General features: G+C 66.2%; 1 protein-coding gene, 1 long non-coding RNA gene and 1 pseudogene across 5 annotated transcripts; all 3 read left to right on the forward strand.

The window, feature by feature from the left end:
- The first annotated feature begins 4,134 nt into the window (after nucleotides 1-4,134).
- RXRA (retinoid X receptor alpha) lies at nucleotides 4,135-97,308 on the forward strand. 4 transcript variants are annotated; one of them, XM_070455974.1, is made up of 10 exons: nucleotides 4,135-4,239; nucleotides 69,865-70,130; nucleotides 75,333-75,483; nucleotides 75,956-76,135; nucleotides 83,147-83,316; nucleotides 87,129-87,258; nucleotides 88,533-88,665; nucleotides 90,582-90,673; nucleotides 92,109-92,214; nucleotides 93,873-97,308. In XM_070455974.1, the coding sequence occupies exons 1-10, from the start codon at nucleotides 4,212-4,214 to the stop codon at nucleotides 94,018-94,020; spliced, it is 1,404 nt and encodes a 467-aa protein (XP_070312075.1). In that variant the 5' UTR covers nucleotides 4,135-4,211; the 3' UTR covers nucleotides 94,021-97,308. The 4 variants fall into 4 exon arrangements, with proteins under 4 accessions (XP_070312075.1, XP_070312078.1, XP_070312088.1 ...); XM_070455977.1 differs by lacking the exon at nucleotides 4,135-4,239 and adding an exon at nucleotides 6,398-6,461; XM_070455987.1 differs by lacking the exons at nucleotides 4,135-4,239; nucleotides 69,865-70,130 and adding an exon at nucleotides 74,450-74,555.
- A 6,958-nt stretch (nucleotides 97,309-104,266) lies between these two features.
- LOC139037019 (tigger transposable element-derived protein 1-like) lies at nucleotides 104,267-105,934 on the forward strand (annotated as a pseudogene).
- Nucleotides 105,935-108,724: 2,790 nt separating this feature from the next.
- LOC110128601 (uncharacterized) lies at nucleotides 108,725-109,933 on the forward strand. Its single transcript, XR_002311232.2, has 2 exons — nucleotides 108,725-109,194; nucleotides 109,711-109,933. It is a non-coding gene; the product is annotated as an uncharacterized lncRNA (long non-coding RNA).
- The last annotated feature ends 25,977 nt before the right edge of the window (nucleotides 109,934-135,910 follow it).

Here is a 135,910-nt window from a genome sequence, read left to right on the forward strand (position 1 = left end):
GGTGAGCCCCGGTGCCCCAGGAGCTGTCAGGAGCCATCCACCCAGACGCCAGTCTCCGGGGCACCGCCTGGCAGACAGCGGCCTTTAAAAATATTATTCACCAAGCGATTCCGGAGACTGTTTACAAGCCTGAGCTGAGACAGGCGCAGGGGATAGGCCAAAGCACCTTAAAAAGCATCCTTCGGGGGAAAAAAAAAAAGAAAAAAAACCCCAAACAAAAAACAAAACCCTCTCAGATCCCCGGTTGTAAATAGATGGATATTACTATAAAAATATTTTTGGCAGCAGAAGTACAAGGCGGGAAGGCTGGGGGCGGTTTTTTCCATGGTTAGCTGGGACCTGGAGACTCCAAACGGGGCAGCCACCCGGGAGGGGCCCTGTGGGATCGTTCGCACCAAAGAGCCGCGCTCGAGGGGGGAGTGAGAAACAGAAATAACAAGGGCAAGCACATTTTCCACCAAGGAGGCTGGATGTCTGCCTGCCTCCGCAGCCCGCTCGCCTCCCCTTCCGAGCCAGCCAGCTCCTGCAGCAGCCCTGCACCCCACCACCCCCGGCCCCCTGCCAAGGGCAAGGTGAGGCTGAGAGCAGCGTGGCACCTGTCAGCACCAGAGCCAGGCCCGCAGGGCTCCGGACACACGCGCCACTGCCCCCGCGGCCTCCCGGGGTCCTGCCTGAGGCTGGGGCTTGGTGACACCATCGGAGGTCCCTCCTGGGAACAGAGGCCCTGAGGAAGCCACGTGGAAGTCCGCCTGTGCCCATCTCCCTGGCTCCAGGCACCAACAGTTCCAAACGGAGTCTCTGAGTTTTCTGGGGCAAGGGGCTGGGGGAGGACTGGGAAGCCCAGGGTGTCCACTGTCACAGGCAGGCGACTTCAGACGCTCCAACTCAGGCTTCGAGGCCTCTAGGACCAGCTTGCCTGTGAGCGCCCGGCGTGTTCCGACCTGCCTGCCAAGGCTGTTGCAGGCTGTTCCTTCAACAGGCTGGCTACCTCCCCGCCCCGGACGAGAGCTTGTGCTGGTTCTTCTGCCTGGAGTGCCCTTAGCCCTGTCTCGATCCGATGAAAGCCTCCCTCCTTCAAACCCAGCCCGAGAAACAGCTGTGTCCAGAAGCTGCCGGCCCCTGGCCTGACACGTTCTGGCCCCTCGGTCACTGTCCTAACACTTCCGGCCTGTCCACCACTTCCCACCCCCTTGTGGGTGTCTCTTAGGTCCCCGCTGGGGCTCCCAGAGTGCCCACTTCAGCTCATGGTAATATCTATAACTGCAGTGGCAGGAACTCTCAGGACTGAGCTCCTCCTCCTGGGGCCAGGCTCTCTCTCAGTTCAGTTCAGTCGCTCAGTCGTGTCCGGCTTTTTGGGACCACAGCACGCCAGGCTTCCCTGTCCATCACCAACTCCCGGAGCTTGCTCAAACTCGTGTCCATCGAGTCGGTGATGCCATCCAACCATCTCATCCTCTGTTCACGGGGCTCTTGAGGCAAGAATACTGAAGCGGTTTGCCATTCCCTTCTCCAGTGAACCACATTTTGTCAGAATTCTCCACCACGACCCGTCCATCTTGGATGGCCCTACACGGCACGGCTCAGAGTTTCGAGTTGGACAAGCTGTGGTCCGTGTGATCACATGGCTCTCCTGCCTCACCTCATTCGGTCTTCTCTGTGACTCAGAGGCACAGGGTGGCCGTGCCCACTCTACAGACGAGGGCACTGAGGCCCAGGGAAGGAGGGACCTGGCCTGGCCACGTGGCTGGTAAGAGGAAGAGCTGGGAGCCAGCCTGTGCCTGTTCACCAGGGACCACACCTCTGCCTAAGCACACGGTCTGGCGCCTTGGCAAGGGCTCGAGAGATGTTTGTTGAATGAATGACCAACCCACGGAATGGACTCGGGGAGAGTTCACGTTTCTCTGGCACCCCACCCCCGCTCAGCAGAGCACGGCTGGCTGTCCACACAGGATGTGGCCCGCAGGTCACTGGGGTCCCCCGCAGGTCACTGGGGGCCAGGGCCTGTGCACGTTCACCCTCGCTGGCCCAGAGGTTCCCAGGACAGGGCTTGGCTTCACCCTCGCCGCAGAGTGATGGTGCTCCACGGTGTCATCTCTCCCAGCCTTGGCCGTCCTCCTCAGTCAGGTGGGCTAGCAGTGCCCACTGCCCAGGAGTTGTTGGGGGTGACCAGCCAAGAAGTGGGTGCATGGTACTGGGTGGTCTCCTCTCCTGAGCGGCAAGGGCCTCTTCGTCTCCGGCGGCAGTGGCGAGGTCTGACGTAGGTCAGGAGGACAGGCTGGGAGGACGGAGTTCAGACGGGCCACTGATGGTGCACACAGGGAAGGCTGTGCCAGGGGCAACGGAGATAGGCCCGAGGACGGGGGCTGGCACGCGGCACTCACCCCAGACGTGTCAGCACCCGTGTTCGCTCCTGCTCATCCTGCATGCTTGCCCGCCCCCAGCCCAGGCAGGAGGAAATGAGCTTTAGAAGTGGGTGGCTGGTGGGGCGAAGCGGGGAGTGGGTTTGCTGGGATGACAGTGATGAGGACCAGTGTTACACCGACCACGGCTGAAGTCAAGGGCAGATGGGCAGAGGGCTCAGGAGCCAGCAAAGACCAGACTTTCTTGAGTAAGAGAGGAGGGCAGACACGAGAAAGGGGGACAGGGCAAGCCTGGGCCATGGCCTGTGGTTGTGCCAGAGGAGGGAGCACTCCCCAACCAGCACTCACCCGCTCCCCGCCCCCCGCCCCCCAGCCCAGGATGCTCCCAGGGGCCTGAGGGCCTCTTTCTGCAGCCGGACAGGTCTCAGCAGCCTTGTGGGATCGAGCCCCTGGTTGTCCAGGGGGAGGCGGTCGTGTTGGGAGCCCATTGCAGAGAGGAAAGTGAAGCCCAGAAGGGGGCTGGGAAGGCAGGCTGGAGGCCACGCAGGTGGCAGTGATGCCCGAGGCAGGAGGGCCCCCCTCTCATCCAGGATTGTGTCTGTCGCTGAGCTGCTGGCTGAGCCCTCCCGTCAGCGCCCCTGGCCCAGGGGCCACATGTGCGGCCTGGGGAAGCGCCTCCGGGGGCGGGGTCAGGAGGCCCAGGTCCGCGCAGGTAACTCACTCAGGAGCCCCAACTCCAGCTGCCCTGAGCTGTCAGGACAGGAGTCCGTCCTTTCGCTTTTAAACACGTCATGAATTTAAAAGTCAGGGCAGAGAGCTGTCCAAGGCGTAAAAATAGCCACCTGGCCACAGAGTCAGCACCCAGCACCCGCGCCTGGTCCCCAGATTGGTGCTCCCAGAAGCCGGGGCGCCGCCCCCCAGCCCCCCTTCCGGGAGTCCCCCCGCTGGCCGTCCGTGGGGGCGGGGCTGGGGGCGCCCGGAGTGTGGGAGTGGGGGCTGGATGGGGGTCCAGAAAATGAAACCCCCCACTAGACGCCGGAGCCGAGCCTGTGCCGCCCAGGGCCTCAGTTTCCCCAGGCGCCCGGCAGGCTCTGCGCGCCGCGCGGCCGGCCGCTTTGTGTGGCCGCCCAGACAATGGCCCGGCCGATGTCCGCCTGCTCCGCCCGGTGATTTTTTTTTTTTTGGGGGGGGGCAGGCTGGGGAGGGAATTCTGCTCCCGCCCCGCCCGCGCCCCCCGCCCCCGCGCCGCCGCCCCCGAGCGACTCCCGGGAACCCCTGGCGGAGGAAAACTTGCAAGTTTGCACCGCGCTCGCTCGCCTGCAACTCGGCGGCGGGGCTGGCGGCGCGGGGGAGGGGGGCGCGCTCCGGACGGCGGAGGGGGGCGCGCAGGGGGCGGGGGGAGGCGGAGGGGGGTGCGTTCCGGGCGGGCGGGGCGCGCGCTCCGGACGGCGGGGAGGGGGGCGCCGGGGGGCTGCGCTCAGGGCGGGCGGGGGGGGGGGCGGGGGGCCGGCGAGGGGAGCGCTCCGGGCGGGCGGGGCTGGGCGCGCGCGCAGGCCGGGCGGGCGGGCGGCGGCGCTGCGCCGAGTCCGCGCCCGTCGCGGGCCCCCCGCCGCCCCCCCGCAGGCGCCGCCGCGGTCGGAGCGGGGCGCGGGCGCGCGCGGCGGGGGCGCGGGCGGGCGGGCGCGCGCGCAGCGGGGGCGCGCGGCACAAGTAGTTTACATTGTTGGGCGACTTTTGCAACAACTCGCCGCGCCGCGGCCTCCGCGCGCCGCCGCCGCCGCCGCCGCCGCCGGCTCCCGCCGCCCGGGCCCGGCCGGCTGCGCCGGGGGCCGCCGCGAGGTCGCCGCAGACATGGACACCAAACATTTCCTGCCGCTCGGTGAGTGATCGCAGGCGGCGGCGGGGCGCGTCCCCGGCGCGCGCGGGGGCCCCCGGCCCGCCCCGCCCGGCCCCGCGCCCCCCGGCCGGCCCGCGCGGAGTTGGGGCGCGGGGCCGGGAGCGGGTGGGCCGGGCAACTTTTCCCCGGGCCGGCCGGGCGCGGAGCGGGCGAGGGCGGCGGGCAGCTCCCGGGCCGCGGCGGGCCGCCGACTTGGAGCGGGCAGCGGGCGGGCAGCGGGGCCGGAGGGGCGGCCGGTCGGCTGGACCGGGGTGAGGGGGGCTACTCCTGGCCCCGCCCGGCGGCAGCTGGCGTCCCCCGCCCGGGCGCCCAGCTCCAGCGGGGCGGCGCAACTTGTGCGCTCCCAGCCTCCGGCCGCCCTGGCATCGGGACGGCCTCTGCGCCGCCGCCCGGGCTGCGGACTCCAGCAGGCCGCCGGCCCTGGAACGCTTGGGACCCCTCCTCCCCCAGAGCCGCCCGGGCGCCAGTGGGCAGGGTCGCCGAAGGGCCTTAAGACCGGGACCATCAAACCCGGGGAGGCTCCCTTCCAGAAGCGGGGACCCTCACTCCGGCGCACGCGAGTGTTCCCCTGGCGTTCTCTGGAGCTGGCCCTGCACTTGGGGTGGACAGCCTGGAGGCACGGAGGGCCGGCTCTCCCGTCCTCCCGCTGCCATCGCGCCCAGAGGCTCCCTTGCCCTGGACCGCTCTCCAGCTCCAGGTCTGGCCCCACAAAGGAGGAGGGGGCATGGCCAGGTGCCCCCAGCCCGCTGTCCTCCCGCGGGTTTGGGAACCAGTGAGAGGCAGGGGAGGGGGAGGGGGTGGGGAGACTTTATAAATGAGCCCGGGAAGGATATTAATTTGGCGGTGGGGCCGGCAGCCGGGCTGTCAGGCTGGGTGAAGGATTTGTGCTGAATGGAAATTAAAACAGCTGATTATGAATGAAACCCGCGGTCTGTTGCCGCTCCTGCCTGCCCACCCCCTAGCAGCCTGGGGTGCAGTTTGGCCACCCGGTTGGCGGCCAGAACGCGGCGCAGCTGCGGGGACGTTTGTTGAGATGGGGAGGTGGGGGGGAACCGCGTGGATCTGGCCCCGCTTCCCGGGGTGGCTGGGTGAGGGTCTGAGCACTCCTGGCCGGCGCGCAGAGGTGCTGTGACACAGTGACCGGGGTGGGCTTCCAAGTTCGCCAGGTCTAAGAAGACTCCTTCCGTGACCCTGCATGGTCCAGACCTCCACAGGCGCCAGGCTGGGCGCTCTCCTTCCTCCTCAGAGCCTCCAGGGCGGGCACGCATGTCCATTTTGCAGATGAGAAATCTGGTTGAGACCACCGGCTACAAAGTGATGGTTTGGGGTTTGAAGCCCCAGCCCGTGGTGGTACCCTTGTGTATGGATTGAAAGCTGAGTTGATTGTAACTCGCTGCTACTGGGCCTGGCTGGGGTGGGGGGGGGGGGGCCCTGTGTTGGCCAGCAACCTCTCCTGTCGCCTATTAAAGTCTTACGCACACGTGTACACACACATACACACACACAGAGGCGCCCCCTGGAATAAGAACGTTCAACTCTGTCTTTGCCCTTCTCCCGGCCCCCACCCCCCCGATGAGGCAGGGCCCTGCCTGGGTACTTGGAGCCGGACAGGTCCCCGTCGCTGACATGCTGGTGGGGTCCTAGAAGTGGGCCCGTGGAGGGCCCCGGCTGCAGGCTGGCTGTGCTGGGGTCCCCACAGGGAGGAAAAGTGGTGTCCCAGGAACCTGGATGGGTGTCATGTTCCCCCCAGTCCTCCCGCCGTGGCAAGGAGGCTGTGGGGGTGCTTCTCTCTGACCCGGCCTGCCGCCTCCCAGGCAGCCCATGCCCCAGGCCTGAGCAGACAGCCCTGGACTCTGATTACACTTTATTTTTTTTCTAAGCTTGTGACTAGCTCTGAAGTCCAGTGGAGTTGAAGGTCCATTTAAGCGGCTACTTGCCTAAGCCCTTTTGTCAACACGGCCTAATCCCTGGTGGGGGTGCGTGTCAGAAGGCCCGCCTGGCCAGGCGTGGCTGGCTGCCCAGCGCAGACCTGGAGCAGTTGGGCAGGCGGCACTGCCTCTTAACGGTTGTCTGTCCACAGAGGGCCTGGTCCTTCCAGCACCCGCTGCCTGGGGTGTGGCGGGCCTGGGTCCTTGCTATTACCTGCCTGGGAGTCTCCCAGCTGCCGGGCCTCCCCGTGAGGGGAGGGCAGGGACGAGCCCAAGGTACGGATCTGGGGCCAAGAACTTGTCCATGGCCGCCCCTGCTGCCCACGGCTGACCAGCGCCTGTGCCTGTTGAGAGAAGGCCTGCGCTGGCACCAGGCTGGCCGATGGGGCTGGAAGGCTGAGTCTGCGGTCTCGAGGTCTCAGACCCCATACCCCTGGCTGCTTGTGGCCCATTTGCCTGGGGACGGGTGTAGGGGGCAGTAACAGGATGGTAGGTCCACTGGTCGCCCTCCGGGCAGCTCTTGGGGACCTGGGAGAGCTTGGAGCCCGGGTGAGGGGCATCTGGTAACATCAGAGCCCTCGGGACCCAAAATAGAGCACATTCTCGGGCCTCCCGAAATAACAGGGTCATGTGACTCTGCGGAGGCCGGGCTTGGAGGCCGGCCTGCCGAGGCAGCCCCGTCTGGGCCTGGGCCCTGGGACTGTTGGGGCGTTTGTTTTGGTAAACTCTGGAGGGGGCTCTGTTTGTTGACGGGGGAAGTGTCAGGGTGAGAAAAACAGCTCTCGGATGGGCTTGGCCGTGGCCGTGGCCGTTGCCTGGCTGGCCTGGACTTGGATGCCTGTCCACTGTGCCTGGGCCCTGTGCGTAGCCCTGACCCACTCTGCGTGGATGCGGTGGGACGCGCTGGGGACCCTCGGGAAGGGCCCTGGGGGGCGGGCCAGGCGGCTCTGAGCTGGGGCTTGGCAGAGCTGAACGGGCAGCCGTGCGCGCACCGGGGCGGCCGCTGGGGCCTGGCTCCAGCTCTACCAGCTTGTCCAGCTGTGCCTGTCCTTCAGGGCCTGCGGGGAGCTGCGCCTCCTCCAGGAGGCCCTCCTCCCGCCCTCCCTGGCCTCCCCCCTCACCCCCGCCCCGGCCCCTGCCCCAGTGTGGCTCTCGGGGCTGGTTTCCGGTGGTGGTCCTTGTCTGTCGTCCTGGGAGAGGAGGCCCTGGGGGCTTGTTGTGGAATTACTGTGCGTGCAGAATGGGGCGGGTGTGCGTGGCATCCGGCATCAGGACAGGGCCCTCCGTGAGTCGGGGTGGGGCAGACTTAGGGGGTAGCGTGTGTGGGGGGTGAAGACTCTAAAGGCCTGCCCAGAGCCTGCGGAAGCCGCCTGCAGAGCTTTCCTTCTCGGCTCACCTGGGCTCTTTCCACAGTTGGCCTGGTTTTGCAGCGGGTGGTGGTTTCGAGCTCGGCGCGTCCGTAGGAGCAGAGGGCTCCTGGGCTTGACTCAGCCGCCGTCCACAGGATGGGGCAGAGGCCCCTGAGCTGGCCCAGGACAAGACCTGACCCTCCTTCCCTCTTCCACCTGCTGCTGGTTTTGTCAGACTTCACGGTAGGTGGCCATGGTGGCCAGGTCTTGAGGTGTCGGGTCTACCGGTCTGTTCCCGTGGCAGCTGGCCACCGGCAGGGTTAGGTATGGGCAGGGGTCTGGACCCTCGAGGGCCCCGGTGGCTGGTGGGGCTGTTGCCCGTCGGTGGGTGCCCTTCGAGCCCTTTGCCCGGGTGTGTGCTGGGCAGGCCTGTGTCCTGCACGCTGTGGAAGGCTGGAGGACAGGGCCGGTCTCCTCCCCTCTCCCCGCCGCCCCTGCTCGCGCTGCGACGGCTCTGTCTTCACTCTCCCGTCCTCTTCTCCTTCTCCGCAGGCCCCCACCTGCACCCTCTCGAGTGACCTGGTGTGCCCTGGGGACCCTGGAGCTGCTGCTTCCTGGGGGGCTGTGTCTTCTTGTGGGCTGGTGGTCAGGCTCCTGGCGATCGGGTCCTCCGTCCTTGCAGCCTGTGTGTGTGCCCTGCCTGCCGGCCTATCGGAGCCTCAATTGTCCATCTGTAAAGAGGACGCGTGCCCCGGCCCTCGCTGGCTGCAGGGGAAGGCAGTCCATTGTGTCTCCCTGATGGCCTCCTTCAGAGGCGCGGCCTGTGGTCAGAGCCTCCCCGTGTCCCCTGTCTGGGTTGGCAGCGGGCAGCGGACGGCGGGGACCGGGTGTCCAGTGATAGAGCAAAACAGGACCATGAAGCAGAGGCGTAGCTGCTGCTGTCACGGCCGTGGGGCAGATGCAGGAAAGAGGGCGGCCTCCGCCCTGTCTTCCACGCGTGGAGCGCCGCCGCGGCCACTGGCTTGGGCTCCCGCAGCCCGGCTGGGCCCTGCTTCCTGGCCCCTGGGAGGTGGCGCACGAGGGCCTGGCTTGCACGCCCGCCGAGAGCCTGGTGCGGGATGTTCAAGCAGTCGTGCCCCAGCGCCTCACAGACGGGGAAATTGCACCCTAGAGTTACAGAGCAATTGTCTACCTCAGCAGCGGAATGAGCGTGAAATGGAGCAGAAAGCAGCTAAATAAAATTGGCCCGGGCCGTCACAGGGGAGAGTGGGGACGCACGCGCGCCCCAGCCCGCCCACCGCCGGCTGTCCCGCGTCCCTCCGTCTGTGTGTCCGTCCCAGAGAACTGCGTCCCTGGGTGAGCACGGCAGGTGAGCCTGGCGCCCGCCCAGGGCCGCCCTTCCGTGGCCCCCGTCTGTCTTGTCTCTGAGTCTCTCCTATGACACGTCCCGGGCCTGGTGCTGCCTGTCCGAGGACACGGTGGCGCCATTCCCGGGGTGCCCACTGTGCCCCGGGTCTGCATTTCTAGCCCCGTGACATCCTCGCAGGGACAGGCCCATGGAGCCGTGGGAGCCGTCGGGCTGGGCTCGCCTCTGCGCGGTTCTGCCTGCCTTTTCTCTGCTCCGGTCGGGCCCTGGGCCCTGGGTCCTGGGACGGGCCCCGACCGCCTGATGCACAGGTGGCGTCTTCAGAAACCACTTGCCCGGCAGGCCCTGCGTCTGTGCCCCGTCCCGCCTCCCCGGGGGCCCTCATAGGTGACCTGGGCCCTCGGGTGAGCCTTCTGTTCTGGGAGACCTGATGGGGCTTGAAGCTTCACTGTCCTCGTTCTCTCCCATTTGCCCTGGAAAGTCCGCCCGGGTTGTCTGTGGCTGGGGGTAGGGCAGGGCCGAGGGTGGAGAACCACCGGCTGGGTCACAGCTTGAGGTGCAGCCTCAGGACCCCTGTGGCCTGGGGTCTCCGACCTCACCCTCACCCCCCTAGGGCGGAGCTGTCCACAGCAAACTCCTCAGGGCCCCAGGTGGGTGCTGGGGGCGACAGCCACACCTGGTCCCCAGGGCAGGGCGGGGCCTCGCTTATCTCCGTGTTCCCCACCCCCAACACACACACACACATGCTCGTGACTGCACACCCCACGCGTCCGTGCACACAGGTGCACACACGGGCACACATCCATGTATACGAACAGGTGCACGCACGTGCGCACACACGCACGCCGCCACGAGGGCGTGCATGCACACACAGCCCAGTCCCCACGAGGTCTTTCTTAGAAGGACTCGGGCCTGCTGGCTGGCTCCGGTCCACTCAGCGCCCGGGGAGCACCTGCTTGGTGCCGGCCGGGCCCTGCCGCCCCGCAGAGCTGGGCGTGAGCGGTGGGGGCGGCCAGGCTTCCTGCTGGAGCCGGTTCTGGCGCGGACTCTGGCGGAGAGGCGGACTTGCAACAGGTGTGGGGGAGGGCCCTCCGGATCAGGGTCAGCTGAGACCAGCGCCCAGAGGCTTGGCCCCTGGGCCTGCATGGCCTGTGCTGGGCGGGCGCTACTGTGTGAGAGGCGGCTGGTTGACCCCGGGACAGGGAGGGGCCCCAGGGCCGTGGGGGTCGGAGTTAGGCCGCCAGCTCTGTGCAGAGGGTGAGCCGAAGGCAGGCGGGGGCTGGAGTGGGGAGGGTCCTGGGTGGGCTTGGAGCCTGGCGTGGCTAGTGCCCCGGTGAGTGGGCCTGGGCTGGGGGTGGGGACCCCAAGTGGCTTCCTGGGCGCTCAGGCTGGGCCCCTGGGCTGGAGTTAGCTGTGCCTTCCTTTGAGCACGGGGCCAAGAGAGGACCCAGCCCCCTCATGTGGGCTCATCCGACCTGCACGGTCTCTGGCTGGGCCTTAGTTTCCCTAGCCGGGTGTGGGGCATGGGGCTGCTGTGACGGGCACTCGCCGAGGCTGTGGCTGTCCTGAGTCTGGAGCCTCCAGTGCAGAGGGGAGGAGACGGAGGGGGGAGCGAGCTGGGCCTGGGCCAGCCGCGTGTAAATCCTGCAGTGGCCACGGATCCGCCCCGCGGAGTTCAAAGCTGGCCCCGGGTGTGGCTGCTGGGCTGTAATGAGGTTACTGATTGAACCGGCTTCCTGGTGCTGCTGCGCAGAGCCGAGGGAGGCCTGGAGCCCCGGGACGGATCTAAGTAGCCCGTAATTGACCAATTTAGCTTAAGTGTCCGTGCTGGCCCCGGGCGGAGGTCAGGTGGTGACAGCCCAGGTGGCCGGAGTCGCTGCGCTCACGGCCCGATGGACAGCTGCCTTCTTCCCCTCCCTCGGGAGCGGGTACCAGTTGGGCAGCTGGCCCCGAGCCCCCACCCGGGGGTCCCCGTCACAGTTCCCTCCTTGTCCATCTGTGGGCCTGTGTCCTCCAGAAGCTGCATGCTGTCCCCGGTCAGCTTCAGCTAGGCCGTCCCCAGTCGCTCCCTCGTGTGCATGTGCAGGACGCGGGGCGGCGGGCACTCTGGAGGGGTGCTGGGCTTGGACGTGGGGTGACAGCATGGCTTTGGAGAAACAGTGGAGGGCCAGCCGGGGAGCGCGCACGGCCCCGCGCCGCCCAGGAACGCGCCGGGGGTTGAGTGGGGGGGAAGTCCTCCGCAGCCGCTGTTGGTAGCAGCTCACCCCGCACCATGGAGGGCACGCCCAGAGCTGTGTCCAGGGGCTGGCGGGCCAGCCTGGGCGCCCCCTCTCTGGAGAATCCCGGCCGTGTGTCCAGAGCCACCCACCTTGCTGGCTGTTTAGCCCTGAGAGGCCAGGCCGGGTATTGGGGGTGCTGGGTGGCGGTGGCACGGTGGTGACCTTGCTGAACCATCCCCCTCAAGCACACAGGCCCTGCGGTCCATGTTTTGGGGGGGTTTCAGTCTTGGGGAGCTTGGGAGACGTGCGTAAAGTGCCCTGGCTGATGAGGGCCCAGAAGCAGGTCAGCGCTGGGGCCCGAGAGGTGGTGGGCATCCCTCTTGGAGACAGTGCCCGCTCTGCACCCCATGGCCCAGCTTCGTCTGGAGCAGCTTTGGGGTGCCCTCAGCAGAGGCTGCCGCCTCCTGGAGACACTGAGCTCTTGGGGCACCGCCTGAGCCCGCTTGTGGTTGCCCACCCTGGGCGGGCGGGTGGTCGCACCCACCTCACCTCCATGGGTCAGGAGCGCCCGCGCCCTGCAGGGCTGCAGCCCAGGCTGGGTGGACAGTCCGGTTTGCTCTCTGGCCAGCTGGCTGCGTGTCTGGGCAGATCCCATCTCCCCTGCCGCGGTTTCCCTGGGGCCCTCTGGCTGATGGAGTGTCAGCCTCTCGCCCTTGGCCTCCTTCCCTCGAGCTGGGGACTGCTCCTCAGGAAATGGCCCCGGGTCCTCTTCCCGCTGAGGGGGCAGGCCTGGGGCTGTGGGAGCTGGGAAGTCGGCTGGGATGGGCTGGATGGTCGGTCCTGGTGGGCCCAGCTGCCCAGCTGTGGTTCTCACCTGGGGTGTTCTGGTGAGGCGGTTTGGGGGTGAGCAGCGTGAGGGGGAGTTGTGAGCGTTGCAGATGGAGGTTGGGCGGGGCCCGCGGGTACTGTCGTGCCGGTTTGTGCCCTGTCCCCTGGCATTCTCCTTGGGCCCCCATCGCCCTGGCGTGGCACTCGGGCCTCTGCTCAGTACCGCGTGACCCTCACGCCCCTTCCCCCACACTCAGCGCCGCTCACTCTGCTTTCTGGCTTTCTGGTGTTGGGAGCTGGTCGGTGAGAAGCAGTGTCAGCTCTGAGCGGGGAGGCTGTGTGTCCCTGACCTGGCTGGGAGCCTTTCCGGGTCTCAGTTGCCTCACCTGTCACTGCCTGGGGAAGTCAGGGAGGCTGCGAAGAGGAGGTGATGTTGTTGGGCTCTAAGGGACAAACTAGACTTTGCTGGGTGGGCGGTGGGTCGGGACCCACCCTGGGAGGTTTCAGAAGGGCCCGACAGCACAGCCAGGCTCCTCCGCCGGCCTCTGGCTGGGAGGCCCGTCTGTGCTGGCGAGGCTCCAAGTGAGCGTGGGGGGTGTGTGGTCATCTGCTCTAGGAATAATTAACCTTGGGAGGAGGGAAGCCCGGGAGTGGGCCTGGCCATCACCTGGCGGAGCCCAGCCCGGCAGCAGGCAGCCCCTCTGGGCCCTTTCCTGCTGACCTGACGTCCCCTTTGCTGCCTGGGCCTGGGACGTGCTGGTCTGGAACATGACCACGCTGGCCCTGCTTGTGAGCGTCCATCAGCTCCGGCTCCCGGGGAAGGGGGTGGCTGGAGCTGGGCCCCTCTCCACGTGGAGCAGCTGGAGATCCTTTCCTCCGTCACCTGTCTGTCCCTCCATCCCTGGTCCATCGCCGAGGTGCCCCGCCCCCGCCATGGAGCCTCCTGCAAGAGCGCTGGGCTGCCTGACGGCTCCTCACTCACCCCCTCCTCGCCTGGATTGAGGAAAAAGAGCTCTGATTGGGGCCAGAGTCCACGGGAGGTGGCAGAGCCGCCCTTGCCCCACCCCTGCTCCCGGACTTTCTGCCCAGGATCAAGGTCGGGGGGTGGGGGGGTAGGGCAGGAGGTGGGGGCCTTGGGCGCCGAGTGCCCGGCCGCTCTGGGCTCAGACGGAGGTGAGGTGGGTCACGACCTTCCTGGGTCTCAGACGTGGGGAGGGGAGCCAGGGCCTCCCCGCTTCCCTTGTCTGTGTCCCTGGACACAAGGTGGGTGCCAGCGACGGCCGGGGTGCGCTCAGAGCCCCGGCCCTGCCGCGTGGACTCTGTGACTTGGCGCGCGCTACTTCCTCCCGGTTTATCTCGGTTTCCTCACTCGTGAAATGGAAGGAAGGATGTTGGGCCGCGTCGGAGGTGGAAGTGCTGCTCCCGGCCGGGACCCTTGGCCGACACCGCTGGTCAGGCGGGCTCTTGCTTCTGGGGTGGGGGCCCCCGAGGCCTTGGTGGGCTTGGCCAGAAGGCTCGTTTGCTGCTGAACGCACAGCGGCAGGCGCCACTGCGGCCTCGGAAAGCGTGGGCTGAGTTAGTGTTTTCCGAAAACACATCACCCTGCTCCCTCCACTTGAGACTCAGAGTCCTCGTCAGTGAATGCCCCCTCTGGGGGTCCGTCCCGACTCCCGGGGAGGGGAGTCCTGCTGTGTGCCCGTCTACCCCGGGGCCGATTCCTGGGCGTGGGGCAGCCCTCGAGGGAGCCTGAGGCCAGGGCCGGGCGGTGTGTGTTCTGTCCCCCCACGGCCGCCCGCTGCTGGACAGAACCCGGGTTTCCCTTGGACCCAGTGCCCGGGTGCAGCGTGGAGGGCCCTCAGCCCCAGGGCATGCCCTGTGTTGAGACCTGGTTCCCTCCTCTGCGGCTGAGGCCCGTCTTGTGGAAACCTGGCCGGTGGGGCGAGAGGTTCAAAGCTAACCTCCCGCCTGCCTGCCGCTGTCTGTCCGTCCCTCCGTCCGTCTGACTGCAGACGCTTGGCTCCTGCTGGTCGCTGGCGTGGCAGGGTTGTGTGAGGCCCAGCCCCCAGGATGGTGAGCGGTGCTCGGGGTCCGAGGGACGGGGGTGGACCCCAGCACCATCATTTGTCTCACTTCAGACCAGAGTCTTAAAGCCCCTCTGGGCCTTCTCTGTAGAGTGGGGCTGATAAAGCGTGGCAGGGTAGGTCACTCATGGTTGACGAGCGTGGTCATGCCCGCCTTTGCTGTCGGGGAGGATGGTGTGAGTGTAGTGACGGGAGGACTGCAGGAGGCGGAGGGGGCGCAGGAGAAGCGTTGCTGGGTTGCCCTGGAGTCACTGGGTTGGGATCTCTAGATTGGGTCTAGAGGGATGTGTAGGAGTTTGCCTGGGAGAAATCAGCTTCAGATTTGCACGTTAGCTCTATCTAACTAACATGTCTGAGGCCTCCCACCCAGAGCTTTGCGCGTCTCCTATGTGGCTGGTGCTGAACCAGTGAGGGGGAAGGGTAGAGATGCAATCAGAGAGCACAGAGAAGCCTCTGGAACTTTTGTCTCAGGGAGGTGGAGCCGTTGGAGGGTCCTGGGCCAGGGAGGGTGGCATCTGGCTTGTGTGTGAGGAAAAGGGGCCGGCGGGCAGGGCAGGGGCCTGGTGAACTAGGCAGAAGCGGTCTGGGGCTTTGGCCCTGAGTGTAAGAGGGCCTGGGGTTGTGCCTTTTACCCAGAGAGGAGATCACAGTGGGGGCGGGTTTGGGGGCATCAGGACTTCGGTGTGGGTGCAGCCTGGTGCCTGGCCACTGCCGCCTGGACGCAGGCAGCTGGGCGGGCTGGAGCTCGCGCCGTGGGCTCCCACGTGCCGTGGGCCCAGTGCAGTTCCACTGGTGCGGATGGGCGTCTGAGGGGACGGGCGATGCCGCAGGCCAAGGGCACCGCAGAGCCCGGGGTGTCCGAGAGCCTCCGAGGCCTCGCTGGGCCTCCCTCGCAGGCTGGAAGGGTGGGCAAGTGTGCGGGGTCCCACGGTGCCTGCCGACTTCTTCCCGGCTCCGTGGTGAGCATGGGGCACGGGCCTCCTCTGACCAGGCGCAGTCTGGGTGCAGGACCGCAGGCAGTTCTGGTTCCTGCTCGGCCGGCCCCCAGTCCAGGTGCCGCCCCTCCGCCCTGGCTGGCACCCTTCCCGCCCGCAGTCCCGGGGTCACGGGGCAAGGTCACACCTCCCAGGCCTTCGCTGACTGCGGTCTCTGGGGACAGGCCGGCTCCCATGTGTGTCTCCCTGTCGCCCTGCCCGCGGCTCATTGCTGAGACCCACCTGCTTGTAGACAGTCCCCGTGTCCCCCAACGGGCAGCGGGGCACTCTTGCAGCGGCTGACGGAGAGGGCCAAAATGGCTCTCACGCCCGCGCTGGTCCTGTAAGGGCTGGTAAGCTAGAGTCATCATCACAGGGGCAGCCAGGGATGCCCAGGCTCCTGGGCCCGGACGGGGGCAGGCTGAGCGTGGCCTTGGGGGAGTGAGTGGGCCTCGCTGGGAGACCCTCCAGGGCTCTGGAGGTGGCCTGCCCTGCGCCTCCCTCCCCTGCTAACCCTAGGCCCCTCCTGGTGGCAGGCCCCGCACACACACATACGTGCACCCACATGCATCCCTCCCTGGTTCCCGAGATGACTGCTGTCAGCCGTCGGGACGCCCTGCTTGGAGCTTGGTGGTCCTTGGCTCAGGTGCCCATGTTGGGTAGTTCCTGCTGGCTGTGGGTCCCTTGGACTTGGCCCTCAGGACCTAGAGGCCAGGGGACCCCAGGGTCTGCCCCGTCATCCCCTGTTCTCACGGGACCCCGCCTCGCGTGCTCCGGCCAGCTCAGAGGGTCTGTGAGCCAGAGGCCGCTGGACAGAGAGGCCAGGACTGTGAGTGTCCCTGTCCTCAGGGACCCCCATCCTGCCCAGGCTCTCTGTGGAGACTTGGAGCCAGGACCCCGTGGGGGCACAGAGACGGGGTCAGGTCACCCCTGTGGCCGAGTTCCGGGGCCGGAGCGCACTAGTGAGTCTCTGTGTGCCTGAGCAGGTCGTGTGTGCCCACACGGGCAGGTCCGGCCTGGAGATGGACCCACAGTCCTTGCGGGCCCTGAGGGCCCGGAACCCAGCTGAGTGGCAGGCATGGGCAGTGCCCGGGGTGTGCGCCAGAGACCTGGCAGGGGGCCCGAGGGACTAACGTACCGTGTAGGATACTGGGGTCTCTTCCGAGGACTGGGGGGCGGGGGCCCGCGGGCAGATGTACGCTGGAGGAAGACCGCGGGCCGCTGTGCGGAAGGGGGTCTGGGGCCAGCGGGTCCTGGGTCAGACCGCTGATGTCACCCCCTAGTCTCCCTGGCCAGTCCCCTGGAGCTCCTGCTGGTTCCAGGCCTGGGGGAGGGGTCAGATGAACGTTAGACCCAGGGGTGGGGGCGGAAGGGGCCCCAGGAGGGACAAGGATGCTCTGAAAAGGCCCCCATCCCGCTGCCCCGGGCCCGTGCTGTGGCGACCACACTCACAGTCAGCAGCGCTCACCCGCCTTTTCAGCGGGCGCCCCGGGCAGGCTCAGACGGTCGATGAGCATTGACCCAGCAAGGGAGGGCCTCCCTGGACGAGGTGGGTGGTGGAGGGTCCCCGCCCTGCCAGAGTTGGGGGGCGGTGAGATGAGGGAGCCCCAGCCCCCCCATGCTCCCTGGCTGGGCTGTCTTCCCTTCCAAGGGATCCTGCAGCCTGGGAGAACGGCCGGCCTTGAAGCCGGGGTCAGTCACGCACACTTTAGTGCGAATGAGCCTGACGCTAGCCCTGCAAGTGCCCGCAGGGAAGGAGGGCATGGAAGGCTTCCTGGCAGAGAGCCAGGCCGGCTCCCTCACGGCGCTCTGGTGCCCTCACGTCCTGACCGCCCGCCGCGGACAGAGCGTTCTGCTGATGGTGAGGGTCCCAGGCGGGGGAAACCGGGCAGAGGGAGGCAGTAGGCTGGAACCGTGGGCAGGGCAGGGGTCCGTGTCCGAGGCCCACAGGACCTCAGCCCCTCGCCCAGGGTCACTCGGCCGGTCAGCGGCAGAGCTGAGACCCGAACCTGGCTCTCGAGACCCCTCTCGGGCCTTTCCTGCACAGGGCGCACAGCTGGCCTCCTGGGGTGGCTGAGGCTGGGTGGGGGGAGACATTCCTTGTCCGGGAGGGGCCCAGCGTGGAGCCCGCCCTGCTGGGCCGGGAGCTGCCTTGTTTCCTACACAAACAACCAGGGCCGGCTGGAGCAATTTTATTTTTATTTCCTATTTTTACTTCCCCGTTGGCTCTTTTTAGCAACTCTGGGTTAGATAGGCCCCCGCCCTCCAGTCTCCACCCGGCTTCCTGGCGCAGTCCTGGGGCCGTGGGGAAGCCAAGTGTGTGTGCGCGAGACCCTGGTTCAGCTGCGAGGCTTGCACAGGCCTGCTGGCGGGGAGCGCGTTTCTCCGCAGGGAGTCCTGCGAGGTGGCCTCTTCCCCTCCCCGGAGGCCCGTAGTGGGGAGTGGGCGGTGGCCATGGGTGTGCCCCCCTCCGGCTCACGGGCCCGTGCCTTGATGCCCTGCCCTGGTTCTCTGCTGGAAGTTGAGGTTGGGGGTGGCCGTGATGGAGGAGGAAGGGTGATCAGTGTGGGTGTGCCTGCTGGGCGGAATGGGCTGGGGACACGCAGGTGAGCAGTGTGTCTGCCTTGGACCTGGCCGGGCAGAGTGCGCCGAGGGCAGGCCTGGGCTTGGCCTCCTGCAGACCGCATCTGCTGGACCCAGGCCCGACCCACTGAGGGAGCAGCCTGCTGCAGGGTGGCGGGGGAGGCGTTGGAGTGTCTGGCCAGCCGAGGTCTTTCTGTGACGGGAGTGGGGGACGTGGGAGCCCTGGGTTGGGAGTTTACTGCCCAGCCTGGGGCGAGGGGGCCATCACTTGCCTGCGTGGGTGCAGCTGGGCCTTGTGCTGGCACCTGGCATTCGGTAGTGGGTCCTGGGCTCCCGGGTCAGGCCTGGGTAGGCCTGGGGCTCAGGTGGAGAGCCGGTGGGCTGCAGTCCAGCTGCTGGCCTGGTGCCAGCCTCTGCCCAGCGTGCTGTACCCCCCCATCTGCTGGTTCAGGCAGGCTTGGAGGCCCAGCGGACCCTTGAGGCCTCTTGGGTTGCGGCTGTGGGGCCGCCAATCCCGAGTGTTCTGCAGACCAGGAGACTGAGGTGCCCGGGCTGGGCACACCGCATTGTGCTGTCTGCCCCACCCAGGCCTTCCGTGTGGAGGGGCTGGGCGGGACAGGCCAGGGTGGCAGGGTTTATCCAGGGCCCGATGTGGGACTAGCAGGGGGCCGTGGGGTCAGAACGGAAGACCTGTGTGGTTCTGCCATTGGGGAGTTGCTGGCCTGGACATGGACACAGAGGCACGTCCTCTCACCAGCCCTCCAGTGTCCACGTCAGAGATGGACCAGCAAGTGTGGGCGAGACCCCAGTGTGCTGCGGGCGCCTGAGGACGCAGGGCAGTGTGGTCAGGAAGGGCCGTGAGCGGGGATGGACGGAGGACACATGGGCCCAGCACCGTCCCGTTCTGTGCCCGGGGGGCCCCCGCTCCATGCCCGCCCCTCCATCCGTTGGCAGTAACGCAGGTGCCAAGCAGCTGGTTGAGCCCGGGTTCGCTCCTGCTGAGCCCACTCGTGCCCGGGACCCTCTGCCACTCCAGAGGTGCTGGGTGGGCTTCATGGGTGGGCTTGGGCAGCAGTGCCCAGGCCCAGCTGGTGGGTCTGGGATTCTGACCCGAGGGGCCAGTGGCGGGTCCCCAGGGAGGAACTGGCTTGGCCTTGTTCCTGGCCCGCTGTGCGCTGGCTGGCTCAGCTGGCCTCCGTGGTGACTGTCGTCCTGCACGAGGTGGCCTTCCCTCCGGGCTGAGGGATGTGGCCTCAGCTGAGGGTGGCCTTCCCTCCTGGCCCCGCCCAGGAGGTGCCCGCTGCTGCTGGCCCGTGGGTGCCGAGACCACGGGGAGTACCATGATCAGAGGCCAGAAAACAGAATCCCGTGGCCGAGACGGGTGGGGGACACCTCCTCCTTGGAGACGATGGGATTTCTACGCCTTGCAGAGGCGGCGTGGGCAGAGGGCATCTGCCTGGTGGGGCTCCTCCCGGGAGCCTGGGGAAGCCACGTGCGGGCCGCGTGGCCCTGTGGGGGCAGCCCTCCTGAGCATGGTCTGGGAGCCCACTCAGCCCTTTGCAGCCGAGTGACCCGGGGCAGCGTGTCCCTCTGAGCCTGGGCCTTGTCCTCTGCGGAGGGGGGTGGTGACACTTCCGGGGTGCTCGTGGGGGTGAACCCTCAGTTCTGGGGGCTGCTCTGACCCTCGGAGTCCTCGTCTGCAGGTTGGGGAGCGGAGTCCTCACTGTGGTGCTGAGGGCCTGTGGAGGCCTGCCCCGCGGCACCTAGCGGCGGGACGGGCTGTAGGGGGGAGATGTGGGAATTTGCCCCCCCAGGAGGGAAGGGTCTCCCTGGAAGGGGTGGCTCCAGACTCTTCTGGGGCCCAGGAACCCCCCAGGACCAGGAAGGGAGCCCACTTGCAGGTGCTGCCCTGATGCGGACTCGGTGTGGCGGGGGGGGCGCTCAGTGCCTTGTCCGCGCCGGCCTCTCCCCTTGCGGCGTGGGCGGGAGCGCGTGTTCACGTGGGTGGCTCCCTGGTGGGCGGGCTCGGGGGAGCAGTGCCCCGCACCCCCCACCCCCAGCGAGCACGGCCCCAGGCCGTGGAATGGTGTGATTCTGGGTGCCTCTCTTCCTTCAAGCAAAGAGGATCTTTCGAAACTGTGGGAAAGAGCATTTCCTCCCCAAACGCGGGTGGGGGGCGGGGGCTCCGTCAGCAGACGTGACGTCCCTGGCGCCCTCTCACCCTCTCGTACTCCTGCCCGCGACACTCACGGGCCCTCGCTGGAGCGGTGGGTGGGTGGTCAGGCCTGATCAGCTCCCCCCTCTCCCCCAGATCAGGCAGACACCCCCTGCAGGGCAGAGCCCCGAGGGGTCCCTGCTGGTCCATGTGCGCTGTGAGTCTCCAACTCTGCCTTCGCTCTTGCTGTTCCCGCTGCCGGGTGGGCCTGCCCTGCCCTCCCCCGGTTCTTCGCCCCTGCAGCCTGATTCCAGCACCTCTCCACCTCGAAACCGTCCCCAGGCCCCAGCCTGCTCCGTGCCCCAGGAGGGGGTCTGGCCAACCATGCATCACCCGTCCTGTCCTGCCCCAGGCCTCGGTGTCCACAGCCCCAGGCGGGTCCCTTCCTGGGTGGAGAGCAGAGAGGATGCTTGGTCCCGTGGCGGGGGTGCTGGTCCTGTGGGCCGGGCCAGGACAGGCCCCGGGGCGGGAGCTGGGCTTCAGCAAGCTCACTTCCTGCCCATGCTGCTGGAAGGGGCTGTGATTTGGCCCCCCTTCCCCCACCCCGGGCTCCTGACTCAGCAGCCGCAGGGCGGAGGGGAGACCGGATTTCTCGACAAAAAAAAAAACCCCAGCCCGGGGCACCCATGGCCCAGATTTCTTTTGCGAAGGTGGGAAGTCGAGCCTCGGGTTCTGTCTGGGTTCCCAGCAGGGGGATGGGGGGGCGGGTGGGGCTGGAGCCGGCTCTGGGCCTTGGGGCCACGCGCCGTCCCCCTCCCCGCCCAGCCGGACTGCCCTTCCCTGGGCACCACCCTCTGTGGGTCCCCAGTGCCCGCAGGATGTGGTTCTCTCTGCCGCCTGGCCCTGCTCTCCTGTGACCCCTGCCCTGGGTCCCTTGGTCCTCAGGAGCCACGCCTGCCCCGTCCTCTGGGTCCTGCACACCTTCCCGCTCTGTCAGGTGTCTGCATGTGTGCGTCCTCCTCCAGGAAGCCCCCTTGGGTTAGGTCCCCTCCCTTCACGGCCGTGGTGCCAGCGTCCCACCCCCTGGAAGGAGAGACGGGCAAGGCCTCTGAGCCCCCTCAGCATCAGTGCTGGCCGGGCGGTCAGACGGTGACCTCCAGGGGCCCTGGGCCAAGCAGAGGGCCAGGGTCTAGTGTTCAGAGCCTGTTGCTTCCGCTGCTTGAACGGGAGGGCCCTTTGCCTGGTGGATTGTTCAGGGGCCCCTCTGCCTGGAAAATGGGAGTGGGTGGCCCCAGCGGCCACTGTGAGCGTCCAGTCTCAGGGCCTCGGGCAGCGTCTCCTTGCCTGTTGGGGGGCACAGCCACTCCCCCTGGGGTGTCTCAGAGCTGGTGTCTGCACGACCTGAGTGTGTGCCAGGGAAGGGCCAAATCTGCAGATGGGGGCTTCGTATCTCCTGGGCCAGCAGCAGTGGGGGCACCTCCTGGGCTTGGGGCCCTTCCTGCCCAGACCTGGGGCCAGAATGGACGCGGCCCTTTGGGGGGTTGGCTCCTGGGGTTGGGCAGCCGCAGTCCTGGCCTCAGCAGCCTCCAGCAGCAGGGGCTGCGGCCACGGGCTTGGGTCTGGCAGAACCATCTCTGTTGCTCTGACGTTACGTTCTGGGCCTGGTCCTTCCTGGAGGTCTTAATCCAGAGTCTTAATAACAGCCCCGGTGTCTCCCCACCCCGGTGTCCCCCACCCCGGTGTCCCCCACTCCTGGTGACCCCCACCCCGGTGACCCCCACTCCTGGTGACCCCCACCCCGGTGTCCCCCACTCCTGGTGACCCCCACTCCTGGTGACCCCCACCCCGGTGTCCCCCACTCCTGGTGACCCCCACCCCGGTGACCCCCACTCCTGGTGACCCCCACCCCGGTGACCCCCACTCCTGGTGACCCCCACCCCTGTGACCCCCACTCCTGGTGACCCCCACCCCGGTGACCCCCACTCCTGGTGACCCCCACCCCGGTGACCCCCACTCCTGGTGATTCCCACCCCGGTGACCCCCACTCCTGGTGATTCCCACCCCGGTGACCCCCACTCCTGGTGACCCCCACCCCAGTGTCCCCCACTCCTGCTGTCCCCCACCCCGGTGACCCCCACCCCGGTGACCCCCACCCTGACGGTGCCACCAGCAGCTGCCTGCTTGGCCCCTTGAGGTGTTTGAGAAGCATCAGCTGGGAGGGGCTCCCCAGGGAGGACGGCGGGCGGGAACAGCTGAGGAGTGCTCGGCCGGGAAGTGGAGAGACATTGGAGGCTCGCTCCCAGCCCCGTTCATTCGTGACTAAAGCTGGGTCCCCTTCCGGCGCAGAGGCGAGCCGGCTGCTGCACCTGCCTTGCGGGCGGCACCCGGATGCCCCTTCCTACGGGAAGCCCTCCTAGATGCCCCCCCCCCCCCCGGGAGGGCGCCCTCCACACCCACGGCACTTGTCTTGTGCATCTGGGGTGTCTTCCCCCTGCCTGCCGCGTAGGGACCCTGTGGGGAGCAGGGGGCGGTGGGTGGGTGTGGGTCATGGGGCTGATGCCTGCTTGCAGCGCTAGCTCACCCATCCCGGAATGCCAGACTGGGTCGTGCCGTCGTCCTGCGGTCCCCCCTCCGCCACGCCATGGTCCTCGGGGCAAAGCCGCAGCCCCGGACCGGGCACGCATCTGTGCTCCCGTGGGACCAGCCTTCCTGCCCTGCTTCCTGTTGCTAGAACGTTCGAGCACGTGCTGTGTCTGCCCTGAAACCTCCCTCCCGACAGCCCTGCAGCCGCTCTGTGGCCCCTCCCCAACCCGCGTGGGGGTCGCCATCGCCCTCGCCCTCCCCGCCCCCCCCCCCCCCGAGTCTGCCCTTCCTTCTGAGGCTCTATGTCCGCGGGTGGTTCGCTGGTGGGGCCCCCGACCGGGGCCTGACTCTACGTCCGCGGGGGTCCCAGGGGCTGTGGCCACCCCCCAGCAGGTCTTCACACACAGGGTGCAGGAGGATCGTGGCTGAGGGCGGGGGTGGGGGCTCTGGGGGCTGCCACGTCCCCCCCGTGTCCTCCCTGGGTGACCTTGCGGAGCTGGGGTGGTGCAAGCTCTGGGGATCTCCAGCGTGGGCACGGGGCGGGGGGGGGGGGGTGACAGCTGGGCCTGGCCCAGACCTCGGGTCACAGGACGGGAGGACCGGGCCTGGGGGGGTGCTCTGCCCGACTTGGTGTGGGGGCGGGGGAGGCGCTGCCCCTTGGCTGCCCTGGCTGGAACCGTGGCCGTGGGGGAGGCCCTGTGCTTGGGGGGGACCCCCGCAGGTTGGCGGGGAGACCGGGCGGGCACTGGGAGGCGACAGGCAAGTGGAGCTGGGGTGGGGGCCGGGGTGTCTCCCTGGACAGACTGTGCTGCCGCGCTGCCGCAGAGGCGGATAAAGAGTTAAGGGCCTAGGGAAGTAATAATGTTTCTAATTTTCCCCTGTGATTTAATAAAAATGTAGATCACTGGGTGGAGGACGCCCTGGCTGGCCATGGTGTTGACCGAGGTGAACTGTGGGCTCGGGGTGGCCGGCCTGCCTTTGTCTGCTCCCCACGCAGAGCGGGGTGCCGCCGTCCCGGGAGGCCGGGCGGTGAGGGGTGACACCATGCCCTCCACCCCGATGGACGGGTGCTGGGGGGCAGGGGGTGGCCCTCATTGTGTCCGGGTGTCTGCCGAATGCGGGGCCCCCAGGGAAGCTGCTCGGAGCTGGGCTCCCCTCTGACTGCCCCATCCCCATGTCCAGAGGAGAGCGGGGCCTGTGGTGACGATGGCCGCATCCTGGGTACGTGGGATGACGCTGGAGGTGCACGGTCGGACAAGATGGGTGGCCAGGCGGCGCTGGGGGGGCCTCGGGGCAGCCCGTCCAGGGGCCCCGGGGTGGGGGCGAGGCTGGCCCAGGAGTGTCAGCGCAGGGGCCTGGGTTGACGGCAGTGCGGTGGGTGGGGGGCAGAGCCGGGGGGCTGCCATGGGAAGCCCTGCTGCTGCAGAGACAGGGCCCCAGGTCAGGGTGGGGTCCCGAGCCCCCGAGGGCTGGTGGCCTTGGGGGTGGGGGCGTGGTGGTGCTGGGTTGTGGTTAGAGCCATATCCCACAGACCAGGACTGGAGACCCTGGGAATCGGGGTGTCCGCTGGGAATTGGGGTTCTCTGGGTGTCAGGTTTCTTTGGGAATCAGGGTGCACTCTGGGAATTGGGGTTCTATGGGAGTTGAGGTTCTCTGGGAATTGGGGTGCCTGTGAGGCTTGGGCATGACAGAGGGTGCTGTTTGTGGGGCGTGGTGGGGAGGGTGGAGTCCCGGCCGGTCGGTTGGGCTGCATGGGGTCGCGTGGAGGCGGGAGGACCTGGGGACACTGACCCGGGCTGGGGCTGAAGCCTGGGGACCTGGGGCCTGTGGTCAGAGCGTGGGGTGTCCTTGGTGCGTCATTTGGTTAGCACGACCCTGGGGCTCGAGGGTGGGGGCAGGCGGCGGGGTGTCGGCTCGGCCTTCGCTGGCATGGGGGGCGTGGCCTTGGCCAGGGGGTGGAGGCTGGCAGCATCCTCCCGGGGGAGGCGGGGGGTGCTCGCTGAGGGCGGAGGGCTCCAGGAGGCCCTGCCTCAGGTCATTGGGTCAGGGCTGGGGGAGCCCGGTGCTGCTGGCTGAGCCCCGGGGGCCGCTGACCCCGTCTTGGCTGTGGGCCTGCCTTCTGGGGTGGGGGCGCTCCTGCATGGCGTCTGCACCCCCTCCCTGTCCCGAGGTCCATCCCCGGGGTCGTCCCACTGGGCCTGGGCGCTTGACGACCGCGGTGGGGGGCAGCCGGGACCTGAGTGGGGAGAGCAGAATCCTGAGAGTGGCCCCGAAACGCCGGCTGACTCCCGACCTCAGGAACGTCAGCCCGGCTTCACCCCAGACTCCAGCTCCGCAGCTTCCCTGGGAGGCGCTGTGTTGCGCCAACGGGCAGAGTGGCTCTGGGTAGGGGCTGGCGTGTCGGCCGAGACCCAGTTCTGTCACTAGCGGTGCAGGCAGTGCCCGCGCTGAGGGAGGGGCTGACGAGTGGGTTCGCGTCGGCCCTGCACTCACGGCGGGGATGGGGGTCCCCTGAGTCCTGCCCTGGCCCTGGAGAGCCTGCGCGGAGGCTCTCCTAGGAGAAGGGCCTGGCTGGACCTGGGGCTGTCCCCCCGCCAATGATGCTGTGCCTGGACACCTGGGCAGGGCGGCTCTGGGCAGAGAGTGACCCTGCCTGGGGGAGGGCTCGGTGGGCTTGGGGTGGGGGTGCCCTCCTGGTGGAGGAGGAGCCAGCGGACAGGGACTTGCGGCCTTCTGGGGGTGCTGGGGAGGGGGCCGTGCCTCTTGGAGGAGGGCGCTGAGGCTGGCTCGGGGGCTCGGGCGGGGACTCACGCCAGCATTCTGCTGGGAACGCTGCCCCCTCCTGCCGTGCGGGACCCCTGCCACCCTCCCTGGGCACACGCCTCTGTCCAGGGTACGCGCAGGCCCGGGGTCAGGAGGGGTGGGTGTCCAGATGGCCGGGCGGGCGCGCCTGCCCAATGATACCAGGAGATGCTGTGCTGATCGCGGGCTGTGATTAAATGACCTGTCCAGGCTGGCTGGGCAGCTGGTCAGTGTCAGCTCGCACGGCAGGATGTGTGGATGCTGCCTGCTGCGGCGGAGGTGGGCTGGTGGAGAGCACGGGCCCCTGGGAGCCTCGGGGGTGGGCACGGCAGGGTGCAGGGGTTAGAGACCCCGGCCTGCCCCATCTGCCTGCCCTGGGGTGCAGGGTCAGATGCACTGCTGCGGTTAGAGACCCCGGCCTGCCCCGCCTGCCCGCCCTGGTCCCTCCGAGCCTCGGGCCCCTCGTTCGTGGAGGTGACTGCCTGTCTTGCTCTTGCAGCTGGGCGGAGCAGAGGCCCCTGGCAGCTGGTAGGTGGCCGGGGCCCCCCGGGGGCCGCCTGCCGCGGGCTCCTGCTTCTTGGAGTCTGGCAGTTTCCATGCAGAGTCTTCCTCCTTGGAGGCCCAGCGGGCATGTGGCCGGCGGACGTTCCCAGACCTGCAGCCGGGGTCGCCATGTGGGCGCCTGGCCGGCTGCACGGTGGCCTTGTTCACTGTCTCTCCCACCCTGGGCGGTAGCTCATCCCGGATGTTTTCCTCCTGGGTCGGGAGGCAGGCGGGAGGGAGGTGGGCCCGGCGCTTTGCCCGCCCCACGGCACCCGGGGCCATGTCGCAGTGGGGCTCGGGGTCCCGGGTCCCCTGTCCTCATCTGTGTTCTCAGCTGGCCGTTCCCTGCTCCCAGGTGAGGTGGGCAGATGCCCCGTGAGGGCCGCCAGGGCCTCCTGCCTCAGCATCCCCGCCTGTAAAACGGCAGCCGACGCAGCGGTCGGGAGGAGCGTCCACACCGTGAGGTCTGCCTGCCCGCTTGGGAGCAGATGCTGGCAGCAGAGGCTGCCCTCTGTGGTCCCCTTAGGACGCGACGGCTCTGGGGAGGCGCTGACTCTCTGGGGGCGGGCCGGCCCTGGAGGGCCAGACAAGGCAGGACCGGAAACAGAAGGTCGGGGTCACTGCTGGTGGCCTTGGGTCCCTTGCTCCCCTCCGGGGACTTGCCCCCTGTCGGGGTCTGTGGGCCCAGGGCAGGACGCCGGGCAGGGAGGCGCGTGTGGCCCAGGTGATGGGACTGTGCTGGCGGGGGGGCGGGCAGGTGTCCAGCCCCCGCCCTGACCACGTCACCCCAACCTCGGTGCCCTCCCAGCTCAGAAGCCCCTATAGTGGCAGGGACCCGATGCCCTGAGAAACGTGATCCCCTCCCAGGCCTGTGAATATTTCATCAGTGGATTAAAAATTGAAGCTGAACCATCGGCCCCCACCTCGGGAGGGTGGAGGAGGGGCGTTGGTTCCGTTTCAGCCCCATTTGAGTCTTTTTCTCGATAATGGAGGCTTGTCAATTAGAAAGTGACATTGCTGCTTAAAATGCCGCTGTGTGGCCCTCTTTAATTAAGGCCGGAATGTAATGACCAATCTGCTGCGTGAATGGATTTTTAACCATCCGAACGAGGGATGACCGGTGCCCAGCAGGATTTGTCAGGGTGGGTGTGTTGGGGGGCCTCGGAGATTTGTGGGGGCTGCGGCGCTGGCCAGGCGGGGGGCTTTTGGCGTGTGTTGGTGGGGAGTGTGTGTCTGGCGTGTGTTGGCGGGCTGAGTGTGTGTCAGGTGTGTGTGCTGGTGAGGGGCGTGTGTGTCAGGTGTGTGTTGGTGGGGAGTGTGTGTGTCAGGCATGTGTTGGTGGGGCTGTGTCTGGTGTGAGCTTGTGGGGTTGTCCCGGCCTGAGTGTGGGGCTGGGGTGCAGACTCTGGCCTGAGTGTGGGGCTGGGGGTGCAGACTCTGGCCTGAGTGTGGGGCTGGGGTGCAGACTCTGGCCTGGGTGTGGGGCTGGGGTGCAGACTCTGGCCTGGGTGTGGGGCTGGGGGTGCAGACTCTGGCCTGAGGGTGGGGCTGGGGGTGCAGACTCTGGCCTGAGTGTGGGGCTGGGGGTGCACTCTGGCCTGGGTGTGGGGCTGGGGGTGCAGACTCTGGCCTGAGTGTGGGGCTGGGGGTGCAGACTCTGGCCTGAGTGTGGGGCTGGGGTGCAGACTCTGGCCTGGGTGTGGGGCTGGGGTGCAGACTCTGGCCTGAGTGTGGGGCTGGGGTGCAGACTCTGGCCTGGGTGTGGGGCTGGGGGTGCAGACTCTGGCCTGAGTGTGGGGCTGGGGGTGCACTCTGGCCTGAGTGTGGGGCTGGGGGTGCAGACTCTGGCCTGAGTGTGGGGCTGGGGGTGCACTCTGGCCTGGGTGTGGGGCTGGGGGTGCAGACTCTGGCCTGAGTGTGGGGCTGGGGGTGCAGACTCTGGCCTGAGTGTGCGGCTGGGGGTGCAGACTCTGGCCTGAGTGTGGGGCTGGGGGTGCAGACTCTGACCTGAGTGTGGGGATGGGGGTGCACTCTGGCCTGGGTGTGGGGCTGGGGGTGCAGACTCTGGCCTGAGTGTGGGGCTGGGGGTGCAGACTCTGGCCTGAGTGTGGGGCTGGGGGTGCAGACTCTGGCCTGAGTGTGGGGCTGGGGGTGCAGACTCTGGCTCCGGGTGTTCCGGGTCAGGATGGGCGCACCTGGGGCTGAGTCAGGAGGCCTGGTGTGGGAGCCGGGGGGAGCTCCGCTGGTCCCGAGGGCCACTGTGTGACACGAGGCGCTTGGGTGCGGTGGGGACAGATCTGGGCTCCAGGGCCACTTGGCCTGGGCCTGCCCGGGCATGTGCTGGGTGCTTGGCAAGCTGGGGTCGGGGAGCCCCCAGGCCTCCCTGGCTGTTGGGGAGCCCGGACGTGGGCGACAGTGCCACTCCAGGAGGGCAGGGGCTGGGCTGGGGTGTCCAGCCAGGCCTGGTGGTTGCTCACTGGGACCCTGGGGTCTGCAGGGCTGCGTCGGGGCCCGCGGGTGTGTCTTGGGCCCCAGGGTGGCAGCAGGGGTCCCCTCCGGGCCCGCGGACGACGGCCCGGCGCTGGGCAGAGCTGCCCGGCTCCTCCCCGCTGTGCCCCTGCCCGGCGGCGGGCAGAGGTGGCGGCCCGCCAGGAGCAGGCTGTGTGCGGCGGCGCGTCTGGACCACCCAGCCTCCTGCCTCCCTCTGCCGGGCCTCGTGTTTTCCTTTGGCGGGGCCGGCGCTGATCCCCGGCTGCCGGCAGGCGCTGGGCGCCGCGTGCCCTGGCTGCGTCCGGCGGCTCCCGCCCGGCTCAGCGGCGGTTTCCCCAGCGAGGCAGAGTTGGGGTGCGGGTGTCGTGGGGTCGTCTGAGGGGCCGAGGGCAGGGCTGGCTCGGGGCAGCTTCCTCAGCCTCCCCTGAACGCCGTGGGGGGTGGACAGGGCCCTCGCATCGGGCACGGTCCTCCTGGAGAGCAGGGTGCCCGCCGCCTTGGAGGATGTCTCTTGGGGGATGTCCCTGGGGGCACTGCACGGGCTGGGGGGGCGGGCTGCACCTGGAGTTTTGGGGCCTCAGGAAACGAGCTTAGCTGGGAAGGAGCCGTGTTTATTTTCTTAGATGATTTAAAGGCCACTGGAATGGTGCTCGTGAATGTCCCCACAAGGTGAAGTTTCTGACGGCCCTGGGTGTGGGAGGTCCCGGGCCGGGCGGACGGAGCCGGAGGGGGCCCTGGCGGCCGGGCTGCGTGCGTGCGTGCGTACCTCTGAGCACGCACGGGGGCGTCAGGCTGGCGTCCATTCACGTGGCTGCCCAGGGCACTACCCGCCCTCAGCACACCTTCCCCTGCGTGTGGAAGGGCCCTGACGGCCGGGGGGCTCCATCTGCTCCTTGGGGACTCTGTGCCCCGGTGCGTCCATTTGCCAGTCCTCCTGAAGGCGTGGCCTGGACACAGCCCGCCTCTTCCAGGTCAGAGGGTCGTCTGCCCTGTCCCCCTGCCATCCCTCCCCAGGGCGGGAGGGCTGCGGTGCCCTCCGTCCGGCAGTGACGCCTGGCCTCAGGCAGAGAAGGGCCTTTTCTCCTGGAAGCCTCCTGGGGCCTTCGGAGGGCGATGGGTGCCCAGGGCTGGGTGAGCCGGGCCGCGGAGGGCGATGGGTGCCCAGGGCTGGGTGAGCCGGGCCGCGGAGGGCGATGGGTGCCCAGGGCTGGGTGAGCCGGGCCGCGGAGGGCGATGGGTGCCCAGGGCTGGGTGAGCCGGCTCCAAGCCTCAGCGGGGGCGCCCCGAGGAAGTTACACCTGCAGCCGGGGAACGGTCCCGAAGGGGCTGCAGGGGGCCGGGCTGGGGCCGTCCTGGGGAGCAGACGTCTCGAGGTCCCGGAGCAGGGACTCAGGCTGGCCCTGCCCGCAGGCCTCCCTGGTCGGCTGGCCGTGGCCGCCTGGGGCCTCGGGAAGGCGCGGCCGTGGGGAGGAGGGCGTGGGCCGTTGTGACCCGCGCTCTGCCGTCGTCCGCAGCTGGCGGAGCTGAGCTGTCTCCGCAGGAGCAGAGTGACACGGCCATGCCTCTCGTCATTGTAGCGTACGCAGAATTTGCAGCCAGATGCCGCCGCGAGTTACTCTGTGTCTGCCCCCCTGAGCGGTCGGCCGGGCGTGAGAAGGCCTGTGGGCTCAGTGAAGTGTGAGGCTGAGTTAGCTGTAGCCCTGACCCAGTTAGGGCGTCCCCGCCCCGGGCTGCCCTCCTTTGAAAGAGGGGAGCTTTCAGAACTGCGGTGTCCGGACCAGGGCCTAGCCCAAGGAGGGCGGCAGCCTTGGAGCCAGGCTCCCTAGCAGCCCTGGGTGACGCTGACGTGCAGCTGGGCCAGCAGCTCCCGGTGCCCTTCCTGTAGCTGTGTGCGTGCATGCGTGTGTGCACGCGTGTGCGTGCGCGTGCGTGTGGCGGGGGCGGGTGTGTGTGGTTCCCAGGAGATCTGCATCTTCGGGAGCTCTGCTGTAGCTGAAAGTCTCAGATCTGGGTCAGGCCACGCCCCGGGCCCTCCTCGCTCCTCAGGCGATGCTTATCTGAGTCCCTGATCTTGGCTCCCGTTCCGTCCCCCAGGCCTGTGCACTCTGACTCCCCTGCCAGCGCCCGTGGGCCTTCCAGGCCAGCAATGAGCATGGGCCTGCAGGGACTGGGGCCACCAGGACGTGTCCGCTGGGAGTCGGGGGGCCTGCCCCAGGGCTGCGGGGTGTCTGGACCAGGGGGACTCCCGGGGCTGGCTCCCCTGCCCTCAGGGAGCTCAAGAGCTGGGTCTGTTCCAGAAGCGCCGGGACCTGTGATTGAAGGAGGGGTGTGCGTCCTTTCTTGGCCTCTGGGGTTCAGGGTGGCTGGGGCCGCGCTTCCTGCAGTCAGGACTGCCCCACACCGTGCCTGGCTCCCCTCTGCCTGTCTCTGCCCCGGGGCTCTTTCTTCCTCACCTGGGGAACTGCAGGCCCAGGTCCCTAGGGGGCTGTGGGTCCCCAGGGTCAGTGGGAGCAGTGGCTGGGGCGCTGGGCCAGGCGGGGGCTGGGAACCCTGTCAACCAGAGGACAGACGATGAAGGCAAGTGGGACCCTCACTGTGGGTCAGGGAGACATCGGGCGCCCCCCACCCGCTTCCGGATCTGGCCGTGGGAGGCGGGGAGGTGAGGGGCTCTCGGACGGCCGGCTCGGGCCCTGCTGCTTGTCCGCTTCGGTTCTGATCTCCGCTTGTTTGGGCTTCACTCTCCGGTGGGGTGGGGAGGGGAGGCCCAGAGTTCGGGGGGGACCAGCAGAGCCTGGGAGAGAAGGGACGGGGTGGCGGCTGCCCGGGGCGGCGTGTGCAGGGTCCTCCGTGGCGCGGGCGAGTGCCCGAGGCCGGGGAGGCCTGGACCCCTACTCGCTGCCCCGGGGGGGCGGTACCGCCTCCGCCCTCGCCCTGTTCCCCGGCCTGAAGGGCGGCGGGTCCTTGGAACGCGGTGGAGGCAGGTAGGGGCCTGGCCCTTGTGCAACCTGCAGCTGTGCCGGAGTCCCTCCCAGGCCCTGCCTCTGCTCTGCCCTGGAGTCTGCATTTTTTGGAAAGCTTTGCAGCGATCTAGTCCCAGGGGGGCAGAGGCTGGGAGCGGCTGGGCTGCTCCCAGGTGTCCCATAAGCCCTTGGTGGTGGCGGGGGCGGGAAGCTGCGGAGTTGACCGCAGTTAGGTTGGGGAGGGGGGTGAGGTCTGGGTTGGCTGCTGGGCTTTGATGTCCCTGAAGAGGGGCAGGGTCGTGTGTCCACGGGGAGCCAGAGCAGGGTCCCCCAGAGCTCTCACTGGCTCAGACCAAGTCTCCTTTCCCTGCTGACCCGAAGCATGGACCCTGCTGGCTTTTGCACCTTCCCTTGCCTCCCCTGGAGGGCTGGGGTCCTTCTTAGGAGGTGGCCTGTCTTCACCCAGCTTCTCCACCCCAGCTGGCTGGACTTGTCCCGAGTTGGGGGTAGTGTCAGGCTTCTGTGGGCCGCCCCACTCGGGAGCAGCGGGCCTGTGGGCAAGTTCCTTAACCCACTCTGCCCCAGCCTGCTTCTGGTCGCTGACGTGGGCAGGATACAGTGCTGCTGCCTTGCTGGTTCTCTGGGCAGTGGTGGGATCGGCCTGGTTCACGTGGCCGTGGGGCCTGGGGTCCCTGGACCTGGCCTTGGGCTGGATTCGAGGTGCTGGGTATGACTCCCTGGAGGTTGGTCCAAGGGGAGGCAGGGGTGCCGGGCACACAGCCCTGCGAGGAGAGTGGCCCCTGTGCAGAGTGGGGGCCTGCCGGGCGGGGTTGGGGCCTCCCTGCCCCCAGCTGAAGGCCCTGAGTGCCCGGCCCAGGGGTACACGCTCCTGTTCACTGGTTCTTGGGCCAGACACTGCAGGGCTTCAGGCGGGAAGGGTGGAGTCTATCGGGGTCCTGCTGGGGCGTGGTCACAGCTTGGGCGGCCGCACCTGTGCCCACGCGGCTGGGAAAGGCCTCCCCTCGCCGGGCCCCCGCTTGGCCCCCACCCTGCTGGAGGGCGTCTCCTGGGGCCCCTCACCTGCCTCCCTTCCCGCCCTGCAGGCGGCCCCAAACCTCAGGCCCACACCTCACGCGGGGCACCCCAGGAAGCCCCGGGGAGGGTTGGGGAGCGGAGAGAGTGCAGCGGGGGAAGAAACAACACAACAAAGCAAAACAAAAGTCTGCCCCCAGCCCCCAGCCCGCACCCCCGCGCCTCCTTATCTGGTCCCCGGGCCTGCCTTTCGTAATCGCTCACTTGCTCGCTCGCTCGGGGCTGGGTTGAGAAATGCGATTGAGAGATAGTCGTCCCGGCAGTCGGACGGGTTTGGATTCTGCTCCTGGTGGAGGGCCTGCTCCCCCCGAGGAGAAACTGGCCTGCACCCTCCCGCCTGCGCCCGGCCCTCTTCTGGGGAGAGGGGGGTCTGGGGGCCAGGAGGGGAGTCTGCACCCGGAGGACCTGCCCACAGCTGTGTGACGTCAGGACCCCGCCCCCCCCACCCCCGCAGCCTCAGTTTCCTCCTCGGCCCCTGGGGTGCGGTTGGAAGGAGGGGGTCTGTGTGCAGGCCCGGGGTGGTGCCGGCCAGGCTCCGCGAGCCTGGGGTGCTGCGGGGGACGCAGCCCTGAGCAGGGTGGAGGGAAGGACTGCTCCTCCCCAGCCGAAGCGGGTTTCTGTTAGCTGGGACCTTCCGGGATGCAGACATGTGCCGGAAATAAGCAGTGAGGGCCACGCTCAGGGCGGAGCGCGCATTCCTAGAAAATGCAGCGAGAACAGCGCTTTCTCCAGACGATGATCAGTTTTGCCCCCTCAGCCTGTGACCTGTGTTATCAGAGGACGAGAGTGTGGGGCAGCTTGGGGCAGGGAGTGGTCAGTGCCGGCCGAGGAGGAGCCCAGGGCGGCCACAGGGTCCATGATACCGGGGACCACGGGGAGGCGGGCTGGAGCGTGGGGGGTGTGGGATCCTCTGGGTGTGTGTCGGGAGGGAGTGTGACCCCCCACGTGTGTTCCTGTGGACAGACCCTGGTCACCTGCCCTTCAGAGGGGTACCCGTGGGAGGCCGTGTGTCACTTATAAGAGTGGCCCTGGCCGAGGAAGGAGCCAGCTGTTACCCCGTCCCCGGGTCAGAGCCCAGGCTGCCGCGTTCTGTCTGGCCCAGCCTGCGTGTCCTCGCCTGTGAGTGTCCCGGCCTGCTGGGCTCTGGGCTGGACAGGGGGCTCGCCAGGCTGTCAGTGGCTGCTTTCAGGCAGGAGGTCAGTGAGGGCTCAGAGTTGAGTTGGGGCAATGGGCGGGATGTGGGCAGCTGCTGTCCATGGTGAAAGGGCCTCCATCAGCCTGGGCTGGGGTGGAGCTTGAGGGCAGCTTTCCTGGAGGAGGCAGCAACCTGCAGGTCTAGATAAGGGAGTGGGTAGGGGCCAGGGACAGCAAGTGCAGAGGCCGAGAGACGGAAAAGGAATTCTGGGTTCTTGTGGGGAGGCCAGACCTGAGGGCAGGGCGGGTCACGGCAGGCCCCAGAGGGCTCTGTGGGGCCTGACTCGAGCTCCTGGGCGCCCTGGCCATGTCACACACAGGAGTCGGCGGGGTCCAGAGGCAGAGAATTCTGCAGGACCCAGCCTTGCGGGTGCTGTTTGCTGCTGTTGCCCTGAGTCTCCCTGCCCTGCCCTGCTGTCTGCAGGATGGAGCCGGGGGGCCGGGGCTGGGGTGTCTGCGAGGCCGTGGGCTGGCCTTGGACGTGTCGGCAGTTCTGAGCCTGGTCTTCGTGTGAGTGTGTTGGGCACGTGGGCAGAGGACCAGGAGCCCTGCCTCTCACTGTTCACTGTGTGGGCTCAGGAGGTGGCCCCAGGATCCCTCGGCGCCCAGGAAGCCGCAAGGAAATAAGGGGTGCGGGAGAGCCCCGGGGGCCATGGCGGGATGGCCGGGCGGCTTGCGCTTCAGCGGGTGCAGCTTGGGTGCAGAGGGCGTGTGGACACCCCCTGCTGAAGGAGAGGCTCCAGGTGAGGCTAGGAGGACGCAGGGTCAACAGCGGAGACCGGGGGGTGGCGGGGGTGCCCCTGTCCATCACTGGGACAGGAAGGGAGGCCGCGGCGTTTATGCTGGGGCCGGACTGGGGGTCCCCGGCCCTCCCGAGCGAGGGGGTCTTGGAACTGGACTTGGAAGCGGCCGTTCCCCTTGGCCCCTGCGGAAACTGAAGCCCGGCGGTGGGTGCCTGAGGCCGTTCAGAGCCTGGGAGGGCTGCAGGGCCGGCGGCTTTGGTGGTCTCCTGTGGCGGGGTACCGTGGGCTTCGTGTTGGGAGGGCGCCTCACTGTCAGAGTTCAGCGGCACCCGGCTGAGTGGCCGTGCGGGGCGGCCCGCCCTCCCCGGGCGCCTTTCTCCTCGGGCTTCGCTCCCCTCCCCCTCGTCCCTCTTGGCTCCCTGGTGCTCCTGCCGCCGGAGAGGGTGGTCCCTCCCCTGGCCCTCCCACCCCCCTCAGTGCGCCTGGGTTTGAATTTTCCTGAGGACTGGTTGAGACAGACCCCTCGCCCTCTCTGCTATAAGTAAATAATAATAAACCCAGTCAGCATTTGTGGCCGGATCCCTACCGGGGGGCAGGTACATGTGGCCGGGGGCGGGACCGGCCACGGTGGGCCCTCGTGGGGGCGGGAAGCAGGTGGTCCCTCCTCCGCGTCCACCCGTCCAAACACACTGCCGAGGCTCCGGAGGTCTTGCGCCTGCCCTGGGGACTCCAGCCCACGTCCCGTCCGCTTCCCTCGTGGGCTGCCTCCGGCTGGCTGTCTGGGGGCAGCCTGGGGCTCTGGTGGGCCTGGCCTGCGAAGGGAAGGGGCTCACACTCCCGAGACGCCCTGTTGCCCCCACCAGGGGTCAGGGTGAAGGGTCTGGGGACCCCGGGATCCCGGGCTGGAGAGGGGCAAGGAGCCAGACCCGGCGGTGGGGCTGGGGGGCCGGGTGCCTGGCGGGTTGGCGTGCTGTGGCCTTCAGCCCCGCTGCCTGGGCTGGCGTTCCCACGGCCGCTTCGAGCCCCCGGCTCTGACCCAAAGCCCCTTTGCTTTCGTTGTCCTGCCTGGGGGGGCCCGGGGTTCCTGGGCCGGGCTGAGAGCCACTTGGTGGCCTGCCCAGGCCCTGGGGCGCGGGGTCGGCATCCGGCCGCTGCCTGAGCCGGTGACAGGCTGCAGACTCCCTGTCGTCGGGCCCGGGCGGAGTTGGCAGGAAGCAGCTGTTCCTTCCCCTCCCTGCCCGCTGGTCACGGGACCGTGCTGTGACTGTGAGCCCGGCTCGGCCCTGTGGCCTTGCAGAAGTCCCAAGTTCAAGTTTGCATCCTTGCGTCTGTTTCCTTCCCCAGAGGCCTGGCGGTGGGGACCACGTGGTACAGCACCCGCCCCGGGCCCCTGGTCTGAGCCACTCTCAAGCCCACCGAGTGGTCTGTCTCAGTCCTGCAGACGAGAGGTGCTTCGGTCACAGGGCTGCCTTGTCTGGGGGGCAGCCTGGGATCTGGGACCACCCGGGGCGGGGGAGTTCTGGTCAGCACCTGGAAGCAATAGCCCCATCCAAGGTCTGGGGATCCTGGGTGTAGGGGGCTGCCCTCTGGCCTGGCCAAGACCTGGGACCTGGGGGGACAGTGGTCACATGGCACTGAGGTGGGCTCTGAGCTGCGCTATTGGGCGTCTGGGGGACGGGTTGCAGGCTGGGAGTCCGGCCCGTCTCCAGGGGCTGTCAGAGCCCCAGGTGAGCCCCACGCTGGCTGTGGTCTGGGGTCAGGGAGACGCCTCTGTGGGGTCTTGGAAGGCCTGACTCCCTTCGAGCCTGCCGTGGCTAGTGCCTCGTCTGGACTCTGCTGGGGTTTTATCTGATGGGAGCCAGTGGCCTTGCGGTGTTGGACTTGACTTTCCCACATGCCTTGCCATCTGACTCATCAGGGTAACGTAGTGACCATGTTGCTAATTCGTTCGACTAATTACTTCTGGAGCTTTCTCTGGACCTGGCACCTGGTCTTGGAGCCAGGAGGGAATTTGGAGAGCTCAGTGACATGGTTCGGAAAATGCAGGCCTCCCTCGAGGTGGGGTGGCTGCCCCCAGGCTGGCCCCGGCACTGCCCGGGCCCACGAACCACTGGGCTGCAGGCCCCTGTGTGCCGAGGCGCGTTTCAGGGCCTGGCCCGTGGCGTCTGGCCCTGGGGTCCCTCCCTGCATGGCCACCCACCGCCCCTCACTCTCCCCAGCCCGAGTCCGCCCCGGCGGGGGTGGGACAGCTGTGGCCAGGAGGCCACAGGGATGAGATGCTTCTAGCGCACTCAATTTACCAGGAGCTTGGGCGCCCGCCGCATCATGCCTCCATCTGTCGGTGATGAGCTTTCAGTGCTGTAACCTGCGTCCTGCCCGGTGTGCTGCGGTCCTTGGGGTCGCAAAGAGCCAGACACTACTGAGCGACTAAACTGAATTGCTGAGCAAGTGCCTGATGGAGCTGGTTAAAATCTGGGGCACGGCGGAGGTTCCTGGTTTGGGAGCAGGCCTGTGGGCGCTCACAGTTGATCCGTCGTCTGCCCACATGGACAGGTGGAGGCGGAAGGTTCCAGAGCGAGCTCCCAGCCCGAGTGCCTCGGGCTTCCTCCTGGTTTGACGCGTGCAGGGGCATCCCCGCCTTCCCCGGCCCTGCCCGGCTGGGCTTGTCCCCAGGGTGCGCCCAGCGCCAGCTGGCGCTGGCCTCGGCAGGTGCGCTGAGAGCCACCTTTCATCCCTGGGGTGGCGGGTGGTGGTGGGGGCCCTGCAGTAGCCCAGGTGCCGGGCTGGGCCTGGGGTCACGCGAGTCGCCTCCGAGCAGGAGAGATCGGCGGTCTCCGGGGTCAGCCTCAGCGCCTGTGTTGAGCCTCTTGTCTCTGGAGTGGCTGTGGCTGGCACCTGGGTTCCAAGCGGGAGGTGGGGGGTGGTCTTCTCCTCCGCCGGCAGCCCTGCCCCCCGCCGCAGCCTGGCTCCCACACCGTGTTCCGGGGGTCCGAGGTGTCCATGGCTGGGAGCCGTCCTTAGGGGAGGACGGGGTGTGGGGGCGCTGCAGAGCTGGCACCCCACCCCGTCCCCCGCGGCAGGTCGGGGACAGGCGCTTGTTTCCTGCAGGGCTCTGACTGCGGGTGGGGAGCCGCCTGGGGGAGGGATGCCCTGTGAGCGGTGGCCGCGGGCGAACGGGCAGCAGGACCTCGCTGCCCCCGCCCCCGCACAGCCTGGGGGCGGCAGGGTGACCTCAGAGGGGCCCCTCCCCCCGGAGACAGGCGGCGGGCCCAGGAGACTCCAGCCTCGTCTGCCCACCCTCCTCCCGGCCGAGGGGAGAGGTGGAAGGTGTCCACCTAGGCGATCAGCCAGTTTCACAGCCCACTGGTTTCCCATCTAAGCGCCGGCCCCAGTGGCCCTGGGGTGGGCCCCGCGGCCGCCCTGCTGGTGCTGGTCGGCCGTCGCCCTGCGGGGGCGCCTGTGCCTGCGGTCTGGCGTCTGTGACTCGCTGGCGCTGTGTCCAGGAAGACGCGGACGGTGTGCGTGGACGGAGGGTCCTGTGGCGAGGCGGCCGTGACCACACCGCTGGCAGCCTGTGTCCTGGGCCGCGCCAGGCACGGTTCTGCTCGGCCAGGGGCCTTCCCTGGGTGCTCAGCGGGAAAGAGCCCTTCTGCCATGCCGGAGGCGCGGGTTCGACCCCTGGTTTAGGGAGACGCTCTGGAGAGCAGAATGGCAGCCCACCCCAGTGTTCCTGCCCGGGAAATCCCTTGGACAGAGGAGTCTGGCGGGCTGCAGTCCGCGGGGCTGCAGAGTTGGACACGACCACCCGACTGAATGACAACGCCACTCAGCTGACTCGGCAGCAGCCCCATCCGCCTCGGCCCAGCCCTTGGAGGCCTGAGAACGCCGGGTCCTGGGGGCCCCTGGCCACCTGGTCCAGGGCGACGCCCACTGCCAGCAGATGCGGGGGTGGGCAGGGCCCCGGCTTTCGGGCAGACGCAGGTGGTGTGCGTTTTGGGTAAACACAGTCATGCCGCCCTTAGCGGAAACCTCGGGCGGTGACGCTGTCACTTCCACTTACTTTAGCAGTTTAGGGGGAGAAGCCTTTCCTGAGAACTTGACGGCCTGAGGAGAGAACAGCACATCCCCGGAACAGGGGCAGGCGGCAAGGCGGGGGTGGTTGCCGGGCTCTCCCCGGCCACGCTGGGTCTTCTCCGCCCCTCCTCCCCCCGGCCCCCTCCCTCCCACTTTCTAGATTTTTCTACCTGGAAGGCATGACGGTCTTTCCCCGTAAATCTCGAGCTGAGCTGAGTTTCCGAGGCCCACAGCGTCTTGCTCACTTGTCCCAGACCCAGGCGCGGACGCTGTGGGGCGGGAACCCGTGTGTCCTGGCGGGGCGGGGACGCAGGCTCCGGACTCACCGCCCCAGGTTGTGGATGTTACAGACGAGGCTCTCCGATCCCTTCCCCCCTTCTGCCCCCTCCCCTTACACGTGAGGAGGCTGAGAGTGCAGAGGGCTGTGCCGTCCGCCCCCGCGGTAAAGGCTGTGACCGTCGGGTGGGCCATGTAGCCAGAGTCGGGGTGCAGAGACGGAGGCCCCGATGACTGAGCCAGCTGCACGCAGGCCTCAGGAAAGCCCCCCGTGGTGCGTGTCGTCTCCCAGGGTCCTTTCAGGGACCCCAGCTGTAAAGACAGGGCGGGGCACTCGGCCACACACGGGAGCCTGCTGGTGCCTGGCCGACAGCCCCCGGAGCAGGGGCACCTGGGAGGGTGACGGCCACGTGGGCCCTCGGCCCTGGGCACGCTCAGGCCGTGGGCCGACCCCGTTTCCGAGGACAGGCTTTGGCCGGTGTGTTGGCCCCAGGGTGAGGCCGGGCATCCTGGCCCCTCTGCGGGCCTCGCACTGGCCCCGTGTGGACGGTGGGCGCTGTGCTGAGCGTGGCTGGGCCCTCTGCCCCTTGCCGGGGACTCTGCCATGGGGGACACAGTGTGACGCGGGCCCTGCCGACCCTCAGAGGGCCTGGGGCGGCGCTGGTGAGCCCGTTCCACACCTGCTGTTGGTGCTCCCTGGGAGGGGCCCGAGGGGCTGGGGCGGGCTTGGGGACGGCTCAGCAGGCTGCGTGGACGGAAGGGAAGGTGCTTGGGGCAGACCTCGCTGCGACGTTCACAGGGCCCCCCACCTATCCTGCCTGGGCCAGGCCCACGCTGGAGGAGCGGTCCCATGCCGGGGGTGGGTGGGGGGCTTATCTGGCGGGGGAGGCGCACACAAACGCCCGGCCTTGGTGAAGCTGGACGCTCTGCGTGAGCCTGAAGGTGGCCTGGAGGTGGCGGGTCAGGGGCCAGGTGAGCGACCTCTAGGATCCTGAGTCTTGATGTCTGGGGTTTTGTCTGATCCGTCTGCTGCCTGCTTCTCGCACCCCTTCCTCTCCAGGGGGGCCAGCGGGCTGGCACTGGTCAGCGTCTCTCAGGCCGGGCCTCGGGGGCCATGTGGTGCCCGGTCTCGCAGGGAGACTGAGGCTGCGAGGTGCCAGGCCCCGGGAGGAGGCGGCCGGGGAGGGTCCGTGGCGCCGGGGGGGCGGGGGGTCTCCAGAGCCGGCACCGCCTGGGTGGTCCGCGGCGCACACCCGCGCGCACACCCGCGCGCACGGGGCGGGCGGAGGGGCTCCTCTGTAGGGCTGGCTGCCCGCCGGGCTCAGGGGCTTGGCCAGGGCTCAGAATTCCCCGTTATCTCAGGCCGTCGGGCTTCCTCAGCAGGCTGTCCCCACCCCCGACCCGGCCCATCTGGAACTCATTACCCCTGGTGTCAGCGGCATAGCCGCCCCATGGTGGGCTCCCGGGATGGGGATGAGGACCTCCCTCCAGCCTGAGCCCCCTCGGGCAGCGCGAGGCCTGTGGCCTGCCTGGGACCAGCGCGGCAGGGCCCGTTGTGGGGGGCCGTCAAGTGTCCCCCATGGGCGGGCTGGGCAGGCCTGGTCTTCCTGCTCCAGAATCAGCGCCTGGGAAGAGATGTGGTCTTGGGGTCTGGGGGGAAGGGGGGTCCCTGCGTGGATGTGGGGGCGGCTGAGGCCGGAGCGGAGGGTCGCTCGCCCGGCCCCGGGACCAAGGGCTGCCCCCTGCCTCGGTGCCTGGAGGGGTGGCCGGATGGTGGTCTCGGGCATCCGGGGCAGGGGGCTCAGAGCTGCCGGGGAGCCAGCTACATGTGGGCGGCTTGAGCCTCTGCCCAGCTGTGGGCCACCAGGGGGGCCGGGTGTGGTGGGCTTCCCCCGGCTGGCCTTCCCGGTGTGCGCCCCCTCGGGCTTCTGGGCTCCTCTTCCTCGCCAGGTGTCGCCGGGGACTGGGCTCCCAGGCCCCGCTCCGCCAGCCCAGCTGATCCTGCGGGAGCTGCTGGTTAAGCCAATGGTGCCCCAGCTCCCCAGCGTCAGCCGCAGGCCCGCCCCCCCGGAGATCCTCGGCGCAGGGCCTCCCCGCCGGCTCGCTGTCTTGTCGGTCAGCAGCCCCACTCGCTCTTGTCCTGGAGGAGCCAGCGTGTGGGTTGGGCTCCAGGCCCGGCCGCCCGAGCGGCTGCAGCGGGGACGGACCGGGGTCCCCGCTGCCCTCTCCGGGCTCTGCCCGCCGTCTGAGGGGCGGTGGCAGGAGGTTGGCTGGCCTGAGTCAGGTTTGCGGTTGGAGGAAGCGCAGGCCTTCAGCCTGGGAGCGGCTGCTGCGTCTCACCTGCTTCCAGTCCTGCAGCTACAGAGGCTGGGGGTGGGAGGGCGGGGAGGGGGGAGGCCTGAATCAAAACCCCTTCCCCCGACTGTGTCTCCAGGAGCCCCGTCCCCGCGGCGGCCGCCTCCCCTGGAGGAGGACCCACCAGTGGTGGCCCCGCCAGCTCTGGACTCTTGATTCCCAGTGCCCCGTGCCCCCCACCCCAGGCTCAGCAGACGGCAGGGGCCCGACAGAGGCGTGACCAGGCCCCGGAGGAGGCGGGGCCCCTTTGGGGATGGGGGCCACAGCTCTTACTCTGCGCCAGGGCTCTGATGGGTTCGTCCCCAAGGGCCAGGGGCTTCTGCCCGAGGCCAGTCGGCTCCCGCCTGGGGGACCGCCCAGCACTGGGGTGCGCTAGATGTGCACCTCTCGGCGGCAGGGCCTGGCGGCAGAAGGTGCGGGGGGCTGGCTGTCTCACTGAGTGAAACGGGGCTCCGTCCTGCGGGCGGTGCATGTGTGTGGGCGCCTGAGAGACCGTGGTCTCTGGGGCCCCGTCGCCCTGTCCCTGTGAGGCCCCCACTCCCCCTCTGCGGGGCCCCCTGACCCCTCGGGGGCTGCAGAGGTTGGGGGGCCCTGGGCCTGGCTCCGAGGCCCAGCCGGGGGTGACTGAGCGCGGGGAGTCCTGTCCCCTCTCTCGCTGGTGTGCCCTGTCTCCTGCAGCCTCGCAGTTTAGAGGTGGGCAGGGAGGTGGGGGCTAGGTGCGAGGCCTTTTAACCTGGAGGCTTGCCCCTGCCTCTCGTGGCAGGCGTGCGTGCACTCGGGCCTGTGCACAGACGGCCGCGTGTCCCCGCGTGGGGAGCGCGGGGTCTGCGGCGCTGCGTCCTGCCGAGGGCGGTGTGTCCCCCATCCCTTTGGCTTTCGGATCCTGCTGGTCTGAAGGCCCCGCCTGGGCGCGCCTGGGAACGGGGGACAGACCTGTCTGTCCCCGGGGGAACGTGTCCAGGGGCTTCCGAGGGCACGTGGGGTGACAGCCCTCCTCCGCGGGTCCTGGGGGAGCCTCGGGCCTGAGTGAGCCCGGCTAACCCTGCGCTCCCCCGCAGGGGAGCCCTCTGGCTGCCGTTCCTGCTGCTCGGGGCGTGGGGCCTCTTCCGGGCCTTGCCTGCCGCTGCGTGCAGACCACGCGTCCCCTGATCACCGTCCTCATTTCTCTGCGGGTTTGCACTCCGTCCCCCCAGTGACTGCTCTGCCGTGTGCCCGGATCTAGAGCAGCACCCGTGTGTCGGAGGCGCCTGGGGCCCTCCTGATGAGGGCGCAGCATTTGAAATTCTGTGTCTCTGTGGGTGCCGCCGGCCGCGTCAAGCCTTTCAGGGTTTCAGAGCCGCCGTCCTTCCTGGTCGCCCCTGAGCTGGCTCTGAGAGCCGGCTGGGCGTCGTGCTGGCCACTGGTGGGGGCACCTGAGTAGACGTGCCGGCCCATGGAGCCTCCGGTGTGGCCAGTCTGCGGGGCAGGCTGAGCTGAGACCCCGGAGGGCGTGCTGCGCAGAGGGAGCCTCGCGACTGCAGGGCCACGTGTGCTGAGAGGTGATGCTTCCGGGGGCACAACCAGGCCGGGTGGCTGGGTGAGGGTGCAGTCGCTGTGGGGGGCACACTGCCGTGTCCCCCGCCCCAAGTGGTCCTGGATGTGTCCCGAGGGCCCAGGGCGAGGCGGTGCCGGGCCTGCACCGTGGGCAGCTGTGCTGGGACCCCCGGTCCCTGGCACTGGGGGGCCGGCAGGCTCCTGGGGTCTGCAGGGGCTGGAGCCTTGGGCACGTGGGCAGAGTACCCCGTCAGCCCCGGGGACACAGGGAGAGGGATGTCCCTCCGAGGCTGACCCCCACTCCAGCTCATGCCCTCCCTTCCCGCCGGCCGCGTGGGGTCCCCGCCGCCCTGCTCCTTCGGGCATGGCCTTGGGCCCCTCGCGTCCTCCTCTGAGGCAGGCTCAGCAGGTCCCTTCTGGGCAGCAGGGGTGCCCTTGGGCGGCAGCTGCTGTCCTGGCTTCTCCCGTCTTCCCTCGATGTTCAGCCAAGGGACGTGGGCTGCACGCAGGCTTGGCCAGACTCCATGCTGACTGCGAGGCCTGGGTGGGCCGGGCCGTGCCCTCCCGACTCGGTTCTGCCCTGCCCCGGGACTGGTGGGGGGCCCCGACTGCAGGGCACGCTCGCTCTCCGGGATGTGCTCTCCCCGAGCGCTGGGTCCTTCTGGGCCGCACGAAGCTCAGGGCGGAGCCGGCCTGTGGGGGCTTGTGGCGGCCCAGGGCCGGGGGGCAGCCTCTGCACCTTCGCCACGGCCCAGCCGGTCCGTGCACCCCGAGGACGAGCAGGCCGAGGCCCTCCTGGGCGCCGCTGCGTGTCGAAACCGGCCGCTGACGTGGCCACAGTGTCGAAACAAGTGCCTGTGGGTTTCCCAACATCCTGCCGCCGTCACAGGACCGAATGTCAGGAGCCGGGTTCCAGGCCCGGCCGGGGCCCTTCTCTTGGGGTGCCCGGCTTCCCCTTCTCTCCCTCAGGAGACCGAGAGAGACCGCTGCTCCGCCACCTCCCCCCGGGGCAGGGCAGAGGCCGTGACCTTAGGGCTGGTGACTTTACTCTGAGCCCTCGTCATCCTGCTGACCTGCCTGTTGTATGGAAGTCAGGTGGCGTTGGAGCAGAGGGCAGGATTCGAACACAGGCCTCGAGTCTGCGCTGAGGCTGTGGGCCGGGCAGGAGGCGGGAGCGGGCACGTGCCCGCCTGGGAGGCACGCGCCCGTCTGGTGGCAGCGGGTGGTGGCCAAGCCCCTGTGCCCTCCGAGAGGCTGCCCTTGGTGGGCGTGTAGTTATTGAGCCATGCGCCTTGGGGAGTGGGTGGGGGGGGAGCCTTAGGTTGGGCCGGGTGGCCCCCTCTTTCTTCTGCTGCCCCCGGGCCTGAGTCCGGGCTGCCTTGTGTGGACAGACAGCGACCACGAGGGCTGCAGGTTCACTGACCACCCACTGTGCGGCAGCCCCTCGACTTCGGGGAGTCCTGGAGCCTGGCCTGTGACCTCCCCGGGGGGCTTCCTTAACTCTCACTGCTTACAGAGGAAGCTGGGGCCCAGAGAGGCCAAGTGACCTGCTGGGGTCACACAGCGGTGGGCTGGGAGCTGGCGTCCAGGCTGCCCGATTTTCCTAGGATTCTGCTGGGTCTGTTTAGGAGGGGCTGGTACTGTGGGAGAGTCCACCCCCAGCCCAGCGGCAGGTCCAGACCCTGCCGTGCTGAGCTATGCAGCCTCGGGCACACCGCCCAGGCTCTGATCCCCCGAGGGGACCCTCCGGGCTCTGGGTGAAGGGGAGGAGGAGAGGGTCTCGGGCCCGCCTTCCCCGCTGGCTGCCGCCACAGACCCCGGCCCTGTCCCCCCGCGGGGTGGGGCCTGGGGCTCTGGGAACCTGTGGTCAGGCCTCGCCCCGGCTGTGGTGTCAGCCTGTCGCCTGCCGGCAGGGGAGGGGCCCTGGAGACACATCTCTTTTGGATGAGGAAGTGGATGCTCAGAGAGGGTGAGGGGCCGAGCTGGGGCCACACAGCGAGGCCGGTGCTGAGCCAGGGGCCTGTGGGGAAGGGTCATCTGGAGACCCATGCCCGAGACCTTTCCTGGTAAGGTGGGGGTTTCGGAGGTTGGGGTGGGCAGGACCCTGCGGGCTCCGGCCCGTGGCACTCAGCGCTTTCCCCGGGGCTGGGAGTGACAGGGATGGAGGTGTGGGGCCCCCAGGAGGACTCGTGGTTACACTGCCCGCCGTGTCCTGGGCTGTGGTTGGCGCCTGCCCCGAGCACCAGCACCAGCACCATGCTCAGCGCGGCGCCTCTGTGTCCTAAGACAGATCTGTCTGGACGGGTCATTAGCCCATTTTGCAGATGAGAACGTTGGAGCCCAGAGTGACCACATGGTTTGCTGCGGCGCTCGGTCAGGAGGTGGGGTGGACCTGGCCCCTGTCTGCATACCTCCTGGCACTCGGGATCCGCTGTGTGAATCTGTAGCCCTCCCTGGGACTCTGGCTGGGCTGGCAGTCCTCAGGGTGGGCGTGCATGCAGGGCTGTCTCGTCCTCCCAGCTGTGCGTGGGGAGCCCAGGGCTTGGTTTGAGGGGGAGGTAGGAGTCTACTGTAAGTTATAGCTGGAGGGTGCCTCCCATAGGCAGCCCTCCTTGATGTCTGTGCCCAGACAGTGCCGTCCCTCCTGCCACCTCACTGGTGGCTGGGTGCTCTGGGCTCCTGGGAGGCCTCTGACTGCGGCCTGGCTGTCCCTGGCAGGGCCCGGCCTGGATTATCCGCCTGTTCCCAGCACAGTGGAAGCCGTGGTGGGTAGGCCACCTACTTGGGAGGGCTCTGTGATACGTACCCAGAGGGGGCCCTTCTGAGGACGAGGACGCTTAGATCCAGTGGGGTCGGGCCAGCCATGAGCCGTGCAGCCAGAACTCAGGCCCAGGTCCGCAGGCAGCGTGCGCACCTGCGCTCACCTCGTCACCTGTGGGGATGGCCAGGTACAGGCCAGCCTCGTGGTCACGGCCTCCTGGACGCTTTCCTCTTAGGTGACGTCTCTTTGCAGAAGAGGAAATGAAGGCTCAGAGAGGTTGTTCAGCCTGCTTGGCGTTGTGCAGCTTGTCAGCATCTTAGGGTCTCTTTGAAAGTTGGTCCTTCTCTTTGAAACTTGGTCCTTACTCAGCTGGTTCTTAAGGATCGTGGTGAATCCTGCAGCTTGCATCAGCCCATTCCTAGCTCCCTCATCCCCACTCTGCTTATCCATTTAGTCTTTATCTGTGCCTGCGGCATACCAGGGTGAGGCCAGGCCCCAGGGCTGCCCGAAGAGCCGGTTGTGGCTCCTGCTTTCGGACCTCCCAGACTTTGGCGGCCTCAGACACGTGGGCTGGGGGCACCCTGCGATGCGGTAAGTGCCCTGTTGAAGGTGTGGCATAGAAGGCGCCACTGCCCTGATCAGGAGAAAAAGGGAGGGCTTCCTCGAGGCGGTTTTTATTTAAACTGGATTGGAGTGAGCCAAGAGAGGTGCAGGGGGAGTTTCAGGCCCAGGGAACAGCATGTCCTCGAGGCGAGAGAGCTGATGTTTCTGGAAATGACCTGGTTCCCACGCCTGGGGGTAGACCCAGATTGGGGAGGGCCAGGGCACCCTGAGGGCTGGCAAGGTGCAGGGCGAGCGGCGGGTGCTGGGCGCCCAGGAGAGCGTCTTCCTGGACTGCGGCGGCAGCCGGGGCTCACCTGGCTCATCCCTGATCGGGGAGGGGGCAGGCTTCTTAAAGGGAGGCCGAGGGGTACCCAGGCTCCCCAGGAGGCTCAGCGGTGAGGAAGCGGCCCACCGGTGCAGGGCCCCCAGGGGTGTTGGGTTCAGTCCCTGGGTCGGGAAAATCCCCTGAAGGGAATGGCAAACCCCGCAGTGTTCTTGCCTGGGAAATCCCATGGAGACAGGAGCCTGGTGGGCTGCAGTCCACGGGGTCACGAAAGAGTTGGACGTGACCAAGTGACCGAGCCCCAGCGTGACAGTCCGCGGGTAGGCCTCGGCCCTTTCTGGGGCCCCGGCCTTGGGGTGCTGAGGCGAGCTGACTCTAGGCGGCTGGGGGCCCTTCAGGCAGGCCCCGGCCCAGAGGAAACCCCGGTTCATCTCGGAGTCAGCTCGGGCCCGTTGGACGGGCTGGCGTTAGAGCTCGGGCCTGAGTGACGCGGGTTGGCCGTCTCGACTTTCAGCCCAGGCCATGGTGGGATGGCCAGTGGGTGCGGGGCTGGGCAGGGCTCCCCCTGCCCTCCCGGGCCCCTCCCAGCCCACGTGCGGGAGCCTCTGAAGGGCTCTGGGGCGGGTGGGGTTCTGAGGAAATGGAATCTGCCTTTGGCTTGGTGAGTGCTTTCGGTGGGAGGGTTTGTGCACGTGGCTGATGAAGGGAGCTGCTGAGATTCTGTAAAGCACACCCCCCCCCAAAGACAGAACAAACTCTAGCTGCCCTGCAGCTGTCACCACAGCCAGACAGAGACTGGAAACCAGCCGCAGAATCCCACTCTCCCAAGGTTAGCGCGCTGGCCGCCTTTGCCCTGCGCCTGCAGACAGATAACGGCCTGTCTCGGCGTGTATTATTTTCTAAGTAGAAACGGAATACAGATTTTTCAACGTCTTTTCTTTCTTTTTCGACTGAAACCGACAACTTTATTGAGGGGTAACATACATATATATGCTAACAGGACTCGCTAAATTTATTTATTTATTTATTTTTATTTTTTATTTTTTTTGCATACGTATTTTTTTTTTTGTTAATATGGCTAAATGTTTATTTTTTTTTTTTTTTCCATTTATTTTTATTAGTTGGAGGCTAATTACTTTACATCATTGCAGTAGTTTTTGTCATACATTGAAATGAATTAGCCATGGATTTACATGTATTCCCCATCCCGGTCCCCCCTCCCACCTCCCTCTCCACCCGATCCCTCTGGGTCTTCCCAGTGCACCAGGCCCGAGCACTTGTCTCATGCACCCAACGTCTTTTCAAATTAAGGCCTCTGGTGACGAGGAGTAGGAGGAGGAGGCCTTTGTGGGGGGCCGGCCCTCCCACGACTGGTGGAGGAGACAGCACTTTCTAGGGGATTCTGGACCCAGAGCCCAGGGTTCTGCACCAGGCACAGCGCGCCCCCCGCCCAGCTGTGCCGACTGCGCTGAGGGCGCTGCCGGGGATGGGGGGCGTTCAGGGACTCCTGGGCCCCCCGCAGGGCGTGTATCGGGTGTGTGCACACGCCCCGACGTGTGTGTGTGTGTGTGTGTGTGTGTGTGTGTGTGTGTGTGTGTGCTGACGGCCGTCTCCGTGTCTCCATCCCCTGCGGGGCGGAGGATCCCACTTCGCTCCTTGACCGTCCCCCTGCTGACCCCGCTCGCCTCCCTCACCCCCGCGCCTTCTGCCCGGGCGGCCTTGGCCCCCGTTCCCCCTGCGCTGACCAGTGCGTGGCCGTGGGCAGGTTGAGCTTCGTGTCCGAGCCTCGCTTCCCCTTCTGCAAGAAGACAGCGACGCCTGTAGGGCTTCTGAGCGCGTGGGATGAGCCGCACGTTCCGAGGTACGCAGGGCAGGCTCCCGGCCACGGGGCGCTCAGGAGACACCGGCCATGTGCTGCCGGGTTGGCGTGTACGGCTGGGCCATGGGGGCCAGACAGCCTGCCTCCCGGGCTGCCTGTGCCTGAGACCAGTGAGGGGTCTGGGCGCTGAGGATCCGGGGGCCCTGGTGGGGGGCGGGTGCGGGACGCTCGCCCCTCTCTGAGGCTGCCTGCTGGGTGGAGTGTGTGGGTCTCTGAGCTCAGGGCGGTCTGTGTGTCCTCGCCTCGGGCCCCTGTCCATCCCAGGAAGGCCCTCTGCTGCTGTTCCCAACCTGAGCCGTGGGGTCCTTGTGGCGGCCGCGCGGTCCCTGGCCTAGGGTGAGCCCTGCGAGCCGCAGGGGCCCGGCCTGACTTGACCTGTTTGAGGACAGAAGCCCAAGCTGGCGGCTTCCGAGCTGCGGGACCAGGGAGTCCTGCCTCATTCCCTGGGGCCCCAGGCAGGGTCGGCACTCAACTCTCCGCTGGCCGGGGAGGTCAGCCGCTGGGCCCATGATGGGCTAACTGGCTGCCCTCCCTGTGTTCCCCAGCACGGGGGCCATCGCCTGTCCTGGAGACGCCTGGCTGGTGACCAGGTGAGAACGGGGTAGCCCGGCCCCCCTGCCCGCAGGGCCAGCGATGGAGGCCCAGAGCAGGGCTGGGTCCCTAGGCGAGCCCCTCCACGGGGCACGCAGGCTCCGCTTGGAGCTTGCCCCGAGCTCCGGGGTCCGTGCGCTCCCGGCGAGATGCACGCATCACCCTTGTTCAGGGGCCGAGTGAGAGCTCACCAACCCGTGCTGGGTTTGGGGGTGTGAGGAGCACCCCATCCTCCTGAGGTTTCAAACGCTCACCCTGGAGTCTGCCTTCCTCCTTTCTCTACCCACCACGTGTGTGTGTCTTCAGGGTCTCGGGGCCCTGTTTCCCAGACCCACCCGTGTCCCAGCCCCTTGGGTGGGGGTGGCGTGTTGGGGGGCGCCGTGTGCCTGGGCTGCCTTGGGGCTGCGGGGGCCCGGCCACCCGGACCTTGAGGACTGCGTTCCTCCCTGCACGCGGCCCCCCTCCTGCACGCGGCCCCCTCCCCGCACGCCCCCCCCCCGCACGCGGCCCCCCTCCCGCACGCAGCCCTACCCCCGCCTCCTGCCCCCTGCTCCCTGCACCCTTGCACATGGCCCTTCTCACATGCGCCCCGCCCCCCCCCCACCCCGCACATGGCCCTGCCTCCTGCACGCGGCCCTCCCTCCCCGCACGCGGCCCCCGCAGCTGCCCTGGATGCTGAGCAGGCCTTGCACTACTGCGGGTTCGGAGCCGCTGGCAGGAAGCTGGCAGCCTCCACACCTTCTGGGCGAGGCAGGGAGGGGCCAAGGCTGTGGGCGAGCGAGGCCCTCAGCTTGGGGGCGGCAGGGTGCGGGCCCCCCGGGGCTGCTTCAGGGGCGCCTTCTGCACGGGGAGGGGCTGGGGTCTCGGACAGCAGGGGAAGCCAGACCACCCGGGGCTTGGCTGTGTGTGTGGGGGTCCTAGCCTTGCGCAGTTTCTCTCTTACCTCCTGAGGGTCTGCCCACTCCTGTCTCCAGAAGGTGGGCGAGGGAGAAGTGGTGTCACTCCTGGCGGGACCGTGGCCTGGGGGGACTGTGGTCTGGGGGAACCGTGGCCTGGGAGTCCCATGGCCTGGGGGGACTGTGGCCTGGGGGTCCTGTGGTCTGTTGGGACCGTGGACTGGGGGTCCTGTGGCCTGGGAGTCCCGTGGCCTGGGGGGCACTGTGGCCTGGGGGGACTGTGGCCTGGGAGTCCCATGGCCTGGGGTTCCTGTGGTCTGGGGGGACCGTGGCCTGAGAGTCCCGTGGCCTGGGAGTCCCGTGGCCTGGGGGGACCGTGGCCTGGGAGTCCTGTGGTCTGGGGGGACTGTGGCCTGGGGGGACCGTGGCTTGAGGGGACCATGGCCTGCGGGGACTGTGGTCTGGGGGGAACTGTGGCCTGGGAGTCCTGTGGTCTGGGGGTCCTGTGGTCTGGGGGGACTGTGGCCTGGGGGGACCGTGGCTTGAGGGGACCATGGCCTGCGGGGACTGTGGTCTGGGGGGACCGTGGCCTGGGAGTCCTGTGGTCTGGGGGGACTGTGGCCTGGGGGGACCGTGGCTTGAGGGGACCATGGCCTGTGGGGACTGTGGTCTGGGGGGAACTGTGGCCTGGGGGTCCTGTGGTCTGGGGGGACTGTGGCCTGTGTGGACCATGACCTGGGGGGCCTGTGGTCTTGGGGGACCATGGCCTGGGGTTCCTGTGGTCTGGCGGGGACCATGGCCTGGGGGGACTGTATCCTTTGGGTCCTGTGGCCTTGGGGGACCGTGGCCGGAGGTGGGGACTGTGGCCTGGAGGGGAACTGTGGCTGGGTGGGGGGACCGTGGCCAGGGGTCTGTGGCCGGGTGGAGGACACACGAGGACCCTCCGGACCGGGGCAGGGGGGCCGTGTGGCTCTCCCTGTCTCCCCCGCGGCCTCAGCCGTGGTTCACTGGGCCCGTGGAGAGCTGGGCTGCCCCTGGAGGTGGGGCACTCCTACCCCCTCATGCTCGCCCCGCTCCGCTCGAGGGGAGGCCTGGAGCCGGCTTCACTGAGGGACGCGGGTTCCGGCTTGCCCAGGGCTCTGGACCCCAGCGGGGCTGCAGCCTGACTGTGCACCGTCAGCCCGCAGGCGTCCGTCTGGGCCCTGCAACGCTGCCCTGGGGCCTCCCTAGGTGAGTGCGGGGTGAGAGGGGGCCTCCCCTCCCTGTGACTTTGTTTTGTTTCCTCGAGTCAGGTTGTCCAGTGCCGTCCTGCGCCCGGAAGCGGGGTCTGCCAGTGCTGTGGGTGGGGGAGCCGCACCCCTCGCCTTCCCTCTGGTGCAGCCCGTGCCGACATCCGTCCGTCCGTCCAGCAGTCGGTCAGCCAATGATGGCAGTGCTGGCCCCTGTCCCGCCGGCAGGGCTCTAGGACTGGGTCCCGGGCCTCCAGCCCACCCCACACGGCAGGGCCCGCTTCACACCGTCCCGTGGGCCTGCGAGTTGCAGCCACCTGGCCCCTTTGTCTTAATTTCCCACGCAGACCCCGCCGGCTCACCTGCACTGGCCGGGCCCTGGGCCTCGGGGCTTCTTGCCTCCTGGGCAGGAGTGCTGAGCCTTGCCTGGGGGCTGGAGGGGCAAAGGCCACCTCGAGGTGGGCGCCTGGCCTGGTGGGCTCCTGGGGGGCCATGGGTTGCAACAGGGGAGCCTGACGGGGCCCTGCTGGGGTGGTGGATGGATGGAAGTGGGTGGACATGGCCCTTCTGCGTCGGAGGCCTGCTCTGGCCCTCGCGGCTGCTGTGTGGCCACTCCCTCACAGGCGTTTGCTGCGCTCCCCTGACGGCTGGCAGGGCCTTGGCTCCCGGCTGTCATGGCCCCTTCTTGGCCCCTCTGGTTTCTGGGAGGTTACAGGACAGCCCTGACGGGTGTCTGAGACCTCGGGCCCAGACTCAACAGAAGTGAGGCCCCAGCTCAGCGCCCCCTGTGGATGTGAGAGTTGGACCACAAGGAAGGCTGAGCGCTGAAGAACTGATGCTTCTGAACTGTGGTGTTGGACAAGACTCTTGACAGTTCCTTGGACTGCAAGGAGATCCGGCCAGTCTTTCCTAAAGGAAATCAGTCCTGAATATTCATTGGAAGGACTGATGCTGAAGTGGAAACTCCAATACTTTGACCACCTGATGCAGAGAACTGACTCATTGGAAAAGACCCTGATGGGAAAAGATTGAAGGCAGAAGGAGAAGGGGACGACAGAGGATGAGATGGTTGGATGGCATCACCGACTTGATGGACAAGTTTGGGCAAGCTCCTGGAGTTGGTGATGGACAGGGAGGCCTGGTGTGCTGCAGTCCAAAGAGTCGGACGTGACTGAGCGACTGAACTGAAGCCTGTCCTTGCTGTGGGCTTCCCCAAGGGGCACCTGCCAGAGCCTGAGATCCGTGGCCATAGGGGCCCATTGGCCTGCCCGGCGTCCAGGGTGACGCTCGGCCATGCAGAGGGAGGGTAGTGGTCCGGGCCTGGATTTGGAGAGCTTGGCGCCCTCCCCGGTCGCTCGGTCGGCACACTGGTGTCTGGGCTGCTGGCGCGGGGCGGGCAGGAGTGCAGTTCCCAGGCCCTTACCTGAATGCTCCCCTGGGCCCGTGGGGTCTCTGGGGTCAGGCTGCAGTTCCTGGGCCGCCTGCCTGAGCTCGGTCTTCCTGGGCCCCTCCCGGGGGCCCTTTGTGGCCCAGAGCCGGGCGAGCCCCGCCCCCGGTTCCCAGGCCCACCCACTGGCCTGCAGCATCAAGTCTGGACAGGTGTGTGTGTGTTCAGGGCGGCCGCCCGCGGTGGGGCTGGAGGCGGCGTGCCGGCCCCGTGAGTCACCCCGAGCCTGGGCGCGGGGGCGGCGGGGGCCGGGCTGCGGGCTGGCATGATGGGGCATGCTGCCGACCAGGCCTGGGAACTGGCTGCGGCCCTGGGGCGATGGGGTAATGGGGGCTGCGTGTGGCCTCCCGGAGGAGCCGGGACAGGCCCAGGCCTGGGCGCGGGGTCTCTGAGCGCCTGGGGGGGTGCTCTGCTGCGGGCCAGGCCGTGCCTCACAGGGACCCTGTGCCCCCCCGGTGCCCACCTTCCGCGTGGGCTGAGAACCTGCTGGGGCGGGGGGAGGTGGGGAGGCAGACAGACATGGAGTCCAGGCCCCGGGGTCCGGGGATTCTGTGTCCAGACCACCTCCAGGCCAGGCCCCAGTCCTCTGTGCCCGAGCTGTCCCGTCCTCTGTGGTGGGGGTGGCCGCATCCTGCTGACCATGTGTAGCGCCGTGGTGTGCCTGGGTCTTGGGGGTCGGGTGCCAGAGGAAGGGCCCCTGCGGTGCGTCAGGGCCGCCAGTCTTGGGGTCGGGACGGGGCGGGGGCGCTTAGAGCTGCAGGGTTCCCGTCCTCCTGAGGGTCAGCACCCCTCTTGTCTGCTTGGTGGCAGAGCCCCGGAGGAGTGGGAGTCGGGGGCCCCACGGTGGGGTGGGGTGCTGGCTGTGCTGGCTGCAGACGGAGCCGGTCTGGGCCTGGAGAGGTCCCGCCTTCCAGGGCCGGCGTGGGCACCGCCGCGAGGGGTGGCTTGCGGGCTGGGCTGGTCTCCCAGGTCCCTGGGGCGGTGGAGCGTGGGGCTGGAGCAGGCAGAGGTGGCAGCGGCCTGAGAAGGCAGCATGCCGGGGGCTGGGACCCTGCCTGCCCTCGGGGGCCGGGGACTCAGACCTGAGCTGGCATCCACAGGGCTGGGCCCCTGTCCTGAATTCCCTACTCTGTCTAGCAGGTGTGAGGAGGGCTTCCAGGAGGGGGTGTCCCTGGCAGGAGGACGCAAGGGGAACGAATGACTGTGTCTACGCTGAGGGCCAGGGCTGGGGCCGAGAGGGGCGGAGGGCCACACCCACTGGAGGGGCTGGGGTGCTGGGCACTGAGGCCTGTGTGGGGCAGGTTCGGTCTGCGGGAGGGTGTGGGGCTGGGCCTGCTGGCGCTGACGGGTGGAGACCTCTGCCGAGTCTTCCAAGATAACGCTCAGCAGAGGGCTGGGGGCCCGGGTCCGGGCTGTGGGGTGGCTTCCCTGCGGACCAGCCTGTGACTTGCTGGGTGTCCTGCGGCGCTTCCTGGGTGTGGGGACGGGAGCAATCCAGTGCTCCTGGGGGGTGGGGGGCGCCGCAGGTGGAGGGACCCAGCCTCAGTGTGCCCGCCACCAGGTGTGGCAGCTGGGGGGCCTCTGCCCCGCCCCCCGCCCCAGGTTGGGCCTGGGGGGCCTTGGTCTCGGCGCTGCACCCCACGTGCCCTGCCCCCACCAGGATGTGAACGAGGTGGGGGCGCCGCGGGCTGGGCCCGGGGCAGCGGGGGGCTCCGCGTGGCCCTGGTGAGGCCGCCTCCGCCCACCCCGGCCCTTGTCTGCTGTTCTCACCACTGGCCGTGCGGGGAGGAAGGAAGCTGAGGGTTGGGTGGTGTGTGTGTGTATGTGTGTTTGTTTTCGCCTGGGCTCTGGGGGCCCAGGGTAGGGCCCGGCCTCCGGCCGCCAGCGCCTTGACTGCCAGGGTGAGAGGCCTGGGAGAGGCAGGGGCTGCAGTGGGGCTGGGCAGCCTCCTGGAGGCCAGGAGGTGGGCACTGAGGCAGGTCCAAGAAAGCCGGTGGGAGCAAGAGGCTGCCCCCGGGGCGAGCCCTGCACCAACGTCCTGACTGCTGCTGGACCAGCCGGGTGTTCCAGAAGCAAGGTCTGGACCAGACCCTGTGCTTGGAAGGAACAGCAGGTCTCTGGGGGCGAGGGAGGAACCTTTCAGGCCCCCTGCTGACCCCCTCCAGCTACACCTGGGGGGACGCCGAGGCCAAGCGGGGGGCAGCCTGGGGCTTGGGGCTGGGGGCCTGCAGTCCGTGGCTTGCTCTGCTGTCCGTGGGGCAGATACTCCTGCTGTGGCCAGCCTAGGCTACCGACGTGGCGTTGCTGAACGCGGCTGGGGAAGAGACGTGAGCGCCGTGGGCTGGTCCCGGCTGGTTCAGGCCCCGCGGGTCGGCTCCCCGGAGCCCCTCCTTTTCTGCCCACCCAGAGGCACTGCTGCTCGGGTTGGACCCACAGATGTGGCTCGTGTGTGCGCATGGAGGTGAGGTGGCCGGGGTCGATCCCTCTGAACACCTAGGCCTGCGAGAGCCCCCCCCGACCAGTCGTCTCCGCACAGGTGGGTCACGTGTCCAGGGTGCGTCACCCCCCGAGGCCACCGGGCCGGCGGGGCAGGCCCGGCGCCTGCTCGGCTCCACTCGCTCTGAGGCTGCAGGGGGTGGATGGGCTGTGATGGGGCAGGACGGGAGGAGGGACTGTCCACGCGTGGGTCGATGCTGGGGGCTGGGGCCTGAGGGGATGTGGCGGGTGGGAGCCAGCTGCCAGCCAGGCGGGGCCCCGGGTCCAGCACTGGTGCTGCTGGGAGTGAGTCTGTGGCGACGCTGAGAGGCAGCCCTGCCTGCCACCTGTGTGGTTGAGCACGAGCGGGCCTGGGGCTGGTGGCTGGAGGGAGCGTCCACGTGACGAGGCTTGTTGGCTGCAAACGAACTGAGTCAGTGGGGTGAGGGCCCCGAGGACGTCACGGGCGCCTCCCAGCTGTGTCCTGGGAGTCCACGACCCCGGCTGCCAGGCCGGGCCCTCAGGCGGCTGGGGAGGAGCCGGGGGTCACGGTTGACCACCAGCCGCAGCTGAGTTGGCCTGGCCTGCCCCTTGGACTGGGCCGGGCTGGGATCCTCGCCGCGGGCGGGCAGGCCCCCGCCACACCCCACCGTCCGTCAGGCGAGCTTAGCCCGGCGTACTCCCGGGCCCAGAACCGGAGGAGCAGGGAGCCGCGAGGAAGAGCGAAGCGGGGAATCCCGGCCCCTGCGGAGGAGGGGCGGCCGCGGGCCTGTCTGGTGGGGATCCTGCTAAAACCAGGCATCCACAGAGGCTGTTTGTGTCCTTATCGTGAAAACCACACCACGTGGGCTCGGCAGACACCCGAGCCAGGCGAGGTGGGCAGTGACGTCCCACCTCCCACTCCAGAGCCGAGTGTCCTGGACTCGGCACTCGGCCCGTGTGATCGCTGGGGAGTCCCCTCTTCTGCGCCGAGCCCCCGCCTGGGTGGTTTTCCGCGAGCGTGGACCTTTTCTGGCAGGGTGGGGTGGACCCCCTCACCTCCTGCCCAGGTCCCACAGTAGGTTGGGTTTCAGGTGGAGACTGCAGTGGGGGCCGACGCGTGCCTGAGGGTGGGGGTGCGTGGGAGACGCCCGGGGGCTGCTGCTGGGCCTGTCGCCGGGTCAGCCTGGGCAGGGGGACCCCGGCCCTTCCGGAGGAGTCCTGGGAGAGGAGGGAGGCTGCCTGGGCCCCGCGTGGGCGGCAGGGTTTCCACGTGCTCGGGGCGGGCAGGGCCGCCAGCGTGCCCGCAGCCGCCGTGGAGCAGGCAGTGTGCACGCAGTGTGTGCGGCCAGAGCCGCTGGGGCAGCCGGCCTGTGCAGCCGGATGTGGACAGCTGGCTGGACCTCAGGCCTCCGGGCTGGGGGGCCAGGACCGAGGACCCTGCACTCGCCTCTGTGGGCCCAGGAGGGCCAAGGGGCCCTGTGATGCGGCCCCCGCGCCCCACCCCCACTGCCGGCCCCGGGGCTGGGCCGCTGGCCGCTGGCCTACAAAAGGCATTCTGTGCCCCGGAAGAATGACCCCGTTGTGTGGCTGGAGGGTGGCCGGGAGCCACGACGGCTTCCTTCCTTCCCAGCTTCCTGCTCACTCCCCTCTGGGGGGCAGAGCCCCCACCTGGGGCCCAGCTGCTCCTGCCAGGGCCCTGCTTTCCCGGGCGGGCCGCCTTGTGGCGCCCCCGCCCCCTCCGGCAGTCAGAGCCTGGCTGTCTGCCCGCCGCCCTCACCGGGCCCGTGGGCCCGTCCTGGGCTCGGCCTGGGCCTCTGCTGGTGCTCTTGCAGGGCCTCCGCTGCTGGCAGGCAGCGGGGCCTGGTGGGGACCTGACGGTCAGCGGCCGGGGGTCTGTGGCCCCCACGAGGGCTGTCGGCCTGCTCCAGTGCCCCGGCTGAGTCAGTGCACCCGGGGGCCTGAGTGTCCCGGGTGAGACGGCTGGCCCCGCGTGGGGAGCCTTTGCCCCCGCCCCTGCGTTCTCACGCCAGCCTGCCGCTGGGGCGCTGGGCTCAGCCAGCCCGCTTGGCCGGCCCTCGGCCCGGCTTCTGGTGGCCGTGAGCGCGTTTGAACTGCAGTTCGGGCCTCGCCCTTGGCCTCTGCTAGCCCCTGGCTTGGCCCGGGTCCTGTGCGTGGCGCCGTCCGAAAGCCGAGGCCAAGCTCAGATTGAGGAAACGAGGCTGGGGTCCCCGTGCTCCTCTAAGCAGCCCTGGGCTTTGGCCAATGGGAGCGGCCTGTGGTCACAGGTGTCTGGGCGAGGGTGGGGGGCCGGGCGGTCCTGGGAAAGGGGAACTCGGCCGTCTGGCGAGTTCCCAGCCGCCTGGCGGAGACACTCGCCTCCCAGGCCCCTTCCCAGGCTCCCACAGCCGGCTCGCCCACCATGCTGCAGCGCCAGGGGCCGCGGGACCCCGGGCCGGCTGGCCGGGGGCCGGTGGGGCCACCCCCGTGGTGGGACCTCTCGCCCGCCCTGGCCATGAGGCTGCACCTGCTGGCCTCTCTTTCGGGAGGCGGTCTGGCCTGGCGGGCGGGGAACCGTAGGTGGCTGGCAGGTAGGGCTGGGCCGGGGGTTGGGGGGGCTCTGGGGGCCGGGAGGCCTGGGAGGGGCCAGGGTCTCCCCTGAGGGCTTTGGCGCTCCTGGCAGGTGTCTGGGCTGGGCGGGGGCAGGTGAGGAGAGTGGGGCAGGGGCCAGGCATGTCCCTGGAGCCCTGCACCTTCCCGGGCCCCATCGTGGCCGCCCAGCGTGTGCCTGGAGCCCGGCCGTGCCCAGGGCGTCTTGTTGGGGTCCCGAGTCTTCGCCTGGTGTCTGTGCAGCAGGTGTAGGATGGGGAGGGGTGGGGGACTGTCAGATGGGGAGGGGAGGGGGACTGTCTCTTCCATCTCCTCGCCCCGAGGCTCCCTGGAGGAGGGCCTCTTGGGGTCTGGCTCGGCCCTTCTTCACACAAGGAAACTGAGGCCGGGGCGGGCGGGGTTTGTCTAGCTGCAGGAGGCCCTGGACCCACTGAGGAAGCTCTGTGCGGGTCGGGCTGCCCAGGGCTGGCCCGGGATGGACAGCTGGCCCTGGCCTCGGCTCGGCCCTGGGTCTTGGCTCCCCTGGGGCAGGCAGGGAGGAGGCCTGGAGGAGGCTGGAATCCCAGAGGGTCCCAGCCCCCGCATCGTGCAGGGGGGGCCAGCACCTGCTCCCGCCTGGCCCAGCTCACGGCCACCGCCTTTGTTTTGGTTGCAAGGCACTCTGTTCCGTCACGGTCGCCCTGTGTCAGGGCCCGCTAGGGTCACTCAGCACGTTTTGCCAGTGCTCCTGTAAGGACGCACTCCTCTGTGCCCAGTTTTGAGGGGACGCCGAGGCCCAGAGACGTGACGTGACTGTCCCAGAGCCACACGGCGGTTCAGGGAAGGGGCCTGGCGGCCCACACGGGAGCCAGGAGCACTTTGCCCGTCCAGGCCTCCTGAGTCCTTGCTGTTGTGATTGGTTAGGGTCCAGCCCCTGCATCTGGGGTGCCTCACCGGCCTGTCCTTGGCCGGGGGCAGGGGGTGCCTGGCCCGGCTCCCCTCCCGCCACGTGGATGGTGCTGGCGCCAGGGGAGGCTGTTCCAGGCTGTCTCTGGGAGCCATGCGGTGTTGGAGCGGGCACCTGAAACGAGAGTGTGCTGGAGAGCGGGGCGCTGGGCTGCCTTGGCTGGGGGCTGCCTGCCCTCCCCTGCCCTTTATAAGCCTTGTCCGCGTTCTGCACAGTCAGGATTTCAGGGGCGGGCACTCAGGCGTGCTGGTGCCTCCCACCCTTGCCGAGTGACCGCGAAGGCTGGCTCCAGGTCCAAGTCTCCAAGCCCAAGCTTCCTCGAAGGCCCAGGGTTTCTTGAAGGCTGCGTCCTGCAGTGGAGAGCCCTGGGCAGTGGGGGGCTCTGCCTTCCTCATCTGGAGGCGTTGGTGGGGGTCTTCGTCCACGCCCCTCCAGCAGCTGTGTCTCGAGGGCAAGTACTGGGCAGCCCAAGATGCAGGCCTGGACAGGCCTCTCCAGTCCTGCTCTTGGTTTCCTCGTCTGTAAGGTGAGTGCAGGGAAGAGGATTTTCCAAGTCGGTTTGTCTCTTGACACAACTGAACGTTCAAAGTCACATGAAACGACCTTCATACGGAAAATGTCCTGGGCCGGCCTGGGCGGCTCTGTGCTCCTAGAGGGTGTGGGATGTGTTGACTCTGAGTCCGGAGTTCTTAGGAGCAGTGAGTGTGTGTGTGTGTGTCTGGCGGGCACTTTGGTTGTAGCAGCCCGCGTGTGACAAGGTGTCATTGTGTTTGGTGGCCACACATTCTGAGTGTCCTGCATGGACGCTGCTCATCTCCTTGGCGGATGGGACCTTTGTTGAGGCCACACTCAGGAGATGCATGCAGGTTTGGGGATCTGTCGCCGTAGAACGTGCACCTGGCTGCCAGGTATTTGGTTGACTTTTCTTTTTTTGCCCATTGTCTCCTGCCTGGCTTCTCTTGGTACCACCTCCCGCTTTTTCCAGTCGCTCATTGTCTGGGAAGTCCTCCAAAGCGGCGTGTGAGCGTGGAGCATCGAGGCACTCGGCCCTGAGTGAGGACAGCTCCCTGAGTCAAACACGTGCTGTGTCTGAGCATCTGCAGTTGGTGCTGCCATCCCTAGCGCACCAGGCCTTCCCGCTCATCTCCGGGGTCTTCCTGCACCTGCGTCTGCAGCCCGCTCGGCTCTGGGCAGGTGTGGCTGTCGTGCTCAAGGCCTCTGACGGAGTGAGCTTGTGCTTTGCTGCCTTTCTGAAGGCGCAGGTTGCAGCTGATCGCTCGCGGGGCCAGGTGGCAAGAGTTCCCCAGAGGTCCAACGGGCCACGAGTTCCCAGGAGGGACTGAGCCCCGCTGCCCACACAGCTCCGCGGATGGCGCGTGGGTTTGGGGAATCAGGGTGGGTTTGGAGCCTCGAGAGGCATGGTTCTGGGTCCCCGCCATTCTGTGTCCCGTGCCGGGGGGGCAGTCCACTCCCTTGGGCTGCCGTGAGAGCTGGAGAGCCCTGCCTGCCTGGCTTGCGTCCCCCGGCCTTGGTGTGGCCCCGTCCCTGAGGCTGGCCCTCCTGGAGCCCAGCTGCCCTGGGCCAGGGTCTGGTCACTGCAGCCCCTCAGCGTGGCGCCGCCCTGGGGGTGCGTGTCAGCCATCAGGCTGGATGGTGATCGGCAGCCCTGGCCCCCACTTCCTGTCCAGAGCTGCCCGGGGCGTGCAGCTCGTGGAGGCTATCCGCCGGTGTCCCGAGGGCAGGCACCAGCGGTGGAAACCTACAGTCCCCGGTCCCCCCTCCCACACGGTTGCCCTCCTGGAGGTGGTTTGTGGTCGTCAGCAAGGCCAAGAAGGCCAGGAAGGGGCACTGAGGCAGGGGGCGCGGGGCCAGCGGCCCCGGCAGGGGGTGCTGGGGAGGTGAGGAGAGGGGGGGGCTTTGGAATTGAGGGGCGTGATGGGAGTCGTGGGGAGGTTCTGGTGGTGACTGAGGGCACGGTGGGCCTACTGCCGAGTGACCCGTGCAGGGGGCTGCCACGGGGCCGGGAGGGCACGCTGAGCCAGCCGCTGTGGCCTGGCCACAGCCAGATGGAGCGTGGCCTCTCGAGGCTCCGCTGCACAGAGGGGCTGATGGGGCCCTCACGGAGGTCACGGTCATCCGGGCCCAGGGAGGCTTTCCAGCCACCAGCCGGTCCGTCCGCTCCTGCCTGGAGGCCCGTGGGCTGGGTGGCCGGGCTGGATGCTACGGCGGGAGGTTGCCGAGTCCGTACGTGGGCCGGGGCTCGAGGGACGCGGATGCGCCTGTCCCGTGTCGCTTGTCCATCCTCACTGCTGGGGGTCAGCCGGCTTCTCCCCTCTCCTGCCACCATGGCCCCTGAAAAGTGCCTGCTGGGGGTTGCGGAGGGTCTCAGCCGCCTGGCCGCTGGCCCGCAAGGTGTGTCAGGAACGAGGCCTCAGGTCAGGGACCTGGGACCGTGCGCCGATGCTTCGTGTGGATGGGGTGGGGTTCTCGGGCCTCCCGGGCCTCGGGCCCCTGGTACAGAGTGGGACCCCCCTCCTGTCCCTCCACTTGCTGGGGGCCTGGGGTGGGGACTGGAGAAACAGCCTGGCACGCAGCAGGTCCCCAAGGGGCAGCTGGGCGGAGCTCAGATCTCAGCTTGGGGACAGTCCTGCCAGCTCGTGAGCCCCCAGGTGGGCCAACACAGACGGACAGAGCCCAAAGGGGTACCGAGGCGCAGTCTGTGTGGGCCTCCCCCCAGGCTTCTAGCAGGGGTGTGTGGGAGCCGCCGTGCCGGTCCAGGCGGGAGGCGCCCCCGCCGCGGCGGAGACGGGGAAGCCCCGCTCCTGTTCTCAGTCTGTCTCACGGGACCGGCCCTGCCTCCATCTGCAGAGGCCCTGCCGCCCGAGCCTCCGCTCACGATGGGCACCAGCCTGCTGACTCTGGCTGAGTCAGTGGGGGGGGTGGGGGTGAACCTCTGCCGGGGAGGACGCTGAGGGGCCAGAGCTTGCAGCACGTGGTGGTGGCGGGGTCTCCAAACGCCCCCCAGGAGCCCCTCGGGTGCCGGGCCGGCTCTCTGCACCCCCGGGTCTCAGGCTTGGCCCTGCTGCACCCCTCACGTGGCCCTGGGGGTGCTGGATGTCCATGCCCACATCCGAGAAATGGCGATGCTTGAGGGCCGTGGGAGGGCTGGGGATGTCCCGGGAGAGGCCAGCCCACATCGAGTCCCGAGGAGCCGCCCTGCTCCCTGACCGCCCGACATCCTGGGGCGGGTGGGCCCCCGGGACAGCTGCCCCTTCTCCAGCACAGGAGGCCTGTGTATCTGCTGGGTGTCCCCAATGCCGCGGGGCTGCGGGAGACGCAGAGGAGCGACGGGCCGCGGCCGGGGGGGCAGGCGGCGCCCGTGTTCCACGACAGAGCTGGGCGGCGGCCCCTGAGCCCGCGGAGCAGCATGGCTCAAAGTGAAACAAGCATCACTTCTTTTCCTGTTGAAGAGAAACCGCCTCAGCCAGTCCGCGGGCTCGGGGGGCCCCCTGGCCCCCCAGACGGTCCTGGGGCAGGCGGGGTTTCATCAGGAATTCCCCCACTGCCCGCATCCCCTCCTCCGCCGCCTGGGCCAGCACCCCGGAGGTGCTGGGGAAGGTTCAGGGGTGCTGCCTGGACGGGAGGCCGTGGTGCCCAGGTGCCCCCGCCGGGCCCCAGAGAGGTGAGCGTGCTCCCGCTGCCCGCGCCCGTCGTCCCCACGGTGGGCGTCCCCACTGGCAGCAGGTCCAGCCTGGAACTCGGGGCCGGCCTCTCGGGCTGGCCTGGGGCCTCTGCGTGAGACTGAGGGGTGCTGGGCCTCCGGCGGAGAGCCGGCTCTCGCGCTGGCAGTGGGAGCACCCTGCCCTTCCAGCCCCTTCCTCACCCGCGGGTGGGACGACACACCGCTCGAGTCCCCAGGCTCCCAGGTTCAGGGCGGCCACTGGGGCTGTTCCCCAGACTCGAGCTTTGCCTCCGAGGATGCTCTGATTTCATGCGGGGGCGGGGGGTGGGGGCGGCACGAGCTACCAGCCGCCAGCGGGCCCTGGGTTTGGGGATCTCCGTTTTGCAGGCTGCGGTGGTGACGGTGTCGCATGCAGGTTCAGTGGCGCTCGTGGTGAAGAATCAACCTGCCAGGGCAGGAGATGCAGGAGACGCAGGTTTGGTTCCTGCATCAGGAAGATCCCCTGGAGAAGGAAATGGCAGCCCACTCCAGTATTCTTGCCTAGAGAATCCCATGGACAGAGGAGCCTGCGGGCTACAGTCCACGGGGTCCCGGAGTCCAACACGACCGAGGTGCTGAGCACAGCCCCAGCTGCCCTGTGGCCCCATCCCTGTGGTCCCCCACCCCACTTTCTGTGCCTCCTTTTGGGGATCCCAGCAGGCCTGGGGGTGTGGGTTCGGCCCCTCCCTGGCCTCCCCCTGGGGCAGCTCCTGCCTGGCCGCTGAGCGGGAGGAAGGGGAGGAATGACGCCGGGGAGGGCGGGGGCCTTGTCAGCGAGGTCGCCTGAACCCTCGTCGTCCCCAGCTGTCTCCAGGGTGGGAGGAGGGGGCGCCTCTTGGTGAAGTCATAAGCCTTGGAGCTCTCCTAAAGGGCCCGGCCTCGTGTTTGGGGGCCCCAGCGGGTGGTTCTGTGGCCTGCGCCCTGGGGTGGGCACCCTGCTGGGCGGATGGAGAAATGTACCCAGGTAGGAGCCTGGCCCTGGAGTGGGTCTCCGAACGCCATGGGTGCCGTCCAGTCATTGCCAGTCCTGATCCTAAACGTCCCCAACCCCCAACTTCCCCAAAGCCTCTGGGGACAGGCCCACCTGCTGGGCTGACCTAGGGACTGGTCCATCGGAGTCATTTGGCTTCTCCTGAAGAACTGGCCGAGCCCTGAGGTTTAGGAAGACCTGGAGTCATGGGGTAGTGGAGGGGAGGGTGACAAGCTGGCATTTCGGGAGCCAGGCTTCTGGGCACTTGCGGCATGCAGGAGGGGCGGGGGGGTGGTATCCGTGCAGCAGGCCCAGTTATCCCAAGGCTCTGAGCGGCCTGTGTGGTGGTCTTAGCACCAGGCACGCTCGGGGTGTTCTGGCGTAGGGGGCGTCATGCCGCCAGGGCCCTGGCCAGAGCTGCAGGCCTCCATTGCGGTCCGGCCCCAGCATCCCGGGGGTCTGGCCAGGTGTGTTCCCTGCGCCCGCGAGCCCAGCTCCCCGAGCCGTGGAGAGTCGGGGTGAACGGGGCTCCGGGACTCAGGCCCCTCCTCTGTACCATGGCGGCCGGGGCAGTGCCCCCTCCAGCTTCAGCATGCCCTCAGCCCCGAGTGCCCTCCGTGGGTGCCTGTCCTGGGTGCCGCTGGCCCGGTGGGTCGTGGAGGGTCCGCTGCAGGAGTCGGGGGGAAGCTGGCTCTCTCGCTTGGCCTGGCGTGCAGGCTGGACCCCAGCCCACTGGGCCTGTGAGTTTCCGGGGTGGGCCTGGGGGGCAGCCTCCTGCCAAGACCCCAGCCCGAGTGCCCCATCCAGGGCCTTGGCACTGTTACGCCTCAGCGCTTTCGTGAGCCTAGAGGTCCAGGCGCTGGCCGGCCCCGGGAGCCCTGTCTGCCCCCTCCCCGTCCGCTGCTTGTGCTCCCCACTTCCACCACGGCGGCCGGGCTCCAGCCACACCTGCCGCCACTGGGCCCAACCACAGTGCCCCCAGACCGTACCAGTGTGCCGGGTGAGGACGGCCCCACCACTCCCCCTTCCTCCCCCTGCCGCTCGCCAGCCCCGGCCAGCGCAGGACGGCCATCAGAACCCCGGAGCATCGTCCCTTTGTCACTCGTGGCAAAAGCCATCCAGGGTCACCCTCCGCCGCCTCGGGCAGGGCAGGTGGTCCCTTGGGTGGTGATGCTGGCCTTGGCGACAGTGGTGGTGGTGAGGGTGGAGCTTCTGCCCACCGGGCCCACAGCCCCTGGTCCCTCTGGGCCCGGGCGTAGCCTGGCAGCCGTGGAGTCATGCGGTCTGCCCCTCACTCAGCAGCACCCTGCCGGCCCCACAGCGTCCACTCTGCCTGTTCTCTCCTCCCCCTCCCCCAGGTGCCACAGAGGCTGGGGAGGGCAGTGCCAGGAAGCAACAGTTGGCGGCCGCCTGCCTTCCACGCAGCCTACTAGGGTGGAGCCCTGTTGGGTGTCCGGGGGTATCTGAGCGGTGGGTGAGGGGTGAAGGAGACGCGTATCTTGGTCACTGTGTTGCCCACCCCTGTCTCCTCTGGGGTCTGGAGGGTCGGGGCTGCCCTGAGCTCTGGTGTGGCCCCTGACGTCGACGGCCTCCTGGGCCTGGGACCCTTTCAGCCCGTAGGGAGGCCCCTCACTAGGGCTCTTGAGGCCGCCTGCCTGCTGGGCTCGACCCTTCTCTGAGACCCCAAGGCGGGGGCCGAGCTGACCCGTGTCCTCTATGCTGGGGCTGAGGTTTGGGGCTGGGGGCGTTGTTGGGGAAGGGGTCAGGATACCCCAGCGGAGCCGCAGTCCAGGCCACTTGAGCCCCCCGGGCGGAGGCCGTGGGCCAGCCGTGCTGCCTGGCCCACCGTCTGCAGGCCCCCGGCTCGGGCTGGAACCCTGCCCTGCAGGGGCTCAAGGGCCCCCTTCCTGGGTCTGCAAAGCAGGTGCGCCCACTTAGAGAAGGGGCGCTGCCCCCATTCCCAAAGGCCCCGTCCCCGTGGGGCCTGTGGATCTCCCCGCCTCCCCGCCCCCGCACCCCACCACCCCCTCCCCCAAACCCCGGCGCGCCGTGGTCCCGCCGCAGGCCCTGCGGCTGCCACTTCTGCCTCCCGCGGGTGCCAGGGGAAGCAGTCCTTCCGGAAGGCGGGGGCTGGGGGTGGGCGTCCCAGGAAGCTCCGGAGGGCCTGCCAGCTCCCCGCTGTGGGGTTTCGGTTCCAGGGTGCTGGGGAGGGTGGTCCCTGGGCAGGGGTTGGGGGCGGACGCTCGTGCTCAGAGCCTGGCTTGTTTCTGGTCGGGTCGGGGGCTGGCTCCCCGGGGGTCTTCTCGCCTGCCTGTGCCCGTCTGCTCCTGCCCCCTGCCCAGCTCCTGCCTGGGGCCCCTCCCCACACTCGCTCGCCTCTGCCGGGCTTCCTGCTTGGCCAGGCCTGGTGCCCTTCTGGCCCCCAGGATGTGCGGCCTGGGCCCCGGATCCCAGCCCAGGGCCTGCTCGGACACCGCCCTGCTGGGCCCTGCCGGTTTGGGAGAGCGGCGGAGCCCCCTGAGCCCCGCTTTCCGAAGCTTGGGGGTCCCCTGGCCACGAGGCTGCGAGGCTCGCCTTGGGCTGGCATTTCCTGTTGCCTCCCCCGCCTTCCTTGGCAGAGGCCGGAAGGGAGTTGGTGGGGGTTCCCCAGCTTCCTTCTGGGGGGCCTGGGGCGGGGGGGGGGAGGCAGGAGGGCCTTCTGGAGGAGGGAGCCCATGCGGTTGGGGGCTGTTGGCTGGGGGAATGCCCCCTGCCCCCCAGAGGGAGCCCAGGGCCTCCTCCTTGGCCGTGCCCAAGCTTGCATACAGCTCCCACTGGGAACTCACCACCTCAAGACACGGGCGGTGCCTGTACCGTGGGAACAGCCTCTAACTTTGCTGAGTGTAACCTCTCACCCCTCCCCTGGGCCCTGTAGTCACTGCTGCGCCCTGAGCGCTGAGCCTCCCGGGACGTGTCGTCTGCGCCATGCAGTCCGTTTCTGGTCTCCAGGTGTTTGCATTTAAGAGTTAGTTAATGGCCTGAAACGCTTTCTGTGTCAAGAAAGAGGTCTGTCCCTCACCCTGCCAGGCAGGCCTTCCTGACCTGGACCCGGCAGCTCTTGTAGTCACTTTGCCCGGGTCGGGGCTGCCCGCCTCTTCTTGGAGGTCCCTGTGTACTCCAAGGCCGCGGCCTCTTCTGAGGCCTGGTCTCTCCCCTTGCTGCTGGTCTGGTCCCGAGGGGCAGGGAGGGTGTCAGCGGAGGGTGGTTCTGGGCCCGGGTCAGGTTCTGGGCAAGGAGATTCGGGAGTTGGGCTTTGCCCCTCCTCTGGAGCTCATGGGTCGTCGTGGGTGGGGAGGGCTGGGTGTCAGCGGCTTCCAGGGTGGGGTCTGGGCCTGAGCCTTGAGCCCTGAGCCCTGCAGCCCAGGATCAGATAAGCATGTAGTGACTGCCGGTGGCAAGTCCCCTGCAAGTCCAAAGTATGACTTCAAGAAGAGCGCCTTATCGTAGCCACTGCTTATCAGAGGGTGGGGACACACGCTGGCCCGGAAGAAGCAGAGCCTGCGTGCACGTGGAGCAGGGGCTGTTTGGGCACTTTTCTTCCTGATGTTCCCTGCCTGGCCAGACTCCAGAAGACTCCAGAAAACACACCAGGGCATTGTCACCTGGGCTCCGGGAAAGTGTCTGCTGTGGGCGTCGCGTGTCAATGGGAAGGGCCCTCAGTGGGGGCCTGGGGGCTGTGGGGGTCGCCGAGGTGGGCATGGGCTGAGGTGGCCCCTCCCTGGGGCCTGTAGCCCCCTGGTCTGGGGCGGTTGGTGTACACGTGAGCCTGGGGGCTGGCCTGGGGAACCAGGCCCTCCCCTTTGCATTTGGGGGGTGGGCTGTACCCAGGACTGCTGCCCCCGTCCACCCCCCGTCTCCTCTTTCTCCCAGTGCCCCCCCTTCCTCATGCCAGGCTCTCCCGCCGTTTTCCAGCGCCTGCCTCTCCCTCTTCGCGGTTCTCATACTTGGGGTGCCGCCTGGCAGCTGGCAGCCAAACAGGCCACTTCCCTCCTTCCTTCTGGCCAGAGCTTTCTCCTGCCTCTCCCGCCCCTTCCTGCCAGGGAGCAGCAAACAAACAAATAAGCCAGCGGCTCAGGCCCAGCAGGCCCAGCTCAGACCTGCGAGTGTCTGCCGCTGTGGGAGTGGGGAGCTCTGCGGCCCTGCCCCGCGGGCATGGCTGGCCAGCAGCGGGGGCCGCAAGGGGATCCGGGCCCCCTGGCCCTGCCGGCTGCACTCCGCCCCTCACGGGAGCCGCCTCCGAGAAGCCCCTTTGTCTTCTCCAATCTGAGACTCTCCAGTGCCCCAGGATGGCCAAGTGGAGGTGGGGAAACTACAGGAACCCCAGGGTGACGTCTCCCTCTTGGTCGCAAACCCCTGTCTCGTTTCCAGAGGAGAACGGTGGGCGGCTCTCCTCAGGAGGCCAGGCCCTCGGGCTTCTGGATGCAGAGGTCGGAAGGCTCACCTGATCTGTGGCCCCAGTGGTAGCCACTGTGCTCTCTGGGGACGATGCCTGCAAAGCAGACATTGTAATGTCCATCTTGCTCCCCCCCTGCCCCCTGGAGATCAGAAGGGTGCTTCTCGGGACTCAGTGACGAGGAGGGGCCCATGCTAGCCTGCAGCTTGCAGCAGGGTTCCTCACGTGGGGGGGGGGGGGGGGTGGCGAGGGCTGGTGAAGTGGGCACCCCAGGGGCCCTGGGGAAGGAGCAGTGACTGTGGGCCTGGGGGCAGCTGCAGGTTTGGGGGGGTCATGCCTGCTGCACATTTTCTTGTCCGTCACAGGTGGGTGGACAAGGTCGCGAGCCTTCAGTGAGGTCAAGGGTGTGCAGCCAGACCTTGTGTCTGCTTCTCTTCCTGCAGCCTGCCTGCTCTTGCCAACCCCTGGGGGAAGACCCCTGGGCACACAGGTGTAGGCATCCTCTTGTGGGTCATGTGTGAAAGTTGCTCCGTCGTGTCCGACTCTTTGCGACCCCATGGACTCCACAGTCCATGGAATTCTCCAGGCCAGGATACTGGAGTGGGTAGCCTATCCCTTATCCAGGGGATCTTCCCAACCCGGAAATCAAATCCAGGTCTCCCGCATTGTGGGCAGATTCTTTACCAGCTGAGCTGCAAGGGAAGCGCAGGAATACTGGAGTGGGTAGCCTTTCCCTTCTCCAGGGGATCTTCCCGACCCAGGAGTCGAAGCGGGGTCTCCCGCGTTGTAGGTGGATTCTTTCCCCGCTGAGCTGTCAGGGAAGCCCCCTTAGGTGGGTGCAGGAAGCCTAATGGCTCTTAGGGCTGGGTTGCAGTTCCCACCTAAGCCAGTAGGTGCCGCCATCTGGACCTGGACTCCACAAGCTCTTATTTTCAGTGAAACGGTTTGTGCTCCTTTCTTTGAATGGCGAGGGTTTCAGATGAGGCTGTCTTGCTGGTGCAGTGGCAGATGGGCCCCTTCTCCCTGGCTTGGAATTCCAGGCCCACTTGCCATGCCCCTCCTCCCTCAGAGGGCACGTGAGGGACAGGGTGTCCAGCAAGCTGGGAGCTGCAGGAAGGAAATGGGTAAGAGCTCCTGGAGAAGGGGGTCCCCAGGGTTGGCAGAGCCTCTTGTGTGCCTGCGGGGACCAGCCCACAGAGTGGGGTGCCTGGCACCTCCGTGGACAAGTCTGGAAGGCCCTGGGTGATAGCTCAGCTCCGGCCAGAGTCGGGCCTGCCTGGCTGTGCCTGGAGGTGGCAGTCTCCTGCAGCGCGTCCCCAGGACTGTTGGTACCGGTGACCAATGCGGGGGAGGACTTGGGGGCGATGCCCAGACAAGGCTTCTTCCTGCTCTGAGCCTGGCGCTCTGTGCACGGCTGCTCTCCGGTTTGGGCATGCGAAATCTTCCTGGGGCTGTTGGGTGGTCCAGGCAGGGTGTCCCCCCAACCTGGGGGTGCCTGGAGAGGGCCACTGCATTGCATCCTTGGCCCGCTCGACTTGTCAGAAGCTTGTGTGATCACTGCAGGCCTGGCCGGAAGGCCCGGAGACCATTTTGCAGACGGGAAGGCTGAGGCCCCGGGCCGGGTGGGGGGTGGGGTCCTGCTGTACTCGGGGCACCCTGCCAGACAGAGGCAGGGTTCGCTGTGGCCTGCAGCTCTGGCTGCAGCTGCCTTGTTTGGGCCTCTCTGAGTTCCCGTGGTCTGCTCAGGCCCTCGGGCGGCAGTTTCACCCCAGAAAGCCTCCCTCCTGTGGAAGCTTCTCGCTGAGCCCTCGGGGTGGGGAGGGGAGGCCCAATTAGTGCTTGACGGGACTTGGAAAACCCTGGGATGAAAGGCTGGCGTGTGGGAGGTCTGGGCCTCTCACCGCAGCTTCTGTAGGCTGCCTGTCTCCAGCCTGGCGCACACCCGGGCCCCTCCACCAGGCACCCTGGGAAGCTCCCCGCCCCCGGGCCACAGGCCACCAGGCCCCGGGCACACAGGAAGCCGTACCTCTCCAAGGCCCCATGTGTTAGAGGGCCTGGGGGTGTGGTGTCTCGGCCACCGCTGCTTGGGTCCCTGAGCAGGCCCGTGCGTGCAGCGGGTAGTTGGGAGGACGCAGGGCCTCAGTTCCCCTTCTGTAAAACGGGGTAATGGGACCTGCCATGTACGTCCCAGCTTGGCTCGCTCATCCACACTGAGGACATGGACTGTTTCTGCTGCCTGGTGGGTGTGGTGGAAATGTCAGCCTTCAGGGTTTTTATTATCCCCAGACTTTCACCTTGACCCCCTGAGTAGATGGGCAGAGAGGCTGGCAACTCCGGGCCACCGGGCATTTCAGGTGGATGGCCCTGGGGTGCTGCGGGTTCGAGGGGCAGCCATCTGGCCTCCCTGCCCAGGTAGGCTGTCAGCCTGCCCTTCCTACGTCTGCCTCAGGCCCAGCCTAAACCTTGGAGCTGGGCCGGGGTGGCGGGTACCCCGGAGGGGAGCTCTGGGTGTGCCCGGCCAGGGCTTCCCGGCCGGCAGGGCCCTGCGCAGGGCAGTCGCCTGCCATTCCAGGCCTGGCGTGGTCGCTGCGGCCCGAGGGGCGCCGGGTCGCCTCTGCGGGCTCCTGACCGGCCTCCTGTGGCTTCTTGTCTTGCAGACTTCTCCACGCAGGTGAGCTCCTCCTCCCTCGGCTCCCCCGCGGCGCGCAGCTCCATGGCCGCCCCCTCGCTGCACCCCTCCCTGGGGCCCAGCATCGGCCCCTCGCTTGGCTCCCCGGGACAGCTGCACTCGCCCATCAGCACCCTCAGCTCGCCCATCAACGGCATGGGCCCGCCCTTCTCGGTCATCAGCTCCCCCATGGGGCCGCACTCCATGTCGGTGCCCACCACACCGACCCTGGGCTTTGGCACCGGCAGCCCCCAGGTAAGTGCCGGGCGGGGCCTGGACCAGGGGGTGGGGCCTGGGCTAGGGGCGGGGCCTGGATCAGGGGCGGGGCCTGACTAGGGGGCGGGGCCCGGACCAGGCGCCAGGGCCTGACTTTACCTGCACCTTCTGTGGCCCCTGGGAAGCGGGTGCCATCACTTCTACTTTCTGCCTCTGGAGCAGTCTCAGAGAGGTGACCTGGGCTTGGTGTTCTCCATGGTCGAGTTTGCTCAGATGCTTCTCGGAACAGTCTGTCTTTTGGGGTTGTGTCCGCATCAGGAGGCAGCTGGCACTTGGCAGAGCCAGCTCTTGTCTGGGAGACCCCTGAGGCCTGGTCCACTGCCCACCCCCGCCAACCCACCTGGTGTGGGTGCTTCTTGTCTGAACCCCGATAGAGCTGCCCGGGGTGCCAGGACCCCAGCTGCTCATCTTCTTTCCTGGCTCTGATGGTCTCCTGGTGGGGTTTTTGCTGAATGTCTGGGAGGTCTGCTTGAATCCCAAGGGTCCTCCCTGTTTCTGGGGCTCAAACTGTCTTTCCTGACAAAGCTGGGTTCCCTTTTCTGAATGTCATTCATGTCTGGGAGCAGCTGTCATCCTTGTGGAGGAAGGTCCCCATAGAGAAAGACCAACCCCACTAGAGGAAGCCCCCCCATGGAGAAAGCTCCCCTGCCCCATAGAGGGAGGTCCCTGTAGAGGGGGCCCCCCACAGAGGAAGGCCCCTCCCATCAAGGCGGCCCCAGTAGAGGGGGCCCCCCACAGAGGAAGGGTCCCCATCAAGGCGGCCCCAGTAGAGGGGGCCCCCCACAGAGGAAGGGTCCCCATCAAGGCGGCCCCAGTAGAGGAGGCCCCCCGTAGAGGAAGGCCTGTCCATCTAGGAGGCCCCAGTGGAGGGGGCCCCCCCATAGAGGAAGGCCTGTCCATCTAGGAGGCCCCAGTGGAGGGGGCCCTGTGAGGGGAGCTCTGGAAGCCGTCTCCCTGGGGGGCAGTATAGCGGGCTCGAGAGGAACCCCAGCAGAGGACCCCCACCCAGAGACGTGTGGCTAACGTGTCAGCGTGTCCCGCAGGCTGCCTGCTGCCCAGGAGCTGCCCTGCCTCCAGGACTCCCCGCTCCTGGCACAGGAGGGCGGGGTGCTTTGAGGTCTGGAGCCCACCTCCCTTCCCGTCGGCTGGGCCTGTCTGGAGCTGGTCTCGGTGGAGCACCCTCTGGCTCTTCTGGGCCCCTCGTCAGTCCCTTTGTTCTTGGGGGCCTGTGCTCCCTTGTGCCCCCTGGCCTTCCAGAAGCAGACAGAAGGCTGGAGGGTTGGCACGAGGGGTCGCAGCCGCCTTCCTGGGCCTGGCCGTGTTCTTTGTAGCGTAGCCACCACACCCCGATCCTCCCTGGCTGGAGTGCCTGCCGCTCAGCGAGAAGCAGACGAGGGCCGGCCCACACCTGTCCCCTGGGAACCGGGCCAGAGGCAGCACCTGCTGGTTCTCGGGCCGCAAAGCTCCTTGCTGCCCCCGGGCCTGGTGCCTGCCCTGCATGCCCCGAGGGCTCCTGTGTGGAGGAGCCTGGGTATGAGTCTGGAGTGGGGGCTCTGCGGGGCAGGGCCCGAGGGTGGCAGTGATGCCCCCCAAGCCTTGGGGGTTAGCCTGTCTGGGGGAGGGGTGGGGGGTTTGGGGCCTCGTCCGTCCTAGTCTGTGTTGCTGCCGGCACACAGCGAGGCTCCCGGCACGCGATGCGTGCTTGTTGAGTGCAGGTGCCTGTGAGCGAGGAGCCGCAGGTCCCGAGGCTGATGCCGGGGCTCAGGGAGCGGAGGGGTGCGGGTGTGTCCCCGACGTTCACCGCTGATGCGCTGCTCAGCTGTCCGCCTGTCCTTCTGTAGGTCGGTCAGGCCACCGGTAGTTCAGCCACGGGCTGAGCCCTGGGCTCAGCCTCCGGCCACCGTTCCTGGGAAGGCCTCAGTCGCCACCACCCTGTCCCCCATAACTCCTTCCTCGGAAGCCGAGTTTAGCTTCTAGGCATCAGCAGTTTGTCTTAGAAACTTGGGGTTCCCCATATTCATGGAAGTGTGGGTGGAGTTCGGGGGGGCATCCCCCCACCTCCGCCTCAAAACCACAACCGCGAAGTCATGGAGCCGGAACCAGTGAGGCGGTCTGACTTCTGCTGGTGGGGACGGCCCCCCACTCGACCACGCCCTGCGGGGAAGTGGATGTGGGTGGGGCTGGGGGCTCTGGGCAGAACCAGGCTGGGCCGCAGGCACTGTGGCCTGAGCTGCCTCTCCTCTCCCATGGTTCGGGGGCTCCATCAGCCCAGGGGGCATTCCCCACCTTGGCCCAGAGCTTGCCTGCAGTGCTGGGCATGGGTGGGCACCTTGGCACCCTGACCTCACCACCTTGGCGAGCCTCCCTGGGCAGGACCCACGTGGGCCCTGCCTGTCCTTGCTGTGGGCACCGCGGCCGTGAGGCTGTGTCCACCAGGCTAAGTGTGGGGGTTTTTCCCTGGCCTCGATGGGCAGGCAGAGGCCCATGGGGTTCAGGGGCCTCCCACTCCATGCTGATGGGGGTGATCGGCCTCACCCGCAAGGGCTGGAAAGGAAGGGTGTGGTGGGCGTGGACGAGGGGCGGCGAGAGACAGGAGGAGATCTGGGGCCCCGATGGAACCGGGCGGTTATCTCAGTCAGTCCCGAAGACTCCGTGGGAACTGAGATGAATGCCAAGGACATGAGAGGGGAAATGGTATGGGCCCCCACCCTGGGTACGCCACGGAGCCGCCACTGATGCTGACCGTGCCTGAGGGCTCCGTCCCCGGTGCTAAGGCCCGCCTCAGGTTACGGACGGCGGATACCGGTCCCAGGGGCCTGCCTGTGGGGGCCTGGGGGACAGGACAGGTGGCCCCTACCCACCCTGTATGGGTTGGACACCCACAGAGGAAGTGCCTGAGTTCCTTTCCGGGGTGCCGCCCAGAGGATCCAGCCGCTCAGAGTCGTGGCCGGGCTCCCACAGCCCGCGGGAGGCCTCGTGCCCAGCCTCCGGCCTGCACCGGTGTCCTCAGGGCCCCTCGGGACCTCCCTTGGTCTCTGCTGCTGACTGGCCACCCCAGCCACACCGGTCTCCTGCCCTTTTCCCAGCAGTCCTTTGGTGTGCCCTCCTCCAAGCACGTGTTTGGCGGCCCCCTCTGCCTGGGCGCTGCCTTCCGTTGTCTGCGGCCCAGCCGGCCTGCGGGCGGCCCCCGGAGGCCCCAGTGCGCGGGCGGAGACTGCGTGCTGTGCCCCAAGCTGGGTACACGACCTCCGCTGTCAGCGCGGCCCCCAAATCGCTCCATCATCCCGACGGCGACCCTTGGACGGAGGCACTCGTGTTTCTCCCGTCTTTTCATGAGAAGCCTCAGGCCCAGGGTGGTTAGATAATTCCCCCAAAGTCACTCAGGGAAGGGAGGAGGCAGAACCCCCATGGTCAGCTGTGGCTGCCCCCCCCACCCCCTCCTGGCCAGCCCCACGGGGGTGGGAGGTGTTTTCTGTGGCCTCGGGCGCCTGGCTGGGTGCTCGGTGGGCTGTCTTGCGGCTCTGGGCTGGCGTGTTCCTGGGGCACTGGACACCCTTTCTGCAGCATGCAGGGGGCCCCTCAGAGCTGTGGCTCCCAAAGGCCTGAGCTCACACCTGTGTGACCCCTTAAAGCCGTGTGCCCCTGGCTGGCCACTGCATCCACTCTGGAGGGGGTCCGGGCAGCTCTTCCCGCTCAGTCAGGGCTTCCCATGGGGCACAGCCCAGCGCGGTGACACTCGGCAAATAGCCGGGGCCCCCACTGAGTTGACTGTCTTCTGGGAGATGCTGCTGAAGCCTGCAGACCGTGTGGGGGGGCGGGGGGCATTCTTGAGGCAGTGGGGTCCTCTGGACACCCCTCGTCTCTCCCCTTGCATCCTGACAGCCCCACGTGGCCAAAGCTGGCCTCCTGGCCTCCCTGCAGCCCCCCGAGTCCTGTGGACTTCAACGTCCTCACAGATCAAGGTGGCCGCCTGGGCAGGTGAGCCCAGACGATCAGGGCTGGAAGAGTCCCTGCAGGTGCTCAGTCTGTGCTCTCTGCACGTTGAGCACCAGCTCCTCCTGTCCCAGGAGGAGGGGGCCAGGAGTCGGGGCCACATGGAAGGAAGCGGGTGAGGCTCCCGTGTGCAGGAGGAGCCCGGCCTAGGGCGACCCGGGGATCAGCGCGGCTGCTGCGATCTGTCCAGAGGCACTGCAGGACCCGACTTCCGCCTCGGTCAGGGCTTTGCAGAAGTGAGGGCGCTCGGGGGCTGCCGGCTGGCGCCCTGGCGCCTGTGGGGCGCGGCTGGCTTGCAGGGTGCAGTGGGAAGCACCCCTGGGCCCTAGGCGCTGACGGGAGAGCTGGGGTGGGCTCAGCGGAACCAAAACTGCTGTGTCACTGCCGCGGCAGCTGTTGCCACGGTGACCGGTGAGTTTCCCACGCTTCCTCCTGGCGCAGCGTCAGGATGGCGGGAGGGGCGGAGGGGGTGTGTGGTGTGTGGGGGGGCTGAGGATGTGTGTGTGTGAGGATTGTGTGTATGTGTGAGGATTGTGTGTGTGTGTGAGAATTGTGTGTGTGTGGCAGAGGATGTGTGTGTGTGTGATGGCGGGGGGGGCAGAGGATGTGTGTGTAGGGGTGAGGATGTGTGTGTGTGTGTGTAGGGGTGCTGTCTCTCTTCGGGTTGCAGGTTCCGTCTGAGACCCCCACCACGCCGTGTGTGTCTGTATGTGTGTCTGTGTGTTTGGGGGGCTGCTGTCTCCTCCCTCTCCCCTCCCTCCTCTCCAGGTCAGGCTTCGGTGTCCATCCATGGGTTGGGGTCCCCAAAGCGCCCAGCCACACCAGCGTGTCCCAGAGCTCTGGCTGGCTGCTGGGGGCAGCACCCGGGGGTGGCAGGCAGTTCTCACTTAGGTGGACGAGGGGCAGGAGTGTGAGCCGGGGCCTCGAGGGTCCTCCTTCGAGCCTGAGGTTCCGTGGGAGCTGGGGCCCTGGGGGCAGAACGGCCTCCTCCAGCCTGGCCAAGCCGATGGGGTGGACATCCTGCCGGGGTCCCTGGAGCTGGGCCTGCCGCGCCACGTGGCTGGAGGTGGGCGAGGCCCCCTCCGAGCCCCCGTTTCTCTCTCTGTGGAGGGGGGCGTGGCAGCGCCTCCCTTGCCCCGCGGACGCCCCGCGGCACCTGCCCGGGCCGACCCCACTTTCCCTCCGCAGCTCAGCTCGCCCATGAACCCCGTCAGCAGCAGCGAAGACATCAAGCCCCCACTGGGCCTCAATGGTGTCCTCAAAGTGCCGGCCCACCCCTCAGGGAACATGGCGTCCTTCACCAAGCACATCTGTGCCATCTGTGGGGACCGCTCCTCAGGTGAGCCGCTGAGGGCAGGGAGGGCGGGGCCGGGGGCGGGGCCGAGGACAGGGAGGGCGGGGCCGAGGACAGGGAGGGCGGGGCCGAGGACAGGGAGGGCGGGGCCTGGGGCGGGGCCGCAGGACCCCCGGGAGGGTGCAGGAGTCAGGAGCCCGGCCGGCCAGCGAGGGGCCGCCGCAGCTCCGAGCCGCCCACCGTGGACCTCCCAGCGTTTCCAAGTCCAGGAGATGGTGAGCGGCGGGCGGGTGGCTCCAGTGGAGATCCTGGCAAGGGGGCCGCCGGGCTGTGCCCGGGGCCGAGGGTCCCTCGTACGCCGCCCCCCGCCACCCCCCCCCCCAACGCCCGAGCCCAGCAGGCCGGCTGAGCCCTTCGGGGCGTCAGCCCGGACGTAGAGAGGATGCGGGCCCTGGTGTCGGGTCCGCGCGCCCGCGTCCCCGGCTGCGCGTGGCGCTCACGGCCGCCCCGCCCGCAGGCAAGCACTACGGGGTGTATAGCTGCGAGGGCTGCAAGGGCTTCTTCAAGCGGACGGTGCGCAAGGACCTGACCTACACTTGCCGCGACAACAAGGACTGCCTGATTGACAAGCGGCAGCGGAACCGCTGCCAGTACTGCCGCTACCAGAAGTGCCTGGCCATGGGCATGAAGCGCGAAGGTAGGCCTGCCGGGCGCGCGGCCCTCCCTGCCCGCAGCTCCTTCGCGTACCCCTGATGACGGGGCTCTCACTCCCTGCAGAGGCCTCCGCTGCTGCTGCTGGCTTAGCAAGCATCCCTGGGGGCCCTGGTCTCACTTACTGACTCTTGCCTGAGCACCGGCTTCGTGCCAGGCTCTGCAGTTACAGGAGAGGCACCCTTGGTCCTGCCTGCCAGTGGCTCCCAGCCCCGCTGGGGAGAGGCATCCATCAGAACCTCTCTGCAGTCCTGGTTGGGCCTGCCGACCGCCTGGGCTCTGGGGGGCTGTGGCGGGAGGTCGGAGGTGGGGGCTCCACCTGCAGTGAGCCCCAGAGAGTGTACAGGTGGGTCCTGGGGCCTGCTTGCCACCACTCGGGAGGATGGTCCAGGAGACCCGGGGCTGGGGTGGGCGTCAGGGAGCTCTGGAGACCATCAGGATGACCCAAGCGTGCTGGGCGCTGGGTCGTCTGGGCTCTGCTTCCTTGTGCAGTCGGGGCGGGGGTGCCTCATGACCCAGGTCCTCACAGTAGAGAGACTTGGGCTGCAGGCCTCTCGGCCTTGGGACCAGGGCCGGGTTTTGTTGACAGCAGGTGTGTGTCGGGTGGTGGGGCAGGGCGCATGGAGGGCTGCACCCTGGGGTCACTGAAACTGTCTGGCTGCCCCGTCGGCCGGGGCCTGAGCCTGGGGCGGGCTCCTCACAGCCCCTTGCCATCTGTGGGCCTCGGCTTCCCTGGCCCAGGTTTGGGGCCTCCTGGCTGGGAGGTGCTGTCTGGGGTCAGGGTCTGTGTGTCCCTCCTGCACCCGTCTGCTCCACGGTCCCCACAGGCTGGTGTGTGTGACCTTCCTCCCCACCATCCTGTGGGGGAGCCGGGCGGCTGTCTCATCACCCCCTATCCTGTGGGGGAGCCGGGCGGCTGTCTCATCACCCCCCATCTTGTGGGGGAGCCGGGCGGCTGTCTCATCACCCCCCATCTTGTGGGGGAGCCGGGCGGCTGTCTCATCACCCCCCATCTTGTGGGGGAGCCGGGCGGCTGTCTCATCACCCCCTATCCTGTGGGGGAGCCGGGCGGCTGTCTCGTCGCTGGGGACCGCCCTCTTGTGGGGGCTGCAGTCTTCATCTCTTTCCTTTATCTCCTGGAGCCCAGTCCTCCTTGCTGACAACCCAAGACCCCAGCTGGGCCAGTGGTCCCGTAGGATCTGTGCCTTGAGGCTGAGAAGCAGTGATGGAACGGGGGTCTCGGCACTGGCGAGGGGCAGTGTGCCCATGGACCCCGCAGAGGGGCGCCTCCTGGGCTCCAGCGTGAGCTGGGGGGCGGCCTGACCGTGGTCTGCCTGCCCAGCCTTCCTGATTGGGTGCGTGTTCCATAGAGACACTGGCCCACCCTACTGTGTGCGGGTGGAGAAGCTGAGGCCCAGAGGGTCCGGGGCTCGGCCACGGTCACATGTTGGGCTGGAACCGGGCCCTGGCTTCCAGCACTGACCTTGTTCCTCAAGGCCAGCAAGAGGGCAGAGGAAGTGTGTGCCTGGTTTGGGGAGGCCTGTGCCCAGCCCTAGCTCCTCTGGCTGCCCCATGTAGTCGGTGTGGGCTTCCTGGAGGTGGTGAGTGCAGTGTTGTTCCTGAAGGATGGACACTTGGGCAGGGGGCAAGCACGTGGTGGGCAGTAGATCAGTCTGCACCTAGGTGTGGGTCAGCGAGCTGTGGCCGTCTGTACATTGAAAGTGACCGTCACACAGCCAGGCAGGGCCCCCGGGAGTGGTCAGTGCTGCCTTTGGGGAAGCCGGGGCCTGTGGGAGCCCAGAGGAGACCCCAGCCCTGCTGTGGGCATTGGGCAGCGCTTGGTGGACCGGTGTCCAGCTGACCCCTGAGGAGTGGAGGGGTGTTCGGCAGAGCACGCATCTGGATGGAGGGGCGGCACATGCAGAGGCGAGACCCCCAGCGGACGTGGCTCCCTGCAGGCCCCAGAGACTGACCGAACACAGGTCCCCAGGGCCGTGCAGTCCAGTAAGCACTGACCCTCTCCTAAGGCCCTCTCAAGCTTTCCACTTGAGAGCCTGGGGGACACCCCAGTGGTCTGTCCCCCCAAGGTCTGGGGAGAGTGGAGACAGCGTCTCCCATCCTGGTGGAGCTGCAGTCTCGGGTCTGGGGGATCAGTGCATTTGAACCCCTGCCTTTGCCCACTGGTAGATCTTCGGGGCACCTGCTGTGCCCGGAGCCTCTTTGGGGACCCTGCCTGGTCACACACACCCACCCATTGTGCCGTGACTGTCTGCGCACCCCCCAGGGAGGGAGGGGGCCTCGGGGGTCATGTTCAGGGCCGTACGCCCGCGCTCTCATCAGATGCATGAATCTGGAGCTTTGGGCGCCGTCCTGAGGCACTGCGGCCCTTGAGGCCTGATTTATGGGCCATTAGATAAATACCTGATTCCATCAGGACCCACCTCCCCTCGCCTCCTGCTGGATTTATAAGTCACAAGCAGGCAGTAAAAACACTCCTCCATGGCCCTCCCGTGCTCCCAACACGACGTGAAGCTCCTCGCTGGCCCGAGAGCTGCGGGGCAGCGGGAGGCGGCTCTGTCCGCCCGTGGGTGCGGCACTGTTTGGCCCCCTGCTGCTGCGGGGGAGCGCCCATGCCTTACCCTCTTCAGTGGCCGCGGTGCCCGCCCAGCGGAGGGCTCTGTGGGCCAGTCTCCTTCCTCTCTGCCCCCGCCCCGGGGCGTGAGCCCTGCCGGGAGGGCTCCCCGGCAGGGGCAGCGCTTTGGCGGCACGACTCGGGGCAATGCAGTGCCCGGCGATGGGGGCCAAGCGTGCGACCCTGGGCCCGTGCAGGAACATGTAGGCTGTAGGCCCCCAGGGCCAGCCCGAGCCCTCCTCGGTGCGGCCCCGTGGCGGGCAGCCATGCCGGCTGGCCCTGCCCGACACAACCCACATGAGAGGCTTCTAGTCGCTTCTGGTGCAGCGGGGATGCAGGCTCGGGGCTGGCACCTGGACTGGCTGACCGCAGGGAGGGCTGGCTAGCTAGGGACACAGCAGGTGATGGCTTCGTGTGGGGTGACGGCGCTCACGCGGCCCATGGGGCCGGGGGCCCAGATGGGAAGTGCCCGCAGGCCAGGCCTCCCCGGCTGGGTCCAGGCCTGTCCGCTGAGCTCGGTTGCACTCGGGGCCTGTCGGTGCTCCCGTCTGATGAAGGCGGCAGGTGGGTGCGCAGGGCTTCCCGGTCTGAGGGGGAGACCTGGCCCCCATCTGGGGTGACAGCACCAAGCCAGAGGGGTCACCCCACTGTCCCCTCTCTGCTTTGCTTCCTCCCTCAGGAAGGCCGCTCCCCGCTTCCTTCCTGTGTCCGTCTGCTGGCTCTGAGCGCCGGCTGTGCAGATGGAGCCTGGTGTGTGTGTGTGTGTGTGTGCGCACACGTGCGTGTGCAGGCGGGTGTGGCACCACGTGCTGCTGCGGAGAGAGCCCCAGCCGGGTCCCCACCTCCTTGTCCACGGGGGGTGCGTGGCCTTGCCTCTCCCAGCCTCGGTTTCCTTACCTGTGCATGGGGGTGTCGGCAAGCTCCCCCAAAGTCCTATTGAGAGGAACATGGCAGGGGGCATGGTGGGCGGGGGGGCAGGAGACTGGTGGCCGCAGAATGGGTATGTGTGTATGCGCGTCTGTGTGTGTGCCTGTGTACACTTATGGGTGTGTGTGAGTGTGCACATGTGTCTGTGTGTGAGCCTGTGTGTGTGTGCCTGTGTGCCTGGGTGCATGTGTGAGTGTGTGCATCTGTGTGTGTGCGCATGTGTGGGGTTGTGTATGTTTGCATGCCTGTGTGTACATGTCTGTGCATCTGTGTGTGAGCCTGTCTATGTGTGCGTGTGCATGTGTGTCCGTGTGAGCACTGGTTTACATGTGTGGGTGCCTGGGTGTGAGCCTGTGTGCATGTGTGACTGTGTGCATGTGACCGTTCTCGTGTGCAGACTGCGGAGAAGGAGGGCCGGGTCCTCTGAGCTGGAGGCACCTAACCCTGCGGCCTCCGGCAGGGACTCCCCCTCCGCCCTTGAGAAGGGGCAGCCAGGCCAGAGCCCCTGGTGAAATCCCATCCTGCCTGCCCCTTGGGCCCTGCAGGGGACAGGGGAAATGCCCAAAGCAAAGGAGGCAGCAGGCGTGGGGTTCCCCACCTGGACGCCCCCTCCCACCTCTCAGCTCCCTGCCCGACTCCCCAGGGGAGAGGGCTCCCACGCCAGAGTCTGCTGACTTCGGGGACCCTGGCTGTGTTGGGGTGTTTAGCACCCCTCCAGGTGCTGGCTCAGCTGCTGGGGAGGATTGGCCTCAGGGGTTTTCTTGGGAATCCCGGCGGGGGGCCCACCAGCTCTGCTCTCCTGCAGCATCCCCTTGCAGCCCCCCCGCCCCAGCCCTGGGCTGGGAGGAGAACAAGGCCCTGTCTTGGCCGCCCCTCCTGCCTGAGGCCTCCCGCCGGCTGGACGTCAGTCAAACGACGGCTCACCTGGCCCAGCAAGAATCCCAGCCCCCGCGTCCCACCGCCGTCTATAAATAAAACCATAATATTTATAGTGAGGGTACTCACAGAGCTTTCCTAGTTAGTTCTGCCTGCCCGACCCCAAGCCAGGGCCCCCTGGTCAGCACCCCTGGGCCCAGGGCTGTCTCAAGTGCAGGCACCCCCATAACTGGACCACAGCATGGGGGGCCTGGGGGCAGGAGTCGCAAGCAGACGGAGGACAATGCCCACGGATCCCTGGGAGGCGGGTGCCGTTAGTCTCACTTGGGGGGGGTGCTGGGGCCCGGAGAAGCTTGGGGCTCACCCGGGGCAGAGCAGATCTGACTCCTGAGCCGCCTGCTCTCCTGAGAGCTCAGCCGTGAGGGGTGCTCTGGGCCTCAGTTTCCCCACTCGGTAAAACGTGCCTCTCAGCTGCCTCTCAGCTCTGTCCAGAGCACAGACCCCGGGGACCCCACCCTCAGGGTCTCGGGGACACTGCCGGCCAGTGTTCTAAGTTCCCATCACTCGGCTGTGGTCCAGATGGGCCCGTGTGGCTGCCTCGCGCTGGGTCCACCCTTCTGGCCTGTGACCCAGTCCCCTGCACAGATGGTGACCTGAGGAGGTGCCCGGCCCAGCCCAGCATACTCTGTGGTAGGGGGTGGGGGCCAGCCGGTCAGCTTGAGCTTCCCACCCAGCCCCACCAGCTGTCAGACTTTGCAGAAGCGCCAGGCTTGCGAAAGCTCTGGCCCGAGGCCTGCCTTGCTCCGTGGCCCAGCTGGTCCGGTTTGCAGTGTCGTCCGACCCCTGTCCGGAGTCCTGCTGCGCCAACGGAAAGTCCCTCGCTTGAGTCAGCATTTGGGCTCGGAGAATGAAGCCCCTGGCAGGGGGCAGCTGTGAACAGCCGTTTGTGGAGGCAGGAAGGAGGGCAGGTTGGCCCTCAGGACGCCCCACGGCCCGGAGAAGGGCATCGATGGGTCCTGGTGTCTCTGAATGGTCATCGGTGGGGCCGACTTGGTGGAGAGGGTTCGACATGGGCTGTTACAGGGCTGTGTGGGGCCCGGGGACCCCAGGGAGCCCCAGAGGGGAGCCCTCACGCCCCCAGGCTCAGAAAACGGAGGCTCCCCTGGCCCCTGGGGGTGAGGGGCTGCGAGCAGGCCCTTTTGCTCAGTACGGCAGCTGTGTGCACACCGCAGCCCTCCATGAGTGGCCTCGCACAAGCCCCTGCTCTGTGCTGGGGTCCCCAGGGGCCCCGCAGAGCCCTGTCTGAGGTGGGCGCTGAGGGCACCTGGGGTGTTGAGGGGATGCCTGGACCCGCTCTGGCTCAGCAGGGCAGGACCACGGGAGGGTGGGCTCGGGGTTTGGGGGGCTGGGGTGCACCGCCCAGTCCTGGTGCAGCTGCTGTAGCTCGGGTGTCCGGGCGTCCGCGGGGCTCCACCCGATATGCCCGGGGCTCCGCTGGGAGGGTGCTGGGCTGTGCGGCAAGCCCTCCGATCTTGGACTAGGCTTCTCCCTGCTGCGGACTCCCCTCACCGCTCTGGTCCGGGGTCCTTGCTGTCCCCAGCAGATGGGTGGGGAGTGGGGTCAGCCCAGGACGCTGCAGGAGCCCCTCGGGGCTTTGCGGGGCTCTGGCTCAGCATCCCCTTGGCCTGCAGGGCGACCTCAGGGAAGTCTGAGCCCCTCTTGGGAGAGGGCGGCCTGAGCTGCACGGGCTCTGAGATCGAGGGTCTGTGAATGCCCAGCATGGGGTGCCCGGTCCCCCCTTGTCCTTCCTCCACGTGGGTGTCCTCGGGGCGTGTTGAAATAAACCCTTCTCTCTCTCCTGGGTTCCCAGAGACTAAGCTGCCCCTGTCTGCCCAGTCTTCCAGCCTCATGCTGGACACCCCCTCCGCCCACCCCGTGCCCCATCCGCCCAGCCCTGACGTCCCCGCTCACGCCCAGGTTTGTGTCCCACCCCAGCCCCTCTCCTCCCCGCAGCGGGCGTGGATCTTCAGAGGTCTGCGTCCCACCCTCTCCCTCTCCTGGGACCCTTGAGCCCTGTCCGGGAGCCTGGCCCACTCTGATCTCTTGCTGATGCGAGAGGCCCTTGCAGCAGCGTCTCTGCTCTGGCCCTCGGCCTTGGTGCGTGCCCCCTTCCCTGCCTGGATGGCCATCCCTATCTTTTTGTTCCTTCAACTTCATTGCCGCTTCTTCCGGGAAGCCTTCCTGGCTTTGCTTGCATCCATAGCCCATCAAAGCCCTTCTCACTCCACCTCGGGATCCCTGCTGAACCGTCGGCTTCCTGAGAGCGGGGCCCCGTCTGCCCCGGCCCTGGGCAGTCCTGGTGTGAACCGTGGTTGAATGAGTCACCGAAAGGCGGCATGGCCTGTTCTCAGTGCGCACAGCTCCCCGGGAGCGGGAGGCCGAGCTTGGGGCAGAGACGGGGCTGCGGTCTGGCTGGTGGGTGGGCGCACTGCTCGGGCCCCGGGGGTGGAGGCGGCCCCGGGAGCTGCGGGCTGACCAGTGGCCGCCCCCCGCCCCCCCCAGCCGTGCAGGAGGAGAGGCAGCGCGGCAAGGACCGGGGCGAGGGCGAGGCGGAGCCGACCAGCAGCGCCAACGAGGACATGCCCGTGGAGAAGGTCCTGGAGGCCGAGCTGGCCGTCGAGCCCAAGACCGAGACCTACGTGGAGGCCAGCGTGGGGCTGAGCCCCGGCTCGGTGAGAGGCCCCGCCCACGCCTGTGTGCTCTGCGCTGGGGGCGGGGCCCTGGGAGTGTTCCCGGGACAGGGGGGCACCCCGTCATCTCATCACTGCCCCCCGCCTGGAGGGGGACCTCGTCATCCCATCACCGCCCCCCGCCTGGGAGCGCGCCCGGGAGGGGGACCCCATTATCTCATCACCACCACCTGCCTGGGAGCTCGCCTGGGACGGGGACCCCCTCATTCCATCACCGCCCCCCGCCTGGAGGGGGACCCTGTCATCTCATCACCGCCCCCCGCCTGGAGGGGCACCCGTCACCACACCCCCGCCTGGGAGGGGGACCCCGTCATCTCATCATCCCCGCCTTGGAGCACGCCTGGGAGGGCAACCCCTTCATCTCATCACCCCCGCCTGGGAGGGGGACCCTGTCATCACCCCCCATCTGGGAGGGGGACCCCATCATCACACCCTATCTGGAGGGGGACCCTGTCATCATCCCCTGCCTGGGAGCACGCCTGGGAGGGGGACCCCCATCATCAACCCCCCACCTGGGAGGGGGATCCCATCATCACACCCCTCCTGGGAGTGCTCCTGGAGGGGGACCCCGTCATCTCATCACCGCCCCCCCGCCTGGAGGGGGACCCTGTCACCCCCCGCCCCAAATCCATGAGGCTCTGCTGCCCATCAGGTGGGCAGTTTTCGGCTGTTGGGCTCAAAGCCCAGGACTTGACGGCTTCCTTCCAGCTTCCTGTTACCTCTGGCCCATCCTGCAGCCAGGCCTGTGGGCAGCCCTGGGTCTCAGTGTGGTCTGTGTCTCCCGTGTGGGTTCAGGGTGGCCCTGAGGTCCCCCTGGCCTCCCCGCTCCGTTCCGTCCCTGGCTCACGGTGGCCTGGACGCCCTGCTCCCCCGCCCCCGCTGCCCCAGGGCCCCTGCTCCTGTGGCTTCCTCTGTTCCTCCTCCGGCTTCAGCCTTGGAAAGTGTCCCTTCCTCGGGGAGCCCTTTCCCCCTTGACCCCCTTGTGCCCCCATCATGGGGGCTCGGCGCCCCTGATGCTGTGGGGGTCACGGCGCGGCGAGTGGTGGTCCGTTCTCCGTCCTCGCCATCACACTGTCCCTCATGCCTGGCTGCGGTCGGGGACGGGACCCTGCCGTGCCTGTAGGTGCTCGCTCACGGCCCCCGCCCAGTCTCAGAGCATGGGGTCCCGTCTTGTCTGCGGTCTCAGGACAGCCCGTTTCCTTGTCTTCCTGTGATGGGGCGCCCCAGGCTGCAGCCGCTCTCAGACCCCCCACTGGCTGCCCCACCAGGGGAGGCAGGCCCCCTCCTTCTGGGGGTGCTGCCCCTCGTGTGCAGTGACCCCCCTCGGTTTGACCCTCGACAGTCCTTCTGGTCTGTGGTCCGACCCCACCCAGCGGCCCCTCTCCAGTCCCAGTGGGGAGCCAGGGCTGCTGCGGGGACCTCATGACTGAGCAGACGCTGAAGGAAAAGTCAGGGATCGACAGCGGTCTGCCAGGTTTTACTCTTGTCCAGCGAGGACACCGTCTCGAGGAAACAAGGCCCCCCCTGCGCGCTCCGGGAATGTAGAACGGGCGGGAGGTTTAGGGGACAGGCCGGTGGGCTGGCCGGCGAGGGCTCTGCCCTCCTGTGGACGCTACTGGCGGATTGGCCTGGGTCCCCGTCTGGGGCTGGCTCGTTGGGCCCCTTACCTCACACCAGGGACACCTGTCTGCCCTGGGGGAGCCTCAGGTCCCAGCCTGGGGGCCCCGCAGTCCCCTCCTGGGACAGGGCAGGCCCCGCCCTCTCCGGCACGGGGCCAGAGCTCCTGAAACTACTGTTGAGTGAGGCCTGTTTTGTCTTTTTGTGGGAATCGGGCTCAGAGAGGTTAAGTCCTGCGGGGGCCACCCAGCAGGCTGGAGCCGGGTGGAGTTCGAGCTCCTCCCCCAGGGGAACCCTCCCTCCAAGCCTGGTCCCGCACCTCCGGTGCAGGTGACCTTTGCCCCCAGCTCTAGGTGTGACCAGGCACCTGCCTCCAAGGCCCTGCCTACTCCACTGGGCCTGCTCTGGGCCCCTCGGGGGCTCAGGGGGTGCTCCTGCTAATGACCAGAGAAGGCCCGACCTCTGGGGCTTCAGCCCGGGACTGGTCGGTCTTCCCCACGCCTTCTGCCCCTCCTCAGTGCAGCAGGACCCCGCCATCAAGCTTGGGCTCCCACCGGTGGGCTGGAAGGGCACGGAGCAGGGTCCCAGAGGAGTGGAGCCTGGCCCCGGGCTCTGGTTCACTAGCTGCTGGGTGTGTCGCTCGGGTGAGCCGGGTCCCCGGTGCAGGCTAGCTCTGCCCGTGGCTGCTCTGGTGGACGGGATGGGTGTGCGACGCCCGGAGGGTGTGCTGGGCTTGGGCATGTGGCGTCTCGCCATGAGTGCCGGGCTTCTGGTTGGTGCTCCCGGGCGGAGGTGGGGATGCTGTGTGGGCCGGCCCCCTGGGGCGAGGGGCTTCGGTGTGAAGGTGACTTTTGGGGGGCGTCTGGGTGCTGGTGCCTTCCACCCCTTTCCCTGACTGGCCTGTGCGCCCTGGAAGCCGCTTCTCCTGTGGCCCCAGGTCCTCCTCCTGCACGCCGGTCCCCATCCACTCTGCCGGCCTTGGTGCCCGTCTGTCACAGGCCTCCCACGAGAGCCCTCAGCAGGCCCTCCACGGCCGGATTGTTTAGACTGTGCGCTGCGGGAGGGCGCACGGTTTCTCTCAGGGAAGCTCCTCCAGGCCTCCCCACCCTGTTGGGGAACGCCTGGCCCACTTGGTTCCTGGAATGAGGCGCTTCCGCATCCGCTGCTTGGTCCCACCCCCCAGGGCCCAGCGGGTTCTCCGTCCAAGCCCCGCGGGCCGGAGTCTGGAGTCGCTGAGGCTGCCTGGGGTCCCCCGTTTGTGAGGATGACCTGGCGTCCCCTTCTGGCTAGGGGCTTCCTAGGTAGCTTGGTGGTAACGAATCCACTTGCGATGCAGAAGACATGGGTTCGATCCCTGGGTCAGAAAGATGCCCTGGAGGAGGAAATGGCAACCCACTCCAGTATTCCTGCCTGGAGAATCCCGTGGACAGAGGAGCCTGGCGGGCTACAGCCCGTGGTGTCTCGAGTCAGACACGACTGAGCACACAGGCACACCCTGTCTGACTGGAACCTTCTGGAAGGGCCTCTGATGCACCGTTGTCTGTGTGCTACCTCCAAGGCTGGGAGGAAGCAGCAACACCAGAGGGGCCGGCTCTGCCCACCCCCTCCCCAAGCCTGGTCTGCAACAGGAGGTCACCCGGGATCGGCCCAAGGGCCGCGGTGGGGACAGAGTGGGTCGTAACACGGTGATCTTTCTGTGGCTGCTGGACAAATGACTGCAAACCGGTGCCTAAAACAACACAGGTTTTACTGCCTTACTTCTCGAGGCCCGAAGTCTGAGATCTGTGTCCCTGGCCAAGTCAGGGCAGGGCTGGCCCTCCGGGGGGCCGCACACTGGCCTCTCCAGCTCTGGAGGCGCCTGCGGGCCCCGGCTCCTGCGCTTGTTCCACGTCGGGGCGGCAGCTCTTCCCTCCTTGACTTTGGCCTCAGTCCCCTCACGTCCTCCCTGCCCTCTGACCTTCCCCCCACCTCCAGCAGGGGCTCTGTGACGCCCCGGGCCCACCCACACCTTCCAGGGTAACCTCCCATCAGAACCCTTCACTCGTCCGTGTCCGCTGAGTCCTTGTGCTGGGGTTCGGGGGCTGAGGCCGTCGGGGTCATGGGGGCGTTGGTCAGCTCCCTCCCCCTGTTGGGCGTGTAGGGGCTGGCCCGGTGCTCACCACGGTGCCCCTCCGCAGCCCAACGACCCTGTCACCAACATCTGCCAAGCGGCTGACAAGCAGCTCTTCACGCTGGTGGAGTGGGCCAAGCGGATCCCGCACTTTTCCGAGCTGCCCCTGGACGACCAGGTCATCCTGCTGCGGGCAGGTGAGCCGCGGGCCTTGTGAGGGGAGGGGCGGAGTCTGGTGGGCGAAGGGGCGGGGCCCTGTGAGGGGCGGGGCCCTGCTGCTGCTCAGTGGGAGGTCCTGGGGAATTGTGGGGGGGAGCTGCTGGGAAGGGCCAGGGGGCTGATGGGAAGAAGGCCTGGGGACACAGGGCCGGGGAAGGGGCCTCAGAGGAGGGCAGGCTTGCTGGGGGCTTGGTTCTGCCCCTTGACGAGGTCTCATCCTCAGCCCCCTGGGCCCTGGTGTTTGGCCAGTGGGTGTCCTTCCACGATGGGCCCAGGGGTCGGGAAGACAGTCCCTGGAAGAGCTTTCACTCTGACTGGGGCACAGACCCCAACCCCAGAGCCCACAGGAAAAGATGCCGACCTGCGGGGTTGGGAGGGGCCCTGGGTCCTGAGCTGAGCGGGCAGCCTCTATGTCTCCCGGGCTCTCTCTCTTCCTCTGTGTAAAGTGGGGCCAGTACTAGCTTTGTGGGGTCGAGTCATGATTGAACAGCATCACCCTTGTGACACGGTCACAGCCACCAGCCTGGAACCTTTGGGGCACCGGTGACGGTCACCGACACCACTGCTGAGTGTTCGTGGGCTCCGGGCTGGGGTCTGAGACGGTGGCTAGTGACGCTCCGAAGACAGCTTGTGCATCCGGTTTGCAGGAGCGCGTGCGCACGGGATTTCTCTGTCTTCCTCCAGCTCTGTGCCCACGCTGCGTGTGCCAGGGCCTCTCGGAGAGAGGGCATTGGTTCCCCTTTGGCTCCGGCACTCCTGGGCTCCATCATTTACTGTTTTGTGGCACCCCCAAAACGTCAGCTCTGGGAGTCTGCGGTGGGGGCTCCCTTGGGCTCCGTGGCACCGGTGTCCGGCACGTACAGAGATGGACTTCCCGGGCACCTGAGTGTGGAGGGCCCGGCGCAAGCGGCTGCAGGAGCTGCTCTGTGCGGGACTCCTCGCGTGTGCCAGGGGCACGCGAGAGCGTCAGTGCCCGGGAGCCGCCCTCCTGTGGAAGGGTCATGAGCTCGGGGTTCCTCGCAGGCCCTGCCTCAGAGGAGCTGCCTACCGGGGCCCGGTGGGGGGCCGGGGCGGGGCGGGGCCGAGGGCGGGGCCCCGGAGCCCTGCGGCTGGGATGAGTCTCTGCGCCTGCTCAGCCGGGGGGCGGGGCCTAGGGGCGAGGGGCGGGGCCTAGGGGCGAGGGGGGGCGGGGCGGGGCGGTCCGGGGCCGGGAGACCACGGTGACCCTGTGCCCTGCCCCGCCCCCCCGCAGGCTGGAACGAGCTGCTCATCGCCTCCTTCTCGCACCGCTCCATCGCCGTGAAGGACGGCATCCTCCTGGCCACCGGGCTGCACGTGCACCGCAACAGCGCCCACAGCGCGGGCGTGGGCGCCATCTTCGACAGGTGAGGGCCCCGCCGCGGCTGCGCAGCCTCCGTGCGGCACACGGAGGTTGCCCTTTTGGCGACAGCAGAAGAGCCGCAGGACAAAGTCCTGGGTGGCTCAGAGGGTAAAGCGTCATCCCTCAGTGCGGGAGACCTGGGTTCGATCCCTGGGTCCGGAAGATTCGCTGGAGAAGGACCGGGCAACCAGTCCAGTATTCTTGCCTGGAGAATCCCATGGATGGAGAAGCCCACGGCTACAGCCGTGGGGCCGCAAAGAGTTGGACACGACTGAGTGACTTTCCTAAGATTAAAATCCCCGCGGCCGCCTGCGTACCCTAGCTCCCATGGCGGTGTCCTTCCCTCCACGTCCACGTGTGGGAAGGAAAGCGGCCCGTCTGTAAAGCAGAGTAGACAGTGATGCTGTCCCGGGGGAGCTGGCGAGGACTCCTCCGATGCGTCGCAGCATGTGAGCCTGCGCGCAGCCATGTCCCAGCACTGCTCTGGGCTTGTCCCCGGCGGGGACGCCGCTCTCTGCTCCCGCCCCTCTCAGCACCCACCCAGGCGGCCGGTGCTGGGCGGTGGTCAGTGACCCCATTCTCAGGCTTCGAAATCACGACTCGTCTGTCTCCACTGGTGGGGTCACTTCCCATCCCTGGCTGGCTTTGCCTGTGAGCCCAGAGTACCTGGGCCTTCTGGGGACCGGGGTGTCAGCTCAGCCAGCCGGAGCTGGAGGGGCTGGGGAGGGGTGTGGGGGTCCCTCGGCAGGGGCGCTGCGGCGCAGGGTGAGTGGACCCGTGGGGAGGGGAGGCGATGGGCGGGGTCCCAGGTGAGCCCCTCAGTGAAGTGAGAGTCGCTCAGTCATGTCCAACTTTTTGCGACTCCATGGACTTCTCCATGTCCATGGAGTTCTCCAGGCCAGAATACTGGAGTGCGTAGCCTTTCCCTTCTCCAGGGATCTTCCCAGCCCCGGGATCGGAGCCCAGGTCTCCCGCATTGCAGGGGGATTCTTTCCCAGCTGAGCCACCAGGAAAGCCCGAGCCCCTGAGTACAAGAGCATTAACGGGGCGGGCAGCAGACCCCTACTGTAGCCCCCGCGGGTGAACGCAGGGGCGCCCTGGCACATGGGCCAGCTCAGGAAGAACAGGGGAGCGACTCCTGACCGCCCCCCCACCCGCATGCACTAGGCACCCTGGGCAGACACCGATTTAGACAGTGTAGGGCGTGTCTTTGCCACAGGACATTTCAGGGCCTTCAGCAAGCTCGAAGAGGGGCTGTGGGGTGCTGGGTTTATTGCTTACATGCTTAGTTGCTCAGCCGTGTCCGACTCTGTGACCCCGTGGACTGTAGCCCGCCAGGCTTCCCTGTCTTTGGGATTCTCCAGGCAAGAATACTGGAGTGGGGTGTCATTCCTTTCTCCAGAGGATCATATTGCTCATAGACGGCTTCTTTAGCAAGCCCGTCCGTCTGAGGGCACATTTAGAAATGCCTCCCCGGCCGTGCGCCCAGCTGATAGCTCCGGGGGCCCAGGTGCTTGGGAGACGCCTTCCCATGGCCGTAGGGAGTGGCAGGGATACGCGTCCAGGCTTTGGCCTGGTCTGCAGCTGGGCGGGGATGTGTATTGGTGGACTTCGCCCCCGACGTCCAGGACCCTGGCTCACCCCGCTGTCCCGTGGTCCCCCTCTAGTCTCCTGGTTCCTGGAATAAAATCCCACCATGCTGAGCTCCTGGAGCTGGAGGAGAGGAGCCGCCCCTCCCCTCTCAGGGCCGCAGGGACAGGCTGGCCGCGGGGACTGTCCTACCCTGTCTGAATCGCCTTACCCTTCTCAGTTGCCCTCCAGGCCTGCGCTGAGTCCTTCGGGGGTGTTCCTGGGGGGCCCCGGGAGGGGCACGGTCTGGTTTGGACATTGATGTTTGCCTCTTCCTGCGCCCCTCCACAGGGTGCTGACGGAGCTGGTGTCCAAGATGCGGGACATGCAGATGGACAAGACGGAGCTGGGCTGCCTGCGCGCCATCGTCCTCTTCAACCCCGGTACTGCCTGCCGTCCAGGCCCAGCATCTGCGCCCCGAGGGGCCCAGGCAGCGGGGCGCCCACCACAGCCCCACAGTCCACTGATAGGGCAGTGTGAGCCCCCTGCCTCTCCTCTGAGCCTGCCTGTCTCGCTTTTGATGGGCTCTGCTCCCAGAGTTCTGGAGCCCGGCTGGTCTTGGGGCGCAGGGGGCACGGGGGCAGGGGTGGGCTCTGAGGACTTCTCAGCGAAGTGCAGGGCGCTGACCCGGCGGTGAGAGGGCGGGGCAGCTGCAGCGCTTGTGGGTCCTGAGTCCTTACCCTCCGTCGGCTCCTGCGCTGAAGGTCAGGCTGGGGTGACGCTGGGGTCCCCTAGTGGGGACAGCCCGTCTCCAGGGGCATCTGTCTCCAGGTCTGTGTGTGAGCCCACAACCTTGCCAGCACAGGCCTTCCCAGTGGGATCCCTGCTGAAGTCAAGCATAGCTTGGCTGCTGGCACTGCTTTACCTGCTGGGGCCCAGACTTGGTGCTGCTGGGGGTGGAAGGGAGGAGGCCAGAGTTGGCATAAGCCCAGGAGTGGGGGGACCGGGGGCCCAGCTGCAGAGGAGTCTGCATTTCCCGAGGTGCCCAGGACCCCAGGCCACAGTGGCATTCACGCTGGGCACAGTGCCCCTGCTGGGATGTCGGACAGCCGGGGCAGGGCCGGTGTGGGGCCACCCAAGAGCAGGCCTGTCTCCAGGGCTACACTGGCTTCAGATGGGCGGCAGGGGGGGCTCTAGCCTCTGCCTCCTAAGCCATCAGGTGGACCATGCCTGCCAGGGCAGTGAGCCCGAATCCCAGTGCCCAGAAGGGGCTGCTGTTGGGGGTCAGTGGAGAGAGGCTTGTCGGGTGTCGGCTTGCGGGGTAACCTCGGAGATGAAGGGGCAGAGAGGGGATTAGCTTTGCCTGACCGAGGAGCTCTCACTGCCTCAGGAAGGCCTGTGACCACTGCCCAGATGACCCAGGGTGGCCCGTGCGCCTCGGTCCTCACCCCCAGGCCGTGGGGTTTTGGTGGCCCTGGTCCCAGGCATCTCTGTCCACAGGCAGAGCCCCTTCCAGACCAGGCTCCTGCTGCTAGGGTCCCAGGTCTCAGGGTGGCTCCAGCCCCCACAGCGTGGGTTTGGCTGTTTCAGACAGAAGGAGGTTTGGAGCCTACATTCAGCTCAGAGGGGCTGAGACCCAATGCACCGAGGCCTCTGGAGTTTACGCGGTAGCCGTGGTAACCAGGGGGGGTGGAAGCAGGGCCGCCCCACATTCCTGATGGGGTAGTGGCGTGGCGGGAGGTCAGGGGACTGGCCCAAGGTCGAGTGGCCAGCACGCAGCAGGCAGGGCGCGCGCGCGGGGCAGCCTCATCTGGGTGGGGGCTCTGGGTCCCCGCTCCCTGGGGCCGGGCTCTGACCTGTGGCCCCTCCCCCTCGCAGACTCCAAGGGGCTCTCAAACCCAGCCGAGGTGGAGGCGCTTCGCGAGAAAGTCTACGCATCCCTGGAGGCGTACTGCAAACACAAGTACCCCGAGCAGCCAGGAAGGTGAGACCCGGCCGCAGCCTCCGCCCAGACGGACCTCGGACCTCGGGGTCTGGGGCAGCCCCACCCCTGCCCCTAGCCCTTCAGACACGCCTGTGGGTTAGAAGGCAGCTGCCCTCCTCCACCCAGGGCAGCCAGGGACCCAGGCGCTCTTCGGCCCCCAGCGGACGCGCGCTCATGGTTCCCTGCAGCCCCACCAGACAGACGGGCCCTGTGCTGGTGCACAGTAGGCACGTGTGGCTCTAGAGTGCGTAAACCAAGGCGGTGCTTTCCTCCGCCGGCTCGAGGCAGGGCCCTGGTGTGCTCGCCCCGGCAGGGACAGACACCAGCACACAGTAGGTGCTTTACAAACATGTGGAGCAGATGGCCGTGGGCTGAGCACAGAGCCTGCCTGTCTCTCTCGCGGGCCCAGGAGGGCTGGACTTGTCTTCTTGCCGGGTCCACCGAGCCGGGCGCTCAGTGGGTTTCTGGGAGGAGGTGGCCGCAGACCGGTTGTCCAGGTTCCTGCCTCCTCTCTTCCTGGACCGACCTCTGTCTGCTGGGAGGGGGTGGGGGGGTGGGGCCCTAGGGCCCCAGGCCTGGCTCTGCCTTTGCCCACCGCGCCAGCCAGCACACACACAGTTAAGTGTCCGACCAGCCTCATCTGGTTTAAAGTGAAACTTCCCGGAGGAGGGGTGGCAGGCCCGCCTGTTTTTCCTGGCTCCCCGCCCCGGCCCATCTCGCCAGCTCAGCAGAAAACAGCGCGTTCTCTGGCCGCGCTCCAGCCTCCGAGCTGCGTTTTTGCCTTTAGAACGTGGGTTGTGTTGCAGCCAAGCCCGGGGCTTTCCCCCTGAAATAAGACATTGTTAATAATTAGCGAGGTCCCAGGGTCCCTGGAGGGTCGTGTGGAGAAGGCCTGGAAGCACTCGGGGCGGGGACTGGGGTACGGGGCGGGGAGATGTGGACGTCCGGGCGGGGGCACTGGGCCCGGCCCCAACACGGCAGCTGTCCTTGGCACAGCGCGCAGGAGCCTGGCGTCCCTGCTCCAGGCACCCCCCCAGTCTCCCCTGCCCCTCCGCCGTGGTGTCCTCCCCAGAACCTCTGCAGCGGGGCAGGCACGGCCGGAGGAGCCTCCTCCCCCTCCCGGCACCTTCCCTGTCCGATGTCGGGCTGCCCTGCTGCAGCTCTTTCTGGGCAAGGAGGGTGCTGGCGTGAGCCCCCTGGAGGCTTGTTGGAGCTCAGACCTGCTTCTCCAGCTCGGGAGCGGCCTCACCCCGAGAGGGGGGGTGCCCTGCGGCCAGGGGCTTTGCTGGTGCTCAGATCTGCCATCAGAGCCCTTCTTCCCACGTAAAGTCCTGCTGCGACTCCTGCTGCCCTTGGAGAAAGCCTGCCTCGCCCTTTAACTCCTCCACGAAGCCCTGTTCTACCCACCCCAGCCCGGCCACCGGCCCTTCATCCTGAATCTCTGCCCTGGGGCTGTCCTCTTGGGGTCTTCTGCGCCTGGGCCCTGGCCCCTTCTGCGTCCATTCTCTGCCCAAGAAACCCCTCCCGTTCAAGGCGCCTGGCTCGGCAGGCCCCCTGCAGTGCCAGCCTTGGGGGCTGGGGCGGGGAGGCCCGGTCCCTTCCCCGGGCAGCCGCGGGGCGGTGGGAGAGCGGCGCTGCTCACGCGGCTGCCTCCGCAGGTTCGCCAAGCTGCTGCTGCGCCTGCCCGCCCTTCGCTCCATCGGCCTCAAGTGCCTGGAGCACCTCTTCTTCTTCAAGCTCATCGGGGACACGCCCATCGACACCTTCCTCATGGAGATGCTGGAGGCCCCGCACCAGATGACTTAGGCCCGCTGGTCCCAGCCCGCCCCGCCCTCCTCTGCCCCGTGGACCTGGGGGCGTGGCCCGTCACTGCTGAGCCTGCACTGCCCGACCGCCCTCCTCGTTTTCCACACGACTCGTCTGGACCAGGGCAGCGGGCATCCCGGGGCGGCCTCCAGAGTGGCAGGAGCTGGCGTGAGCCCTGGGGGGGAACCTGGGCGGGCTCACGGGGTACACGCTGCCACCCCCGGAGCCGCAGCGGTCAGAGGGCGACTGGGCTCCGTCACGTTCTGTGGTCGCTGGGTTTGGCAATCTCCCGGGTGAGGTCCTCTATTTGCAAGGATCCCTCTGCCTCCTGTGTCGGCTGGCGCCCTGCCCGCCCAGCTTCACCCGCAGTCAGGAGGCGGGGACAGGTGGGGGGGGGCTTCCAGAGCCCCCCACCCGCCTGCTGGGAGGACAGAAGGGGCTCTGGTCCCTCCGAGTGAAGGATGAGCCCGTTTTCCAAAGATGACTTTCAACCTGCTCCCCAAGCCAGTCAGGTTAGGAGCCGACCTCTGTGCTGGGTTTGGGGGTCACCTGAGGCTGCAGGGACACCCGCACACCCCTCCCACCTCCGTGTTCTCTTTGCATCGTCCTGGTTTCAGCTTCTGGCCCCACGCGGTCCTGTCCAGCCCACCCCCAAACCTTCCAGCCTGTGCAGTGGGCTGAGGCTGGCCCCAAGCCTGCAGGGTGTACCCGATCTCTAGTGGACCGGAGGTCTGCTGATCACCCAGGAGGCCCACGGGGATGGGAGGCAAGGAGGGGCCTCGGTCGGCCGTGCACGTTGAGGGAGGCCCAGCGGCGTCCAGAGCTGGAGGGACCTGTGGGCACTCCACTGCGGGGAATGGACAGCTGGCTGGGGCCTGCAGCACTCTGGGCAGGGAGGCCCCTGGGCTGGCTGGTGTCTCGCAGGCCCCTGGGGTGGGGAGCGGCCGAGCGCCAGCACCCGTGGCGGGGCGGGGGGGGCTCCCAGAGACAGGCTGTCGTCGTGTGTCCGTCCACACCCACCCTGGTCGGGGACCTGCCTGGCCCGGCAGGCCCTGCGTCCTGGGCCGGGTCTCTCAGGGCCTCTTTGCAGGGTCGCACGCTCCCTCTGGTTCGTTTTCCCGTCTCACAGCCTGGAACACAGTATTTGTTGGCTGGGGAGCCAGAACTGGGTGTGCGGGGTCCCGCCGCCCCCGCCAGAGGCCCTGGAGCAGGAGTAGGGGTAGGCGTTGTGGCTGCTCCCCCCAAGCCTGTCTCCCTGGGGGGTGCGAGGGTGCCCCTGAGGCTGGGTGGGGACAGGCCGGCCTCCCAGCCTCCATGGGGAAGAGGGTGCCGTTCTTTGCCCTCCGGGGTCCAGCCCAGGCTGAGTGTGAGGCTCCTGGGCCGACCGTGTGGAGGACGCCACAGAACCTCTTTTCTCTGGGGCCCCCCATTCCCACCCCCAAGAGACGCGTCCCTGGCGGCCCCGGCACCTGCCCCGTCTGCCCTCTGTGGCAGAGGTGGGGCGAGCTGGGGCCTGCCCAGCACCCCCCGGAAGTGTCGGCCGCCTTTGGGGGTGTGGTTTTGTCAGAGTGACGCAGGCACCCTGGGGGTCCTCCTCGGGCGTCCCCCCAGTGGTGGGTTTGTAGGTCTGCCCCCCACCCTGCACCCAGCCTGCCCCGCTGCCCTGCACCACTCTAGAGCCCAGGATGGGGCCCTTCGGGGGCTGGCCTCGGGGGCCGGCTGCTCGTATAGCACTGAGGGCCCCCGGCCGCCCCTCCCCAAGCCAGAAGCCCCCGGCCTCCAGGCACCCCCACCCCGGGCCCTGGGGCCGAGCCCCCTGTCTTCTCCGGTGTCATCGTAATGTCGTTGCTGTGTTTGAAAAGGTGATGGTGGGGAAATGGCACGTTACTCAGTAGATAGAAGTTTTCTTTAACCAGACCTTCAGTAGACCCATCTGGTTCAATTAAGGTGATTTTGTTGGTAATTATTATTTTGGTGGGACAGTCTTTAATTTTCTAAAGATAGCACTAACGTCAGCTCCTTAGCCATTCTGTGCGCGTCCCCACTTGCTGGATGCTTCCGGCACGCCCCCCCCGCCCCCCCTCCGCCAGCATCACCTCCTGCTGGGCCACCAGTGGGGCTCCCGCGGCCCAGGAACGAAGTCGACCACCTCTCAGGTTAGGAAGGTGTCGTCCAGGCCATCCTCTGGCGTGTCCCCCACCGGGTGTTTCCTTGGAAGCTGGCCCGCCTGGGCACGTCTGTGCAGAGGGCACCCGTGTCAGCTGCTGGCCCTCATCCCCCCGGCGGGAGGACAGCCCCCCGCCCTGGGCGTCCCAGGAGGGTTTGGGCTGGCAGACCCCCGGGGGCAAGTGCTGGAGCCCACGCCGTGCTCCCTGCTCCGCGGAGGCCCTGGCTGGGCCCAGCCGGAATGTCCAGCCGGAGCATGATGGGCTGGCGTTGCTCCCGCCCTGGAGTTCGGTCCCCGCCCACGCAGGTGTGTGTGGACAGCACCCGCCCTGTCGAGACCCCGTGTGCACAGCCCTGCTCGCCACCCGCAGACACACGGCCGTCACCAGCGTTTTCTGTTCATTTTTAATCAAGACTCTCCCCCAACCCTGTTTTCCTATAAATTTGCTTGTTGTAAGCAAGTATGTAAGGACCCCTTCTTTGGTGAAATCCGGGTTCGAATGAATACCTTGAGGCAAGGAGACGCATCTATTTTAAGATGCTTTGGAGCAAACAGCTTTAGCCATTGCCAGCCCTTAGCAATGCCTTAGCCGGGACGCGTAGCTCAGAGAGGATGACATACAGAGAGAGAGAGGAGACGTCTAAAGCTTCGGGAAAGGTAGAAAAAAAATCTATTTTTGTACAAATGTAATTTTATCCCTCATGTATAACTTGGAGGATGTGGCGGGGAGGGGGGACTTGTTTTGTTTCTGCTTCTAGAGGTGGAGGCTTTCTGAGTCGACGTCGGGATGCGCAGTGGATCCGACGGGGGGCGCCCTGGCCGGGCGCGCGGGCCTCGGACGCCACCGCCGTGCTGCGATTCCCCTCCGGGTGGGAAGGTGGGCCTGGAACTCTCGAGGGTTTTCCTCCCCTTCCGAGGAACGTTCAAGCCTCGCTCTGCGCTCTCCCTGTGGCCAGCTGGCCTTCCCGCGACTGACTGTGAAATTACTTCCCCCCACGTGACTGTTCTCGAAAACATCGCGGCCGCAGGTGCCTGGCGAACAATGGTGTCAGAATTGTGGAAAAGAGACTCAGAGCAAAACGTGAGAGGAGAAACAAACAAAACATGAGCGTTTAAAAATACGCCCCCTCAGCTTGCCTTTGTTCCGGGGGTGCTTTCCTGTCCGGGGCTGGAAGCCAGCCACGTGGGGGGCTTCCGGCCGCCCTGGAGGGGGAGGGCCTGCCGCCTTCACCCTGCCCCGAGGGCCGCAGCGGGCACCCCAGCTGCCCTCCGACGGTGGTGGCGGCCAATCCGCGGCAGCGAGACCCTGACTTGGGGCTCCTGGGCCCTTCCTCCTGGGTCTGCTCTGCATCTCAGGGCTCTGGGGCGACATCCCCCTGGGCCTGGGCCCCGTCCAGAGGGTGGCCCTCAGCCCTCTCAGGGCTGGGCGTGGGTCGAGCCCGGCCCTTGCGTCCGCATCAGCCGGGATGGGCGGGAGGCTCGCCTGGCCCCAGGATGAGTGATGTCATCGGCTTGTCCATTAACGAGCAGGTAGTGGCACCCACCTGCTCCCACTCGTCTCCACACCGTCTGGGGGCTGGATGGGGCCCGGCCGCAGCGTGTCCGCGGTGCCTGAACCATCTCCTGCACCTCCACTCAGCCGGCACCCTGCGGGGGCCCGGGGCGTCCTGGGACTGGAAGCCCTGGGGCCGGAAGCCCTGGGGCCCACAGCCCTGCCCGGTGGCGCTGGAAGCATCGTACCAAGGGCAGAGGTGGGCCCCGGGGAGGCCGTGAACCTGATGATGAGGCCTGAGAGCCAGGCCTTCCGGTGACCCCCCGAGGACTCGCTGTACATCATGTACAGTACGCACGGGGACTGGCGTGTTTACGTACATACAAACGCGCCCCCGCACGTGTGACACGCACAGCCTCACCAGAACTCAGCCGTCCCGGCCCCCACGGCCCGCTGACCGCGACGGCCTCCCGGGAGTCAGCTGTGGCCTTGCCCACCAAGCTCAGCCTGGACCTCCTGGAAGGGTGGGCACAGGAGACAGACCCCCACGAGCCTCTGCACCCAGCCCAGTCTGGTTTCCTGTCATAAAAATTCAAACATAACCACCGTGGGGACCCCTTCCTGGTCTAGGAAGTGTGTCAGCCCCTGGGGCCTGGAGAACCGTAGGGTCTCCTCGCCAGTGAGGGACCCTGGCCTGCCTTCCACACGCCCGGGCCCAGGGGCTCCCTGGCCGTTGACCCCTGCGTTTGCAGACCCTGGCCCAGCTCTGGACACGGTCTCCACGGGCGGACCCTGCAGGGGCCTCTGGCAGGTGTAAGTGGACCCTGAGGAGGGGTCCAGGGTGACGGCTGCAGGGCCTGAGGGGCCGTTGGAGTCTTTGGAGAAGACCAGGGCGCAGATGGTTCCTCGCGGGCTCCTAGGCTAGCGCAGGGCCCTGGCCAAGATGACCTCCCAAGGCTGAGGGTCCCTCGCATGCCCAGGATGCAGGCCTGAGGGTGCACCCCTGGGCTGGAGCGCCAGTCCTGGAAGAGGAGAGCGGCCCGTGGGCAGGGGCTCGAGAGGAGGAGCCCAGGGCACAGGGCTCACGCCCAGCTTCTTGCCGAGCGCCGTGCCCCTAAAGGGTCCCCGGTAACGCAGAGACCCTGGGCTGCCCGCGGCCACTGCCGGGCAACCTGGCTCCTGGCCTCCCTGCTGCCTCCAGTTGCCATGGTGACCCCGGCCCAGGGCGGTCCCCCAGGACCACCGATGCTGGGCTTGATAAGTTTTATCTGCCTCAGGATCCGGTGGTGACGGGCTGAGTGATCAGGGCTGGGGGACCTCTGAGGCGAGGTTGGGGCCTTTGGACGGGACTGTGCTGGGCGTCCCTGTATGGCTGGTTCCGAGCTGGGTGCTGGAGCCTGGTGACAGGAGAGAGCGGGCTCTGCCGTCGCCAGGCAAGCAGTGTGGTTGGAGAAAGGGCCTGTGGGAAATGGACGGTGTCCCAGGAAGATGGGGTGGGCCCCCAGAGACACCCAGCAGGGTATGCAGAGGACAGAAGAAGCGGGGGGTCATCACGGGGCCTGAGCGCGGCGGCGGCAGCAGAGGCGGCCAGCAGGGCTGAGACCTCAGGCAGGAAACGGAACACGGGGCGATTCTGGCCCTCTGCCCCCTAACACCCACGCGGTCCCCTGTGCCCCCAATACCCACGCGGTCCCCTCTGCCCCCCAACACCCACGCGGTCCCCTCTGCCCCCCAACACCCACGCGGTCCCCTCTGCCCCCCAACACCCACGCGGTCCCCTCTGCCCCCAACACCCACGCGGTCCCCTCTGCCTCCGCGCTTGGGGCTCCTCTGCTGTGCCGAGGGCTGGACCCCAGCTGAGACAGGGGCCGCTGCTGCCCGCCAGCCTGGCTGGGCGCGGGCTTCCCATCCCTCCTGTCCCTGGGTGGGGGACGATCTCAAGGACTCAGAGAGTCGGAGTGGACTGGCCATTTCACCCAGCTGCCCTCCACCTCAGAAGCCATCTGGGGGTGCTGGGGCCCCCAGAGGAGCTGGGAGGGGCCGCACCCCGGGGAAGGAGTCCTGAGACAGCTGGCCGGCAGGGCCCGACCCCCATGTCGAGGAGCTCAGAGAGCAGACGCGTCCGCGCCAGGAGGCCCCGGTGCGAGGCAGCACTGCCCCCTGGTGGACGCGCAGGGCAGAGGCCGCGCGGGGCCTTCCCGTCCGGCAGGTGCCCACTGCTGGCCCCTGGAATCATTCGTGCTCCAGGCCACAGCCCGTCTGATTACATCAGAGGGTTGGGGGTCGGGGCGGAGGGGAGCCTCCCCGCTGGGCAGTGGAGCCTGCTGCGCTCAGCCCTGACTGGAAGTGAGCGGGCCCTGTCCCGTCTGGACCTCAGTTTCCCCGTCCCGCCAGCGGGGACAGACGCCTCCACCTCCCAGGGCGGTTGTGCTGAGGTGAGCAAGACCTCAGTCATCCAGAAAACACCCTGAGGTCGCCACTTCCTGGGTCATTTTCCCGGGACGAGGCCGTCCTCCGTGCACAGGCCTGGCAGGCGTGGGGGCTGGAGCCCTCTCCACCTCTGGTCCGGGGCCACGTCTGGAGGAGGCCGGGGGACCGGGGGGGTCAGCGCCGTCATGCCCTTGACGGTGAAAGTCCCAGGGAGGTCAGCGCCGCCCATGGGGGTGGGCATTCGGGAGTCCCGGGCTGTGGGGTCCTTGATTCCTCATTCATTGACGCACTCACGGACCTCACTTACAGGCCAGGCTCCACCTGAGGGGCTGTCTGTCCCACCAGGGCCCCTGGGCCCTGACTTAACCTGGGGGCTGGCTGCAGACACACTCAGAGCCTGGGAACCGGCGCTCGGCACCCAGCGAGCGAGGCTGGAAAACACCCAATCCTGCCAGAGGCGTGCTGTTGGTCCTCATGCTCCCAAGACAGAGGTGGGTCAGGAGCGTTTAGGGAATCCAGGCCCCTGGCCCCGAGGGGCTCGTGGCAGAGGCAGGTGCAGGATCACCGTTCTCGGCTTTGCTGGCCGCCCTGTGGCGGGCCCCACCCAGCTCCGGAAGCCCGCTCTGCCTGGGGGCCTGAGGTCTCAGAGCCGCCCCCAGGTCCAACCTCTGATCTCCTGTTCCTCTTGCTCCAGCGGCTGCCGGGGCCGTCCGGGGGGTCTGAGGCTCAGGAGGCTGGGCCCGGGGTCCGCCCCCAGCTGGACATGGGTGGACAGAACACTGCCCTCCTGGGCCCCAGCCTCCCCTCTGCAGACGGGGCAGCCGCAGTGAGTACGGGCCATGCAGGCGCGGAGCAGAGCCGTGATCGCCGAAGATGAGCAGCCCCGTTGTTCGGGGAGGAAACCGAGGCCAGGAGAAGAGGTGGCCGCCCGCCTTCAACTCCAGCAGTGGGGCGCAGTTCCCCAGTGTCCGGGCGGCGCTCCTGCCTGAGCTGGCCCGGGTGCCTGCCGGGGAGGGCCAGGTGTGAGCCTGCCCAGCCGCCTGCCCGGAGCCCAGGCTGCCCGGGAAGACAGGTGGGGCCCCAGGGGTGGTGGGGGCTGGCGGAGGTGCCCGTGGGCTTCCCTTCCGTCCGCTGCCAAGCCTTCAGGAGGCGGGGCAGGGGCCGGGCTGGGCGAGGGGCCCACGCTCTTCTCTTAGCCACCAAGGGCCTTGGAGAGCGCAGAAAGGGGAGAGGCTGCCGCAGCAGGGCTCTCGTGGGGGGGCGGCTCCCTCGCACCCTGAGAGCGGAGGTCGCCTGCTCTGGGAAGCAGTTTTCTTACAAAGTTCAGCATCATTTGGTGACCGCAGCCCTAGGTGTTTATACAACCGATTTGAAAACGAATGTCCGCCCCCAGCCTGGCACACAGACCTTCATAGCAGCTTTATTCGTGACTGCTGACAACGGGAAGCAACCAAGACGTCCTTCAGTGACTGAATGGATAAGCAGACTGAGGTTCCTCCAGACAGTGGAACACTCTTAGCAATAAAAAGAAATGAGCTGTCAACCACAAAAAGACACGGATGAATCATAAATGCATATTGCTAAGTGAAAAAGCCTAGGAAAGAGAAACTACACGATTCCATTTATGCAACATTCTGGAAAAGGCATCAGTCTGGAGATAGTAAACAGATGAGGGGTTCCAGTGGGGTGCGAGTAGGGGAGATGGAAGAGTTTTAGGGCAGGAACTCTTGGTGGGTACCTGACACTACACTTGTCCAAACCCACATGACTTTTATGCACGAACAGTGAGCCTTCCTGTATGCAAAGAGAGTTACTTGGGAGGTCAGGAGAATCCCAGGATGGCGTGCGGACTGAGACAGGGCAAGCTTCGAGTGGAGGCAACAGCGGCTGAGCTCGCAGCTTTGGGGTTGTAAAATTAGCCGTGAAGGGTGCCACCGCGGGAGCCCGTTCTCCGGGCCATGAGGCTGTTTCTGGGGGTGCAGGCTGACGGCTCTGATCGCTGGTGCCGCCCTCTGTCTACACAGGAACAACCCGGCAGCTGGGTGGGGGCGCTGGCATGTCGCTGCCGGGGTGAGAGGGACAGACAGGCGAGGTGCTTGAATGACCCACGTGGCGGTGGATAAGAGCTGGAGACGCAGCGGGCACTCAGGTTTAGCTCCGTACAGACAGCTGTGATTACCGGTAACAGCCCAGCCCAGCATACACGCAGTTTCCTTGCTCTGTCAGCTGAGAGACACTGCAGTGATGGATTGCTTACCGAGCACCCCTGCACCCAGATCTTGGTTTCTAACACAGTTCTCCAAGGCAAGGACCAGGAGTCCTGCAGGAGGCCACACCATGGCTGGGCAGGAAACGGCCGGAATGAGCCAGGCACATCTTGTTGTGCTAGAAAGTGAAAGCGAAGGGATGCAGGAACCACAGAAGCAGGACAGCGGGTCGTCGGGGGGACGCAGGATGTGACCAGCATGGTCCCCGCGGACGAGGCTGGGACACCCGGGGCTGGGACAGAACAAACAGAGTCGGACTGGATTATGACTCAAAGGACAACATGAATATCCGTGAGCCTGTTGTCATATAAATACACGGCTGGATAAATAAACACGTGGTGGACAAGAGATGACTCTCCCTGCAGAACTCCAGAGGATTTATGTGCATGCTCCCCCTCCACGAGCTGGAACCTGATCCCTCATCCTCGAATGCAAGCTGTGCCCAGTGACCTCCTTGTAACGAAGGCTGCCGGGGGAGGCAGACGAAGGGGAACGTTCCAGGGGAGGGTGGGGAACCCGGCAAACCCGACCTCAGCCGGGGATCGCGGTCAACGTCAGCGGTGATGCGTGCTGGTGCCAGCTGCACCCCTGGCACAGTGGCGTGAATAGGGCACCTCGCTCAGGGTCTTCCTCCCAACCCCCGCCTCATCAAGGCCACCACGAGAAAACCACGGAGAATCCCCCGCTGAGGGACCTTCCACAGAACCCCTGAGCAATCCTCCTCAGAACTGTCATCAAAGCACAGAGCATCTGAGAAACCGAGGCCCGGGGAGCCCAGGGGGCCGTGGCGACTCAGGGTCGGGTGGGGCCCCGGGTCAGAGGAGGACGTCGTCAGGGGAAAAGCAAGACACCGCGTGGAATGAGCCAGGCTTCGCGGGTGGCTCAGGTGGTGGAGAATCCGCCTGCGATGCGGGAGCCCTGGGTTCGGTCCCTGAGTCAGGAAGATGCCCTGGAGGGGGAAATGGCAACCCACTGCAGTATTCTTGCCAGAATCCCACGGACAGAGGAGCCCGGCGGGCTGCAGTCCCTGGGTCCACAAACAGCCAGACACGCCTGAGGGACGGACACTTCCGCTTTCGCTTCGTGGACACAAACAGGCAGAGCTCGCTTTACTGTGCTTCACTTTGGTGCAGAAACTCTGCTGCTCACACGCTGGGGGTCAGTGGCGACCCCGAGCCGAGCAAATCTGTTGGTGCCTGTTTCCCAGCGGCATGTGCTCATCTTGTGTGTCTGTGTTGCATTTGGGGAATTTTCCCAGCGTTTCAAACATTTTCATCATCGTTAGATCCGATGTAGTGACCTGTGACCTCTGGTGTTACTGTTCTCATTATCTAAGAAGCCAGGAGCTGCGCCCGCATCCGGCCGCGGACGAACCAACGAACCATGAGTGCCCGCATCCGGCCGACTGCCGCGTTGACGCATCCGGCGACGAACCGAATGAGCGCCCGCATCCGACGCGGACGACGACGAACCGAGCGATCACCAGGATGAACGCGCCACCCGCATCCGGCCGCGGACGAACCGACGAACCATGAGCGCCCGCATCCGACCGCGGACTGAACGGACGAACCATGAGCGCCCGCATCCGGCCGTGGACGAACCGACGAACCACGAGCGCCCGCATCCGACCGCGGACTGAACCGACGAACCAGGAGCGTCCGCATCCGACCCCGGACTGAACCGGCGAACCATGAGCGTCCGCATCCGACCGCGGACTGAACCGACGAACCAGGAGCGCCCGCATCCGACCCCGGACTGAACCGGCGAACCATGAGCGCCCGCATCCGACCGCGGACTGAACCGGCGAACCATGAGCGCCCGCATCCGACCGCGGACTGAACCGGCGAACCATGAGCGCCCGCATCCGACCGCGGACTGAACCGACAAACCATGAGCTGCACCCGCATAAGTCTGCGAACTGAACTGACAAACGTGTGTTCTGACAGCTCCACCAGCTGGCCGCGCCCCCGTCTCTCTCCCTCTCCTCCAGCCTCCCTTTTCCCGAGAGGCAACAATAGTGACACTTGGCCAATTAAGAACCTTCCGTGAACTCCAGGTGTTCAAGGGAAAGAAAGAGCTGCTCGTCTCTGACTTTAAATCAAGGCTAGAAGTGATGGAGCTCAGTGAGGAAGGCGTGTCAGAAGCTGAGACAGGCTTGGAGCTAGGCCTCTTGCACCAGTTAACCAAGGTGTGAAGGAAATTAAAAGTGCTGCTCCAGGGATCACGCGAATGATAAGAAAGAGACAGCCCTCCTGCTGGTTCAGAGAAAGTTCGGGTGGTCTGGATAGAAGATGAAACCAGCCCAACATCCCCTTAAGCCAAAGCCTCATCCAGAGGAGGACCCGAATCCCTTCGATTCTGTGAAGGCTGAGCGGGGTGAGGAGGCTGCAGAAGGAAACTCTGAAGCTGCAGGGTGGGCTCGTGAGGGTTCGGGGGAGAAGCCGTCTCATAACGGACGAGTGCAGCGGAAGCAGCGAGTGCTGACGTGGAAGCTGCAGCGAGTCATCGGGAAGACCCAGCTCAGAGCATCCACGGGGGAGGCTGCACTAGACGGCAGATGCTCGGGTAGAGGAACAGCCTCCCCTGGAAGAAGCTGCCATCCAGGCCTTTGGTAGCCAGAGAGAAGTCAGTGCCTGGCTTCAAAGCTTCAAAGCGCAGGCTGACTCTCTTGTTGGGGGCTGACGCAGCTGGAGGCCTGAAGCTGAAGCTCATGCACCATCTGAAGATTCTAGGCACCCCCACTTTTTAATTTCTCAGACAATTAGTGATGTTGAGCATCTCTTCATGGGCTTTTTGGCCATCAAAAGTGATTTCTTGAGATGGACCCTACTCCTGGTGAAGAAGGGGTGAAGACTGTTTAAATGAGAACAAAAGATTGAGAATATTACGTATGCTTAGTTCACGAAGCAGTGGCAGGCTATGGGAAGACTGACTCCGATTTTGAAAGAAGTTTCACTGTGGGTAAAATGCTCTCGAACATCACTGTGTGCTCCAGAGAAATCGTTCATGAAAGCAAGAGTCGGCAGACGTGACCAACTGCACTGTTGCCTACTTTTAAGAAACAGTCACGGCCACCACCCTGACCCCTCAGCAGCTGTCAGCATCCAGGCCAGACCCTCTACCAGCAAAGAGACTGCATCTTACCAATGGCTCCGATGCAGTTAGCATGTTTTAGCAGTGACATATTTTAAATTGAGATTTGTACACTGTTTCCTTAGATACAGCGCTATGGTAGTCAGCAGGGATGCCCCAGTAGACTACGGTGCAGTGTACACAGAACCGCTAGTGCCCTGGGAACCAGAGCTCTCCTGTGACCGGCTTTCCTGTGACGCGTCGCAGTGGCCTGGAACCGAACCTGCTGTCCCTCTGAGCTGTTGCCTTTAATAATGACGTTTTGATTCTGGTTCCTTAGTCACGACACGCGAACCAGATGAATGTAAGATGTTAGCATTGGGAGGAGCCGGGTGAGGGGTCTGTGGGAACTCCCTGTGCTATCTTTGCAAATCTGGTAAATCTAATACGATTCTGAAATAAAAGAGTTTATGGAGAAAATTAAAACAGCATGGATATGTAAAAAAAAAATGTCACAAGCTGTGGCCTGAACACTGACTTTCGGAAACCACTGTGTTTACTGAAGGCCTCTTGTGAGCTGGCCCAGCTGTGGTGAATAAGGACGTTCTTTTCTAAAGAGATTCCATATGCAGCCTGTCTTTAATATCCCGTTTTCAGGAGCGATGGAGGGAGGGAGGGAGACAGAGGGGAGGAGAGCGTGACGGGGCACCGTGGATCGGGGATGGGCGCTGAAGGGCTGGCCTGCAGGCTGACCGTCTCTCCCAGCTCTCTCCCCTCCTGCCCCGTCGAGGTCTCTCTCTAGGGCCCCTGTTGTATTGCCTGAGACCCTTCCCCAGGAATCGGAGCCCCCCGGGAACAAGCCTGACCCCAATTACAGAGCCTCATGGGCAGGTTTTCGTCTGGCAGCTCAGCTTAGTATTTTGATTAGAAAGGCCCCAAACGCAGCTGACAGAGCAGCAGCCTGGGTACTTGGGTGAGGGCTGGGCTGCAGGGAGACCAGTCTCATCTCGTAGCCGGTGCTCGCAGGCGGCCGATGGCCTGACTTCCGGCCTGGTGCTTGAGAACATGCGGGGGATGACAGGGGGCTCAGCTTGGCACCCCCGGGCCCCACCATGTGTTGCCCCCTGTGGGCTGAGTGCCAGGCTTCCAGTAGATCACCCCCACCCTCCCCGGCAAGTTCTAGGTCAGCAGGACCCAGGCTGGAGGTCTCAGGACCAGGGACTTTCCCAATAGAGAGGTAAGGTTTCCTGATATGTCTGGGGCTGGATGCGGCTGGGTGTGAGAGGGGAGCTTGGACCATCCTTATGGAACCCATAGTGGGGTCTTCAGAGCCTCTATCAGAGTCTCAGCGTGGGGCTGGGGCCAGGAGACTGGCTGGTGTAGCCCCGGAACTGGGGCCTTATTTCCCCCTGCCCGCCCTTGGGAATACAAGTCTGGGTCCTGGAGTCACACACATCAGCTCCCCCCGCCCCCACCCCCAGAGAATGTCCCGGGGGCATGGAAGGTGGGGCCCTCCCGGGCTTCAGGTGGCCGTCCACGGTGTAGAAGTCCAGGATATCGTGGTTTCTGGAGGAGCCTGAGGTCTTAGAGGGCCTTGGCTAGGACAGGTTGAAGGAAAAGGTCTAGGAATCTGCCAGTGAGCACAAACTCAGTGACCTTTGGGTACAAGAAATAAGTGACACTTTGATTAAAAGAAAAAGGAATTTACAAAAAATCCCATGAGAAAAAATGAAAATGAGTTCAGAGCGAATAGAGTGTTGATTGAGGATCTGTTCTGACTGTTCATCTCCAGGACCAGCTGTGTGTCCATTCCAACAAATAGTGGACGCTGCCTGGGGCGTGTGTTGAGAAGGATCCAGAGGCCTGAAGTGTTGGTTCTGCCACGGCTTTAGGAGCCTGGAGCCCGTGCAGTCATCAGCCTGATAGAACCGCCTCTGTGTAGCTGCATCAGTGGGTCAGTGGAGTGACTGGGAGTGTGAGTGGGGCTGGCTGGCTTCACCTGCTCTCCCTGTGACTTTGGTGGTTTCTTTCTGTTGGACCCACCAGGATAAGCGCCATCCCCCCCGCCCCCGACCTCTTAGGGCTCTAGAAATCCCACCAGTTCCTGGACACCCTCTCTTACTCCCTGCCAAACACCTGGCCGTTCTGTTTGAAGTTACAACTTGTAAAGCTGGGTTGCAATTCTCCGGGTCAACAGTGGCGCTCTCTAATTATTCCAGGTGGTGCTTGTTCAGTGGCTAAGTTGTGACCGACTCTTTGCGATCCCATGGACCGCAGCACACCAGGCTTCCCTGTCTTTCCCGTCTCCTGGAGTTTGCTCAAACTCATGTCCATTGAGTTGGTGATGCCATCCAACCATATCATCCTCTGTCACCCCTTTCTCCTGCCTTCAGTCTTTCCCAGCATCAGGGTCTTTTCCAATGAGTCAGTTCTTTGCATCAGGTGGCCAAAGTATTGGAGCTTCAGCTTCAGCATCAGTCCTTCCAGTGAATATTCAGAGTTAATTTTCTTTAGGATTGACTGGTTTGCTCTCCTTGGAGTTTAAGGGACTCTCTTGAGTCTTCTCCAGCATCATAGTTTGAAAGCATCAATTCTTTGGTGCTCAGCCTTATTTATAGTCCAACTCTCACATCCATACATGACCACTGGAAAAACCACAGCTTTGACTATGCGGATCTTTGTTGGAAAAATGATGTCTCTGCTTTTTAATATGTTGTCTAGGTTGGTCATAACTTTCCTTCCAGGGAGCAAGCATCTTTTATTTCCATGGCTGCAGTCACCGTCTGCAGTGATTTTGGAAACTTCCTCAATTCTGCAACTTCAGCATTTATCAAACCAAAGTGACTTACTGATTGATCAAGTTCAATAAGGCCTTTCTTTGTGCACAGAACTTTGTGGATTATGACTGAATTAAGTCAGAATCAAGGAAAGATTCATTTCATGATCTATTACCTGCCAATAGCTTTCCTTGGCTTGTGGGGCAGCAAGTGAGGCTGACTCCAACAAAAGGTAACCTCCTTGAAGTACAGGATGGTTGTGAATCTCGCCACAACTGGAGGCATTCGGCCCCCTGCCCCAGAGAAGCCTGCAGCGGTGCCTCTAGCTGGCCTGATGGCAGAGACGGGGCCGGGCCACCAGCTCCCCCGTCCACCACCAGAGGGCAGCATCGCCCCATCGAGGGCCCTCCGCAGCCAAGCCTGATGGCCCGGGCTGATTGGCTAAGCCCTGCCGTCTCCCTGGCAACCGTCTCCGGCCCTCCCTCTTCCGGCGCCCACCCCGCCGCGCGCTGCTCTGTGACGGACAGGGGCCGCCCCGGCTCTCCGTCCCGGTGCCTGGGCCCGCGGAGCTGCCGGAATGGACTCTGCTGGCCGCAGCCGGGGCCCGTAACAGCATCTGTGATTTCCTCTTGGCCGAGGGCCCTCCTTTCCCCCAAATGCTTGCCTTCCCCACCTCCTGTTCTGGAAAGGGAGAGGGAACTTTCAGAGCCGGGTCCAAAGGCAGCGATCCCCTCACACCCCGTGGAGGGGAGGCGGCTGGGGAGGGGCCGCCGGCGGCCGAGGAGTGGGGGCGCAGAGTGCGGGGACCACCCACGAGAGTTTGGGACTCCAGCTGCTTGCGGACCTTCTCCAGTGGGAGCCCCCTCTGTGGCCAGACACTGTGCAGTGGGAAGTGATGATGAACTTGGACCACCTTGGACCCCGACGTGACACCCCAGGCTCGTCCCCGGGGCCTGTAGAAAGGCTCAGGTGGGCACCTTCCCAGTTCGGAGTGAGTCGGGGGAGAAGGGAGGCCACGGACACGCAGGAGCCATAGGGGTCGAGCTCCTGCTCCTGGGGGTGGCGGGCAGGGCCTTCGGGCTCCGCTGGCTCTGAGGAGTCAAGGTGAGGGGCGGGTGGGGAGCCTCTCTGGACGGCGCAGGCAGGGCAGACCTCGGTGAGAAGTCGGGGAGAGACAGCCCGGCCTCCCGCTTCCTTGCCCAGCTTGGCCTGGACGACACTGACCCCGAGCGGGAGGCGGGCACCCAGCCTTCCCTGTGCCTGCACCGCCCGCCGCCCTGCCTGCAAGAATGGCGGAGGACGAGCTTGAAGACCTCAGATGGGCCTTGCTCCCTGGAGCTCCCGCTCTTCTGCCCGGGGTGCCCCGGGACCCCAGCACAGGGCCAGGCGCCCAGTGGGGCCGATCACGTGACACGGGGTTGGGTGCAGACTCCAGAGAGGGGAGCTGGATTCAGTAACCTTCTCATGGCATCTGAATTTCAACAGGATGGTCATGGGTCATGCTGGACGAGTCTGAGGCTCCAGGTCAAAGGCAATGACGGTCAGCCCTGAGTACCCATCCATCTGTTCATTTGCTCAGAAATCGCTGCCCTGTGCTGGCTCAGGGAGGGCAGTGTCTGCCCCGTAGAATGTAACACGTGGCTGGAAATTTTCTTGTAGCTACATTAAGAACTATGTGAATTTTATTAATATATTTCATTTAACCCAATATGTCAACCCATTATCATTTCAACGTGAGAGTCATCTAAAAATTATTAATGAGCTATCTTACACTCATTTGGGGTACCAAGTCTGAGACTTGGTAGGTATTTTACACTTTCAGCACTTCCCCACTTGTATAAGTCAGACTTCAAGCTCTCAAAAGTCACAGGCAGCCAGGGCTGGCATGCTGGGGAGTGGAAGTCCAGAACATGCTCTTGGGGCTGCATGCAGGCAGCCAGTGTGGGCTGATCTGTGCCAGGACAGGGTCGCAGGACTATGGGGATTCAGAGTGAGGAACAGCCAATGGGGAGGGGCTTGGAGGACTCCCAGGAGGAGGAGGCATTGGGGCTGGGCATGGAAGGGTAAAGAGGAGTTCTTCGGGTACAAAGTAGGGGAAAGAAAATCTTCTAATTTCATTCCTGGTTCCCAAGTTAGGGCCTGAAGAAATCAAGGACTTTCAATGACTTGCCACCAGATTCTCCTAAAGGAACCACTGATTTAAATCCTCTTATTTCAGGACTTTCCTGGTGGTCCAGTGGTTAAGGCTCCCTGTTCCCAGTTCAGGGCGCCAGGTTCAGCCCCTCATCGGGGAGCTAAGAGCCTGCACAGTGCAACTAAGAGCCAAATAAATAAATACGCTTTAAAAAACCCACTTCTTTCTGCCCCTGGGCCAGTGCTAATATTTTTCCATATTCTAGTAACAAACCCTAAGGTCTAGAGGTTCAGCTACTAAGAGGTATATGTGCTCAGTCGTGTCCGACTCTTTGTAATCCCATGGACTGAAGCCCACCAGGCTCCTCTGTCCATGGAATTTTCCAGGAAAGAAGACTGGAGCGGGTAGCCGTTTCCTCCTCTGGGGGATCTTCCCCACCCAGGGATCGAACCCGTGTCTCCTGCACTGGCAGGCGGATTCTTCACCACTGCACCACCTGGGAAGCCTGGGTGGGTAATCGGTGAGACATACATCTTATCTAGGTCTTAGACGGCAGTGGCCACTGAGACAGTGTTACCTGGCCCTCCCTCTGCTTTATGGAGCCATGGTGCATGTGCCTGTTGCTTCACACAGGGAAGGAGGGGCAGGTCCTGAAACTTGTCTGTAACCAGGTGTCAACCCCGGGTCCCACTCGGGCAGTCTTCCTTAGGTCTAACTGAAATCTCTCTTGCTGCTGTTGGGGTCCCAGGCGAGGCTGCTTCACAGGACTGCTCTGACACCACCTTGCCCATGGCTATCCCCAGGGACCTGGAGCAGGACCTGGAGAGCTGCCGTGTTCGTGCAAACCTTTAGAAGTGAATCTTCCAAATGTGTCTGCAAAGAGTCAAAAGGTTGCGCCTTCATGGGGTCGACTGGTGTGGGGCGGCTGAGGGCCAGGGCAGCTCTGTGGGAACAGAGCCACGTTCCCTCTGCTCTCCTTCCTGCAGGGAGGGGGTCTACTGGGGTGATGCTCTGTTGTTCCACTTGATGGGGGGTCAGCAAGAAGGCCCCCGTTTCCTGAAGCCTCCCTCCTGTGTTGTCTGGAATTGAGCTTCCGGGCTTTGTTCTGGGGCGTTTGAGCATCACCCTTTGCCCTTACAGACGCTCACTACACGTTCCGGGACTGAAGCGGTCCCTGTCGTTCTCCTCGGGGGTCCTGGGGATTTGAGGCAGGGACCACCGTGAAGGGTGCTCGTGGCATGGGAAGTTGAGGAAGAAGCTTTGGGTGATGGGGCAGAAGCTCCTCCAGCAGTCAGTCCTGGCCTCTTAGGTGGTCCCTGAGATGTGGCCTGGCTCCTCTGCTGAGAGGTGGGCTGCGTGGGCGCCTGGGTCTGCCTCTGTCCTGTCGCCCGAGAGGAGGTTTCAGCAGCACAGCCTTGCCCTCACACCTGCTGTGCGTCTGGTGGGTTTTTTTCCCTTTCCGCCTCCTCAGCTTGGGCTCGTTTGGGCTCACTGCCCACGTGGTGGGTCACGGTTGCTACGCAGTCAAGAGTTAGCTCAGCAGACTCAGGTTGCCCACACCCTGCACGCCCAAGGGAGGCCAGGCCCTGGCTCAGCTCCCGGGGGGGACCTCTGGACACTGGGGACGTCCTGCTGATAAAAGCATCTTCGTCTACCTGCTCCAGGCCGTGCCAGGGAGTCTGTGAAATGATGGGGTTTATGCGGGGGGGGGGGGGGGGGCTCAGGGTCCCTGGTATCAAGCAGAGCTCTGCAGGGGCTAGAAGCTAAAGTCACTGACATGGGCGGCCAGGCTTGTCTTCGTGACGCACCTGCAAGGTGATCCAGGCACCAGAGCTCAGGGGCCTTCCCTGGCTGGCACCCCTGTGATGTCACACGTCCCCCAGGAGGGGCCAATGCCTGTGTCCCTGGGACCCCCTCGGGCTGGTTTTCATCTGTCCTTTTGGGCTAATAAACCTTAACTGTGAGCACGGCGGCTTGGCTGAGTTCTGCAAGTCCCTCCAGCGGACCTGGGAGCCTAGGGGGGGTCTGGAGCCCCAGGGGGCAGGGTCGGCCTCCCTGTTGACTGGCCCTGAGCCGGGAGGGGGGGGGGTCCCTGTCCCTCCTAGTCGTGTGGGAAGCCTTGTGTCCAGAGGCCCCGTGGGACGTCCTCAGAGGCTGGGACACTTTGCGGGGCTCCCTTTGACCTTGATTCCTCTCTCCCATCCGTGTTCTCAACTCTATCCACAGGGCATCCGCGTGGCATCCTATACTCCCTGGGGAGAACTGAACTGTTTCTGGTTGGGTGGATGGTCCTCCCTGAGTGGGGCTCCTGCTGACCGAGGCGGGGGCACAGCCTTGGCGCCCCCCATTCTGAACCTGGAGGCACCTAGGACGAGGGTGGGGCTGCTGGGAAGACGGGGCTCCGTGTGTGCGCGTGCGGGTTCTGCCTTGTCTGGGGCAGGGGCTGGGCGGGACTGCAGGGCCTCTGGGTCCCCCCAGCTCAGCGGAAGCTGCGAGCTGCCTGTGCTAAGGCTCTGGTGGTGTCCGGATCGCGGAGGCCTGGCTTTCCCTCTGGGGGCCCCGTGTGCCCGTTTCCCCAGACGGGCCTCGGGCCTCGGCCCGGCTGGGTCCGTCCAGGCCACGGCTCCCGTGCTCTTCAGCCTCTGCCTCCATCCAGGATGGACACTGGCCCTCCTTCCAGCCCTGCTGCCCAGCCCCGAGGGGCTGCATGCCTGCGTTCAGGTGAGCTGCTCCAGGTGCAGCGGCCCTGATGCCAGCCCTGGGCAGAGGCTGCTGGGCATGAAGGGTCCCATGCGCCATGGAGGTGTGGAGCTGGGAGCACCATGGGTGTGAGCCACGGAGCTGGGAGCGCCCCAGGGTCAGCCTGTGCCCGGAGCCTGGTCTTAACGCCCTGCTCTTTCCCAGGCCGTGGCCTGCCCTTGGCCCCTGCCCAGGCCCAGGCCCCGTGTCCGGGGATGGGCGCTGCCCCGGTGCCCTGTGGGCCCCCGGCCGTGTGTTGGGACCCGGGCCCTGGCTGGAGACCGACGCCTCCCCCAGCCTGCAGCCTGGCCGCCGCCCCCGCCCTGCCACGTCGCTGCTTCCACCCGAAAGGCAGGAAGCCGCGCGCGCGCTCTTTCTGCAACGCTTTGGAGGGCTGCTGCTGCAGGCAACATCTGGCCGCAGTCCAAGGAACATAATAAAAGAGAGAGAGGGTGAGAGGGAGTCAGGGAGGAGGCAGGGGCCGGGGAGGTTTGGAAAAACCATCTGATTCCACTTTGCAAAGACAACTGCAGCTATGTCTCTGAGGGTTTCGAAGTCACTTCGGATTCAAACCGTGCTGGGTGACGTCAGTGGGAAAAAATGAAGCTCGCCCTGGTTCTGGGACACACACCACATGAAGTCGGTCCCAGCAAGCTCCCGGCCTGCAAGCCAGGACAGCGGATGGCCCGTGGGGTCTTTGCAGAAAGGCAGGAGCATTGGCAGGGGCCAGGGGCCGCCGCTCTGGACATCCCGGGCCATCCGGCCTCAGCTCCGTGGCCTGACCCGGGGTAGGGGCAGGGGAAGGGCAGAGTGAGACCATGGATAGGAGAGAGGTCAAGGTCAAAGGGAGCCCTGCGCAAAGTGTCCCGTGTTTGAAGACGTCCAGGGGCCTCTGGACACAGGACTGCCCATGTGACACAGCCGTGGGCCCCTTCGGAACAGTGCAGTGTCTCTCACTCCTGCCGAGCGTCAGGGGCTACCAGCCCCAGGACGGAGAGACATCCTGGCAGTGCTGGGCTTCCAGCCTCATCATCGGGAAGGTCCCCTGGGCTGTGGGGGTGTCCCGGGCCTCAGGGCTCCCTTCTCTGAGCATGCTCAGGCTCCCACACTTTGCCAAGTCAGAGTTGAAGCTTGGAGCCTATGTCTGGGAGCCTCCCAGTGTCTGTCGGCTGCTCCCAGCTACCATGGGCACTGGAGGGGAAGTGAGGAGGAAAGTCCACCACCACTCTACCCCCGTCCCTCCTGCCTGGGGCTGCTCTGGTCAGGACCCTGCCCCTCCGGATGGGGGCTCCAGGGGTCCCGGAACACAGCAGGCACTGATATGGCCCTGGATCCACAGAAGAGGGTACAAGGCCCCCTCCTCCAAAATTCCAGGGGCTTCGTGGAGACTTCCCCTACCTCGACAGAGCCAGGCCTCGGGACAAGGTCACCATAGCCTCAGAGCCCTCAGTCCCTAGAGGTAGGGCGCCCCCAGGGAAGGGTGGTGGCCTAAGTGGTGGCCTCCCACCACTTACAGAGCTCCCAGGGACACACGCCCTGACCCCCCGCGGAGTCCCGCCTGGGGTCTGCACAGGTGGCCTGGCTTAGCTGTCATCTCCACATTTGCTTCCCAAGTGTGTTTTGAAAGCGTAGCAGAGAAGCCTGGTGACGGCAAGGCTGGGCGGACGCCGGCCTGGAGGAAGGCAGATTCCGATCAACCCGCATTTGCTGGCAGCCAGCGGTGCCAGGCCCGAGGGCAAGGGCCCAGGGCCCGGGGCCAGCCTCCAGGGTCGCCCCCGAGCAGCCCCGCTCCGAGGGGCCCACTTTGCGGGGAGGAGGTGGGCGTCCTGGGGTGCGGGGGACTTGCAGGGGGCGCTGGGGCTGGGTGGGCCGGAGGGCCAGGGGCCACAGTGCCCGGGGGTGGGGCTCAGCCTGGAGGGGGCCCGTGCTGTGACTGGAGGGGGGCAAAGCCTGGCTCAGGACTGGGTGGGGGGCGGGGGCGGGGGCGGGGCTGCCTGTCTGGGACGCGGTTCAGTCGTGGTGCAGCAGAGCCTTGACTCATGGGCTGGGGCCTCGCGGCCTCTGGGGGTCTGAAGACATTTTTTCCATGGAAAGTAGCTGCTGGCGCTCTGCTGAGCGGGGAGCTCTCTGCCCCCTCCCGTTGCCGGCCGAGCCTTTGGCAGCGGGCTGTCCGCTCATCGGGCCGAGCCTCCCTGCTGGACTTGCCGTGAGCCTGGGCCGAGGTGGGAGCGCCAGGCAGGGGTCAGTCGGGCGGCCCTGGTGCCTGGTCAGCCCCCAGAAGGAGCTGCCCTGTGCATCCTCGGCCCTGGGGTGGGGCGGGGGACGAGACAATGAACGTCAAGGTCTGGCTGCAGGGTGACAGACACGATTGCTGCGTTAGCTCTTTGGGCGAAGCTGGCGGGGCTTACGGAGGTATAGGAAGTGGACTGTCCCCTTTGTGGGGGTGCAGCTGAAGTGGCAGACGCTGGAGTATTTACTGAAGCTTTTGATCTTGGGAGCGGACACCTCGAAACCTCTCCACGGCACTGGTGGTGAGGTGCCTCTCTGCCTGGGTGGGCACCAGGGCTGGCTCGCCCCTGGGCGACACAGGACGCCAAATGGTTAATCAGAAACCCTCCTCAGAGCCCCTTGAAGGTCTTGTCCCCCCACGGGAAACATAGGCACCCTGGGAGCCCGAGAACCACGCACCAACAGAGGGGCCTCGCCGTGGGCCAGGGGATCCGCCAGGATAGTGAAGGCTCGCTGCCCCTGGCCTGAGGCATCGGGACGCAGCTGTCTGCAGCTCGGCGGGAGGGGCAGGGCCGTCTGGGGTGGCAGGCCTCCAGCCTGCACTGGGGCTCCTGGCCCAATGTGAGCGCAGCCTGGGGTAGACCCCGACTGCATTATCCCCAGGTGGCCTCGGCCACGTGGGCCGGGGGCTTCCACAGGGAGCACTCTGAGGCCGTTCCTGACCATACCCTCTCCTCCAGGAAGCCCTCCTGAGCTTCTTGCTCCTTTGGACTCTGTTGGGTTCGGCACGTGGACCCCACAGTCTGATCTCGAGTCTTCCGCCGTTTTACAAACAGAAATCTTGTCTCTTGGGAGAGCCGGGGTCAGGGCCCCAGCCTAAGGCTTGGCTGGCACAGGGCTCTCCACACGCACTGCTTGTGTTGGCCAAGGGGAGGTGGTGCCAGGCCTGGGGGCCCCGAGAGGGCACCTGCTTTCCAGGTGGAGCAGCCTGGGTATGACTCCCAGCTATGCCACCTGTGACCTCCAGGGCCCTGAGCAGGCCTCCCATAGCCCTACGCCTCAGTCTCCCCTTCTGTGAAATGGGATCTTAGCAGCACTGGCCTCCTCGGCTTACTGGAAGGATCTAAGGGCCTGACGGGTGTGAGCGCCCCGCCCAAGGTCTGGCACCTGGAGAGGTCGGGAGCCCCCAGGGTGGACCAGGCTTAGGGGACCCTGGACTCAGAACTCCAGGCCATGAACCTCCCTCTCTGGCTGAGCACCCCGGCCTGCACCTCCTCTAGGAGGCCCTCCAGGGCTGCCCAACCCCAGCCCGTCATCTGAGCTCTGGGAGCTCCAGGCAGCTCACGCTGGTGTTTTTTTTTCCCCACCCCAACTATGATAGCCACAAATGTCTCCAGCCATTGCCAGATGTTCCCTGGGGAGGACAAAATGCCCCTTGCTGAGAACCCCTGGCTTAGAGAAAGAAGCCCCGTCCTGAGTCACGTGGGGTTGGGACCAGCTCAGTTATGGCCTCCTCCAGGAAGCTCACCCTGGTTCTCCGCAGTACTCTCTCATCAAGCATTTCTGCTCATTTCTGGTGTGAGTGTCCATCTGGTGGGGCATCGATAAGATTCTGTGAGGCCTGCCTGAGCACTCTGCCCCTGGGCCGCTGCTGTGACGGGCCCGTCCCCCCCCACTCTGCAATCCTCACAGCTGGAGGCCCGGTCCTTGCGGTCCTGCCTGGGGCCCCGGGGCCAAGTGGGCTCCTGGGGCCCGGCCCCGTGAGGCCTGCTGGGCACCGCAGGGGACCCTGAGGCCCAGAGGAGGGAGGGGTCAGCTGCGGCTCTGTCTGCTGGTCCGCGGCCGGGGCAGGGGGGTGGCGTCTCAATACCTGCGTGGACAGGTGCGTGCACGTGGGGGAAGAACCTTCCAGAGCTCAGTGAGGGATGACATCCCTTGCCCAGCTCACCCTCCAGAAGGCCCTGGGGTCTGACTGCAGACATGCCGCAGTCCTGGGCGCCCTGTGTCCTGCTGCCTGCCTCCTCGCGGGCCCCTGCACTCTGCCTGGTGGGCATCTGGGGTGTTCCTGGCGGGGCACCCTGCTGGCTGATACCGCAAGCACCCCAGGCCTCCTGGACGGCTTTCAGAAGTGCAGGGGCCAGGGCCAGAGCTTCCCCTCACATCCTCACGTTGACAGGACTGACAGCGTCCCGGTCACCTGAGAGTCACGTGCCAGCGTTCAGAGTCCTGCTGGGGGGACGCAGGCGGCCGGCTTCCCAGCGTGTGTGGCCGTGGCCGGGTTCACGAGCTCACTCCACGGCATCCTCTGGGTCAGCGGGCCCCCGAGGTCTTCGAGTGGCCCTGTGGCTCAGCCAGGTCCCAGCCCTGGCCTTTTCCGCGAGCACCCTGGGGGCACTATCCTGAGGCCAGTTTCCTCACGTGCTTGGCTCTTCTCCTCGACAGGAGCCCCTGTCTGATACACAGGATGGGTTCTGTTTGTGTCTGAGTTGAGCGAGCACCCAGGTCTCCCTGTCTGCCTTCTGCCCTGAGCTAAATGGACCCGGGGCGGCTGTGTGGGCTCTTTATGTGTGTTCAGAGAGAGGGACGTGCGTTTCACCTCCGGCCGCCTGACCGCAGGCACGTCCCTGGGCTTCCTGGCCACGGTGTCCTTGTCCGTCAAGTGGGGATAAAAGAGGAGCCCCCACTTCTAGTGTAGAGGTTTCGGCTTAGCACGTGGCCACGAGCCAAGCCAGGGTGACGGGGGCTGACCTGGCAGCCGTGTCCCTGGAGCCGGGATGAGCGCTGCATCCATCTGCTGGGCATCCACCTTTGGAGGGGCTCTGCTGGGCTGGGCCCGCTGGTGGAGCGGGGTGGAGACAGGACGGAGGCTGCGGTCAGTAGCTATGGCGGGGGAAAGCTGGGGGAAGAGATGGGGCTGCAGTCATGATGCCAGGGTACCCCGGGGCTTGGCTGGAGGAGAGTCAGCATCTGGCTTTGAGGGAGGGGGAGGGGGTGCCCCTCTGCAAAGGGGCAGCGCTGGGCGCAGTGGAGCGGCTGCAGTCCCAAAGTAAGTAAGTGTTAGTCGGTCAGTCGCGTCCGACTCTTTGTGACCCCATGGACTGTAGCCCGCTGGGCTCCTCTGTCCATGGGATTCTCCAGGCAAAAACACTGGAGTGAGTTGCCATGCCCTCCTCCAGGGGATCTTCCCGACCCAGGGACTGAACCCGGGTGTCCTGCACTGTAGGCAGATTCTTTACCATCGGGGCCGCCAGGGAAGCCGAGCACGAGCGTTAGGCGCACACAGCTCTTGTGTTCCCTGAGTCTCCGGCCTCTGTTACCGCAGCCAAACTCCTGCGACTTCTCCTCGGGGAGACAAACAGGCAGCCACAGAGCCGCCTCCGCCCCCCGCCCCCAGATGCATCCCTCTGCCTGAAGCCTGTCTGGAGGGCGAGACCATCAGTTTTGCAGGAGCAAGGGAGGAACAGAAACCTTTACAACAACTAGGCAATAAAATCCCAGCCAACCAAACGCCGGCTGGGCCGCAGGCTGGAGGCTGAGACGAGCGACCCTGCTGTCCTGGCTGGCTGGTGCCTGCCCATGGGAGTGTGGCCCTGGCCACCCCCCAGTCTCCAGAAGGTCCCCTGTGCCTGCAGGTCACTGGCCTGGAGACCATCCCAAACTTCCCCCTAACAGCAGCTTCCATTGCCTGTTACTCAGCTCTCCTCTTCATTTAAATTAAGAACGTTTTCAAAGGAAGGTTCATGCTCTAAGCCCATTCTGCGCCCCACCTCCACTTCCACAGGTGAGAGAGCAAGGCGGTCTCTGCCCTGGACCGTCCAGGCTCCCTCAGGGAGCAGGCCTCGGGTGCCTGCCGCTGTCCTGCCATCCGTCTCCACGCCCACGGCCACCTCCACGCACAGCCGGCTTCCCCCTGCCCCCAGCAGTAGCAGGGTCCGGGTCACCCCTCCTGCCGGAGGTCCCTCTGTCCTCACCCCGATCTGAGGACACCCTCATCTCTCCCCTCCGCCGAAGACCCACGAGGTAAAGCTCAGCATGCAAACCCGAAGGCTGCTCTCAAGATAAGGGTCAGGCCGGACCTCGCCTCCCTGGCCCCTCCCGACCCCCCGAGAGTTCCCCCGCCGAAAGCTCCCCTGCCCTCTCGTCACCGGTTCTCTCCTTCTCCTTCCGCGCAAGCCCGAGGTCCTGGAGACCCCTGCCTGGGTTGGGGGCCATCCTCTGCGCCCCTGTTCCTGGGGCCCCCAGGGGCTTGGGGCTGCCTTCCACTTCCACCCTTGGGCCGTGGCCTCTTCAAGGCCCCCCGGGGCCCCTCCTGGTCGGCGTCCCTGGGTTTGACCAGTGCAGGCATCCAGGGGACACAGCTCAGATGCGCCCCTTTCGTGAAGCTGGAGTTGAGGGTCGGGGGTGGGGGCCCAGCTGCCCTAGGCCTCTGTGAGGCCTCTGGAGAAAGTGAAGCCCCGTCTCCCTCGGTCTTGGCCCAGCCAGTCCGGGGCCTGGGCGGCCAGTGACTTCTAGGCTGGCGGCCTCGGCCCTGGCAGTCCCACTGGAGATGAGCTCCTGTTTTGTGCTGGAAACTCGAGTCCCTGTTCAGGGAACTCAGACTGAGGCTGAGGCTGGATCGTGAGGCTCTGTGCTCCCTGGGGCGGGGGCTCACAGCAGGTGAGTGTGGGCCTGAGATGTGGGGGGCGGGGCGGTTCACAGCTCTCAGCGCTGCCTCGTGCTGCTGGAAATGGGCCACCCCCGGGGGCCAGCCGGTGTGGAGGGCATCCGTGTCTGGGGCCCCAGCGGGCCATCCTGGGGCTTCTAGGCAGGCAGGCGATGAGCCAGACCCCCGGGGTAGGGCTGCAGGCCTAAGCCGCTGCCTCTCCCGAGCCCCCGCTCTGCCCCACTCACCGACTGACTGCTGCGTGCCCAGTGCTGACTGTGTGTGCTTTGGTGTCACCGGGCCCAGTGGCCTTGGCTCACATGTTAGGCTAGAGGCAGTCCCCGAGAGCCACTTCCCGCAGGAGCCTGGACGGCCCGGGGCAGAGACCCGCTCCCTGCCGCCGCTGAGGTCACCCGGGCTCTGTGGGGTGGCTGAACTGGGCCCAGGAAGTGGAGGCGGGCCCCAGGTGGCCTGCAGGCCTTGGTCTCCCCCTCTCTTCCGCGTAGACGGGCCCTTCCGCTCCCCGTCTCACCGGCACACAGAGTGCTGACGGAGCCAGGTGTGACCTGTGGGGGTGGGGAGCGGTGGGGTTCAGGGCATTCCCGGACATCGCGACGACCAGACCCCCGACACAGGGCCCTTCGGGGACACGCCCGAGCGGCTCTCTCGGGGATCAGCCTACACGGCGGCTCAGCCACCCTAGAGGGCCCCTGCCCGAGGTGCCCCCACCTCTGCACCAAGCAGCCTTGTCCGCAGCGGCGAGGCCACTCTCGCTGGCAGGTGACCTTCAGGAAGGAGGTGACCCGAGGAAGCTTGAGCCGCTGTGGGCCCCGTCTCCAGCGGACGCCTGCGAGCTGGGTGGCGGCCCTGGGGACGCCGCGTGGAGTCCCCGGTAGGTCTCTGCAGCAGAGAAGCCATGCTGACCGAAGGCGTTGAGTTCCCAAACCTCTTACCCGCCTGAAAGCAGAGACTCCCCCGAGAACTCTGAAGAAGCCGGTTCTCACAGATGCCCTCCTTGGAGCCACCAGGGAAGACGGTCTCCGCGGGGACTTGGGGCTGCACCCTGCCCCCGAGCAGACACGTGCGAAGCGCCCACAGCCCGCCTCCTCCCCAGGGCCCGGCGGCCTTTCTCCTGCCAGTGCCCTTCCCCGCTCCCCTCCCTCATCGTGTCCCCCTAAGGCAGCACCCCACATTCTAATTCTCCCTCTGATCATATTTCTCTGTAAACTCCCAACCATATATGCACAGGAATAAGTCTGCCTGTTCTCTCCATAATCTGTCTCTTGCCAGTTTAATTTGCAGGCCTCCAAAACTGAACCTAAGAGGATGGGGAAAAGATCCGCCTCCCTGACGGGAGATCTTTCTAGGGCCTCTTGCGTGCCGAGGGGAGCCGGGATGAAAGAGGGGAGGTGCGCCTGCTCTCCCAGGATGACGTCTACTGACCTCCTGCCTGCCGTGCACCACATGGTCGGGGTCCCTGCGTCTGCTTGGCCAGCCTGGTGAACTCCTATTCACCCGTCCAAGCCCTTCACAGGCGCTCCCTGCTTTCTTGAGTGTGTTTTCGCTGCCCTCCGTGACTCAGGTCCTGTACCAGCTGGCTCAGGTACAATGAGCTCCTTGATGTTCAGAACCATGCACGGGTGGGAAGGTGAGGCTTCGGCCCCCAGGGCTGACACTGGAGCTGTTCTCCCCAGAATGGCCCCTCCCAGGACACCCCCTGACCCGGCTGGAGCGGCCACCCCCTGCCCCCAGTTCGGTCATGTGCTCTGAGGTCTGGGCCTCGGTTTCTCCCCTGCACTGTGAGAGGTTTTCACCAGTAGACCTGGGCCCCTTTTGGCCCAGAAAGTCCATGCACAGTAGAAGACCGTCCACACGGACGCAGCGTTGCTATTTAGCAACTGCAGAAACAAACTCACCATGAGTTGTATCTTGGCCCGCAGATGAGGCCGTTGGAAGCCGGCAGGCCGGCCTCTCCCGCCCCGCGTGTCCAGCAGCTGGGAGCCGGCGCTGGGAAGCGGGTCAGGCTTGTTTCATGTCAGGACGTCTCGGGCCGCGGCGCAGCCTCCGCGTTGCCAAAACAATGTTTCCAACATCTCGGAAAATGTGTGGCCACTTCTTTTCCACGGGACTCACGCCGAGTCCTCCTCCTGGCTCCTCGGGTGAGGGTGGAGACTGAGCGAGGGCAGAGGGGGGGCGGCCGGTTACAGAAGAGAGAGAGAGAGAGAGAGAGAGAGAGAGACAGGGAGAGGGAGGGGGAGAGAGAGAGGGAGAGAGGGAGGGAGGGGGCCGGGACACTGGCAGCTCCGTCCTCAGTGGTGCCCCACCCTCCCGTGCCCCCCGACCCCTCTCTTCCAGCCCCCCTTCTCTGCCCCTCCGACCCCCACCTCCTGGCATCCCTTTCAGCTGCCCAAGAGCTCCAGAGCCTGTCTCTGTTTCCCTCGGTCTCCAGACCACCCTGGGACCTGTGCATAAACCCATTTCACAGATGAGCAGCTGAGGCCAGGGCAGGGGCATGGCTGACTCTGACCCACCCAGCGTGAAAGCTGGGAGCAGGACCAGCGGCAGATTCACGGGCCCTGGTGCAGAATGAGAGCGTGGGTCTCCTTCTTCGAGAAAGACTGGGAACCTCAAGAGGGCAAGCGCAGAGCGCACGTCCTGAGCAGGGCCGGCCGGGGTCCTGGTCCCCCCGCCTGCGCTCTCCCTGCTGCATGGCCTCAGGAAGCAGGACTGACGCCCGTCACAGGCCTCCCGCCCCGCTGACCCCATGGGCCCTGCGGCTTTGGACACTAGAGGGCAGAGGAAGCCCACCAAGAGGGGCCTGGTGCAGGCAGCTGGGGGACCGCAGGGACATCTGGCGGGGCGGGGGCTCCCAGGTGCTGCCCTGGGCTCCGGGTCTGCAGGGACCGTCAGAGGCTCAGCGCCTGGCCTCCGGGCTCTGGGAGCTGGAGGGCCAGCCGACCTTACGCGGCGGCCTTGGGCCGGGCAAGTCACCCAGCAGGTCACCCGGCCCCTCCCCGGTTCCCAGCCAAGTGGAGGCCCTGGCCCCGACCCTGGGGATGGTCTGAGGGTCGTTCCCTTCCCCCCTCCCTGTCCTGGGTCCGCGTGGAGTCCATTCGCCAGTGGGGCCTGGGCTGTCCCGTTTCCGGGGGACTGCGGGCCTCCGGGGGTCCTTGGCTCCACCTGCAGTTCCCCAACTAGAGTCAGGGCCCTCGGGCCCGGCCTGGCCCCACAGTCAGCGTTTCCCGGGAGAGGGCTGGCGGCTGAGCAGGGGGCTTCTCGGGCCTTGAGGGTACAGATGGCATCTGAGGGCGCCTGGCCCTCCCCACACAGGGATCTGGACCCCGAGGAGCCGTGGCCTGTCCTTCCCGAGGCCCCAGCAGGGCTGGAGGGTCATCAGGCCTTCCCCACTCGTGGTGCCTCCAGGGGAAGCAACGGGAGCCCCCGGCTGCCCCCGCTCGAACTCTCCTCCGCACGGCTCACCGCACCCACGCTGGGTGTCTGTCCAGGAGGTGAGGCTGCTGGCCTGTGCTGACTTTCGGGAGGAGGAAGTTCTAGGTCCTCTGACTTGAGCCCACTTCATTTGGGAAATCAGGGGCTGGGTGGGAGCTCCATCTCAGCCCCAGGCCGAGCTCCGCTGAGCGTCGGGGCTCAGCTCTGCCATCTGACCTGGACTGAGCCCGGCTTCCGCACCCAGAAGCCGCCCGCCCGGGGAGGGGAACCCCGAGCCCCTGGGCGTCCGTCCGTGTCCGGAGTGGCATCCTTCCTTCCGGGCTGTTGGGAGACCGCGTGCATCCTGAGCCTGGGTCCCAGCCGCCCTGTCAGCACAGCCCTTCCAGCTTCTGCCTTTCCTTCTGGGAGACTGCAAGGAGGTGGGTGGCAAGGGCGTGGAGGGGGCGCAGGCAGGGGCCGGGCAGGCCTATGTCTCCTCCTGTGAGTCCGAGAGCCCTGAGTGCCCACTGGCAGCCCCCACTGCACTGCTAACCACCCTCCTGCAGACCCCCTCCTTCCCCCGACTTCCCCCGGGGAGCTGCCCAAACCCCAGCCACGCAGGCCCTTGCAGACCCCTCGGGATGGGGGGATGTACCAGGCAAATGCTCAGAACCTTCCAGAACTGCCTCCTGGGTGTCCTGTCATTTCAGACTTCCCCCAGAGGGCTGCAAGCAGCGGGATCTGCAAGGTTTTCCTTCCACACTGCCTTGGACGGTGTGTCCCCAGGGTCCTCAGGGTGGGACTTCCCGGGGAGGATTTCGCGTGGCCTGGAGGGGGCACCCAACATCCAGCTGGGAGACACTTGAGGCTCCGACGTGGTGGGGCTCGGTGCGGGTTTGGGGAGAGGCTGGGGGTCTGCTGGGCACTCTTGCTTTCCTCCCCGCAGGCATTGGGTGTCTGCCCATCGGGACAAGGGGGCAGAGGCAGCCCATTGGACCCTGGGGCGCTGCTTGGCCTGCTCTGCCCACTGCGCGGTGGCCTCCTGGGCTCGCCTCCCACCCCAGGGCCCTTGCGCTTGCTGTGCCCTCTGCCCGGAGCCCTCGCGCTGGGCCCCGGCCTCTCTGCCGCCCTGTCCTCACGCGGCGTCCACTTCTGTGGGTCTGTTGGGGCGCCCGCCCCCTCCCAGCTCTCCACCCCGCCCCCGCCCCTCCTGTCTGCAGGTCAGGAGGCGCCCCGGGGGCTGGCGTGTTTGTCTCCCCGTGGGACCCAGAGCGGAGACTCTTGGGTCTTGTCCTGGGCTGTGACCCGGTGCCTGGGGCTGACCTCACAAGGGGAGGCACGGTTCCCGCCCCGAGGAAAAGCCTGGCCCTGGCCCTGGGGGCCGGGGGAGCCCAACTCCTGCTGGTGGGAGACCCCTGTGTGTCCCCACACCCCACCCGCTCCTGGGCCCTGTCCCTGCTGGCCTGGGTCGGGGGTGAGGCAGAGCCGGCTCTGCGGAGGGGGCGGGCTGAGGGTGAGGAGGGCAGGAAGGGCCGAGCCGCGAGGGGCCGGCAGGGGCGAGGGCACCGACGGTGCCGCAGGGGCCCCCAGCCCCTAGGAGCTGTGGAGGCCGGGCTGCAGGCCCCGCGGGCGCTCAGGACTGCCACGTGGACGCGGCCTGCACTCTTCCCCTTTTGCACGCATGTTCAGGAAATGAACGTTTTCCTCCTCCTCTTCTGGACGGCTTCCCGGGAGGCCGGGCCTGCGGGAGGGGAGGCGGCCTGGGGCCCAGGAGTCGCTCTTGAGCTCCCCTCCCTGCCCAGGGCTGTCCCCTCTCCTAGACAAGCGCCGAGCCACACCCCAACTCCACCCGCGCCCCGGGGCCCAGAAGCCCGAAGGGTGGGGGCGTGGGTTTGCTGGGACGCAGCCAGAGGCAGCTGTGCCCCCAGCCCTGAAGCAGTACAGAGTGGATGCTTTCAGGGCCCCTGGAGGGTCTCAGCACAAGTCAGTGAGCGCACTCGGGACCTGTGTGCACTCGGCCGTCCGTGGCCGTGGCCTGCTCCCTGGTGGGCCTGGCTTTGCCCCCGTGTGCTGGCCTGAGGGCGGCGAGGTGTGCGTGGCCCCGACGGGCAGGTTCGTGATGCGCAGGCTCATCCAGGCCGGCTCAGTTCTGCAGCCTGGAGAGAGGGGCGTCCACTGCCTGGGCCTTAGCTTCCCTGCCTCTGAAACGGTGTTTCACAAATGTTCAGCCAGCGGGAAGCGTCGTGGCCCCTGCAGCCTCTGCTCCGGCCTCCGGAGCTGGCGGGCAGCCTTGAAGGAACACGGGGGCCGCAGCCCCGGGAAGGAGGCGGGTGTGGGGGGGACGGGTGTAGGGGGCCCTGCTCCAGTGTCGGCCCCGAGACAGGCCCGCTCCCTAGCCCTGCCATCAGCAAGTCTGAGACTGTGGCCTGAACACCACCGCTGCTTCTCCGCCACGACTGACTCAGCCTGTGGGGCGCCCGGGGGAGGGGGCTGGGGAGGGCGGCTGGGCGGAGGGGGCCTGGAGCTGCTGAAGGGCCCCCCTCTGGGCAAGACTCCAGCCGAGTCCCAGAGCCGGGTCCGGGGCGGGGGCGCGCTGATGAGATCAGATTAGCGGGCCTGCAGCTTTCGGCCGAGCTTAGACACAGGCTGCCCCCCACCCCCTGCCCGCCCTGCCTGGGCCCCCCGCCCTGCGCCCACTGCCTGGAGCCTCTCACCCGCCCTGTGACTTTGGAATGGGAAGGGATTTTAGGTCTTTGTGAAGTTTTATTTGGGAAATACAGAAACCAGGTGGACAAAATTAGCTGCATGGAGGTTTTATAACACTTGTGACATCGATGGAGAATGCTTCAAGTGCAGTTTCTGATACTCCTTTCAAGGGAAGTGGAAAAAGGGTTTTGAATTCAGTATTTGAGGAAAATTTGAGTCCCTTGGGATGCAGTTCTAAGCGAGCTTTTATTTCTCTCCTACAATTCTAGAAGAAGCTGCTGTGAGCGTGAGGGACGCCTGCCTCCTGTGGGCATGGGGAGAGACCGGTGGGGCCTGGAGGCTGTCAGGGCGGCTCTGGGTTCAGGCTGGGGTCTGCTCCCCGGGGCTGTGCAGCTCAGCAGGGCAGGTGATGAGCCTGCCGTCTGTGGTTCTGCGCTTGCCCCCCAAACCCAGCGGCCCCCCCGTGCCCCAGCTTGGGGCCTCCTCCTCCTCCTGTTCGCGGGGCGGGGCCCCAGACCCCCGAGGAGCCAGCTGAGCGGTTGTTGGGCTGCACCCGGGGTGGCTCCGGGCATGGACCCTGCTGTGGAGGGCCCGGGGTCCCCCAATCTGGCCCTGGGGCCCTGGGAGGGCCTTTCAGAGGGCGAGCGGGTCCCCGCTGCTGACGCACGGCCTGCTGCAGCCCAGGCCTCTCTGCTTCTCCCACTGAGGCTTGTCAGCTTCCCTGGCCAGGGGACCAGCTCAAGGCAGTTCCTTCCCTGATGACTCCATGGCCCAGCCTCTGCCCCGGCGCCCTTGGATGGAGTCATGTGTCTGGGCCCCAGCCTCCACTGTTGGGGAGCTGCCCCCTACCTGCCTGTACCTAACCAGGCTGTGACCTAGCCTCAATTATGGGGCCGTGTTACCTACAGGCCAGGGTGCTTGGCCTCCTTAATCAATACAAGTTGATGAGGCCAGATGAGAAAGTCAGCCAAGGCTTTACCGGGGCCCCTGAGGTGGCAGTGGGAGTGAGAGCAACCCACGGGTCTCCTTGCTCGCTCTTTGGCTGAGGAGGGCGAGCTGGCTCCTTGTATGGGGGGGTGGCTTAGGCGGCTGGCCCACCCTCAGGTGAGTGCAGGGGGCACGCGCAGGACCCCGGCCCCCTGCCTTTGCTCCTGGTTGTTCAGAAGTGGCGACTGGGTTCTCGGTCTCTGTATCTTGTCCGTCGTTCACCCCAGCCTCGCATGCACGCTCTCTTTTTAGTTTCCAGGGCTTCCCTGGTGCCTCAGTTGGTAAAGAACCCACCTGCAATGTGGGAGCCCTGGGTTAGACCCATGGGTTGGGAAGATCCCCTGGAGAAGGGAAAGGCCACCCACTCCAGTGTTCTGGCCTGGAGAACACCATGGACTCTAGTCTGTGGGGTCGCAGAGTCAGGCATGAGTGAGCTTCTTTCTCTTTCACTTTAGTGTCTTTGTGTTGTCCATTTGCAAGCAGTGATGCTGCGGGTCCCGGGTCCGGGGCCCAGCCTGTCTTGTCGGGGAGGGCCTCCCCTGCGTGGGTGCCATCCGCGCTCAGAAGGCTCCAAGGACCCGGGAAGGGCGTAGCTTCAGATACTTCATTCCACGTGCAGTGGGTCCAGCTTTCCTCAACCAGGCCCTTGGCCCAGCAGGCCCACCTGGCCGGACATCTGGCTTTCTGTGGCGTCCAGCCACTCTGACCATCCTGGCCCTCTGGGTTCTCCTGGGTGCCTGAGCCACCCCGTCCCTGCAGGCCCCCTGGCTTTCACCCCTGGGCTCTGACGGCCCGCCCCGCCCCCAGGGGCCTCTTGTTTCTCTCTCAGGCGTTGGTGGGCTCGGCAGTGACCATCCAGGCCGTGGTTCTCGGTTCTTTCATCTGGTCCTGGCAGCAGCAACACTGACCCGGTTCCTCCTGGCCTGGGGTGTGACACCCAGACCCCACCCCGCCTGAGCGGGGATAGAATCCATGAGCGTCTTGGCCCCTCAGGGCCTGCCTTCTCGGACTGCTCCGGAACCACTGCCTTGGGTTGCATGTTCTGGATGCAGAGGCTGTGCCCGAGTTTGGGGTATGACTGTTCCACACTGGGCGGGGCAGGGGGAGGTGGACGAGGGGGAAAGGTGAATGCAGGTGCTCCAGGCCTCGCCCAGCTGCGGGGGAACCCCGAGCACCTGCCCCGACGGAGCGCCCAGTCCCGGGGGACCCCGAATACCTGCCCCGACGGAGCGCCCAGCCCCGGGGGACCCCGAGCACCTGCTCTGACGGAGCGCCCAGCCGCGGGGCATCCCGAGTACCTGCTCTGACGGAGCGCCCAGCCCCGACAGAGCGCCCAGTCCCGGGGGACCCCGAGTACCTGCTCCGACGGAGCGCCCAGCCCTGGGGGACCCCGAGCACCTGCTCTGACGGAGCACCCAGCCGCGGGGCATCCCGAGTACCTGCTCTGGCGGAGCGCCCAGCCCCGGGGGATCCCGAGTACCTGCTCCGACGGAGCGCCCAGCCCCGGGGGACCCCGAGTACCTGCCCCGACGGAGCGCCCAGCCCCGGGGGACCCCGAGCACCTGCCCCGACGGAGCGCCCAGCCCCGGGGGACCCCGAGCACCTGCCCCGACGGAGCGCCCAGCCCCGGGAGACCCCGAATACCTGCTCCGACGGAGCGCCCAGCCCCGGGGGATCCCGAGTACCTGCCCCGACGGAGCGCCCAGCCCCGGGAGACCCCGAGCACCTGCCCCGACGGAGCGCCCAGCCCCGGGAGACCCCGAATACCTGCTCCGACGGAGCGCCCAGCCCCGGGGGATCCCGAGTACCTGCCCCGACGGAGCGCCCAGCCCCGGGAGACCCCGAGCACCTGCCCCGACGGAGCGCCCAGCCCCGGGAGACCCCGAATACCTGCTCCGACGGAGCGCCCAGCCCCGGGGGATCCCGAGTACCTGCCCCGACGGAGCGCCCAGCCCCGGGAGACCCCGAGCACCTGCCCCGACGGAGCGCCCAGCCCCGGGAGACCCCGAATACCTGCTCCGACGGAGCGCCCAGCCCCGGGGGATCCCGAGCACCTGCCCCGACGGAGCGCCCAGCCCCGGGAGACCCCGAATACCTGCTCCGACGGAGCGCCCAGCCCCGGGGGATCCCGAGTACCTGCCCCGACGGAGCACCCAGCCCCAGGAGACCCCGAGTACCTGCCCTGACGGAGCGCCCAGCGTTAGGCTGAGTGGCTGGACTCTGGGGCCCTCGCGCGCTCTGAGTGTGGGGTGCAGGAGGAGCTGACCCTGAGGAAGGAGGCAGCTGGAGGCTGAGCTGGCCGCTCCCCAGGCCGGGCAGCGGGACCCCGATGGAGCAGCTGTGCCAGCCCAGGTCCTGCGGAGGCGTCAGGGCTCCGCCGTGCTCGAGAGGGCTGCTGCTCCCGGGTTCGGCAGCGACGCCCCGAGAGGGCTGGCGTGGCCCAGAGAGTGGGGCGCGGCCGTGGAGGTGTGGGAGCCCCGCCCCCAGAGCCCGGATGTCTCTGCTCTTTACCGTCCATCTTCCTGGTGGGCTGGCGGCTCTGTGGGGCAGGCGTGGGGGGCTGCGGTTTGCCGCTGCGGCCATCTGGGCGTGGCTCAGCCGCATCTCTTCTGAGCCCCAGCTGTGTGCCAGGCTCTGGTGCACGGGGCGGCTGCCCCTGGCTGCCTCCTGCGGGGTCCCCAGCTTGTCAGGACCCAGGGCTTTGATCTTACTCCTTCTGTGCCACCCCATCCATGGGCTCCCCAGGTGTTGCTAGTGGTAAAGAACCCTCCTGCCAATGCAGGAGATATATAGGTTTGATTCCTGGGTTGGGAAGATCCCCTGGAGGACAGAATGGCAACCCACTCCACTGTTCTTGCCTGGAGAATCCCACGGACAGAGGAGCCTGGTGGGTTACAGTCCATAGGCTTGCAAAGAGTCGGACATGACTGAAGTGACTTGGCATGCACGCACGCACTCCATCAGGAGTGTGGTTATGGGTCCCTCCCTGGGCGCTGCCTGGGGTGATGAGTCTGAGTGAGGAGCCTGGAGTAGCTAACTGGTAGGACTCGATGCTCTTTGAAACATTCGAAGGAAGGAAAAGGGACGGAACGCTTCTTGTTTTAGTTTGTTCATGGATTGGCAGAGAAGTGACGCTTCAAGCAGCTAATGAAGCAGCAGTAAACTGTGGCTGAGGCAGGAACTGGGTCAGGACGTGTCAGAGAGTGGGTGGGAGCTGGTAGTCCGGCCCTGACACTGGCTCCTCTGGGGCTCATCTGTCTGCTGGATGAGGCGGGTCTCCTCCACGGGCTCTGACTCACCTTGGGGGCACGGTGACCGAACTAACGGGCTGGACTCAGAAGGGTGAGTGGCCACGTGCTGTCTGGACTGGAGGCGTTGCCACTCACCCGTCCATCCGAGGAGACCCATCACCCCATCCGAGAGGCCCGTCACACGTGATGTGACCTTGATACCGCTAACCTGCTTCACTGCAGAGTTTCTTGTTTCACAAAGCACCTGCTACTCTTGCATGCACACTGGGGTTTGATGGAAAATATTTTGGGAAGTTTTTTGGCTGGTCTCTTCATTGTCAGAGGAAGTAAGAGAAGGTCCTGGGGAGATGCCCTTGTCTGTGGTTGAGGAAGAGAGGAATGAGCTGCTCTTTGCAGGCGGCCACGGGGGTCTGTTATGGACTGAAAGAGCCATCTCCTCAGCCAACCCCCAAATACAGTGTGGCTATATTTGCAGATGGGGTCGTGATGAAGGTAATTAAGGGCAAATGAGGTCATAGGGGTGGGGCCCTGATCCTATATAATTAGTGTCCTTATAAGGAGAGATGAGATCGCCCTGTCCCGGTTTTTACCCCTGGCATTTGAGGACAGCAGGAAGGCAGCCATCTAACAGTCATGAAGGGAGCTCTCACTCGAGACCAAATTGTCCCAGCCTTGACCTTGGACATCTCATCCTCGAGAGCTGTGAGGAGCACCGTGTTGCTCAAGCCCCCCTATCTTTGGCATTTTGTTATGACTGCCTGAGAGGACTAAGACAGGGTCTAAATGTCCAGATGGTCAGCAGACCCAAGGCAGCAGGACTGGCGGCTTTGGTTAAGCAAGCACAGCAGTGATGCCGTTGGGGGGTGGGCAGAGAGCACGGAGCTGGATGATCCTTTGGTGACCTGGACCCGGGAAGGAAAGGGGTGACAGGATCCCCCTGAGCAGAGGCAGGGTTCCCAAATCACAGACGGTTTAGAAACCCGGAGCCTGAGTCTACACTTTTGAGTCTGACCTTCTTTCTGGTTAAGGGGTTTGGGGAGCCGGAGTGCTCGTCAATATTTGAAGATTACTTAGTGAATTTTGGCATGATTGTTGAAGTTGAGAGATGATTTTATTTAAAATGCTCAGCAGAGTAAATCCTCTGTGCAGTGTGGCCACCACTTTGAGCATCTCAAGCTCACCACCAGCAGGAAACAACACACCTCGGCCATCTCACAGTTGGGGGTGGGCGGGAGGCTGGGCTGTGTCTGGAGGCTCAGCAAGTTCCTCTGGTGGTTTGGAGGCTCCAGGCCCTTGCAGGTTGTCACACGAGGGCCTCCATTTCCCGCTGGCCATCTCCGGGAAGCTGTCCTCGGCTCCTCGCTGGCTGTGGGATGGTCTCTGGCAGCATGATGGCCAGGCCCTCTGGGAGGCCGCAGCAGGGGTGACTTGGCTTCTGCATGGAATGTCATCCTCGGGATTGTTGGGCGTGGAGCTGTGCACCCTGAATTTAAATCGAGTTCCTTTTATGCACCAGCCAGGGACGCACAGCCCTCGGAGCTTCCCGTCTCCTCCGAGGGCCCTCCTGAGGCCCTGCTGGCTCCTCTCGGCCTGGTCCTGGGCTCGCGGGGAAAGCAGACCCTGCCCTCCAGTGCAGTGAATGACGAGGACCCAGCCGGCTCCTGACCTTGAGGGCCTGACCTTGGTTTGCAGGACAGATGCCCGGGCACGTCCACTTCCTCTCAGAGCCCAGCCTGGTCAGTGGAGGGACAATAGGAAATGGCCCGCTTCTGACCTGCCAGGGGCCAGATCTGCCCAGCGGGACCAGTGAGCCTCCCTGGGAGGTAGTGAGCGTCAGGTGGGAGGTTGGTGTCTTAAGGGACACACCCCTACAGGCGGGGTTTCCTAGGGCCCTGGCCTTAGTGGGGGAGGTGCCTTACTGGGGGAGGTGGGCAGCGAGATAGCCCTGCCGGACATGCTTGGCCTCATCAGTTGAAGCCCAGCCTGCCGCACGCTCTGACTCAAGGCTCTTCCGCTCAGGAAATGCACGCACATGGGCCCCGAGAGATGTGTACAAACAGATTCGTGACTTCGCCACGCGCCAGCCAAAAGCGAGAGACAGCCCAACTGTCCCTCCATAGGAAATGGGTAAATAAACCATGGTGTGTATAGACAAACAGCACTCAGCAAGGAAAACAGAGGCTCTCTCGTGATGTCGATACATGATGAATGTCAGACTTAACCTGCAGAAGAGGCTGCGTCTCAGGAGAAGCCGAGAGGCAAGGTGCCACCCACTTGAAGCTGGAGAGCTGGCAGGCAGCCCTGGGCTCTGGGAACAAAGAGGTGGGGGAATGAAAGGAAAAGAGGGCTGGGGGCTGAACAAGGCTGGTTCTGGGGAGATGAGGATATGGGGCTGGGTCCAGACGACGGCAAAGTCTATCCTCTCAATCCAGGTGGTGGGCGTGGGATGCCGATTTCACTTTCATTGTCTCTAACATAAACTATCCCCTTGTTATAACCTCCCTCTGTCTGACACCTAGGATAACACATACAGAATGGCTTCCCAGGGGCCACCACGGCCTTTGCACACATTATCCCCACTTAATCCTCTCCATCCATATGGAACCACCTTCCCTGTTGCCCCCATGAAAGACGGTCCCTTGGGTGGCCGCTGGGGGACCAGGCTCAGGGTCATGATGACTTTTCCCTACACCCCTGTTGCACCGGGGTGGAGCCAAGTGGTCAAGGTCAGGCCAGTGGAACGTGGGGCCCACAAACCCTCCACACCGCCCACCCCCACATTCCCTTCCTGTGCTAACTGGGTGTGGACGCTGAGGCCCAGAAACCACCAGGGGAAGAGCCTGTGTCAGAGCTTCTGTGAGCCTGGGTCCCTGCTCGGCTACCTGGCCCGGAAAACCAGGCCCCCCGCCCCCATGGTCATTAGAAGTTACTGAACAAGAACAGGAAGTGAACTCTCATTGTCTTGAGCTACTGAGATCTGGCCTTCACGTGTGACAGCCGGGTCAGCAGACTATGGCCCAGGAGCCGCGTCTGTTTCCTGCTTCTCCATGTAAGGCTGGGGTGGCTTCTGCTGTGCCGAAGCTGGGCTGGCCTCCCATCTCCACACACCTCCTGGTTCTGGGATTGACTTCTTAGTTCATGGTCCTGAGGGCCAGACAGCTCACCCAGGGGTAATAACCATGGGCTCGTGAAGTCATAGGATTCTGGGGGCTGAGTGGGACCACAGAGAGTCCTTGCTCCATCGCCTTGTTGGACGCAGGGAAAGACTGGCCCAGGGTGAGCAGGTGGGCCAGTCTCAAAGCAACTTCATGACGGGAGGTCTGGAAGCTGAGCCCTGGTGTCCTCTGGAGGCCCGGCCACCTCTCTCCACTCTGGGTCTGAGGTGCTGGTCCCTGCCCTGGATCCAGGAGGTTAGCTGGAGGGTGGGAGGTCTCCAGATTGGTTTGCAGGTCAAGCATGTCTAGGGCCCCCACCTGCTTTGCTGGGGCTCTTTGTCCTCTGTGTCAGATGGTATGGAACAAAAGCCCAGGTCATAGGAAGCCACGTCCGCTGAGCGTCTGCTGTTTTACCCCGTCTGTTCCTTCCTCTGCCGGAAGGGTGAAGGGCAGGCCTGGATGCCAGCATCCCTGGATGCTCCAGCGACAGCCGCCCCACCACGAACCTGCTCTCTGTGGCCCTGAGCTCGCCAAGCCCTCTTCCCATTTTCTGTTGGAGATGCTGACGGGATTCCCCTCGCTTTGTTGATGCGAGGATGTCTCCATAAACTTCCTGGTCTGCCTCACTATCTTCCCTGGTAAAGACTGCTAATGATGAGTGAAAGCCTCTTCTGATACTGGCTTCTTGACAAACGTAACCTCTGGGAAAATGACCCAGCCTCAGCTTTCCGTCTGGCGGTCAGGGCGGTCCATCCTTGCACGCCTGGACACAGGACTCTATTTTCCTCATTTTGTTGGATGGGGGAGGCCTGCTCCACTCGCTCGGATGCCTCCTTCCTTCCTTCCTTAATCCTGCGGGCAATGCTGGTGGTCAGGCTGCATCCCCAAGCCATGGCGCCCACTCAGTAGACCAGGTTGCCTCTCAGCGGTTCCTTGCAAATTCAGCCTCCATATGGAGCTCCCAGAAGCCTGTGCAGAGAGAACATGGCAGCATGCACGCCTGCGACCACTTTGACCTGGAAGTGCTTCAGGTCACTTCCTCTTGCCTCCCACTGGTGAGACCTGATCTTGTGGTTCCGCGCAGCTGCAAGGGAGGCTAGGAACCATCCCTGGTTGGGCATCAGCTCCCAGCATGACTTTGCATTGAGCTGACTTTCCTGCAAGTTGATCTGCAGCACCGTTGGGATCATGGAGACAGAAGGTGGGTGTTTGCATGGAGTCATCTTTCTGGCTGAAGCAGGATGCTTCTGTGAGAAGTGGCAGGTTCTTAGCATCTCTTCCACGGCCCACGGGCCACTGTCAGTTCTTCACTGAGCCCAGAAGAAGCCTCAGAATCCTTCTTAACATAGTGTCTTAAGGGAAAATAAGTGAGGGCCAAAGAAATGAGAAAAGCAAAGACTATTTGTTTAGGGCTTATCATGGCAAGGGAGTCGGGGATCATAGCTTCCTTTTGGCAGAGACTCAGAGGCAGGCAGAGGAGTGGGTGAGTTTCATAGTGGGAGAAAGGGAAAAGATATGCCCTGATTGGAGGCCACTGGCCTGGGGAAACTGTAAACGGCTAACCAGAAGCAGGAAATCTGTGTGATCCGTTAGGGTGCAGAGTGGATGCTGCGGTCAGTTCTTTTCTCCCGATAACTGGTTTTCCTCTGGAGGCTCCAGGAACTTGGCTATAGCAGAAAAGGAGGGTCTACTGCCTGCAGACGGACACTGACGCCTGATACTTCCCAGAAGGAAGCATGTTTTTCTCCCTTGGGATTTTGGGGGCGATGAAAGCTGTAAATGACTGAGCCCACACTTTTGGGAGGACACGCTGAAGTCGACTCAGATGTGGGTCCATCGAACATCTAGTAGAGGCGGCCGGTGGACACCTGATGTGAAATGTCCAGCTCCTTCTCACCGAAGAGTTTTGGGCTTCACCCCCCAACACTGTGGGGGTCAGGCCTCTGCTCTGGTTCCCGCTCTTCTGGATGGGTGGTCCTGAGACAGCCGTTCTGGGCTCAGTGGGCTGTGTTCAAGCCCTGGCTTCACCATGTGTGATCCTGGGCAAGTGAATGACCGTTCAGAACCTTGCCGTTGTAAGATGGGGGCGATTCTGGTGCCCGCCAGGTTGGGCTGTTGGGGGCATGAGATAAAAGGGAAGGAGCACTTTGCCTGGGACCTGGCCATGTAACCTCTCTGCAAAGACACCCAAGGGTGAAGTTACTGTGCTTCCTGCCTGACCTTCGCTGCCCCCCCGGGTCTGTGTGCACCCACGAGGCTGTTGCTCTCGTCTTCCCCACCGATGAGGCGCCGGGGCACCGCCCAGCAGAGCCTTTGAGTCTCTCTGTTGCTGTTGTTCGGCCACTAAGTTGTGTTCAGCACTTTGTGACCCCGTGGACTGCAGGACGCCACTGTCCTCTGTCCTCCCTCATCT

Source organism: Odocoileus virginianus, chromosome 2 (assembly GCF_023699985.2).
Source record: "Odocoileus virginianus isolate 20LAN1187 ecotype Illinois chromosome 2, Ovbor_1.2, whole genome shotgun sequence".
NCBI lineage: Eukaryota > Metazoa > Chordata > Mammalia > Artiodactyla > Cervidae > Odocoileus > Odocoileus virginianus.

Bases quoted from the DNA above. Each gene is read 5' to 3' on its own strand.
- RXRA (XM_070455974.1), top strand. From the start codon at position 4,212: ATGGACACCAAACATTTCCTGCCGCTCG. The intron at 4,240-69,864 runs GTGAGTGATCGC...CTTGTCTTGCAG, and splicing joins CAAACATTTCCTGCCGCTCG to ACTTCTCCACGCAGGTGAGC. The intron at 88,666-90,581 runs GTGAGGGCCCCG...GCCCCTCCACAG, and splicing joins GTGGGCGCCATCTTCGACAG to GGTGCTGACGGAGCTGGTGT.